At 36.6% G+C, this 144179-nt stretch overlaps 3 protein-coding genes and 1 long non-coding RNA gene across 4 annotated transcripts; 3 read left to right on the forward strand and 1 right to left on the reverse strand.

The window, feature by feature from the left end:
- The first annotated feature begins 30611 nt into the window (after window positions 1-30611).
- Window positions 30612-43033, forward strand: LOC136233604 (pectin acetylesterase 7-like). Its single transcript, XM_066023334.1, has 14 exons — window positions 30612-30738; window positions 30904-30986; window positions 31589-31718; window positions 31806-31885; window positions 32035-32121; window positions 32210-32334; window positions 32405-32465; window positions 32548-32601; window positions 32716-32793; window positions 32882-32987; window positions 33185-33333; window positions 33566-33661; window positions 42324-42770; window positions 42851-43033. Exons 1-14 carry the CDS (start codon window positions 30612-30614, stop codon window positions 43031-43033), a joined length of 1806 nt encoding a protein of 601 aa, XP_065879406.1.
- A 7016-nt stretch (window positions 43034-50049) lies between these two features.
- Window positions 50050-53071, forward strand: LOC136233171 (pectin acetylesterase 11-like). Its single transcript, XM_066022775.1, has 12 exons — window positions 50050-50297; window positions 50423-50505; window positions 50708-50837; window positions 50933-51012; window positions 51165-51251; window positions 51339-51463; window positions 51546-51606; window positions 51687-51740; window positions 51855-51932; window positions 52024-52129; window positions 52495-52643; window positions 52871-53071. Exons 1-12 carry the CDS (start codon window positions 50174-50176, stop codon window positions 52979-52981), a joined length of 1188 nt encoding a protein of 395 aa, XP_065878847.1. The 5' UTR covers window positions 50050-50173; the 3' UTR covers window positions 52982-53071.
- A 14541-nt stretch (window positions 53072-67612) lies between these two features.
- LOC136232417 (pectin acetylesterase 7-like) lies at window positions 67613-72392 on the reverse strand. The gene is made up of 12 exons (XM_066021562.1): window positions 72105-72392; window positions 71938-72020; window positions 70400-70529; window positions 70225-70304; window positions 69990-70076; window positions 69778-69902; window positions 69635-69695; window positions 69494-69547; window positions 69311-69388; window positions 69117-69222; window positions 68019-68167; window positions 67613-67934 (listed from the first exon to the last, which is right to left on the reverse strand). Exons 1-12 carry the CDS (start codon window positions 72229-72231, stop codon window positions 67824-67826), a joined length of 1191 nt encoding a protein of 396 aa, XP_065877634.1. The 5' UTR covers window positions 72232-72392; the 3' UTR covers window positions 67613-67823.
- Window positions 72393-99342: 26950 nt separating this feature from the next.
- LOC136232341 (uncharacterized) lies at window positions 99343-99805 on the forward strand. The gene is made up of 3 exons (XR_010690469.1): window positions 99343-99431; window positions 99525-99597; window positions 99717-99805. It is a non-coding gene; the product is annotated as an uncharacterized lncRNA (long non-coding RNA).
- The last annotated feature ends 44374 nt before the right edge of the window (window positions 99806-144179 follow it).

Consider the following 144179-nt stretch of genomic DNA (forward strand, 5'->3'; position numbering starts at 1 on the left):
TTTGAAGGTTCGATCCATGCCCCGCGTGCTGGACAATACGCCCCGCGTGGACTGCCCGCGTGACCCCCTTCTCGCGTGGTTTCCTCCTTTCTCTCGGCCCCGAATTCATGCTCCGCGTGTCCTCTCTCACGCCCCGCGTCCAGGGACAAGATGTCCTCATCATTCTCCTCTTCTTCAAAAGAGTTGGACCCCAACTCAACTATAGAATAAGACTTGTGCTCGGTAGGGGTTAGCCACTCCATATATTGTCGGCTTCTTCCTCTCGTTATGCACTCTTCCCACACCTCAACTCGTGTCTTGCCCTCGGTGCTCATCCCCCATAAGATTCGCCTCAATATCCGACCGACATCGAACGGAATATCTCGACGAAGTTGATCAAACCAATCCGTCCTGATGTCTTGGAAGCTCCTCCACACTCCCACGACATGTCTAACCGACCAACCCCGGATCTCCTCTTTCTCCACTTCACGAACATGGACACTAATCACAACTTCAATCCGCTCATAGCCGACATCAAAGGGGATGTCCCGACAACACTCGTCATCCCACTTCGTAGTGATCCCAAGAGCACTTGTATTGATCCCTCCTTTGTCTTGGGTTAACAATCTCCCGGCTTCTCGAGTCGCCTCTCCACTAACTTGGCTACTTTCCCGCCATTCTTGGGTTTCTTCCATCCTCTCCACATCACTCGGACGGCCATTCCCGTTCACCAAATACTCTTTGGAGCTCACTCTCTTCATCATCACATCACTCCTCATTGACTCCTCATAGGGTTGATGTCCCCTCAACAAACATAACATATATCCCAACACATGCACCTCAATCAAGAACAAAATAACCAGTTTCGAATTTACCAAGTGAGAGGCTCGGTTCATTCCTAATGTGCGTGCGCTAAGAATCTCCTTTCTTCCTAGAGGCGTCACAACATACCCTTCATCCGTTTCCTTTAAGCTCAAGCAACTATGAGGAAGACATAGCATACGACCTCCCGGATCCCATACAATGTCACGTGGTATCTTCCCCATAACTGTTTGGATGATCTTCCAACGCTCCTCATCTGGTTGCACGGACCACCCATGGACCCTCTTGATCTCTCCATCACGTACTTGAGGAATCAACACAACCTTCTTCCACCCATGGCCTACTTCGAATGGAATATCCCGACGACACATTTCAACCCAACTAGAATCAATCTCACAAGTATTCTTCAAAACCCCAACATGATCTTGAGTCGAATATGCCCGGATCTCAATGTACCTCACGCCATTAATCCGGATGCTAGGCTCAACCTCCACTCGCATATAGCCAACCTCACATAACAAGTCCCGGCGCCTTATATCAACCCAAATTGGAGCGATCCCTTGAGTACTCTTCACAACCCAAATACGATTTTGACTTGAATAGGCCCGACCTTCGCTTTCATTCATGCCACTAACCCGGCTACCATGCTCAATCTCTCCTTGCCCATGGCCCACATCAAATGGAATATCCCGGCGACACTTGTCAACCCACTTCAAAACGAACTCAAGAGCACATAGATTATCTCCATCCTCACCTTGGGTTAACAATCCCGGAACTTCAAGACTTGCCACATTACTAACTTGGCCCTCAATCCCCAAGTCTTGAATTTCTTCTACCTTCTCAACATCTCTCGGGCGGCTATCCCTATTCATCAAAGACTTCACAAACCCCACTCTCGTCATCACAATATCGCTTCTCATTGACTCCACATAGGGTTGATGCTTCTTCAACAAGCACCACATATACCCCCACATATACATAGCAATAAAGCGCCAAATAATGAGTTCCGAGCTTACCAAGTCTTGATCTCCTTCCATCCTTTCTATGTTCCCCGGGAAGCCATTTCCCTTTAATGAACAATCATCAAAGCCCACAACAAAATCACCCTTCATGGTTCCATCATAGGGAAGGTTCTCCCTCAACATAAAGCTCATCTTTCTCACAATAAGATCACCTCTCCTAGGCTCATCATAGGGAAGGTTCTCCCTCAACATAGAGCTCACACTTCCCACAACAAGATCATCTCCCATAGGCTCATCATCGGGAAGGTTCTCCCTCAACATACACATCCAAGATTCCAACACAAATATCTCAACAAAGCACAAAAGAATAAGTTCAGATTTTACCCAATGAGTGACTCGATCCTTTTGCATGTGGCATGTGCTAGGCATCTCGGTGCTATCAATGGGCTTCATAGAGCAACCTTCCTCCTCCTCTCTAGAGCTCAACTCACCATATGTAGAGCTAGGTTCACTATCTCCCGGATCCCATGCTATGTCTTGTGGTAGCTTCCTCAAAGGTGGAAGCCCTTTAGGAAACCCTTTAGATGGTTCATTAAAAGACACATGCTTGTCCCCCTCAAACATCGGCTCTACTCCCTCACTTCCAACTTTGCTACTCCCCTTCTCAACCTCATTCTCCTCTTGGGATTTGACTTCACTAGGAGAGTGGTTAGCTAGCTCAACCATGGAACCCAAGTCAAGATGATTCAAGGTCTCAATCGTTCCATCAATGCACCCATTCACGTTCAACTCCCGAGTTGGACAATCTCCCAAAGTGGTCTCCATTTTCTTACTAGGAGAACTCTTCAAAGGTATAAGGACATATCGGATTCCGCCTTTGCGTATGGTGTAGGTGTTTCTTTTTCCTGCATGTGAGGCATCACAATCAAATTGCCATGGCCTACCAAGTAGCACATCACAAGCACCCATCTCCACAACATCACACATAACTTCATCCCCATAAGCTCCAATAGTGAAAGGAACTTTACACCAATGAGTAACTTGAAGCTTCTCCACCTCGTTGACCCAACCAAGGCGGTAAGGTCTAGGATGTGGCTCGGGAACCAACCCAAACTTGCTCATGGCGAACCGATTAATGACATTCACTTGGCTTCCTCCGTCGATCACCATCTCACACTTCTTCCCACGAACTAAGCATCGAGTTCTAAATAATCGATGACGTTGGCTAGGCTCTTCTTCACTTAGCATTGGCACCCTAGTTACCAAATACACATTTTGCTCATTGCCATCATCATCAACTTCATATGTGTCTTCCCCTTGGCTCCACTCAACACTTCCCGACTCATCCTTATCTTGGAACCGATTCTCTTCACCATCATAAGCATCTTCATTCCAGTTCCACCCAACATTTCCCGACTCATATTCATTTTGGAACCGATCTTCATCATCATCATAAGCTTCTTCGTTTCGGTTCCATTCTACATTTCCCAACTCATCGTCATGATGGAATCTACCTCCATCATACTCATAGATATCTTCGTTGTAGTTCTGTTCAACATCCTCCAACTCATCATCACAATAGAATCTACACTCATCATCTTCATACGGAGCCCCGTGTCGATCCCACTCAACACACCGAAGCCCACTCTCATCATAGTAGATCCCATCTTCGTCTTCTTCATAAGTGGTCCCATATTGGTTCCACTCAATTCGTTGACATTCATCCTCCTCATGGTAAACTCTACCATCTTCATCATAATCAAACTCATATGCACTATGACAAAGTTCACCATCTTCACATATCTCATCTATGGAAGCGCTCTCCCTCTCTTCAACCCCATCCTCGAATTCGCCTTCACAATAATCATGCTCCTCATGTCTTACTAGCTCATTCTCGGATTGGTCCTCTTCTTCATCAATCTCCTCTACTAACTCATCTTCTTCATGGACATACTCAAATTCAATTCCATCTTCATCCACAATCCGTCTTTTCCCACGACCTATCATTTCCACGGGCTTCTCTCTATAGCTCAAGCCGACTAACTCACGTGCTAAGCCGCCTGACTCAAAAGACTTACTACCACCCAATATGGTAGAACCACCAACATCTCTCCCATCACCATAGTCATCAATCTCTACACATAGTGTGACTTCCTCATTTGCATCAAAGAGATCAACAAGCCCCAAACCATTCTTCCCCTCCTCAAGAATAATACCCCCACTTTCCTCAACCATACAAACAAGGTTATAAGGGGTATTTCATCAAATACATGGGAAGCATCCCTTGCAATATGGGTTTCCCCAACATCCTTACCTACAAACAACCTCTCCTCCTCATCCACAAATGAATCTAAATCCTCCTCCACAATTTCATTATCAATAATTTCACAAGAAGAATCTAAATCCACTTCATCATCACAAACAACATCACAAACAACCAAATCCTCACTAATAATAGGTATACCCACAACTTCCACATCAAGAATAGAAAGCTTTGGATTTACCTCTTCAATGTGCAATGGAGGACTGATTTGGGATGAATCCTTAGGAGGCAAAATAGTGGTTGCCCATTGGAGCCTCCTCATCTCGCTATGCTCCAAGTCCTCTTTTAGCTTTCTTAGTATTTTGTCACATAGGAGCTCCGTCTTCTTCAGCCCGGCCCTAAGACGTTCCCTTAAGGCTGGTGATAAACTCGGTTGAACCATAGTCGAAAGAAGTCTCCGTTCAAGGAAAACGATTGGCTCTGATACCAAATGATACGGATTAATTCTATCTGAGAGTTTTAAACCATAAACTCACAAAGGCTAACACTTATCTAGCTAAACTAGAAGGAGTGGATCCCAATTTATGGACTAAATCCATAGGAATAACAAAATCCCCATTGTTGAAGGATGAACCTTAACAAAAGCTTCTTGAAGAAGAATTTTAGTTGATTGATAAAAAGTTCCTATTACAAAGAGAAAGAGATGAATTTATAGCATCTCAAAAACCTAATTGCCAAATTACAAAAAGGGTAAACTATCTACTAATTACAATACAAATATAAAGGGTAAAGTAGGGTTAATGGTAAAGGGGTGGCATGCTTGTAAATAAGGAGTGGTAGAGTTGTAAATAGGGAGTGGTCCCAAGTATGGAGAACTTGGGGAGGAAGTATTCTTCAGCTGAAACACGCCCCGCGTGTCACGTACTACGCCCCGCGTGAAAGCGTCTCTGAGTTTGAATGCTCCGAAAGTGGTATTGCACGCCCCGCGTCTGATGAGACACGCCCCGCGTATGAGGAGGCACGCCCCGCGTATTAGGAGGCACGTCCCGTGTACATGAGCTCCTGGAACTGGTTCTCTTTGAATTGAAGGTTCGATCCACGCCCCGCGTGCTGGACAATACGCCCCGCGTGGACTGCCCGCATGACCCCCATCTCGCGTGGTTTCCTCCTTTCTCTCGGCCTCGGATTCACGCTCCGCGTGTCCTCTCTCACGCCCCGCGTCCAGGGACAAGATGTCCTCATCAGAAAAGAGTTAATTTGGTCCTTATATTTATTTATTTTTATAAATTGACTCCATTATTATCTAATTATCACAAACAAACCCCAAAATAAAAAATAAAAATCAAATATATTATCTTTTCTATCTCTCTTTAATTTCTTATTTTTTCATTCTTTCTCTCCCCCTCTCTCTTAATTTCTCTCTCTAAAATAAAGCTACCACCATCAACACTTTTAAAATTTCTATATATATATATATATATATATATATAATAGGGACATAGATATCAATCAAGGTTAAACTCGGATCACATAAAATAATAATAAAAAAACATGAAGAAGAAGGGGATTTAACATAACCTGCAGCAATAGCTGTGACTCGAAATCCTTGACAGCCAGATTTCCCATCTCCTCGCATCCCAATCGGGCATTTGCAAGTGTAACTCCTGATAATGTTCTTGCAACTACCTTGACACGGGTACTTGTTCGCATCCTTACATTCATCTATGTCTGTTCAGATAAAAAACAAACAAATTAGACCCTGGAAAAGGAAGATCATCATTGTAATTCCGTCAGTTCCGTCCCAAAAATCTATTTAGGACGGAAATTCATAGCTCTATGACGAAATTTTCAGTCGGAATCAATTTTTTCCTTTTAGTAGCGTCTTACCTTGGCATCCTTGTGGGAGATAAGGATTTCCAGTGAATCCATCCTTACAAACACATCGATATCCATTCCCATTTTCGGAGTAGGATCAATTAGTTGGACTAGCAAGACTAATAGTTAAAGTCTTCAAATTTTTAGGCACAGAAGTCTGGCAGCATCCAAAACCGGAGCAAGAACCCTCTAGAGTTACATTCCGATTGCACAAGGATATACAGCCACTGCCGAATGTTTTCTGAGTATCTGCATCGGAGCTAAGGTCTCGCAGCCAATTGCAATGAGCCGAATGTTTTTTAATTTATGTGATCCGGCTGCGAGTTTAATTTTGAAAGTGTCGATGTGATAGCGGTGGAGAAGATGGTATATTTGATTTTTATTTTTTATTTTGGGGTTTGTTTGTGATAATTAGATAATAATGAGGTCAATTTATAAAAATAAATAAATATAAGGACCAAATTAACTTTTTTCCCTTTGACTTTTAACACCGTTAGTCAATTTGGTATGTGTTTGCTAACGGAATGAAGTACATGGTACAACTTTGCAAACTTTTAAACCACAAGGTTTATTTTTGTACTTTTCCCTAATTTTAATGATAAAATAATAAATAAGGAGTGAATATGATGAGTATTGTTTGAGATGATATGTCTTAGTTACTCTTAAATCACTAAGAGTCAATTATTTATATTGTTTTTAGAGAGTACACTAAGAGTCTCTTGGAGATGATTTTAGGTTTTAATTTACTCTCAAAGATAGATATGAGATTATCGTTGCACAGAGAAGATTCTTCTTCTGATGACTCAATTATTTTTGACGGGCAAATAGCGAGGAGGGTACTATGGTTAGGTTTTTTAGCGGACTACGAAAGTGCTTCGAAACAGATAGTAAATTTTGAGAAATCCGAGGTTTTGTTTAGTTATAGAGTAATATTAATGACGTATCATTATTTGTTATCGAATGCTAAATTAATACTCTTTTGCAAACATTAAACATACATTGGTACTATTTTACACGTGAAATTTAAATTGATACTACAGTAAAACCTCTATAAATGCATATCATTGGGACCGGAAAAAAATATTCATTAAACGAGATTATTTATTTATCGATAAATGAATAAATTATTCATTTATCGATAAATTAATAAATTATTCATTTAATGATAAATATTCATTAGATATGTAATTATCTTGTTTAGAAAATATATTATTTGATTGATTTGTAATTATCACATTAGCGTAATTACAAATCAATCAAATAATTATAGGCATAATTATAGGCACAATTATAGGTCTTGTTTTTTTGTAAACTCTTGGGAATTTATATTGATATATATACATATTTTTTTTTGTATGTAATTTAATAATTATTACTTTATATTTTCATTGGGCTCTTAAGGATTTAAATATTTTTTATTACTTAATGCATTTAGCGAGGTTATTACTTTAGTCCATTAGCCCAAATCAGGACCGGAAGAATTTATTATATAATAGAGGTTATTACTTTATTGAATATTCATTTATCGAGGTTTAACTGTACTTAGGCTTATTTGGATATCTTATCTGAATAATTAAACCATCACTTGAAAAGAGGATGCATTTAATATAATTAATATCACATTCCAATAATAGAAAATCAATTTAAATGATATTGAATAATTGGATAAATGATGATATACAACTCTTCATTGTTGGTAAGGAAATAAATAACCTACATACTCCTAATTTTTGTTCCAGTCCAGCCCAATCCAGTTCAGTTTCGGTATTGAATATCATCCATACATGCTCTATTAAATAAGAGATAAGTTACCAAAATATGTCTATAGTTTTCAGGGAATACACGTATAAAAAAATATCAATGTTAGCTTAACATTTAAAAAAAGTATTAATTTAGGTCTCGATAATGGAACTAACGCAACATTCATATTATTCTGTTAAGTTCTGATTTCTCTCTCCACGTATAATTGATAGAACTTAACAAAATAATATGAATGATGTGTCACGTTCCGTTATTGAGGCCTATATTAGTACCATTTTTTAAACGCTAAGCCCATATTGATGCTATTTTGTACCTAAAGTCTAATTTGATACTTCTCCAAAAACCATAAACATATTTTATACCTTATCCCATTAAATAATGCTACCAAAATTCTTTGTTTCTTTTTCTATCTCATGGATTTATAGCCACCGAATGATTAGGTTCATTGACTCCACTCTACCATTACAAAAGTGCCACGTGTATTGTTATTTTTTTTTATTTTTTACCGTTCATTTTTATATTATTTTTCATTGGTCGAGTTCATTAGATGGGAAATCAATTACCCATAGCAAGTGGAGGACAAGTAGGGTTGCTAGGGTAAAGGCCATCAATGTATTTGAAAGGAGCTCGATCGAAAAACCAATCTGCTACCGCCTTTCCAAGTTCCTGAAAATTAAATCACCAAATAAATAAAATAATAATCAGTAATTGAGAACAATAATCAATGGTGGAAGATGATGATTGTTAAGAAATAAATGTGTACAAGTGACATTATTTAATTGGACGAATATATTACACCGAGAGTATTATAAAATTTCTCCCAAAATCAAATACTAGGAAGGTCAAGATACATATTAAAATCTAGAGATTCATTTTGTGATTGAGCTTTAGAGATAGAACATTCCATAAACAATTTTGTCAGTGACGTTCATACAAGTTTTTAAAAACTATCAATGAAAATTTTATGTTTAGAGACGGATATTTCCGTCCATAGTTCTATAATTTGTTTTATATTCTCTCCCTGGAGAGTTGACCAACCCTCTATGATCTCTGAAATAATAACTTAATAAGTATGGATTAGTACCTTATTGTTGACTTTGATAGCCTTAGGACCAAGCCATGTCACTAGTTTGACAATGTGCATAACAAGAATCAATGAAGTATCCATTTGCGGATTTTTTTGCAGCTCCGTTATTTAGTGCTTCTAAGAATTGCGCCCTGTAACCTGAACATGAAATTCGTATTTAATTTAGATAAAGTAAAAAAAATATTATAGTTTGTTCTATTTACAAATACAAGCATATGGTTTAAATATTTGCAAATAAAGGTCTTAGGCATGTTTCATATGTAAATACAAACATGTAGAGACTGAAAGACTTATTCATTTCACTATGAAATCAAATTTCTGAGCTAACTGTCTATTGTTTTAGGTACAATGAATTTTACATGGATTCCAAGAGTGGTAGAGGCGATAAGCAGTAATTACATGGATTTTCAAGACTAACAACGACGACACAATTCAGGTAGGGAAGAAATCTAAAAATCGATTTGGGTAGGGGTTGTCGATTTGTATGTATGTTATTTTTTTTAAGACAAGTATGCATTTGTACAATCATACACATCATCAAAACTTAAAAGAATAGATAACTGGTTGAAACTATCATCGTCTCTCATACATTTTAAAAGAATCTGTAACCATTGAATAAACATATGACAACTGTCAATGGGTAGAATAGCTAGTGTTGGAGAAACATGCTAATGGTGGAAAGTGATTATACATCATAATTTAGAATGCTGTGTTTTGTTAATAAAACATTTGTAAACTTTTAATTCACCAGGTAAATCACATTTTTTTCCTACTTTTCCCTTTAATTTATGTCATTCTCCACCTTTGTGTTTTTATAAAATCAAACTGATTTTCTTTTTTCTTCTCTCACTATTTGAAATTTGCATTTTTTTTTACAGTTGAACATTAGATTTTTGTATTTTTCTTATTTCATGAGGAATGATTATTCCTAAAATATTTTCATAATTCAATAATGTAAATAGCGAGTTACCGTGAAGTAATTTGAGCTGGTCGGGTGTGCATTTTGCGTAGTCAAGTTTGCAGGCGATCCATAGACCTTTTGGATCGATAGTGAATGATGCCAAAATATTTTTAATCTGTTATTCAATATTGACAATAAAATCAATTGATATTATCAATAGTGGAGTCAGCCTTAAACTGCTACAAATATAAAAATAACACGATAAAATTAAAAAACAACAAAAAATAAAAAATAAAACAAATTTATTTTCGTCTGGCTTGAGATTTCTTTTTACCCAACCTAGTAAGGGATCTCCATAATATATCTTTATCACTTTATACTTGTCCAAAATCAACTATCTCATTATATTTTGAAAACATCATATTTATCTTCTAAACTTGTTTGAAGTGACCTACTAATCTTTTAAATTCTATGTGATAGAGCAAGAGAGATTTTTGATAGATGGTAGAGCGTATACTTGAAACGTATTTTTTTTATAGTTGCTTTAATAAAATGAATATCTCACTTCAAGTAATTTAAACGGGTAAATAAAATGTTTCTAAAACATAAGGGGTAATTGATTTTTTTAACAAGTAAAAGTGGTTTAAGACTTCCATTCAAAATCTTAATAAAATCATTTAAGTTTGTTTTTTCCCAATAAACTCATTTTGGATATTTTTCGATCAGAGTTGATTACATGACATCTAATCACATGTCTTAATGCCATGTGGCATATTAATTTTTTTTTACCATAAATTAATCTAAGTAATTAAGGATTGTCAATTAAATTTGTTACCACAAATTAATCCATGTGTCATATCAGTTGTCAATTAAAATGTGAAGTTACATTTTTTTAATATGTCACGTGGGATGTGTTGTTGATATGTCACATTAGTAATTTCAGTAAAAAGATAATTGGAAAACGTTTAAAGTGCTTTTATTGAGATAAAAATAAAATTAAGTGATTTTATTGAAACAAATTAAATTTTTATGAAATTTGGATAATATTATTTAAAATTTTAGTGACTGCGAGTATGCAAATTCAAAGTAATTTCATTAATTTATTAATGAATTTAACCACAAGATATCCTCCATGGCAAACGTTGCATATTTGTAACAAAAACAATTCAATTAAAAGTTTATGCTATTTCTAGCTAATTTGACCCTAAATTTAGGCTTTGTATAATTAATTTGTTCCACAACAAATTATATAATATCAATTTAGTCCACAATTTTGATATTTTTAATTAAATTAGTCCAAATTTGATACATATCTTACACATGATTGATACTCTAAAATTCATAAAATTGACCATAAAATTCAAATTAACCAATCTAAAATTCAGTAAGGTGAATTAGACAAACCTGCCAGGAATCATAGGCAGAATTAATAAGGAAAAGGGGTGTTGTCATAGTTGGAGTCACAAATTGTGGAAAGAAACACTGTAAATTTACACAATAAAAATGTATTATTATATCAATTAGAAGCATGAAACTAACATTAATTTAATTATAATTATAATTAAAAATGGTAATTATATTTACCAGTCCTGGCTTTGTTTGAGTGCAAGATTTGGGCATATGCTTTGCAGATCCCTATAAAAAATAAATATTCAAAATTGGAACCAATTCTACCTAATTTTTATATTCACAAAACTTAGAACAAAAATTAGATATAGAGAGAGATTACATGTAAAGCAGCCACTTTGGTGAAGAAATCTTCAATCATATATCCTTTATTTATATCCATCCTGCAAAATCATTTAATAATTAATATATACTATTATATCTATATTATCTAGGTCTATTTATTTCAAAAAAAAAAAAAAATCTATGTCTATTTATAAAACCACACAATATATTGGGAAATTTACACAAAAAAATCATTTTTTTTAAATTATAATTATGATAAACAAATAAATCATTCTTTTTAATATAAACTAGGGACTGGAGTTTATTTTTTAGGTTCTATAGAATTTATAAAAAAAATCAAAATACATTCTGGGTTTCTGAACTTTAAGGCCCATAGCCCACCCAAAGTAAGGCTTATTGAGTTATGGGCTTCGATTCGGAATTTACTTGAAAATTATATCTGAGTATAAAATTACAATTAAATCATATTATAAAACTTAATTCTCAATATATTATTATTTTTCATATATTACAAATAAATTATAATTTTATATTTTAATTTATAAATTTTAGATCTTAATTCATAAATTTTAAACCCTAAAAAATATATTTTAAATTCCTAATTCATAAAATATAGTTTTTAAAATATATAAAAAAAACAATAATTTTCTTAATTTGACATTAGCATTTAACATAGTTGTAAATAATTTTTTATAAATTTTACTAGTTTTAAAGTATAAGCTAAGAACTTAATTGGGCTTTAAGCCTTAGAGTTATCGACATATATTTCAATCTCTAAACATATTCAAAATCAATCACGAATTTGACATCACCGGAATCTGGAACAAAATAATTCATAGCTGATGCTTAATAAAAAAAAAACTAATTTTTCTAATAAATTTTTAGTTGATTATAGTAATTTTTAAGTTGAGATTTATCCAAATAAAAACGTTAATTTATAAGAAAGGTGGTTAATTACCCACGTATAAAATAACCAGCATCAGAAATACATATGACTCGAGCAGTTTTTGGTAGAAGATACTTGAATTGATCGCAATGCAATATTGCTGACAACGAACCAGCTGAACAACCCGTAAGAATTGCCTGCACTGATTATTAATTACATTTATAATTAAACACCATCATCACTAATTAATTAGGAATTAAGAAGAAATTTAATTAATTTCTATAAAAAAAATTAAGTCCTACTTGTTTAGCAGTTTTCAAGCCTTTAGCCAATAAATCATCAATAACAGCTTGCCAGACCCTTTGTCCTCTATAGTGAAGGTTGGTTTTCTGATCAACAAATATTTAACAAAATTAATTAAGTATTAATTAAATATAATCACCAATTGAAAATATAATTAATTATATATATATATATATATATATATCTTACTGGATCAACTGCTTCAACATCACCAGTAAAGGATGACCCATCACAATACTTTATTTTAACTTTGTTCCAGTTATAAAACTCTGCATACATAATAATAATAATAATAATAATATTCAAACATCAATTAAATTCAGCTAAACATGTAATGAAAAATAATCGAGAGATAATGTTCAAATTTGCCTCTAACGATTTTGAAGAAGTATATACCCGCATCTCATTGGCCGGACTTGGATAAGAAAAGGTTAAAGATCCAATCGACAAGCCTGCTAAAACCCACTTTATTTAAGACAGGCTTAAGTTTTATAAAAACAAAGGCCCATCTGACTCATCTGACCCATCTTATATAGTTAAATATTAAATATTTGATTTTAAATTTGAATTTAATTTTTAAGTCCGAGTTCGACCCGATTTAAACCTGTCTAAAATAACAGTGGGGTGACATGTGCCTTGGCTAAGCATTTTTTACAAAAAAAAAAAAATTCGTTAGATCCGGCCCGATTTTAACCCAGAGAAAAAAAAACAGCTCTAACTATATGGATTTGTTTATTTTATTTTTTTTTGTACTCAATAGTTATATTAACTCTTACATCCTCTCTCAAAAAAAAAAAAAAAACTCTTACATCCAAAATTACTCCAAATCGAAAACATTAAATTAAAATTTTATAATTTCTAAAATTATACACTCCCCAAAACATTAGAAAATAATTTCGGAGTTTATCCCAAAAATAATAAAGTGAAAAGACATAATTAAATAGTAGTTATTGTCAGAGATTAATATAAGAATATGATTGAGTCTTAACTATCAGCTCAAGCTTTTAGTTCAATCGGTTCCATGACAGTTACTTACCAGGATTACTTGCTGGAATGGGTCCAATGACGCCATTAAAGCCAGCTGTGGTATTCATTTTTGCTGATGAACCTCTATATGTATCCCTCCTTTCAAGACATGTCTCTACTGTTTCACACCATCCTCCTCCCTATAAATTTAAATTAAATTAATTCCTTTCTAAAAATATATCTTTCTATAATTTTGTTAGATAATTAGTATGGACTGTAGTATAAGTTTCGATAATGTTTCTAAAAGGTTAAAAAGTTTATTTTGTCTTTTGTCCCAATAAATTTATTTAAAACGGATTTTTTTTTGTCCCCCTCTTGCTGAAAATGTTTATATAGCTCCACTCACAAAGTTTAAAATTTTATACCAACGGTAAATTATTAGAAGCACACAGTTCTTAATATCAATACCACATCAGGTGTTCGATTTTTTTTTATCAAAACGGTCTGTGGACTCCAATAGAGCAAAAAGAATATTACTTTTAATATCACGTAGCCCTGACATGGAACAAAAATGACGATGTCGTGTCATTAAAATATGTGAGTAGATGTCATGCCAACTTCATCATTAAAAGAATGATTGAAAAATGTTTAAGGTGAATTTATTATAAAAAAACAAAAGATAAATAATTTTATTGAGATAAAATGAATATTTATAAACCGTGATGCTAATTGCTTAATTTTACTTACGGTGCCCGCTATGGTTACTTTGTTTTTTACAAAGTAACCATAACAGACACCTTTACTTAAATCTGATTTTGGGTTACTTTTGTTTCATGGAAAACAATTTCTATCATTAAAAAATATTTTCTGGAATTTTTTTTTTGAAATTATATAAAATAATAATAGAGCCATAGAAAAAAAAATAATGGCAAGTGGGAGAATTAACATTATTTTATATTTTCAGTCTTTTACAAAAATAACTTTCCCTCAATATAATTAGAAGTTATTTTTCCTTAGTTAAAAAAATATCCATTGATTAGAATTTTTTTATTAGAGTAAATTTCAAATAAAACCCATGTGGTTTCACTAATTTTCAGATAAAAGATTGTGATTTAATTTTTTGTCAAAACGAGGATTGAGGTTTTGCACTTTTAATAAAACAATGATCTTTTAAATTAATGCTATTAAAACCATCTTTAACGACCTGAAAATGAAGATTTCAAGAATTAAAGTTGTTCAATATCATATTTGCTATGGAACTAAATTTTCAATTTTCAAAAAACATATTTTTTGAAACTTTCTCTTTTTACCAAACATTATCTAAATAATCTCAAAATAAAAAAGTTGAAGAATTAAAGTTGTTTAGAACATTAGTAATTCTTAAAAATATGTCATTTTTGAAGTCGTCAAAGATGATTTTGATAGTATCAATCGAAAAAGTCATTATTTTGTTAAAGTTGCAAACCTCGGTCCTTACTTTGAAACAAAGCAAATCACAGTTCTTTATTTGAAAATTAGTGACACCATATGGATTTTATTTAAGATTTACCTTTTTTTATTATTTGACTACTATTTCTTAAGAGCCTATTTGTTCCAATTAGTAGCTGTTAGTTTATTATTAATTAGTGTAGGATAAAATTGTAATAATTAATGTTAGAATGTAAAATGACAATTCTTTCAATAAAAATATAAATGAATTATAGAATACAATAAATAAATAAATAAATAAATAAATATATATATAATATTAATATAAAATAATACTAACCTCCATGAGAACAATCCAGTTATCAATTCCAGCACCTGAACCCTTTTCCATAAAGTAAGCTGGGGGACTTCCATCTAAACAAACTGGCAATTAACAAACAAATTAATATAAAATTTCAATTACATTTATCTATTTTATGTATTGCACAAAATAGCTAGGAGAAAAATAAATAAATAAATAAATAAAAACTCATACAAATTAATCAAATTGTTTTTTAAATCAATCACATATAGAGTAAACAATTTTTTGCTTAAAATAAAATTCAGTTTTTTTTTTTAAATATATGCACTTTGATTAACATAAACATAAATTAGAAATAAAAAATAATTATGAAGTGGAATAATATAATGATATATACCTGCTCCTTTAGCCTTGGCAGACTGAAGAATAGTAATGGGAATATTTTCTATTGCTTGTGTTCTAATAATAACTACAAATAAACAAATTAGAAAATAACACCATTGATTTGATCTTAAATCAACCATTTTTTAATATAATTTTATTATGAAATAATTAAGAAAATAAATAAATCCAATTTGTTTTTTTTTTTTTAAGGAAAGAGTATTAATCAAATATGAATCTTAAGGTAATGCATATTATATATACATGCTTCTATCTGAAATTAGACATTTTGCTAAAGATCCGCTCAAACTTTTCCTTTTGAGGCAAATAATATTTAATTAATTGGAAAGTATCATCCTTGACTTTTTCTTTAAAAATTGGGATAGGATATAGAATTTATTCTTTTGATTATTTAAGGAGAGAGTAACCCTATCTACGGGTCGGGTTGGACCGAGCTTAAAAATTATTTAAGAAGAGTAAACCTATCTATGGGCCGGATTGTACCGAGTTTTGATTAGGTCTTGATATAAATTTTATAAGTTCATATTTTATATAGCTATTTAAATATAGCGATTTGTTGTAAATATCAATATTTAACCTATATTTTGTTTGTGTTTTTATTGTTTTGGATTTTTAAGAAGTTATTGCTCCAATCAAGGTGTTTATGCATTAATAAACAAAGATTTGTAGCTTCTTAGAGTGTTAGTTGATTTTTTTTTTTTAGTCGCGAGCACTAATTCTGTCGCGATCGCTCTTTATTGCTGAATCAATCTCTTGTCACGACCGTGACGCAGAGAGCGGTCGTGAATCACACAATTTTCCTAGAAAGTTGTATTGCTTCACCAAAATGTTCGTCATATGTTTCATGCAAAAAGTGTTGTCCTTTTAAAGAGGCCCTTGAAACATTACAACCTTATGGAAGAGTGCTTTAAATCTATAAAAGTATACACAAACCAAAAAATAAAATTTATCATTTTTACACGAAAAGATGAAAAGTGAAGATGAAGTTCAACCTTGCAAATAGAGTTTTACTATGTTATTTTCCCATTCAAATGACACAAGATACATGATAGACATTTTTTTTCGTGTCATATGATTGTTTTTAACAACAGTTTTGTAAACTGAAAGCTTAAGTGCAAAACATCTCAAATTAGATGTGCCTTTACAATGACACACATATATCATCCCATAAAAACCTAATTTTAACCTATAATGTCCATCATTATCAGATGACACTATTTATATTTCATTGTCGTTGTTGTGTGTAAATAAAAAAGCTGTAAAACTTGAGGATCTTATTAATGGAAAAGAGAGAAATTACAGAATTGAAGAATAAGAAAGATACAATTGATATGAAAACTGAATTAATTGAGAAAAGAAGAGTAGCTAGTTTATATGCTTTACAACAAGAAAGTTGTTACAGAATTCGTTATCAACAGATGGTTGAGATTGATTATGAAATGAGTGGTGAAGATGTGATCATGAAATGTTATGGTGTGGTGAGGCTCACTGTAAGTTTACAGCAAGTTTACATCCCCTCCTCGAAACGAAAGCTAATCTTTATCACTTCCTGCTGCAGCTTGAATGTTTATCAAACCCATCTTCTTTAAGGCTGGTGACATTCTTTCCGAACTGAGTGGTTTGGTGAAAAGATCAGCCAACTGTTCTGTAGTTGCTACATGTGAAGTTTCAATGAAACCAAGCTCAATATGCTCCCTGATCAAGTGACAATTTATGTTAATATGTTTGGTGCTATCGTGAGAAACGGGATTCTTTGCCAAAGCAATAGCAGATTGGCTGTCACAATACATCTTAATTGGTAATTCAACTGTGAATCCAAAATCTTTAAGTATGAACTGCATCCACTTTAGTTCACAACTTGTATATGCCATGCTTCTGTATTCAGATTCTGTTAAAGACCTACTCACTATAGGTTGTTTCTTTGTCTTCCATGACATAAGTGAATTCCCAAGGAAAACACAAAAACCTGTCAATGATCTTCCAGTATCCTTGCACTTCCCCCAGTCTGCATCACAATATGCAGTGATCTGATGTACATTTGAATCACTACTGTATAGCAATCCATACTGCAAAGTTTTCTTAAGATATCTTAAGACATGAATTGCAGCTTTCAAGTGATGTTCGCATGGCATTTGCATATACTGGCTGAGTTGCTGTGTTGCAAAAGTTATGTCAGGTCTTGTGAATTGCAAATATAACAATCTCCCTACAAGCCTCCTGAAAACTGCGGGATCTTGAATTGGAATTCCAGGATCTGTTAAAACAATCCCATGAGTCATGGGATTTGCCACTGTCGTTGCTTCAGAAAGACCTGCATCCCTTAATATATCAGTGATATATTTTGTCTGTGTCAACAAAATACCAGCATCTGACCTTATGACTTCAATTCCCAAAAAATACTTTGCTGAATGAAGATCTTTAATAGTGAACAGCTGATGTAGATGACACTTAACCCTTTCAATATCCGAGTTATTGCTCCCCATTAGTAAAATATCATCCACATACATCAGCAAGGCAATGAAATTTGATTTTGGAGATGCTTCCATGATGAACAAGCAATGGTCACTTTTGGATCTAGTGAAACCATATGCTATCAATTTTGAGGAGATCTCCTTGTGCCACTGTCTTCCTGCTTGTTTAAGTCCATAAAGTGACTTAACAAGCTTGCAGACTTGGCCTTTCTTTGCCCCTGAATATCCCAATGGCGACTTTAAATAAATGTTTTCATCTAGTGAACCATGTAAATATGCATTGTTCACATCTACTTGGTCGATGTACCACTTCATAGCAGCTCCAATGGCAAAAAACAACTTAACTGTGAGTGATTTTGCTACTGGACTAAAGCTTTCATGATAGTCCACTCCATATTCTTGATTGTAGCCTTTTACTACAAGCCTTGCCTTGTATCTATCCACTTCACCAGTTGGCTTGTACTTGACCCTAAAAACCCATCTTGTTTCTAGGGGTTTCTTTCCTTCTGGCAGAGTAACCACATCCCAAGTATGATTCTTTTCCAGGGCTTCCAGTTCACATTTCATTGCTTGAACCCAATTTGGATTATTGCAAGCTTCATAATAGCGTGCTGGTTCCTTCTCTTGTTGTATGTTAGCCAAAAATGTCATCTGTTTGATTGACAGTAAAGCTACATTTGTATGCATAAGATCTGCATTGACATATGCAACAAAATCTTGCATCCACCCAGGCTTCTGCTTGTTTCTACTTGATCTTCTTACCAGTGTTGGTGATGCAGGATTTTGATTTGTTGGTTCAACTGAAATGGATGGGATGATTGTTCTCATATTATCAGATACTTCTTCAGAACTTTGTGGCATTGATGGTATAATAGCATTATCAGATGACTTATATGGGAAAACATTCTCCTGAAAATGAACATCTCTGCTGACCACAAACTTGCCTGTGTGAATATCCTGTATTTTATATGCTTTGTGTCCATGTGCAAAAACCAAAAACAGCCCTGTACAAGCTCTAGGTTGGAATTTGTCTTTGCCTGGATAAACATCAGCATAGAAACATTGACAGCCAAAGACTTTGAATGATGCATAGTCTGGTTGTTTATTGTATAACACCTCATGTGGGGTTTTCCACTGCAAAACCCTTGTAGGAAGAACATTGATAATGGCTGTTGCCATTTGAATTGCCTCTCCCCAGTATTCCGTTGGTAAAGAAGCCTGAAACATAATTGCTCTCGCAACTTCCAGCAGATGTCTATGTTTCCTTTCGACCGTACCGTTTTGCTGAGGAGTATAAATGCATGTTTTCTGATGATGAATTCCCATCTGTCTGAACATTTGCTGGCACGATTTGTTAACAAACTCTGCGCCATTGTCTGTCTTGATTGCCTTTACAGTTACATTATGTTGTGTTTTGATCATAATGAATAAAGTTTCCAATGTTGTATGTGCCTATGACTTGTGTTGAAGCAGGACTGTCCATGTTATCCTTGTGAAATCCTCCACTATTGTTAGAAAATACTTTGCACTAGTTCATGAGTATTTTCTGTAAGGCCCCCATAGATCAACATGAATTAGATCGAATGGTGATGTTGTAGATATGCCACACTTGTTAAATGGTGTTCTGTGCTGTTTTGCGCTATGGCAAATATTGCAATCTACATTCTGGCAGTTGACTTGTGCATCCACTATATGGCTCATGGCATCAAAAGATGCATGTCCTAGCCTATGATGCCAGAGTTTAAAGTTACCTGAGTCTGAATCTGTCACACTACAACACATACTGGCTTTCTTCACTATTTGCTCAGAAAATGACATATGATCTAGTAAATATAGACCATTTACCATCCAAGCCACTGCAATCACAGTTTCAGTTGCCAAGTCCTTTAAACAGCAATGATCCTTATAGAATATGACTGCAACATTGTTTTCTTGCATAATCTGACTAACAGATAAAAGATTATATTGAAAACTTGGAATTATAAGCACATGCTGCAAAGTCAGTTTATCAGACAATGCCACAGACCCCATTTACTTTATCAGCTGATTGCTTCCATCAGGCAATATAACTGACTGATGACACTTAACTGCACTACCAGGAACTACTAGATCTTTTCTGGGACACATATGAGAAGTCGCTCCAGAATCAACTATCCAATAGTCTTTATCAGAGATATGTGCAGAATACTTACCAGTACACCCTGCAAATGCAGTGAAGTCCATTGGTGTGTCATTGCCATTCTTCCCTTTTGCTTTCAACATTCTGTAGACTTCTCTAACCATTTGGTTCATGCTTTTATCTCTTCTAACTTCTGTATCTAACTCACTGTCATCAGAATCAGTTGATGTTGACACCTTTTTGGTTGCAGAGTTAGCTCTATTCCTGCTTGATGATTCTTTCTTTTTGGAATCTTTATTTTCCTTCCACCAATCAGGATACCCTACAATCTTGAAACAAGTTGCTCTAGTATGGCCAGTCATATCACAATGATCACAAAATTTATCTTCATTGTCTTGCCTCTTTGCTTTCCCTTTGCCATTGAAATTTCCATGCTTGTCAGTCTTAGAGAAATTTGCAACCTCAACTGACTGACTAACAGAAATTTCGAATTGCTTTTCAACTTGTAGCACCATTGAATAAGCTTTATTTATATTTGGCAAAGGTTCCATCAGTGTGATTTGGTTCTTAACATGATCGTATTGATCATTTAATCCCATAAGAAATTGATACAGTTGATCTTCTTCTGAGAGTTCTGATAATCTTTTGAAACCATTACAGGCACATTCTTTTGCTGCTCCACAGTGACATATGGGCATGGGTCGAAGAAACAGTAATTCATCCCACAATCTTTTTAGTTTATTAAAATAAGCCAGGATTAAGGAATTACCTTGATTAAGAAGACTTAACTCCTTTTTGATCTTGAATATCTGAGAACCATTGCTTCCTCCAAAACGGTGTGTGAGATCACTCCACAGTTCTCTTGAAGTAAGCACGTACTGAAATCCCTCTGCAATTTCTTTGCTTATGCAATTGAGAATCCACTGAGTGACTAAACAATCAGTCTTGGACCATTTTCTGTAAGCTGGTGTTCCTTTTTCAGGAATTGCAGCTTCGTCAAGTACAAAATTAGCAACATCTTTGACCTTTAGAGCCCTAATCATAGATCTGCTCCAAGACATGAAATTGTTGGCTGTAAGTGTCACATTGTTGATGATCAGGCCTGGATTATCTCCATTATCTGACTTATCACGTTTGGTTGTTCTTGGTGGTGTATCTTTAACTAATTCTTCTTCTCCTCCAGAAACGTCTTCTTCTTCTGCAGAAAATTCTTCTTCCGCTCTCAATTCTCGATTTCTATTGTTTCTCTTTTTTGCCATTGTTAATCACAACTATCTCTGATACCATGTAAAACTTGAGGATCTTATTAATGGAAAAGAGAGAAATTACAGAATTGAAGAATAAGAAAGATACAATTGATATGAAAACTGAATTAATTGAGAAAAGAAGAGTAGCTAGTTTATATGCTTTACAACAAGAAAGTTGTTACAGAATTCGTTATCAACAGATGGTTGAGATTGATTATGAAATGAGTGGTGAAGATGTGATCATGAAATGTTATGGTGTGCTGAGGCTCACTGTAAGTTTACAGCAAGTTTACAAAAGCGGCAAATTTTATAAGTTTCGCGGGGAGCAAAAATTTTCTAAAATTATAACGCGCTCAAACTTTTAAGCAAGATATAAAAGCTTGTTTGGAAAACCTAATTGTCCATCTCCCTCTGCAGTTCTTCCTCCTTTTAGAGCTCTCCAATCAAAACCTAATCTCGAGAGCTTGTTTGGTAATGGAAAAGCGTGTCAAATGAAAGAATCGATGGAGATATGGAGGAGACAACGATGGATTCTCGAGTGGATCGTTTCTCTATTGGCCATGCCAACACTATTCTTCGTAGCCTCCATGAAAGTTGCCTCATTTTCCCTTCTTTGCTCGAGTAAAGTCAGCTTCGTTTTTATCTCATATTATGGTACTTTTAGGAGAACCACTCACGGTATGATTATGGCATTCTGGTACTTTTAGGAGAACCACTCACGGTATGATTGTGAGAAACCCACCGAATGATTATGCTCTTATTTGTGTTTCTTCTGGTGTGTTTCTAGATAGGGTATCACTTTTAGTTGCAATCCGTGCCTCAGGTTGTTGACGATAAGAACGATGAAATCCTAGGTATCGTTTTTACTTTAAGATTCAATTTCACTTTCATTTTATTTGTGTAAATTTACTGACTTTCATTTATATCTTCTCTTCCGGAACATATATAAGAAGAAGAGAACACACTTGAATAGGTATATCTCTATATATACCTAGTTTGTTATTTTGTTTTCACTTGAATATGTATGAAATTGATATGAGTCTATGTCCAGTGGCGGAACCAGGACTCCGGATGATCCGGGGCTCAAACATATCAGTAAAAAAAAATTCAAAACATAAAAAAAATCGAAATTAATTATGCGGTTGAAGGTAAATTTTTAAAGTCCAGCCCGTTAGGGCTGGACAAATTTTTTTTTAGCCTCTAACGCATTAAAACTGTAAAAATATTATCATTTTTAAAAAAAAAACTAGCATTGAACTAATAGAAAATTAAACATGTTTACTTTTTTTTAATGGTAAAGACATATTAAAAATGAATTCAAAAGTGTTATGAAAATAAAAATAAAGAGTCCATTTAAATTAATTAATAAGTCAACTGATAAATCCCGCCCCTAAATTACTAATCACCGCCTCTTTTGGACTTTTTTGCCCATCTCATAATTTTGATAAAAACTGGAAATTCTCTCTCCAAAATCATAAACCCGAACAACAGTAATTGAAATTATGAAAATAATTGATGTGTGACAATCCGAACCCCGAAAATGGATGATTACAAGTCGGAAACATTAATTTTTACATCTTTTTATCAAAGAACTCATGAAAATAATACATATTTTTCATAACGATTTTGCATTTTTCGTCACAAAAAATAGAAGAATTTTTTATTTTTCGTCACAAAAAATTGAATGATTTGGTATTTTTCGTCACTAAAAATTTTAAGATTTTGCATATTTTAAAATTTGACCTAAACGGATGCGACATACCACCCGAACCATGGTGGGAACGGATGCGGCGTACCGCCCGATCCATGACGGGATAAGTAATTTGAGGGCGGTAAATAGCAATACTCATTAATAATGGTAACATGTTTTTATAATTATTGAAAAATAAAATTAAAATAAATAAAAACTTTTTTTAAAAAAATGAGGTTGAAGGGAGTTGAACATAAGACTTCTCAAATAGAAGTAAACATCATTAACCATCTCATCTACCTTTAAACTTTGAAAGAATACTACATAGAGTCAATACAATTCTCTCCAAAATATTACTAGACACCATTACTAAAATTTTTTTCTCAATTCTCGGGCGGCCTGCCGGGGCTCCCCAATCCCCCTCGGTTCCGCCCCTGTCTATGTCCATATGAATTTGCAGGGATATTTTGTTCTTGGCCATATTCTGATGCATCTAGAGTCATTGATGAAATCTAGAATGCGAACTTCTTCTTAGAGGTTTGAGTGAATGAGGGTTATTTGTCTTACACAACTCCCAATATTTGTTGTTTAATCTTGTCTATTTACAAGTTGTTTAAGTCACTCTATGGTTTAAAACAAGCATGGGCAATGGAATAAAGTCTTTACACTAAAGTTGATTGACATTAGTTTTAATAAAAAAAAAACATGTATTGGACTTGGCTTTCACTATCAAAGATTATGGAATTGCTAAGTACTTTCTTTGGATGAACTTAATAAGGTCAGAATCAATGATTTTTATTTCCTAGCCTAAATACATTATGGATTGATTATAGATACCGGTTTGACTAATGCTCATTCAGTTCTTAGTCCATTTCCTAGTGGTGTCAAGTTGAACCGAATATTTGTTATTTCGAACATGCTCTTACTTATTATTGTTGGTCTATTGCTTGTCGGTAGTACAACATGATCATTGTCTTTATGCTAAAGAAATGGAATGAGTATTACCAATCATTGTCTTATATGTAGATTATTTGTTAATCACATGATCAAAAGAAGATCATATTGAAGACATAAACAGTTCTTACATGCTCATTTCACAATCAAGAATTTGGGTTATGTGAGGTATTTTTTTGGGTATTGAAGAGGCAGGGTGAACTGATGGAATGGACATTTCTCAAACTAAGTATATTAAAAACCTCTTAGTTGATGGCAATCTTCAACAAGCTACTTCAGCAACTTCTCCACTCCATTCAGGATATCAGAATTATGCAATCTCATAATCCTATGATTCACTTGACAAATATAGAAGACTCATTGGCAAATATTTATACTTAGATTTTACAAGACCTGACATCTGTTTTGCAACACAACAACTAAGTCAACATATATCTTCACCTTGCACTCTGTAGAAAAAATGGCTCTCTTTTAAGAATGTCATAATGTTAGCCCAAAGGGAAGAAGAGGGATAGAGTATACTAGTTGTTCAAAGTCCCACATTGGAAAGTTATACTTTTGGGGGGAGTTTGGAACACTATATATTTGGGCTTGGGTTTTAGGCTTAAGGCACCCCACAACAAGTCTCCTCTAATTTCTAAGGCTTTGTTGTTTTCTCCTCATTTCTCTATTGTAATTGCTCATTTGCAATAATATTTAGTAGTGTCCGGGGACGTAGGCAATATTGGCCGAACCTCGTTAAATTCCGGTGTTTTCTCTATTTGTTTTATGCTTTAGCTTTCAATTTGCTAGTCGTTTCCACAACAATTGGTATCAGAGCCTTGGTTTAGAAACTTAGTATGCTCTGTGCACCGCAGTTAGACTGATCGGTCGGCACATCAGAAAAGTTTCTTTTCTCGGGGTTTTCGTTGGTTTTAAAAACTTAGTATGCTCTGTGCGCCACAGCTAGACTGAACGGTCGGCACATCAGAAAAGTTTTTTTGGTTTCGTTGACAATTTAGCAAATTGAAAGGTAGTGTTTAAAACACTCATTTGGAAAAATCTTAGATAATATTTTGTCTTAAGTGCTTAGGAAAATTCTGTCAAAAGGGCAATAATCGCCTAAGAAAGTTGGTACTTAAGTGAGACCGTTTGTGACTCCACCAGTGGCCTGGGAATTTTTCTAGTGAAGTTATTTAAGGCAAGTTATTATTGGCGATTTTTCAATTTGAGCTGAGATGGCGACTGATGAAACATCACAGGGTCCCACATCGGTAAAGACATCTATTCTGTCAAGAATAGGCGTGTCAAACAGCAAAATTGCTGTGGAGATCTTTGATGGTACTGGTCATTTCGGCATTTGGCAAAGCGAAGTTTTGGATGCCTTGTTTCAACAAGGTCTAGATATTGCCCTTGAAGGAGAGAAACCAGAAGATGTTGATGAGAAGGATTGGAAAACAATAAACCGTTTGGCATGTGGTACAATTCGATCATGCATTTCTAGAGAGAAGAAATATGCATTCAGTAAGGAAACTTCTGCAAGTGTTTTGTGGAAGGCATTGGAGGACAAGTTCTTGAGGAAAAGCAGTCAAAATAAGCTTCATATGAAGAAAAGGTTGTTCAGGTTCTCATATGTTCCTGGTACGATGATGAATGACCATATCACGAGTTTCAATAAGCTTGTTGCCGACTTGATGAACTTGGACGTGACTTTTGGAGATGAAGATTTGGCATTGATGTTGTTGGGGTCGCTTCCTGAGGAGTTTGAATTTCTTGAAACGACTTTACTTCATGGAAAAGCTGAGGTGTCTCTTAAGGAAGTGTGTGCTGCATTGTATAGCTACGAATTAAGAAAAAAGGATAAGAAAGAAAGTAGCAGTGGCGCAGCAGAAGCACTAGTCATGAGAGGCCATTCCCAGAAGAAGAGTAAATGAAAGAAGGAAAGGTCAAAATCTAGAGTTGGCAAAGATGAATGTGCCTTTTGCCGAGAGAAAGGGCACTGGAAGAAAGATTGTCCCAAGCTGAAGAACAAATCTGGTAAAGGGAAGGCTGTTGCAGATTCAAATGTTGCCGAGTATGATGATAACTCAGACTTTTCATTGGCTACCATGGCATCATCAAGTGGGTTGCAAGCATGGATTCTAGACACGGGTTGTAGCCACCATATGTGTCCTAACCGAGAGTGGTTCTTTGACTTCAAAGAAATAGATGGTGGAGTTGTTCACACAGTAAATGACAGTCCCTGTAAGACAGCTGGAATTGGTTCAATTCAGTTGAGGAATCATGATGGTGCAACCAGAACTTTGACAGATGTCAGATACGTGCCGAGCTTGACGAAGAATCTTATTTCAGTGGGAGTCTTGAGCAAAAAGGGTTTCACTATTGTTATCAAAGAAGATTCTATGAAGGTCATCTCTGGCGCACTTGTGGTAATGAAGGGCGTTCAAATGAGCAACAACTTGTATTATTATGATGGTAGCACAATTACTGGTGCAGCAGCAGTGGTTTCCAGTGATGATAAAGAGCTAGAAGCAACCAGATTGTGGCATATGCGGTTGGGGCATGCATGCGAAAAATCCTTGAAAGCTTTGGCGAGTCAAGGGTTATTGAATGGAGTTCGAACCTGCAAGTTAGATCTTTGTCAGCATTGTATCAAAGGGAAGCAGACGAGAGTGAAGTTTGGCACTGCAATCCATAATACCAAGGGTATTTTGGACTATGTTCACTCAGATGTATGGGGACCTTCCAAAACAATTTCGTTGGGGGGTAAATCCTATTATGTTACCTTTGTTGACGACTTCTCTAGAAGAGTGTGGGTGTACACTATGAAGTCGAAGGATGAAGTGTTGGGAATTTTTCTCATGTGGAAAAAGATGATGGAGACTCAGACAGGAAGGAAGATCAAATGTCTCCGATCAGATAATGGTGGAGAGTACAAAAGTGACCCTTTCATGAAAGTTTGTCAAGATGAAGGAATTGTCCGACACTTCACAATAAGAAATACACCACAACAGAATGGGGTGGCAGAATGGATGAATCGAGCTCTACTGGAGAAAGTTCGATGTATGTTGTCCAATGTTGGTTTGGGCAGACAGTTCTGGGCTGAGGCTGTAACATATGCTAGCCATCTTATTAATCGGTTACCATCATCTGCTATCAACGGCAAGACACCTTTAGAGGTGTGGCATGGAAAACCAGCTAAAGATTATAATTCCTTATGTGTGTTTGGTTCCACTGCATACTACCATGTTAAGGAATCAAAGTTGGATCCGAGAGCAAAAGAAGCAGTATTTATGGGCATTTCCTCTAGAGTCAAAGGATATCGCTTATGGTGCCGTGAGTCCAAGAAGATAATCTTTAGCAGGGATGTTACCTTTGATGAATCCACCATATTGAAGAAGGTAGAAGATAAGCAAGTAGATGGTACTCCACAGCAGGTGGAGGATACTTCCAAACAGGTGGAGTTTGAAGGAGGTAGAAAAATTGATCCAGCAATGGAATCTGATAGTCGTACTGTAGAAGGATCGGATGAAGAATGTGAGGTTCCAGCACAAGAACCGCCACAACAAGAGATGCCAATTGCATTGAGAAAGCCACATAGAAATAGAAAAAAGCCTGCTCGCTATGAAGATACGGTGGCTTGTGCATCTTCGGTTGAAGAAATTCCTACCTCTTATTCTGAAGATGTACAAAGCTCAGAAGATGAAAGATGGAGAAATGCTATGGATGAGGAGATGCAGTCCCTTGAAAAGAATCAGACATGGAAGCTAGCAAGTCTACCAAAAGGAAAGAAGGCAATTGGATGCAAATGGGTGTTTGCAATAAAGGAGGGATTTCCTGACAAGTCCAGTATTCGCTACAAGGCAAGGTTGGTGGCTAAAGGCTACGCTCAGAAGGAGGGAATTGATTACAATGAAGTATTTTCTCCAGTTGTAAAACACACCTCCATAAGAATATTGTTGGCTTTGGTAGCACAGTTTGATTTGGAACTAGTTCAATTAGATGTAAAGACTGCGTTTTTACATGGGGACTTGGAGGAGGAAATCTATATGACTCAGCCAGAGGGATACAAGATTCCTGGTAAGGAAAACTTAGTGTGCAAGTTGAGCAAATCATTGTATGGATTGAAGCAATCTCCAAGGCAGTGGTACAAGAGATTTGATAAGTTCATGATGGGGCAGAAGTACACTAGAAGCAAGTATGATCACTGTGTATATTTACGCAAGCTACAAGATGGATCATTTATTTATCTTCTCCTTTATGTCGATGATATGTTGATTGCGTCAAAAAATAAAGGAGATATAGAAAAATTGAAGGAACTGAATCAAGAATTCGAAATGAAAGATTTAGGTGAGGCTAAGAAGATTCTCGGTATGGAGATAAGCAGAAATAGGAAATTGGGGAGACTTTGTTTGACTCAAAAGCAATATCTGAAGAAAGTATTAAGACATTTTGGCATGGATGAGAAGACAAAATCAGTCAGTACTCCACTTGCTCCTCATTTCAAACTTAGTGCAATTCTATCTCTAGAAAGTGATGAAGAACGAGAACATATGTCAAATGTTCCATATGCGAATGCAGTTGGTAGCTTGATGTATGCGATGGTGTGTACAAGGCCCGACATTTCACAAGCAGTTGGAGTTGTGAGTAGGTATATGCATAATCCTGGCAAAGGACATTGGCAAGCTGTGAAATGGATTCTACGGTATATCCAACATACTGTGGATGTTGGTTTGGTGTTTGAGCGGGATGTGAAAGTCGGCGAATGCATAGTGGGATATTGTGATTCAGACTATGCCAGTGATTTGGATAATCGGCGATCAACTACTGGTTATTTGTTTACCATAGCGAAGGCACCAGTTAGTTGGAGGTCTACCTTACAGTCGACAGTTGCTTTGTCTACGACAGAGGCAGAGTACATGGCAGTTACAGAAGCTGTTAAGGAGGCCATTTGGCTTCAAGGGTTGCTAAAAGAGTTGGGAATCGGACAGAAGCATGTCAAAGTGCATTGTGACAGTCAAAGTGCTATTTATTTAGCAAAGAACCAAGTCTATCATGCAAGGACGAAGCATATCGATGTTCGTTATCATTTTGTAAGGGAAATTCTTGAAGCGGGTCAAATACAACTTCAAAAGATTCCGACCGCTGATAATCCCGCAGATATGGCAACGAAGGTGGTAACATCAATCAAGTTTCAACATTGTTTGGACTTGATTAATGTTATCTCTACTTGAAGTTGAAATTTGAAGACACTACTGAGTATAGGAAAGGATGGAGAGATAGTTTGGTTGATATTTCTTAGAAGATCGCCAAGGTGGAGATTGTAGAAAAAATGGCTCTCTTTTAAGAATGTCATAATGTTAGCCTAAAGGGAAGAAGAGGGATAGAGTATACTAGTTGTTCAAAGTCCCACATTGGAAAGTTATACTTTTGGGGGGAGTTTGGAACACTATATATTTGGGCTTGGGTTTTAGGCTTAAGGCACCCCACAACAAGTCTCCTCTAATTTCTAAGGCTTTGTTGTTTTCTCCTCCTTTCTCTATTGTAATTGCTCATTTGCAATAATATTTAGTAGTGTCTGGGGACGTAGGCAATATTGGCCGAACCTCGTTAAATTCCGGTGTTTTCTCTATCTGTTTTATGCTTTAGCTTTCAATTTGCTAGTCGTTTCCGCAACACACTCATCACATGGATGTTGCATTACACATACCAAGATACTTAAAAGGTACTATTGGTAGATGTGTCTTTTATGCTGGATGGGTTGTGTGCAAATGTTATAGGAGATCTATAACATGGTACTGCGACTTTATTGGGAGTTCAATGATATCTTGGAAAATTAAGAAACAAAATGCAGTGAGTAAATCATCTGCTGAATTCGAATGCACAAGTTTATCCACCACAGCTCGTGAAATCAAATGGTTTTCTTTTCTTTCGAAGGAATTTCGAATTTCATTTCAATTGCAAATATCAGTGTTTTGTAATAACACACCAGCTATATATAGCAATAACAACTAATCTCATCGATCATGAAAGGACTAAGCATTTCAACATTGATACCCACTTCATCAGAGATTACATTGATGTAGGTGTTATTGTCACATCTCACATATATTTACCACAGCTCAACTTGTAAGTTATTCACCAAGCCAATATCAAGCTCTCTCCTCAATCTCCTTAATCTCCATTAATTTGTACCAACTTTTATCTAAATATATTGTGTCACCTAAATAAAAAAGAGTGTCAAAGTCACAAATTTAAATGTGTGATCCAAATATTAAACACATGATAAAAAAAAAAAGAAACCATATATTTTTTAGAATTTTTATATAATTTTAAAAATAGTAGTAGTGTTTTATTAGAATCAATAAATAGAGGAATAAAATAATAGAAAAAGGAAATGACAATGTTTTGAGGGTAGCATAGAAGAAAGTCATAGGAAGCAAGGCGAAGAGCCGGCTGTCCTAAGACTTAAAGCACAGCCATTTGCTTATTTTCCTAAATTTTTCATATTTTCTCTGCAAAAATGGGTGATTCAATATTAGGCAAATGGTGTTTCAGTGCATTAGTTTTTATGGCAATAATGGCCACCACAACTCAAGCTGGGAACATCTCCATTACCATTGTTGAATCTGCTAAGGCCACTGGAGCTGGTAATTTATTACTAACTTAAAGATCTTCTACTTTTAGAATCTAATTGCTTAAACTAGATCTCGACTCTGAGTAACTTTAATAGGGGAAGGTATGTGTGAGCCTTGAATCGAGAAATCGAATAAACTATTAAAAAAAATGTCTGTTATATTTGTTGATTATTGCAGTTTGCTTAGATGGAAGCCCACCAGCTTACCATTTAGAAAAGGGTTCTGGTACTGGTATTGATAACTGGCTCGTTAACATGGAGGTTAGTTTTACTACTTATATTTGTTTCTAATTTAGTTGTCGGATTTCAAAACAGTATAATTTTAACCCAATGATCCATTAACGTTGTAATTTCAAGTTTCGGTAATAAAAGATAAAAAAAATGATTTTGTTTGTGCAATTTCATATTCTTTTTATGTTCCAATCTCTCTCCAAACAAAAGATACGAACTAAATTTGTAACTTATACCATAACATAAAAAATGTTAAAATTTTATCCTGCAATTTTGAATCATTAAGGGAGCGTTTGCTTCGGGGTCTTTAGGAATGGGAATGGGAATGAGAATGAGAGGGTTTCATTTTCTATGTTCTTGTTTGTTTTAAAAAAAAAAACTCATTCTCTTTACCCATTTTAGATTATGGATTTGCCCCACTTTAGGTTAAATCACATCACCTCAAGCCCGGTAGGAAATTGGATTCTCTTTACCCCCATTCCGTTTCCTAAACATATCCAAACATATAGGTGAAATTAATGCTTATTGTTTCCTTTTCCTTTACCCCTGGGAACCAAATGCTCCCTAACTGTTTACGGAGCAATTTTGCACTTCAAGAAATTTAAGCAGCTGGATTTTGATGAACATAACAGGGAGGAGGATGGTGTGATGATATAGTGAGCTGTATGGAAAGAAAAGACACATTTAAAGGGTCTTCTTTGAAAATGAACAAGACTATGGATTTTTCTGGCATTCTTGGCAGCAAGCAAGCTGCTAATCCTGGTAATTATATATAAATTGGGTCCATTTATTTCTAATTATTCTATTAATTACTTTATAATTTTAGTTTTTATTTTAATAAAAATGCAGACTTTTACAACTGGAATAGAATAAATATCAAGTATTGTGATGGCTCTTCCTTCACTAGTGATGTTGAAGCTGTGGATCCTGTAAGCTCCAAATCAATCCTCGCTTTTCGTCTCAAAGTCGTGTTATGTATACTATGAATGCTAGAAAAATGATAATCGCATCAATCATGTCGTGTCAGTGGGTTTATGGTATCAATTTAATTAAAGAATGGTGATTTTTTGTGTATCAGAAAACTAATCTACATTTCAGAGGAGAAAGAGTGTGGCGAGCTGTTATTGATGATCTATTGGCACAAGGCATGAAAAATGCTAAAAATGTATGTTTTTTCAATCAAATTTCTTCTTATTTTTTTAATTTTTTTAGAAGTTTCGTAGATAATTTTTGTTTCGGATTTAAAATTGCAGGCTATTCTTTCTGGGTGTTCGGCTGGCGGATTAGCAGCAATATTGCATTGTGATAAATTCAATGCTCTCCTACCACCATCTGCTAATGTTAAATGTGTATCTGATGCTGGTTATTTCATTCACGGGTAATTAACTAATCTAATCCTAATTAATTAGTATATGAAAAATCTTAAACATTGATGTGTTCTTTTCCAGAATGGATGTAGCCAAAGGATTTGAAATTGGAAATTTCTTCAGCCGAGTCATCGCGTTACATGTAATTTCACTGTCATTTATTCTCATTTTAAGATACATTTTTGCTCCATTTTACAAGTATTATATTCATGTTTTTGGTATAGGGATCCGCAAAGAGTTTGCCTGCATCTTGCACTTCTAAAAACAAGCCAGAATTGGTAAGTAATGGGAACAGAAATCGAAACGGACACTGAGAAACGTTATTTTTAAATAATATACAAGTTCAGCGATTCTTACAGTGATAATGTTCGTTGTTGTTGTTGTTGCTGCAGTGTTTCTTCCCACAATATGTGGCTCAGACAATGCAAACACCGCTTTTCGTGCTGAATTCGGCTTATGATTTCTGGCAGGTTAGTGAAATTGTGAAGCAATTAAGTTAAAACGGGGTTAGATTAACGATGTTTTTGTGGTTACTAATTAATTAGTATGATGATTCAGATTTTGAATATTTTTGCGCCAAGAGCTCTGGATAAAAACGGAGTATGGAAGGCTTGTAGACTTGACTTGGAGAAATGCTCTCCTAACCAACTTCAATATGTTCAAGGTGATTATCACAGCCTTATAAAAGTGATAAATTATTTTTTATTATTATATCTGACACACTCTTTCACGTAAATGTCCATTGAATTTGAAACATGTACAACACATACTTTAATTATTGGTTTTTTAGCTTGGTATCAGAGTTTGTTGAACCAATTAAATATTGGTATCTAATATTATTTAAATTTTGTTAAATAATAGCATTCAGGGGACAGTTCTTAAATGCACTAAACAGTGGAGCTGGAAGCAAACCAGGAAATGGATATTTCATAGACTCATGTTATGTACATTGCCAATCTGAATCTGCAGCTGTCTGGTTGGCTGATAAGTCGCCCATTATTAATAATACGGTATTTTTATTTTATTTTATACAAATTTTTCATTATAGAAATTTTACAATCAAATAACATAACTTGTATATCTCTACTTCTTAACATCAATCATCTCCTGTAAATTATTATATATAGTTTTTTTTTAATTAGTCGAGTATATTATACCTGATGTAAGTAAAAATTCTTTATATTTTCCTACATATGTTTTTAAAAATATTCTAATAATTGCATTTAGTTTTTCCTTTTTCAGAAAATTGGAGAGGCAATTGGGGATTGGTTTAATAATAGAGTGGTGTCTCGGAAGATCGATTGCCCATATCCTTGCAACCCAACTTGTCCCAAAATTGTATTTAATTAATAATATGTATTAATCTATACTATATTTAATAGCGGAAGCATAGAGAAATGAGGAGAAGTGTTTTGAAGGCTTTTTTGATGAGGTGTCAATGTAATAAAAAATCAAAATTAAAAAAAAATTAATTAATTAAAAACGACAGATTTATATTTATAATATATTAAATAATTACTAGCCTATTAATTAAAATAATAAATAATAAAATAATAAAAGAAAGTAAGAGTTACAGAAAGATGAAAATATACAAAGCAAAGAAAAAGGCTTAATAAATACATCATTTGTCCTCTGAACTTGTCCAAAATGGTTGATTGGCCCTCTGAACTTTCAAAGTGTCTTGACAGCCCCCTGAACTTGCATAAAATGTTCAGTTAACCTCCTGAACTTGCGTAAAATGTAATCAATTAATTATTCAGTTGTAAAAAAATAAGTCAAATGCGGAAGATATGTTACACGTGTCTTAGAATATTATTGCATACTTCTCAAAATAGATTAAAACACGTTAAAAAAGAATTTCTTACTTATTCAACTATAAAACATTTTCTTTTCTAATATTATAATCGCATACCCCGACCTTGGACGTTTTGCTTTTTTAAGATGCGTGCAACATATCTTTCACATTTAACTTACTTTTTTATAACCGAGTGATTAGTTGATTACATTTTATGCAAGTTCAGGGAGCTAACTGGACATTTTATGCAAGTTCAGGGAGCTATCGAGACTCTTTGAAAGTTCAGGGGGCCAATCAACCATTTTGGACAAGTTCAGGGGGCAAATGATGTATTAAGCCCAAAGAAAAATTCAAAAGTCACAAATAAACATTTATATAAAGCATGATAGATAGTATTTCACCATTATATTCATTGGCAATGATAAATAATATTATATTTCAGAAGGTAATTATTCGATGTTTTTTCTTATGTTGTAGTTATGTTGTTCTCAATTGTATTGTTGTTTTTTTTGTAATAGTTGTTTTATTTTTATTAAACAATAGTTGTCATAGTTTCATCTTGTAACATCTTGGAGAGTCGGTTCTAATATCAATTGTAACATCTTAGTCCAATACCATGTAGACATTGTCCGTTTTGGTCCAAATCCAACATCTTGGCCTCCGGGCTTTAAAACATGTCTGCATGTATTGGATTCTCATCTTACTAATAAGTGCTAGTCACTCTCTCCCCATTTCCAATGCGGAATTCAGTTCATTCATGCCCTATCATGATCCCTTAGGGCCGCTCCTTGCTCAGGTTTTTTACCCCGACGCCACCCACTCTGGACCGGGTCGTTACAGGCTCTGTACCAATAGAGATGATGAAAAGGCTCTTAATGATTTGAAGAGCCACTAATAGGCTACTGGAGTTGATTTTTACTCTCCCTCCTCCAATTTTAACTTTCTAAGAGGTTGTTAGAGATGCTTTAACACTTCAAAGTCAAGTAGGACCTTAAACTATCAAAATTATCAATTGAGTCATCAACCTATCCTAACATGATAAAATGTGACTATTTGACATGGATTATAATGATCTCTGTGTTGGCTCATAATGAGTTTGGGGAATAGGATTTGAAACTGTTCAATCGAATGATTTTCAATTGAGACTCATTTGATGATTTTTACTTAGGATAAAGACTCGGTTGATGATTTTTGCTTAGTTCAGAAATCTAATTGATGATTTTGATAGTTTAAGGTCCTAATTAATTTTGAAACTTTAGTTTAGGAAGCCAAACGAGTATTATACTAAAAAATAATAAGAGGCGGGATTATTTTATATTTTTACTCTTTTACGAAATTACTTTCTCTCAATAATTTTCTCTCATTTTACAAAAATTCTCGTGGTTTAAAAGTTTGCAAACGTGGGTCTGTATTTTATAAATTTTGCAGTTAAAACAATATGTAAATTAATTTTTCGGCCAAACAATATTTGTAGTTTAGTTAATTTATAAAGTTAAATCGTGTATTTGAGATAATTTACAAAGTCGGTTTTTTTAATTGCTTCAAATCGCTCCTTTTTAGAGTAAATAGTCATGACAAAAGTTCTTGAAGAAATGACCGAATTTGTAAACTATAAAAAAAAACACATAGCCGTGTTTGCGAACTTTCAAACTACGAAAATTGCCTATGCAAATCGGATAAACCACAAGAATTATTTTTATATTTTTCCCCTTTTTTGAACTACTTTTTAAAGAACCTATTTGGTCTAAGGATAAATTACAAAACTATCCCAATTGAGAGACACATTTACATATTTAGATTCATTACACCAGCTCTTACCAATCTAAGTTAACTTTCCGGAAATACCTTTAGTATATATAATATCATTTAACATATTTTGTGCGGGACATAATTTATGCGAAGACAACTGCGTAGCAATTTTGTGCGATTTTTACAGTGTTTTTTGGTGTATTTTTTCTACGATTCAATGGCAAAGGTCAGAAAGAAAGTATAAAGGAAACATGAAAACAAAAATACTTCGCAATTGAAGCAACTACGAAACATAAGATAAATTGTCTTCGCAGTTCTTGCAATCCCTTCGCATTGAACGCAAGCAGAGCAAATTGAAATGACTTATATGAATTTACTTCGCAGTTACTTCCACTGCGAGGTCTTCGTAGTGGAAGCAACTGCAGAGCAAATTCAATTGACAATTTACTTCACAGTTGCTTCCACTATGGAAGATTTTCATGACCGTAAAATTATCTTCTTGCTGAAATAAGAGGATTTCTAACATTCAACCACGCAAATATATCTCAAATAAGTTTCTAACACAACTCTAACCCTAATAAGGTCTTAAATCACTAGAAAACTAAACCCAAAAATCGCAGCAAAAATCGTAAAAAAAAATGTAGGAAAAATCGCACCACAAAATCATTCTGCAGTTGTCTCCATACAAATTATGTTCCGCACAAAATATATTAAGTGATAGTATATATACCAAGTGTATTTCAAAAACAAGTTAACTTTGAAAGTTTCTAATTTGATAGGAGATGTTGTACTGAGTTTAAATATGTAAATAAGCTTTCCAATTAGGCCAATTTTACCATTTACCCTTGTACATTTAGTAGCTATTAGTAATTGTTAATTAGTGTATGATAAAATTAAAATAATAATTGATGTTAGAATGTAAAATGAAAATTTTTTTATTTTCTTGTTCCTACCAAAAAAAATGTAAAATGAAAATTGTTTCAATCAAAATATAATTGAATTATGGAATACAAAAAAAATATATAAATATAAATATAAATATAAATAATACTAAACTCCATAAGAACAATCCAGTTATCAATCCCAGTACCTGAAGCCTTTTCCATGAAGTAAGCTGGCGGACTTCCATCTAAACAAACTGTCAATTAACAAACAAATTAATATAAAGGGAAAATTACAAAACTAGGTCAAATGGGAGGCCCATTTACATATTTAACCCATTTACTCAACCTATTATATATCTAGACTCCTTTTGTGTGACTTTCCAAAAATACCCCCAATATTTACGCGCGGCTCGCCCCATCCCGTCTGACTTCGCATATTCCATACTATGCGAAGTCTGCGAAGTAAATGTTTGGGTTTGCTTGATGAATTTAGTTCGCATATGCGAAGCCTGGATGTGTTTTGAAGCTAATTCGCGAAGTGGTATATAACAAAAAAGGGCAAACAACAACGAATTCTAACATTAAAATCATAACATTATCAAAATTTACAACAAAATTGCCGCAATAACAACATTAAAATCACAACAACAACAAAAATTACAACAAGATTGCCACAATAAACTCCTAACAAATCACTTCATAATACATAGGCTACTATTCACTAAGATTGCCACAATAAACTCCTAACAAATCACTTCATTATACATAGGCTACTTTTCACTACAGATGGATGGATGTCTCACGACACATAGGCGCTTATTAACCACTGAGGAATGGACATGTTCCACGGTGTAGACTTTTATTCACAACTGATGGTTGGAAGTCCATGCATTTTTGAATGGATGTCTCTCATGGCACCCTAACACACCAGCTTCCAGGAATGAATATTACGTATTCAACCACCTTCAGAAAAATTTAATCGTGTTAGTCAGAAAAAATGAAGATTTGGCTTCGCGAAACGATGATTCGCTAAGTATGCGAACATAAATGTGCAAGGAAGATGGTGATTTTACTTAGCGAAACAATTATTTCGCGACATCCGCGAGGAGGAATGTGACGCTCTGACTTCGCGAAAGAATGATTTCGCGGAGTCTGCGAGGAAAAATGTGATGCTCTGATTTCGCGAAACGATGATTTTGCGGAGTCTGCGAGAGAAATTTATCGAATTACCTCGCAAACTTCGTGTAATCAGCGTTTCGCGAAGTGAAATCGAAAAATTTCTCCCCAAAGACCTCGCGATAACCGCATATGCTAAGTGGATTTATGGGGAAAACGCAGAAAAAACAGTATATACTTACATTTTTTGATGAACCCAATATGATAAACTGAGAAAAACGATGAATATAACGTAGAACCACCATTTCTTCGAACGAGCAGGAAATGGAAGATGAAGAACCATGACTTCGTTTTCTAGGATTAGGAAGTTGCAGAATCAAGAGATGAAGAGAGGAAGAAGAGAAATTCATTGTGATTTGGAGAAATGAAGCAGATTTCGTGCAATTTAAAGGAAGATAGGAAGATCAAAAGTCTTAGAATCATTAATGGAGGAGCTGCCACCGTTTCGCGCAATCAAGGAGAAGAGGAGAGAGAACGTTCGCGTAAGGGAGGAAGTGGGAAGGTTAGGGGTATTAAGGGAAAGTCACACAAAATGAGTCTAGATATGTAGTAGGTTGAGTAAATGAGTTAAATATGTAAATGGACCTCCCATTTGACCTAGTTTTGTAATTTTTCCTAATATAAATCTCAATTACAGAATGTAATTAATTAAGGAGGTTGATCAAATTGTTTTGTTAATGCAATTAGACAGAGTAAACAATTTTTTGTTTAAAATAAATTTCAGTTTTTCTTTTTTAAATCTATGCACTTTGATTAACAAAAACATAAATTAGAAATAAAAAAGAATTATGAAGTGGAATAATATAATCATAGTAATGGGAATATTTTCTATTAATATTGCTTGTGTTTTAATAACTACAAGTAAACAAATTAGAAAATAACACCATTGTCCTGATCTTAAATCGACCATTTTTTTAATATAATTTTACTATGAAATAATTAAAAAAATAAATAAATAAATCCGATTTTTTTTTTTTAAGGAAAGAGTATTAATTAAATATGAATCCGAAGGTTGTTTCAAAAAAAAAAAAAAAAAATCCGAAGGTAATGCATATTTATACATACATGCTTCTAACTGAAATTAGAAAACTTGCTGAAGATCCGCTCAAACTTTTCCTTTTGAGGTAAACAATATTTAATTTCCATCAAAAAAAATAATATTTAATTAAGGGTGTTATTAAACATAGCCTCAATTTCCCACCTCTAGCCCCGTGAAAGGACGAAAATACCCTTTTAGGCTTTGAGGTGGGAAATGGAGGAAAAATACCTCTCCCGGCACGCGGGCGTGAGATAATCACGCCTCACCACGTGGTGAGGCGTGAGGTAATCACGCCTCACCACAGGGTGAGGCGTGAGGCTATCACGTCCGCACCTACGGTGAGGCATGATTACCTCACGCCCGCATGAAGAAATCCCCAAAAAAATTTGTTGATGATTGTGGTTAACTCGAATTAACCGTTTAGAAATAAAAATTACGGCATTTTAACTCGGATTATCCTTTAACAAATAAAATTTAACAACATAAACATTAAAATAAAAATTAATAAACATAAAAGAGTACATATAATATCAAAAGTGTTAAAATGTAATAAAAGAGTACACTACTGGTCGGGCGTGATGTTCTTACGCCGGAACCACAGGTCGGGCGTGATGTTCATACGCCTGACTGCGATTTCAAAGAAACTCCCACAGATCCAAAAACGAAGCGTAAATCAATAAAAAAAAAAACATAAATCATATTATTTTGGCTTTCCCTTTTCGTCCTCTGTCACCATCCATGATTTGGTTCAAAAATTAGTCCGGATTTGATCGAAGAGTCTTTAGGGTTCTTGAGAGGTATTGTCTTTTTTCATTTTTTGTGCAAAGGGTAGTTCGGTCAATTCCCGAGGCTAGAGGTAGGAATTTGTGGCTAGATATAGTAATTCACTTAATTAATCAAGGGATAGGATACGAAATGTATCATCCTTAACTTTTTCTTTAAAAATTGGGATAGGATATGAAATTTAGTCTTTTTCATATTATTTAAGGAGAGTAACCTTATCAATGGGTATCATGGGCCGGGTTGGACCGAGCTCTGATTAGATCTTGATATGAAGTTTATAAATTTATATTTTGTGTAGCTATTATATATTTAAATGTAACGATTTATTGTAAATGTTAATAGTTTGTCACTATTTTGTGTGCTTTTATTGTTTTTAAGAAGTTACTACCCAATCAAGGTGTTTATGCATGAAGAAATCAAGATTCATAGCTTTTTGGAGTATTGCTAAAAACTGTTGTCGCGAGTGAAACAAGGGATTGCTTAAATGTGATAATATGGTATTATCTTGGGTATTAGAATCTATTTCTAAAGATTTAGTTAATTCATTTCTCTATGTTAAAACTGCTTGAAAATTATGGATCAAGCTAGAACAACATTTTGAGGAAATGATGCAAGCATCTTCTTCAAGGATTCGAGTCTCATCAAAAGAAGTCGTGTGAGATATGAAGCAAGGACGAACTCGTGGAGAAACTACTCAAATTTATCCCCACACGGCATGTCACACACCAACACGTCGTTTGGAGCTCAAGCCAAATTCTGGACAGCCCCTAAGTTGTGCCACACTACGTGTGCCCTGCCCACACGTCATGTGACACTGACGAGCTGAAGACCATACGCCGCGCGGCATGGATTTACAGTCAAAAGTGGCTATGCGATAGGAAGGACAAAATCTACCAAAATTCTGATTTTTTGTTAATTACTGTTTCTACCACCCTTTATTTACTATCTTGCCATCTAAATGCAATTCCATAAATGCCAGTTTATCATCCCCTATTTTCCACCCATCTTATCCCTATCTTTCCTTAATGACTTGTAATCCTAGCTAGGTTAGTTTGGTCTTTTACTTTTAATTGAGAGAGCTATATAAGCCTCTTTATTGTAACAAGGGATAAGGTGCAAAAATACTCCTAACATTTACGACCAGAAGAAACTTTACCCATAACGTCTAAAATGATGCAATTTTATCCCTAACGTTGGCGGTCAAGAGCAATTTTACCTCTAACATTGTCAAGTTGGGTCAATTTGAAAAATAATTCATCAAACTGCCTTCTCGGTCATGAATATTGTCATTTACACTTCATATGTAAGTCATTTTTATCACTCATTAGTAACAGATCATAAACATATGATTAGACGTGAAAAAAAATTTAAAAATATATTATCTATTATTTGAGTTGGATAAAAAAATTTAAAATATTTCGCCAAATTTATAAATATTAATCTCCAAGTCTATTATTAAATCACAGAAAATATAAATCTTTTTTTAAATGAAATTATATGCAATTGGTGTAGAATAAGCGATAAAAATAGGGGTGGGCAAAAAAACCGGTCAAACCGGTAACCGAACCGAAAACTGATAATCCGAACCGGAAAAAATGGTTAACCGAACTGGTGGTTTTCTTAATGGTTAAAAAAATATATAGGTACCGGTTTCGGTTTCGGGTTAGAGTTTCAAAAACCGTGGTTAACGGTTAACCGAACTTGTGGTTTTTTTAATGGTTAAAAAAATATATAGGTACGGGTTTCGGTTTCGGTTTCGGGTTAGAGCTTCAAAAACCGCGGTTAACGGTTAACCGAACCGTTTAATAAATATAATTTTTTTAAAAAAAATTAATATATAATTATATAACATAAATTATAAGATTAAAAAAAGTCTTTAACGTAGAGTATAACGTATATTAATATAAATAAATAACATGGATTATACTTGAATGTAAACTTGATGTATTAATGTTGTAATAAGTACTTTGACGAAATATTATTTACATTTCTTTATGTTTTAAAATTTGATGGATTGTTTTTTAATTCGGTACTTATGTTTGAATTATGAACTTTTATATGAATTCGTTTCGTTTGAATTTTTTGAAATTATGTGTATTTTAATATTGTTTAAAAATTTAGGTTTGGGTAAAAATTATGGTTAACCGTTGATTTTTGGTTAACTGGTGAGAATTTGTTAAAAACCGTTAATCGAAAAACCTAACCAAAATTAATGGTTAACCGGTTGTATGGTTAACCGATCGATATGGACCGGTTTCGGTTTGGATGGTTAAAAAACCGTTGATAACGGTTCGGTTAATTTTTTTGCCTAATGGACTGGTTAACCGAACCGTGCCCACCCCTAACAAAATATGTGTTTTATAATAATGTCTGAAATTGACCCAACTTGTCAACCTTAAGGGTAAAATTGCTATTGGCAGCCAACTTTAAGAGTAAAATTGTACCATTTTAGACGTTAGGGGTAAAATTGCTCTGTAAACTTTTTGAAGCTTTTGTTAAGGTTTTATACCTTCAACAATGGAGGATTGATGATTTACTACGTACCAGAAAGCTAATGGTCTATTAATCTATCAGCTTAGGAAGGAATTGGATTCATTAGTGCAAGGCACTATGAATGCGTGTATGTATTACACAAAATTGAAGAAGCTTTGGGAGGATCTTGCTGACTTAAATCCCATTCTTGTTTATGAATATGGAGTTGCTATGAGGAAACAAGTGGAAATGATGGAAGTTGATCATCTTATGCAGTTCCTTATGGGATTGAATGATTCTTATGATAACATTCGAGACCAAATTCCCATGTTAGATTCATTACCTTCTGTGAATAAGGCTTATGCTATGATTAAGAAAATGAAGAGGCAAACGCAAAATATAGGAGGCATTGAGAAGTTAGAAATTGCTAACTTGGCTTTCAACAAATCTACACCAACATATTACAAATCAAAGGAAGAAATGATTTGTTCTTTCTGCAATAAGCATGGCCACTTGAAAGAAACTTGTTTCAAGATTAAGGGATACCCTGTATTGACAAGATTAGCTTAATAAGCATGGCCACTTGAAAGAAACTTCTTTCTAGCTTAACAAGATTAGCTTTACTACAGGACCAGAAGATTAATGATGTGCTGGCTGTAGGACTTTTTGAAGATGGATTGCACAAGCTCACCAAGAAGTCATTTCAACATGAAGTTTTATTGCACTTTATTCATAATAAAGTAGTTATGAATGTTGTTGATTCTAGTAATGATGCCAGGAAAGTAGATTCAAATTTGATGTGGCATTATTGATTGGGACATGTTTTTTTTTTTTTTGGATGTCAGACATTAATATAAGATAAATGATTGAGTCTTAACTATCATTTCGAACTTTTAGTTCAATCGGTTTCATGACATGGTATCCTAGCCTCTAGGACCAAACGGTCGAGGGTTCGAGTCCCGGCTACCTCATTAATGTGTGGAATTAAAAACATATGGCGGGATGGGTAACATGTTTTTATAATTATTGATCGGAGAGAGTCGGACATAGGACCTCTCAAATAGAAGTAAACATCATTAATCATCCCATCTACCTTCAAACATTGAAAATAATACTACATAGAGTTAATATAATTCTATCCAAAATATTACCAGACACCATTACTTAAAAAAAAAAATTCAATTCTCCGGCCGTCTGCCGAGGCTCGAGCAAAAGACTTGTCCATACACACCTCAGCAAAATGGTGTGGTAGAAAGAAAACACAAACACTTATCAGCGTTATAACGCATCAACTATAGCAATAACAACTAATCCATTGATCATAAAAGGATTAAGCATTTCGATATTAATATCCACTTCATGAGAGATTGTTTTGATAGAGATTTTATTGAAAGATCCAGAGGTTGAACGGGCGGATCATCATACTAGAAAGATTGTCAACAAGCATATCAAGGTATAAAACAATTCCTAGCAGAACCACCCTTGATGAGCAGACCAATCTGAAGGGGAGACCTGCATTTGTATCAATCTGTCATGGATAAAGCTATGTGCACCGTGGTTATTCAAGAAGAAAAAGGTCAGCAGTTCTCCATCTATTATGTTAGCAAAATGTTGAAGGATGCAGAGACAAGATATTCGAAGCTAGATAAAACGGCTCCCACGGTTGTGACAACATCCATCCGCGTTAAACCATAGCTCCAAGTATAACCTCAACATGATCAAGATCAAGAGCCGGCTTCACCATCACGATTCAACATTGAACACATGGATGATGAGATTGAAAGGCGAGTACATGTCGCTCTAGATAGACAAGAGAACAATTCAGAAAGATACGCCATCCAGTTAATAGGAATTCGCCATTCACAGCGCGGATCATGGGGTACGAGGCGGAAAAAACGATTAAAGCTTCCAACTTGCCACAATATAAAAGAAAAGAATCAATATAAGCGGGACATTACATATCCTGAACCCAAAGGAGGGGAGCATGTAACCGTTGGAAGAAACGCCAAAGCGTACTACAGGTTGGCCACCACACTGAAGCTTGCTGGGAGCTGGCAAACTAGATAGCTTTGTCTAGAATAACAAATAACAAGATGACAAGCAGAAGACAGATCCCAAAAATAAATTCAAAAGTGTCATTAATGTCATAGCAGATGGACCAGTGTATCAGCCACCCGTGGAAAAAGCAAAAATATCCGCTCTGGATAAAACATCCCTCCATTGCTCCTTTTGCAGAAACAGGTCCAGTAATCTCTCCACATGCAGATGCATTGGTAGTAACAATGGAGATTCAAGGATGGGAGATAAAATAAAGCGAGTAAAGACACGGGCAGTTCTCGCAATGTCATCACCAAAGGTGCATTCGCCAAACTAAAGGTTGATCCGATCCAAATAGAAACAACCATTGTTGACATCATTGGAGTGACGGGTCACACTATCCAGACCAAGGGCCAGAGGTTGCAGCCCTAATTTCCATCCGTCGTCTGACAATGTACATTCCCACCAGCAAAGGAGGAGTAATGATTAGCGGGAACCAAAAGGTGGCTAAAGAGACTTATACTCGGCGTCACTATCAATCCGCCCACAATCCAAAGAGGACGAAGGTGAGAAATATTAACTTGTCACTACAGCTTTGGGCGACACAGAAACGCTCCTTATTGCTGATGGAAAGCGGGTGCGGATCGCCAAAGGATTAAAACTTGAGATCAAAGAGGATGTTAAAAAAGTTCTCATTGAGTCTGAAAGCGTATTTACATAGGAGAATGAGATCCCCACATGAGTAAGCCCAGATGTGATTACTCATAAGTTAAACATCATTGAGGATGCGGTTCTAGTTGCTCAGAAAAGACGGAACCATGGGCCTAAAAATCAGTATTTTTACATATTCTTATATGTGCATTAAACTGTTATAGTATCCTATATTTTATAATTTATTCTTTCTCGCCATACTTCTTATATTCATTTGCCTAGCTTTTAGTGCTGATATACGCCCAGTGGCTGGCGAATGAAAAGTTCCACAGGTGGATCAATTACCTCAAAGATAGGACAATTGATCCCATCACGGGCGGATCCCCTTTCCATAAAGATAAGAAGCACAGACCCTCAGGAGCTTTCAAATGAGCTCAACTCTCTCCTCAAAGACAGGAAAAGGATTGACCACCATCAAAAGCGGGATAAAATCGTCTCAAACATGAGATCATTACACCCTCAACTTTCTCCTCAAAGATAGGAGAACACTCTCATGGGCGGATCCATCTTTAGATGATCACCATTCGAGAAAGAGTTAAAACATTCCTTGGACGCAAGGACTTTACACTCTCTCACTCCCTTCCCAAAGAAGGGTTCACAAGTCCTACGGGCGGATCGCTTCACCTCAAAGATAGGTAGCAAGTTGATCCCCTAAGCAGCTTTACTTCCTCTAGAAGGAATAGAACAGCTTTAAACCTTCACAAAGGTTCGCACAACGGAGTATGGCTGGCCACCTACTCCATATTAAATCCTACAAACTTATATATTTACTTACGCAAACGTAAAAGTAAATGGCGACCATAAGGATTAAAACAATTGTACTTAAGTTTTACAAACAATCGGACAATAATCTCAACGGCGGATCGATCTACCTCAAAGATAGGAAACAATTGATTGCCGTTAGAGACAGAGTTAAAACATTTCTCAGACGTGAGAACTTTACACTCTCAAATACTCTTCCCAAAGAAGAGTCTCAAGACCTGGCGGCAGATCGATTCACCTCAAAGATAGGAAGCAAATCGATCGCCTAAGGCAGCTTAACTTCCTCACCAGGAATAAAAGCTTCTAAACCTTCACAAAGGTTCACACATTGGGGTACGGCTGGCCACCTACCCTAAACAATCAGAGAAATCCTAAACCAGATTCTAGAAAATTACTTGCTAAAAGATATAATGCATTAGTAAAAATAGTTCTGGAAAGCAAAAGGTTCATCCAACTAATGAAGCCTCGTCTTCATCTCCAAATAATGAAGCCTCGTCTTCATCATTAAAATAATGAAGCCTCGTCTTCATCTCCAAGTAATGAAGCCTCGTCTTCATCTCCAAGTAATGAAGCCTCGTCTTCATCTCCAAACAATGAAGCCTCGTCTTCATCCAATCAATGAAGCCTCGTCTTCATCCAATTAATGAAGTCTCATCTTTATCCAAACAATGAAGTCTCGTTTTCATCAAAGTAATGAATCCTCATCTTCATCATAGAAATAACAAAGTCTCGCCTCCACAAAATGCACAAAAGTCCCTAAATGGATGATCATTCTTACTGATCCCTAAGTGCGGGTCATTCTCCTCAATATGGCAGAACTGAACAAAAGAAGTCCCTAAGGCGAATCATAATCCTATGTCATAGGAACAAATGGTCCCATAAAGGGCGGGTTATTCCCTTTCTAAAGGAAATATAACTCTCAAGAAGCCCCTAGAGGATAACAATGGATACGGTTGGCCACCTATCCACAAGGAAGCAAAAGCCCCTAAAAGTGCATCATATCCATATATGATCCCACATAAGGCGGATCTTGTTCATAAGATCCCGCATAAGGAAGCCCCAAAAGGCGCATCATTTCCATATATGATCCCCCATCTAGGGCGGGTCCACTTTCCTCCAAGATAGAAAAATAAAACACCATTTAGACAGCCCTAAAGAGCTTTTTATACCATTAGGGGGGCTTCTGATAACAACCCAAATTATTCTTGAATAAGGAATAAGGGAAAATTAATAGAGATAATGACAAACCATTATTTCTTCTAAAAGAGATATTTATGCATGATTAATGTGGAATTAATGATAATTAATGCAGGGGTGAATATGCAAATAATGAGGAAAATGAAGGAGTTTCTAGCATTATGCCACACCACGTGGACCATGGCGAGATACGCCATAACGAGATACGCCCGATGAGAGCGAGTAATGGAGACCCACCATTGTTCTCAAGGAGAGCGTACACACGCCTTGACGGATCCAAGAATACCAAAAGGCACCTTTATTACCATCCATGAATGGGAATAAATACAATTAAATGGCAATTAATAGCCATTAAAGGGGAATAAAGACTTGACTGTTCGAATACCTCAACTCTGAGGGTTTTAATGATAAATGCTGGGATTAATGGAGAATTGATAGCAATCAAAGATGAGTAATGTCACAACTCTTCACCTGCTTCCCCATTAATGCTGAAGGTTACAGAAACCTATATAAATACCTCAGCTTCCTAGGATCAAAGGTACACTTACTGATTCTCTACTTTTGTGCTTACAGTTTATTCTCAGAAATATTACTAACTTTGGCATCGGAGTGTCCCCGACCGATCCCAACGGCGCCTCACAGGGAAGTGCTCCGATCAAGGATTTTTCCCCAAGTTATCATTTTGACTTCACCCTTTTGAATTCTCCGAATGCATTCATGATTTATCATATCGTGAAGGATACTTATATCTCCAACATCTTGTCTACGATCTCCATTAAAGAAGTCATCAAAATAGGACCTCCATCGTTCCTTGATATCTTTATCTCCAACAAGGACATTCTGGTCCTCATCCTTCACACATTTAACTTTTCCGAGATCTCGCGTCTTCCTATCTCTCATCCGAGCAATTCTATATATGTCTATTTCCCCTTCTCACATATCTACCACAATTCAACTTGCAGATTTGTTCACCAATGCAATGTCAGGTTCAGCTCAACAGTTTCTTGTTGGTATTGTAAGTATAAGATACCAACTTGAGAGGAACGTAGAGAATTATAATCTGTTTGTTAGTTAGATGTGTCCGTTAGAAAGTTTGTTACTAAACTAGCTATAATGGCTACTTGATCAATTAGTTAGAGTTAATTAACTATTATGTAGTTACCACTTATTTTTCTATTCCTATATACAGTAAAACATCTATAAATGCATATCATTGGGACCGGAAAATAATATTCATTGAGCGAGATTATTTATTTATCGATAAATGAATAAATTATTCATTTATTGATAAATATTCATTAGATATGTAATTATCTTGTTTAGGAAATATATTATTTGATTGATTTGTAATTATCACATTAGCATAATTATAAATCAATCAAATAATTGCAAGATTCGTTCAGAAGATGCTAATATTTCTGAACCAAAAGTTGGTCAATTAGATGAAGATATCCAATGATTAAGTGATGTCATTTCTAATTTATGCTATAGAAATGTGATGGATGTCGAACATCTTTTGAACTATCCTAGCGAGAATGATGCAGTTATGGAATCGCTTACAGACGAAGAAATTATCCAGTCAATAATGAACAATGATGATGGAAATGATCCAGAGCCAGATGATAGTTGTGTTGTCGCAAATGTATCGTCAAAAGAGGCCTTTCAAGCAATGGTCACCTTAAACAACTGTACTTGCTACAACATGAGCAAAATATACCAGAAGTTGTGTTTGCACTACCAAAAGTTAAGAATGGTGTTCATTTTGGTTTAGGTGGAAAGAAAAAACAATCAACTATAGATGCATTTTTTCAGAAGAAATGACTTCTAGTGGATTGATTAAAAGGTTTTGGTGTGTGTGTATATATATATATATATATATATATATATATATATATATATATATTGTATGTAATTTAATAATTATTACTTTATATTTTCATTGGGCCCTTAAGGATTTAAATATTTTTTATTACTTAATGCATTTAGCGAGGTTATTACTTTAGTCCATTGGCCCAAGTCGGGACCGAAAGAATTTATTATATAATCGAGGTTATTACTTTATCGAATATTCATTTATCGAGGTTTAAATGTATATATATATATATAAAAGTACGGAACCAGAAATTTAGATTTAGAGGGGCTAATTTTAGCTGTGCAGTTGGAGGTAAATTTTAACAGGCTGGGCAAAACATTAAAAGTGTCCAACGTTAAAAGAATAAATATATTTAATTTTATATTAGTTTAATACTAGTTTCTAAAAAATTATACTAACATTTTTTGCAGTTTTTTGTTTTTAGTTTAAATTTTTTATATTTTTCATAAATTAAAATTTAATTTAGAAATTAAGTTATTTGACATAATAAAAATGAATTAAAAATATTTTTTTTTGAAAATTTGAATTAAAAAATATTAACAAAATAAAGAATCCATTTAAATTAATTAATAATGTTAACATATTTTTATACTTATTGAAAAATAAAGTTAAAATAAATAAAAACTTTTTAAAATAAAATGAGATAAGTGGAAATTGAACTTAGAACCTCTTAAACAGGAGCATGTCTTCAATCATTTCATCTACCTTTAAACATTAAAACAATGTTACATAGAGTCTATATACACTAATATTAAAAGGGTTACAAGGAACACAACGACCGGTACTTAAAGGTGAAGCCGGTGACCAGAGGCTCCGTCCCCCGGGCCCTAACTGGCTCCGCTCTTAATAAGTAAACTCTATTTCATTTCCTCATTATCCTTTCCATTATAAGGATTGGATTCTTCATTATCAATCCAATCTTTCTCCTCAGTCTCCATTAATTTGTACCAAATTTCATCTAAATATATTTTATGTCACGTAAGTAAGAGTATCAATCAATGTGCACAAATTCTTAATCTCCATTAATTTGTACCAAACTTTCATCTAAATATATTTTTATATCACCTATATAAATAAGAGTGTGAAGGTCCACAAATTTAATTGTGTGATCCAAATATTAAACACATGGTCAAAAAAAGAGGGAAACCATAAATTTTTTAGATCTTTTATATAATTTATTAAATATTTAATGAATTAATACAATTAATACAATCATAAATAGAGAAATAAAATAATAGAAAAATGAAATGATAATGTATTGAGAGTACCATAGAAGAAAGTCATAGGAAGCAAGGTTAAGAGCCGGCTGTCCTAAGACTTAAAGCACAGCCATTTGCTTATTTTCCTAAACTTTTCATATTTTCTCTGCAAAATGGGTGATTCAATATTAGGCAAATGGTGTTTGAGTGCTTTAATTTTTATGGCAATAATGGCCATAACTCAAGCTGGGAACATCCCCATTACCATTGTTGAATCTGCTAAGTCCTCTGGAGCTGGTAATTTATTACTAACTTAACATCTTAAGCTAGATCTCGTGTTAGCATATAAAGAAAGCTTTAATTGGAGAAGATCCTAAAAAATCACATAAACTTATGTCTGTTATGTTTGTTGATTTTTGCAGTTTGCTTAGATGGAAGCCCACCAGCTTACCATTTAGAAAGGGGTTCTGGTACTGGTATTGATAACTGGATCGTTCACATGGAGGTCAGTTAGCTATGTTTGTCGGATTTCAAAACAGTATAATTTTTACCCAATGATTTATTAACGTTGTAATTTCAAGTTTCGTTAATAAAACATAAAAAATGTTATAATTTTATCCTGAAATTTTGAATCTAGTTAACCGTTTATGGAGCAATATTTTGCACTTCAAGATATTTAAACAGCTGGATTTTGATGAACATGATAGGGAGGAGGATGGTGTGATGATATAGAGAGCTGTGTGGAAAGAAAAGACACATATAAAGGTTCTTCTTTGAAAATGGACAAGACTATGGGGTTTTCTGGCATTTTAGGCAGCAAGCAAGCTGCTAATCCTGGTATTTATTTTATAATCAAATTTATTAGCTCCATTTATTTCTAATTATTCTATTAATTACTTTATAATTTAGTTTTTATTTTAATAAAAATGCAGATTTTTACAACTGGAATAGAATAAAGATCAAGTATTGTGATGGCTCTTCCTTTACTGGTGATGTTGAAGCTGTTGATCCCGTAAGCTCCAAATCAATCCTTGCTTTTTCGCCTCAAAATCGTGTTATGTATACTTTGAATTCTAGAAAAATGATAATTGTAGCAATCATGTCGTGTCAAGTCGGGTTATCATATATCAGTTTAATTAACAAATGGTGATTTTTGTGTATCAGACAACTAATCTTCATTTCAGAGGAGAAAGGGTGTGGCGAGCTGTTATCGATGATCTATTGGCGCAAGGCATGAAAAACGCTAAAAATGTATGTTTTTTCAATCAAAATTTCTTTTATTTTTCAATTTTTTTAGAAATTTAGTAGATAATTTTCGTTTCGGATTTGAAATTGCAGGCTATTCTTTCCGGGTGTTCGGCTGGTGGATTAGCAGCAATCTTGCATTGTGATAAATTCAATGCTCTCCTACCACCATCGGCTAATGTGAAATGTGTATCTGATGCTGGTTATTTCATTCACGGGTAATTAACTAATCTAATCCTAATTAATTACTTGACGCCTTTATATATGAAAAATCTTAAACATTGATATGTTCTTTCTCAGAATGGATGTAGCCAAAGGATTTGAAATTGGAAACTTCTTCGGGCGAGTCGTCGCGTTACATGTAATTTCACTGTCATTTATTCTCATTTTAAGATACATTTTTGCTCCATTTATAAGTATTGTATTCATGTTTTGGTATAGGGATCTGCAAAGACTTTGCCTGCATCTTGCACTTCTACAAACAAGCCAGAATTGGTAAGTAATGGGAACAGAAATCAAAACGGATACTGGGAAATGTTATTTTTAAATAATATACGAGTTCAGTGATTCTGACAGTGATAATGTTCGTCGTCGTTGTTGTTGTTGCAGTGTTTCTTCCCGCAATATGTGGCTCAAACAATGCAAACACCGCTTTTCGTGCTGAACTCGGCTTATGATTTTTGGCAGGTTAGTGAAATTGCGAAGCAATTAAGTTAAAATGGGGTTAGGTTAAAGATGTTTTTTTGGTGGTTAGTAATTAATTAGTATGTTGATTCAGATTAAGAATATTTTAGCACCAAGTGCTGTGGATAAAAAAGGAGCATGGAAGGCTTGTAAACTTGACTTGGAGAAATGCTCTCCCGACCAACTTCAATCTGTTCAAGGTGATTATCACACCCTTTTATATAAAAGTGATAAATTACGGGCAAAAATATCTCGTGTCTCTTGATTATTCTGATTTCGGTGAATTGGTACCAATCGTTCATTTCAACACATTAATTAATTCTAATATCCCATCTTTTATTTGTGGCATGAAGTTCTAATGAACCATTTGAACTAAAAATTTAAATTCACAGTTAATTGTTTTTTATTATTATATCTGACACACTCCTTCACGTGACTATCCTTTAAATATGAAGCATGTAAAACACATACTTTAATTATTGGGTTTTTAATGTAGTATCAGAATTTGTTGGACCAATTAAATACCGGTATCTAATATTATTTAAATTTTGTTTTAAAAAAACAGCATTCAGGGGAGAGTTCTTAAATGCGCTAAACAGTGGAGCTGGAAGTAAGCCAGGAAATGGATATTTCATTAACTCATGTTATGCACATTGCCAATCCGGATCTGCGGCTGTCTGGTTGGCTGATAAATCTCCAGTTGTTAATAATACGGTACTCTTATTTAATTTTATATTTTTCAAATTTCTCGTCCAATCAAATAATACCACTTATATATATTTACTTTTTTAGCATCAATCATATCAATCATGTCTTATAAATTGTTACACAGTCATTCTTTAATTAGTCGGGTGTATTATATCTAGTGTGCCGTAAAAATTCTCTATTTTCCTACATATTTTTTTGAAAATATTCTAATAATTGCTTTTTTTTTTCTTCAGAAAATTGGAACCGCAATTGGGGATTGGTTTTATGATAGAGTGGTGTCCCGGAAGATCGATTGCCCATACCCTTGCAACCCAACTTGTGCCAAAATTGAATCTGATTCTTAATTTATAATTAATTCTAAACATTACCTCTGTATTAATTATTAATTATTCCAAAATAATTAAAAGAGCACAGGAGGGCATAATTTAATTCCTCATGGGGTGTCCCTTTCTAATTATTACATTTATTATTATTTTTAATAAATTAATAGTTCAACCCAACTACCCAGGGAACAAAAATAAAAGAATATACTATAATTGCTAAAAATTGGAAACATAAGTATGATTTGCATAAATTATAGTATATAGTATGATAGAACATTTTTAAGAAATTGTTTTGGTGTAATAAATAATTGGGTGACATAATGATAATTTCAGGTACTAAATGGTGACATATGGAGCAATGAGCATCACCATGCATTATTTATTGTCGTTTACAGCTATTAAATGGTGGAACCCACTTTCTGATTCATTTTAAATTGAAATTGAATCATACAAAACGACACCGTCCGGTCCTACTAGAAAATGATTTCCTACGAGCCCTTTCATGGACAATTAATGCCTTTGATTTGACTTAATTAAATACTTTACCCAAATTACCCTACGCAATTAAAACGATTAATACATCTTTTTTGATCCAAAACATGTTCATAAAGTTTGATCCGACTCATAAACTTTTAAAATGTCACAATAACTTGTTCAACTTATTAAAAATATTCCGATAGTCCTTTAATTATTTAAAATATAATTAATTAATTATTTGGTTACATAAAAGCAAGCTATATACTGAAGATATAAGAATTTTCACATGCACCTTAATGAGCAAGTAAATTTGCTCATTCACCATTAGATATAAGCTTATTAAATCTAAGTCTTGGAATGCTTTGAATCTCCACATTAGGATTCTAATAAGCTTAGATCTAACGGTGAATGAGCAAATTTTACATACTCATTAAGGTGCATGTGATCAAGACTGACTGAAGATATGTTGTATACGTCTTGGAAAAGTAAAACGATCAAGATTATGATATGAAGTTCTAATTTTAGAGAGGATGTATTATACATTTGGAAAAAAATAAAAACTTCATTTTTAATATGTTTTAATTTATTATTTGAATTATATAATAATATTCTAAGACACGTGTAACACACTTTTCACGTATATTCTCTCTTTTTTGCAATCAAGTAATTAATTAACTCCATTTTGAATAAATTGATTAAATATTGAAATTTTTTTAAAAGTTTAGGGGTGAATCCATTTTTTAAGACAAATTAAAGGAGAAAATGATATATTAAGCATAACTAAAATCAAACATCAACTTGCTTGAGCGATAAGAGCCTTTAATTAATAACTATCTAAAATATTACGAATATGGCCTTCTAATTTTGGATTTACATTTTTTTTTGTTTAAAATCTGATTTAAAAGTCTTTAAACTTTGTATTTTATTAATATAAAAAAATTTACCTTTTGAACATTTTAATTTGTAAAACTGACGAAAATAATATTTTAAGTAACTTTAATCTTTAAATTTATAAAGTTTTAAGGCTTTAGATTTTTAGATTATTTAAGTAATCTTTAATTAGTATAGAGAAAATAATTATTTAATTAGAAAAAACTGCGAAAATATAAATTTGAAAAATAAAAAATTACAGTTGTAAATAATTATAACTCTTAAACTTTTTTATTTTAAATTCACTATCAAACATTACTAGGTCGTTTCATTTGATAAAAAAGAAAAAAAAATTATATTAGTAGATCGTAAAATTCAACTATTTTTATAACTGGTTTTGAAATTTAAAAATCATAAAAAAAAAAACCAAATGAGTGGTCCTGGATTTTCATCCAAAATAATACCTTAAATGTCATCCAAGCAAGATAATGATATCATAATCACATATTGGGTCAAGTATATTCAACTTTGATTTTATATCTAGAATCAAATACAATTGTTAAGGTTGGAACTGCCACTTTAGATTGACAGTGGACCTCCTCCATCGAGAAGATCACACGTAAAATCAAGCTCATAAAAAGCATACAACATGTCATTATATAATTAGAAAAGTGTATAGTGGAGAAAAATGTAACATTCTCTTTGTATATACAGATTACATACTTTTTTGTATCATTTCCTCCTTTAACTTTGCTGACTTAAGCATCAGAGTATGGTCGTTAGTTATGGGCTCTTCCTTGATTATTTTACTAATTTAACTCAGACACTAGAAAAGTTCCAAAAAAATCATCTCAGAATATTTCATATCAAATTATTGTGATGAGCGTGGAACGAAGAAACATGGTCATGAATCAACTAAACAACGTTTTGATCCCTTCAACATCACCCCTTCCCACAAGGGTCTAGAACTCTTATATATGCAAGTGAAAATCAAATCGAACTTTTACAAGTTAAGCCAAACTTAGATCGCCGCATGAAAGAATGTTTAGATTCACTAGTACCCAAACAAAAGGAAGTTTTTTTTGTAGATGATATCACCAAGCAGCTCCTCTATAAATGTGATCTGTTCAGGAAACAATGAACATCCTTAAAGTTTAACATGCGACAGAAATGACGGATGCAGGAGAAGAGCTTAAGAAGGTCGAAGAGGCCAACAAGCACTCGAGCAAACATGATTGTGTTGTATGTTCTACCTAACATCATATCGTTCGTAGCTACCCTCTAGAGGGAAGATGTGTCTCTTAATTCTCGATAAATAGATTTCGATCCATAAAAAGTGAGCACAGTCTCCTCCACTATCAATATCACCACTTCAGAACACCCTCTAAAGAGCGTAAGGGAGGGGAATCTGAGGAAACATACTCTCCCTAACCTAAGAGACCGTCCCAAACTCATCGAATATATTATTTTGATGAATCAAGCTATCATAAAGGCATGAAAAATCCTAGACAAAACTCGGTTGGATCTCATTTTCGCAATCAGGATGAAGATCAGAATAGAATTATGTGACCAAGATCTAAAGACTGAAGGCATCCTAGAGAAGGAAGATCTACGGAGAGGTGTGAAGATAATGTAAATCACATTTGATAAAGAAGAGATGTACAATCTCATCCACAAGGAACTCTGGAATGCCATGAACGATGCAAGCATTGATGCCAAAATCCCCAAAGTTACTGACACTAGTTCATCGCTCTGTTGGGAGATAATGGCCAAGCCAATTTCCAAGTGATTCGAATACCCTTCGCTCAATGAATATAACTAATTGGGAGACTTAGAATCCCTAGTCACATAAAAGTTATAAATTAACATTTACCATTTCTGGTCAACTTTCCATCTAGTTCACATATATCAGAATGAATTAATTATAGAGGCTCAAAATCCCTAATACAGATTTATGAGGTATTTTTACGATTTTTGCAATTTTTGCAATTTTTGCGATACTACAATAATCACATTTATTAAACTCATTTAAAGAAAAATTAGGTATTAAACCTAAGTTACTCATATTCTTAATAATACGTTTATTCACATGACAAAGACGAGCATGCCAAATATTAAAATTACACAAAGTATAAATAGAAGCGTTCACTTTATTAATTTCAACATTAAACTTAAACATACTATCGGTAGCATAACCTTTTCCTACAAACATCCCATTTTTTTGTCAAAGTGAATAAGTCTGTGTTGGGGTTTAGTGTCCTATAAGACAATTGTTCTAGGATACAAACTCAATATAAATGAAGTGTTCTTTATATCATTTGTTTTAATGAGATATATGTTTTATAACTATATAAAGGCAATCCCTTTTAAGAACTAAATAAAGTCTAATAAAAGGAAATCTGTAAGTTTGTTTAAAGTGATTATAAAGTGTTCATACAAGCATGAAGTGAGACGAAACTTTATAATAAACTAATAAACTTAAAATCACCCCAAGTCAAGTAATATGTTCAGGATTGACATATCACTGTTGAGACTTGCATGTAACAATGTCTTCTGTCCCGACAGAAAGCTGATCTCACAAGCTTCATATATACAGATATCTGGATAGTTACATGGATCCGATGAAAAGAAGTTCATTAGGATTGGGGACCCGACTTGAGATAAAAGGATGGGTAGATTCATCCTTGTCACCTGTTCATCTCATTGGTATTAATAGGTATAAATAATCCTCAGACTCAAAGGAATGTTAATTGGTAATTCTGGATTACGGAATGTGACGCTTTGATCCTGTTGTAACACGATCCTTAACAGAGATGACTCTAGGGTGTGAACAGCAGACGTTGGGTATCACAGGAAGTAATTGCGGGATCGTTATACATTGGATTGAGCATTTATCACTCCCGATAAATGGGAGATATGTCCATGGATCGCTTGTGGAAGACTTGACTCTAAATCCTTACAAGGTGATAGCTTAAGATTGAAATGCGGATTTCTCTTAACCTATCTAATTGGAGTTGACTCGGCCAGAACAAGTAAAACGAACGTCTCGCTATATGTGACTTGGCATTATCCATAGTCATAAGATTCAGTTCAAGGACGTAGTTGATAAAGGATCGAATTATACCGTAACTAATACGGAAAGGTCAACGACAGAATCAACCTGTCTTCTTATAGCTTTGGGGGAATGATTACGGACTTGATAATCACATACTTTGTACATCATTCCGTTATGCAAAAGATTAAATATAATTCTTTGAAAATTAATTTAATAGTTGTATACGGCTAGAAGCAATAAGAACATACTGGGTCACACATAAGACTTTGAACCCAAAAGAGAGACATATGTTAATTAATTGACGGAAGCCCAACTAGGCCCAATTACTAAGGGGGGCGATTTATGTATATTAATACATAAATAATTAGTTTGATTTTGTCAATCCTAATTAGATTAGCATTATGAATTAAATTAATTAAAGGATAAATAAATTAGGAGTTTTAATTAGATTATATTACTCCTATTATTATCCAATAAGGTTATTATTATTATCTTTGTATTTTGATATATTAATGGATAATAATTAAGAATTCTATTCCGAATTAAATTCTTATTTCAATAACCTAATTCTATCTAACTTAGGATTAGATACAAGAGATTATAAATACCCCTATATGGATTTTCGAAATCCAACCCTAGCAATCAAGAGAGAGAATTTCGACCCCTAGCTCGAGGACGAGATTTTCTACCGCTTCCTTCCGTTCAATTGATTTTCATCTCTTTCTCTTTATCCTTGATCTTATGTTGATTAATTAGAGACAATCTATTTTGGTTGTTATAAACGGTTGATTCTAACTTGATCTTCCATTGTTTTGTTTTGTGCTCGGGAACTCGAAGCAAGAGTTGTAGGCACTTCGCTTGCAACGGTAGATAGAACTTCTGAAAGGTATTTCTTTTATCCCTCTTTATATGAAATAACGATTAACGGATCTTGAGGTTAATGGAAATAGGTTAAAAATTTTATATTTCCGCTGCTATACGTTAGCCTATTTTCCTTCAGTGGTATCAGAGCCTGCGTTAAATCCGTTATTTCATATATGAAAATTTAGAAGTTTTTCAATCAGGTTGAATAAATATTTATAGTTAGGTTAATTAACAAAACTGTTTTGATTAATTAGTTCTAAAAGATAAATAAGTTTTAATTAATTGTTAATTAAAATAAATTATGCACATGTTCCTAATAATTTTGGTTGATAATCATTATAACAAAATCTATTAGTTTTATAGTTAGATTGATAAAATTAGTTTTATTTATTCTAAAAGATAAAACGGAAAATCTATAATAGTTTTTCCTAGTTTCTGAAAATCGTTTTAAACCCGTTTTAAAACTGATATATATATATATATATATATATATATATATAATTATATAAAAAAAAATTACAGCAGCTCAGGTTGCGCCTTACGGCGCGACCCGACTGCTGTCGCACGGTTACTGCCGCGCAGCAGCAACCGCGCGCGGCGTCTGGCCGCCGCTGCCGCAAGGCAGCGGTGGATCAGATGCCTAGGGCTGCTGCCAAACGGCAGCAGCCCGACCTCGGGCCCGGTCCGAGACCCATTTAATTTTAAATCGTTTAAAATCAGTTTTAAATATATATATATGTATATGTTTCAGAAATTAATAGTTTTCTGTTTTGATTATCGAATGAAAATTTATTTAAAAGTTTGTTTTACCTATTTGTAAATCAAAATATTAAATGAATTGAAATCAAAATAATTGGGACGTGCATAATTAAAGTTTTGTATAGAAGATATGAAACTGTTAGAAGTAAAATTGGATGAAAGTTAATTTGATGAGTTAATGTGATTAACCTAAATATTATATAAAATACTTATGTAATCAACCAATTAAATTTATTTAATTGAGTCTATGCATGTTTGGAATTATGGACATATTTGGACCATCTTTTAGTCTTTTGGTATTTTTGAAATAGGGCCTGTGAATCCTGTCTTTCTACTATCTATTGTAATTTCTCCTCTCATCTAAATCCCTTCAATTTAATTGAAGTTTTATTTAGTAGTATAGAAATTAATATGTAATTTCAAGGCGCCATGAAGAAGACGGAGGACCTAAAGAGAAATATGTAATAGTTAGTATTTCCTTAGGTTTGGCCTTTTATTCCGTTTCTGGCTCGACGGAATAATTTAGATGATATGTCCATAACGCCAATGTATGTGTCTGATGTATGCTAAAGCAAATCAAGACTAAGTTAGATTATGAGACCTAAAATAAAATCCCTCATTAAAAGTTAAGTAAATAAGCAAGTTATTAAAATCGGTTGTCCCTCCCTAATATTATAATTCAGTCGGCAGTACTGAGGGCCTTTGGGTTGTTGAGTAAACTCAAGCTCAGGGTCTTATGGTAACACCTGAATTATCGAAAATCATTTTTCATGAATATGGGGTAATACTTAAATTAGATTATGATAATTGGATGAGTAAACTCATGTTTTCATAAACTAATGGGCAATACGGTTGGGATTAATATGAATAGCATATTAGTTACTAATGTGGTCAGTAACCCAATAACCTAGGAATCACATGATGTGATTGATTACATGAATCTACCTAACGAATGAGACTAGCTTGTTGAGTAAACTCAAGGCGAAATCTCAGGAGTTAGGATCCTAGCTCACTAAAAGATTTGTGAAATTCTTCGAATTAATATGGAAGGCTATTAATTTGGCAAAATAGTGGGAGCAATCTAAAATAAACTAAAAGGCCTATAATTTTAGATTGATATACTTTAAAACAAATGAATAACATACGTTTACTCTTTCTCACTCTCAGGTTTAATTAATCACTCTTAAAATCATGACTAACACCAATCTGCAAAACATACTTACCGATAACAAGTTGAACAGTTCAAACTTCACCGACTGGTTTCGTAACCTCAAAATTGTTTTGAAGTTCGAGAAGAAATGGTATGTACTTGATACACGGATACCCCCTTACCCAACGGATGGTGCTCCTTACCAAGAATTTTATGCTTACTTGAAGCATAAGGCTGATGACGATCAAGCGGGAGACATCATACTTGCATCTATGGCACCAGAATTGAAAAGGCAACATGCAGATATGGATGCCTATTCCATGGTCAAGCACCTAAAAGAGTTATTTGTGAATCAAACTCGGTGCGAACGCTTCGAAATAACAAAGCAGTTATATACATGCAAGATGCAGGTGGGCACATCTGTAATGGCGCATTGTGCCAAGATGATTAGCCTTATCACCAAGTTTTCTAGTATTGGAGATGCGATGGACCGTGAACTAAGTGAGAACTTACTTCTTCAGTCCCTCCTCGAGAGTTACTCGCATTTCATCATGAACTACCAAGCGAGTGGCTTGTAAACCTCTCTTGAAGAGCTTGCAAATATGCTCGAGACAGTCGAGCCCAATATAAAAGAAAACGAGGAGATACCAGGCCTTGATATTGAAGGATCAAAGAAGAGGAAAGAGATCTCTCCCGATCCAAACCATCCTAAGAAAGGCAAGGAGGCCATGCTCACCGAAACAAAGGGAAAGGAAGTAAAGAAGCCCAAAGGCAAGTGCCACTATTGTGGTGAAGTGGGGCATTGGAGGAGAAATTGTTTGTTGTACCTAGCTACCCTCAAGAAGAGAGAAGCCGGGACCTCAACAACCGGTATGTTTTATATTGAAATAAATACAATTTCACAGTCTGAATCTTGGGTACTTGATACCGGATGCGGATCTCATATTTGTACAAATATGCAGGAACTAAATCAGACTAGGGAATTGAAGAAAGGAAGCATAAACTTGCGAGTGGGAAATGGAGCAAGAGTTGCCTCCCTCGCAATTGGAGATTATGTTTTAAACTTGCCCTCTGGGCTTGTAATAGAATTAAGGAATTGTTTGTACGTTCCTCAAATGTCTCGTAACATTATTTCTATTAGCCGTCTTGTTGACGACGGTTTTCATATTTCAATAAAAGACAAACATTGCGACTTTTATAGAGATTCGATTTTCTATTTTTCAGAAATATCACAAAATGGGATTTATGTGTTAGATGACAAAATTTCTGTTTTCGCAATTGATACCAAAAGACATAAGCTAGATAATTTAACTTACTTGTGGCATTGTCGTTTAGGCCATATAAACAAAAGACGCATGCTTAAGCTACATCGATATGGGCTTATAAATTCAATTGATCCTGAATCATTGGAAACATGCGAAGCATGTTTGAAAGGTAAAATGACAAAGACACCATTTAGCAATAAAGGTGAGCGTGTATCAGACACTCTAGGACTCATTCATTCAGATGTATACGGTCCTATGTCAGTCCAAGCAAGAGGAGGATTCAGATACTTCATAAGCTTCATAGACGACCATACCCGATATGGTTATATCTACTTGATGAAGCACAAGTCCGAAGCTTTTGAGAAATTCAAATGCTTCAAGAATGAAGTAGAAAATCAATTAGGAAAGAAAATAAAGACACTTCGATCCGATCGAGGTGGCGAATATCTTTCAGATGATTTTCTGAATTATCTAACTAAATGTGGGATATGCTCACAATGGACACCTCCCTATACACCACAACACAATGGTGTATCCGAGAGGAGGAACCGTACCTTACTAGACATGGTACGATCCATGATGAGCATAGCATTACTTCCAAAGACATTCTGGGGCTATGCATTAGAAACCGCCCTCTTCACCCTAAATCGAGTACCAACTAAATCCGCTAATTCCACACCATATGAATTGTTCGTTGGTAGGAAACCCGTGTTCTCATTCATGAGAGTGTGGGGTTGTTCAGCATTTGTCAAACGCATTGCGTCCGACAAACTAGATTCTAAATCTGATAAATGTTTCTTCATTGGATACCCTAAGGAAACTATGGGATATTACTTCTATCATCCAGATGATCAGAAAGTAATTGTATCCAAGCACGCAACCTTCTTAGAGAAAGAGTTTCTCAAATAAAAAGAAAAGGGAAGAATGATTGAACTTGATGAAGTTCAAGAACAAGAAACACCGACTGAAACAACAGAAGCGGTTGAGGAACCCGATGTAGTCCCATTAGATGAGACTCAAGTGCCACCCCTTCGTAGATCACAAAGAGTTCGTGAACTCCCTATTAGATATGGTTTTCTAGTGGGAGATGATGATGAGGTTCACTTGTTAGACGACGAACCCGAAAACTACGAAGAGGCTCTTAACAGTCCAGATTCTAAAGCATGGCTCGAAGCCATGGCTTCTGAGATGGATTCCATGTACACCAACCACCCGAAGGGATAATTCCCATTGGGTGCAGGTGGATCTTCAAAAAGAAGACTGACATAGATGGAAAGGTTAGCACCTACAAGGCTAGGTTGGTAGCGAAAGGATATCGTCAAAAACAAGGTGTTGATTATGACGAAACCTTCTCTCCTGTGGCTATGTCCAAATCAATCAGAATAATGCTTGCTATTGCCGCTCACTACGATTACGAGATTTGGCAAATGGATGTGAAAACAGGTTTCCTAAATGGAAACCTGCTTGAGGATGTATATATGATGCAACCTGAAGGTTTCATATCAAAGGATGCAAACAAGGTTTGCAAACTTCAGAGATCAATTTATGGACTCAAGCAAGCATCAAGAAGCTGGAACAAGCATTTTGATGAAACCATAAAACAATTTGGTTTCAAACAAAATTGCGAAGAAGCTTGCATTTACAAGAAAGCAAGTGGGAGCTCTGTAGCATTTCTGATATTATATGTGGACAATATATTATTAATGGGAAATGACGTAGCTCTACTACAGTCGGTAAAAGTATGGTTATCTGGTAACTTCTCAATGAAAGAGCTTGGTGAAGCAGCTTATATACTTGGTATAAAGATCTACAGAGATAGATCAAGAAGACTGCTTGGTCTTTCACAGGCTACATACATCGAAAAGGTGCTAAAGCGGTTTAGCATGCTTGAATCGAAACGAGGTAACTTACCCATGATACATAGAGTAAAGTTAAACAATCATCAATGTCCTAAAACCGATGATGATAAAAAGCGCATGGCTGTAGTCCCGTACGCCAGCGCAATCGATTCGATTATGTATGCTATGCTATGCACTAGACCTGACATAGCGTTCGCGCTAAGTATAACGAGTCGTTACCAAGGAAATCCGAGAAATGAGCACTGGATTGCCGTCAAAAACATTCTTAAGTACTTGAGAAGGACTAAAGATATGTTCCTAGTGTACGGAGAAGGGGATCTAAAAATAGAAGGATTTTCAGATGCGAGTCATCTCACAGATGAGAACGATTTTAAATCCCAATCAGGATACCTGTTTATCTTGAATGGGGGCACGGTCAGCTAGAAGAGTTCCAAGCAAGGAAGCGTAGCTTTCTCTACGACTGAGTCAGAGTATGTCGCTGCTGCGGAAGCAGCAAAGGAAGCGGTTTGGATTAGGAAGTTCATTACTGAACTTGGTGTGGTGCCTGACATTGTAAATCCCATTACACTGTACTGTGATAACAATGGAGCCATTGCGCAAGCAAAGGAACCACGGTCTCATAATGCATCCAAGCATTACCTAAAGCAATACCACATTGTAAGAGAAATTGTGGCAAGAGGAGATGTGAGAATAGAAAGAGTACCTACAGAGGACAACGTTGCAGATCCGTTGACAAAGCCCTTAACCCAGAGAGTACATGATCGTTATCTAACTTCTAATAGGATAAGTTATAGACACAATTGGCTTTAGTCCAAGTGGGAGTGTGTTGGGGTTTAGTGTCCTATAAGACAATTGTTCTAGGATACAAAATTAATGTAAATGAAGTGTTCTTTATATCATTTGTTTTAATGAGATATATGTTTTATAACTATATAAAGGCAATCCCTTTTAAGAACTAAATAAAGTCTAATAAAAGGAAATCCGTAAGTTTGTTTAAAGTGATTATAAAGTGTTCATACAAGCATGAAGTGAGACGAAACTTTATAATAAACTAATAAACTTAAAACCACCCCAAGTCAAGTAATATGTTCAGGATTGACATATCACTGTTGAGACTTGCATGTAACAATGTCTTCTGTCCCGACAGAAAGCTGATCTCACAAGCTTCATATATACAGATATTTGGACAGTTACATGGATCCGATGAAAAGAAGTTCATTAGGATTGGGGACCCGACTTGAGATAACAGGATGGGCAGATTCATCCTTGTCACCTGTTCATCTCATTGGTATTAATAGGTATAAATAATCCTCAGACTCAAAGGAATGTTAATTGGTAATTCTGGATTACGGAATGTGACGCTTTGATCCTGTTGTAACACGATCCTTAACAGAGATGACTCTAGGGTGTGAACATCAGATGTTGGGTATCACAGGAAGTAATTGTGGGATCGTTAAACATTAGATTGAGCATTTATCACTCCCGATAAATGGGAGATATGTCCATGGATCGCTTGTGGAAGACTTGACTCTAAATCCTTGCAAGGTGATAGCTTAAGATTGAAATGCGGATTTCTCTTAACCTATCTAATTGGAGTTGACTCGGCCAGAACAAGTAAAACGAACGTCTCGCTATATGTGACTTGACATTATCCATAGTCATAAGATTCAGTTCAAGGACGTAGTTGATAAAGGATCGAATTATACCGTAACTAATACGAACATGTCAACGACAGAATCAACCTGTCTTCTTATAGCTCTAGAGAATGATTACGGACTTGTTAATCACATACTTTGTACATCATTCCGTTATGCAAAAGATTAAATATAATTCTTTGAAAATTAATTTAATAGTTGCATACGGCTAGAAGCAATAAGAACTTAATGGGTCACACATAAGACTTGGAACCCAAAAGAGAGACAGATGTTAATTAATTGACGGAAGCCCAACTAGGCCCAATAAGGCCCAATTACTAAGGGGGGCGATTTATGTATATTAATATATAAATCATTAGTTTGATTTTATCAAAATTAGATTAGGATTATGAATTAAATTAATTAAAGGATAAATAAATTAGGAGTTTTAATTAGACTATATTACTCCTATTATTATCCAATAAGGTTATTATTATTATCTTTATATTTAGATATATTAATGGATAATAATTAAGAATTCTATTCTGAATTAAATTCTTATTTCAATAACCTAATTCTATCTAACTTAGGATTAGATACAAGAATTATAAATACCCCTATAGGGATTTTCGAAATCCAACCCTAGCAATCAAGAGAGAGAATTTCGACCCCTAGCTCGAGGACGAGATTTTCTACCGCTTCCTTCCGTTCAATTGATTTTCATCTCTTTCTCTTTATCCTTTATCTTGTGTTGATTAATTAGAGACAATCTATTTTGGTTGTTATAAATGGTTGATTCTAACTTGATCTTCCATTGTTTTGTTTTGTGCTCGGGAACTCGAAGCAAGAGTTGTGGACACTTCGTTTGTAACGGTAGATAGAACTTCTGAAAGGTATTTCTTTTATCCCTCTTTATATGAAATAACGATTAACGGATCTTGGGGTTAATGGAAATAGGTTAAAAATTTTATATTTCCGCTGCTATACGTTAGCCTATTTTCCTTCAGTCTGCTCCTATAGTCTTAGTAAATCCTGCTTTATTGATAAGATAGCCCGAAATAAGATTTTTCCTCATCTCTAGAGTATGAATAAGATCCTTCAAAGTCAATATTTTTCTAGAAGTGAAATTTAATCCCACACTACAAATACAGCAACAATAGTGGTATGTGAATCACCCAACAACACTTTCTCATCCTCGATCACGGTTGTATAAGTCTTAAACATATTTCTGTCGTAGCAGACATGACGAGAGGCACCAATGTGTACCCACCACCCATTTGATCCACCAACAATGTTGATCTCAGTAATCATTGCAACCAGAGGTAGTTCTTCAGTCAGGTTAACACTACGAGTAGTGTTTGGCCTATTCTTGCACTTACGTGCCATATGACCTGGTTTCCCGTGATTAAAGTAGAGAAATGCAGTGTCATTCTTAGGTGGTTGCTATTGAGGTATGTTTTGTTCATTTAAGGGTTCCAATTCTTATTGTTGTTGCGGTTCTAGTTCCATTTGTTGTTCTGATTCTTAAAATTATCTAATTGGTCTCAAAACAGCATCGCATGTGCGTGTGGTGGTGGTCAGGCATCATGTAGATCCTCACTGTTCCACAAAAGTGAGGTACCCCTTGGAGTACGTCCAAGAATGTGAGGACGCTCTTTATATATTGCACTTCCAAGTGACAATTAGCCAATGTGTGATGTTTATATTACCTTTTATCCCTTCGAGGACAAATCTTTAAGGCTTTTGATAAAGTCAATATATTGGACCTAGCCCAACAAGAACACGGTGAGAGAACACAGTTGAGTTAACAATGGCGTAGAATGTTGTTTTTGAAAAGAGAATCGATAATAGTATAGTTGAAGGTGGTTTTGTTTAAAGGAAAAAGTAGTTGGAGATAAAAAAAAACTGAAAAATAATTATACTATTTTTTAAATAAATTTTCTGATTATTCGGTTAGAGGTTTTTAGGTAAATCTTTAAAGTTTTTTGTATACACTAAGATTCAAATTTGAGATCACTAGTTTAAACGACATGAGACCTTTAACCACTCAAGTCGAAAAATACACATCAGCAGAATTGCTCCATAATTTTAACAAATGTGCATAGATGTCATCCAATTATTGATTATACCAAAACAATACTAATAATGCTCTTAAAAATGTTCTATCAGAAAGTTGTTCCTTTACTTATGTTTCCAATTTTTATCAAGGCCTAATACACAAATAACCCCCTGAACTTGTCCAAATGTTGCAACTGTCCTCCTTAACTTTCAATTGTAACAACTTACCTCTTAAACTTGTCCAATTATAAAATATAACCCCAAATTGGGAATTTTTTTACTACGTACTTGAAGCAACTGTAAAAACGTTTCTCCGGATTCGTATCACGCCAAAAATCCGATTATCACACTCCACGAGCGTTGCAGATTTTGTATTTCACGTGTTTCTTTAATTGCAGTCCATGTGAGCAATTTGGGACTATGTTTTACAATTGGACAAGTTTGAGGGGTTATGTTTTACAATTTGACAAGTTTGAAGGGTAAGTTGTTACAATTGAAAGTTGGAAGGAAAAGTTGCAACATTTAAACAAGTTCATAGGGTTATTTGTGTATTAGGCCTTCTAGCAATTATATTCTTTTATTTTTGTTCCCTGGGTAGTTGGGTTCAATTATGAATTTTATTGAAAATAATAAACGTAATAATTAGAAGGGACACCCAGGAGGAATTAAATTACATCATGCTGTGCTCTCTAATTATTGTACATTACAATAGTTATTCAGAATAATTAACAATTAATACAGACTAGTATCTCGAGTTCGAGTCCCACCATACGTAGCAAGCTTTAATCGGAAGAGAATCCATCTAAAAAGGTGTCTGAAGAGCCTCGAACTGAGAAATCGGCCAACGAAAAAATACAGAGTAGTGTTATAAATTAAGAATCAGATTCAATTTTGGCACAAGTTGGGTTACAAGGGTATGGGCAATCAATCCTCCTGGACACCATTCTACCATAAAACCAATCTCCAATTGCCTTTCCTATTTTCTGTACCAAAAAAAAAGCAATTATTAGAATATTTTCAAAAAAAAAAGTGAAAATTAGAAAAAATATAAAATAAAATAAAATTACCGTATTACTAACTACAGGAGATTTATCAGCCAACCAGACAACTGCAGATCCAGATTGGCAATGTGCATAGCATGAGTTAATGAAATATCCATTTCCGGGTTTGCTTCCAGCTCCACTGTTTAGTGCATTTAAGAACTGTCCCCTGAATGCTGTTTTTTTAACCAAATTTAGATAATATTAGGTGGCCGAATTTCATTGGCTTGATTTATGGGCACAAGTTAGATCTAAGTTTTAGGATGGTTTAAATTTCTATTATAAGATTCGAAAAAGTTACAAAAAAGTCTAAATGTAACGTATGAAAGACCAATTTCATTTAGTCATTCAATATCAGGTGAAACTGTTGTGAATAAAATATGTACAAAAATATATTGTGTGATATTCTAATTGTTTAAGTTGACTTGTTGATTTTGATGACATAACACGATAAACTATGAATTTTTGATGACAAAACATGTTTACTTGGTGATGTGTCAAATAGAGTTAGTTAAGTTTCTTAAATATGAATTTTTGTTGGCATAACATATTGAATTGGTGACGTGTCAAATAGAGTTAGTCAAGTTTCTTATCTTGCTAACTATGTAAAATACCAATAATATTCAAATGGACCATGAGAACCAAATGAATTTGTTTATTCATCGTTAGATCTCTACTGATTAAAATTTTATAATCGAGTTTCAAAGCATTATATAGTTTAGATTTAAACAGCCTAAATCTAACGGTGAATGAATAAATTCAATTTGGTCATTAGGGTCCATGTAAAACACATAAAAAAAGATGCTTTGAAACTCCACCGTTGAATGACTACGTACATGGTCATTAAAGTGCATATGATCAAAATTAAAATTTATAGAAGTTTTATTTGTAGTTTTTTTTTTTGTCATGTCAAGATTTTAATATCTAATTTAATTAAACGAAAGATACTCATTTCATCTGTGTTTAGTAAAAAAATTATAGTTTAAAATAAGTTTTTTACCCGTTGTTTATATCTAGAATTACAATATAGATAAAACTGCTTTCAAACTGGTAAAAGTATTTAAAGCGTTTGAAATGAATAAAGCTCTGTTATTCGAGTTTTATATAAAAGGCCGTGATAATCACCTTGAACATATTGAAGTTGGTTGGGCGAGCATTTCTTCAAATCAAGTTTACAAGCCTTCCATGATCCTTTTTTATCCACAGCACTTGGTGCTAAAATATTCTTAATCTGAATCAACATACTAATTAATTAGTAACCACATAAACATCTTTAATCTAACCCCATTTTAACTTAGTTCCTTCACAATTTCACTAACCTGCCAGAAATCATAAGCCGAATTCAGCACGAAAAGCGGTGTTTGCATTGTCTGAGCCACATATTGTGGGAAGAAACACTGCAACAACAACATTGAACATTATCACTGTCAGAATCACTAAACTCGTATATTATTTAAAAATAACGTTTTTCAGTGTCCGTTTCAATTTCCGTCATTACTTACCAATTCTGGCTTGTTTCTAGAAGTGCAAGATGCAGGCAAAGTCTTTGCAGATCCCTATACCAAAAACATGAATATAATACTTATAAATGGAGCAAAAAATGTATCTTAAAATGAGAATAAATGACAGTGAAATGAAATTACATGTAACGCGACGACTCGGCCGAAGAAGTTTCCGATTTCAAATCCTTTGGCTACATCCATTCTGGGGAAGAGCACATCAATGTTTAAGATTTTTCATATATAAAGACGTAAACTAATTAATTAGGATTCAATTAGTTAATTACCCGTGAATGAAATAACCAGCATCAGATACACATTTCACATTAGCAGATGGTGGTAGGAGAGCATTGAATTTATCACAATGCAATATTGCCGCTAATCCACCAGCCGAACACCCGGAAAGAATAGCCTGCAATTTCAAATCCGAACCAAAAATTATCTACGAAACTTCTAAAAAAATTAAAAATTAGAAGAAATTTGATTGAAAAAATCATACATTTTTAGCACTTTTCATGCCTTTGGCCAATAGATCATCAATAACAGCTCGCCACACTCTTTCTCCTCTGAAATGTAGATTAGTTTTCTGATACACAAAAATCGTCATCCGTTAATTAAATTGATAAGATAACTAGACTGACACGACATGATTGATACGACTAACATATTTCTAGCATTCATAGTATACATAACACGATTTTGAGACGAAGAGCGAGGATTGATTCGGGGCTTACAGGATCAACAGCTGCAACATCACCGGTGAAGGAAGAGCCATCACAATACTTGATCTTTATTCTATTCCAGTTGTAAAAGTCTGCATTTTTATTAAAATAAAAACTAAATTATAAAGTAATTAATAGAATAATTAGAAATAAATGGAACTAATTAATTTGTTTATAAATAAAATACCAGGATTAGCAGCTTGTTTGCTGCCAAGAATGCCAGAGAAACCCATAGTCTTTTCCATTTTCAAAGATGAACCTTTATATGTGTTTTTCCTTTCCATACAGCTCTCTATATCATCACACCATCCTCCTCCCTATTATGTTCATCAAAACACAAATATATATATATTAATCAATTTTTTGCAAATTTACTCAATAACTGATTATAAAGTTTCCAAAAAACAGAACCTAATAACTTGCTTATATGTACACACTTAATGTAAGAAAGTTAAAATTTTGTCCAATTATCATCCGCCGATGAAAATGGAGAGGTAAACAGAGTCAAAACCACTTATATAAAAGGTGGTTCCCAAAGTTAGGTGTACGGGTACGGGTGAATCCAGGATTTCTCTCTCATGGGGTCAAACAATACGAATTAAAATCATTTTTATCTAAAAAATAATAATTATAGAAAATTAGAGATCAAAACTCAATTTAAGTAAAATAGTAGTAGAAATATCAAATCAAAATTTACAAAAAATTATCAAAGCAGAGAGGCAAAGATCGGAGATAGAGTGCTGGACCAACCATCCAACTACGGAGGGATTGGCTGCCGATTTTGATTTAATCTTAGTTAGGATTAGGGATTTCAATTTAGGCTTAAGAAGAAAGAGGAATTGAGGAAGAACTAAAGAAATTAAAAAGAATAAGAGAGATCGATGGTTTGTTTTAGGATCTATTTAGTTTTACATTTAAATATTTACTTTTTATTTTTTTATTTTTGTTGTAAACAAAAAGACGTAGTTCTAATTAAATAAAATGACGTCGTTTTGCTTTAAAACATAATTAAAAAAATAAAAAGAAAATATTAGATTTAAAACCATTCTTCATCCTTAATTATAGAACCAATAAACCCTAAACCACTATTGATGAAAGGAAGTAAAGCTTTAAAACTTCAAAATTAATACCTGAATTTTTTTTAAAATACAAATGTTAGTGGGGTAACTGCCCCAATACCCTCGTACTGGATTCGTCCCTTGAATGTACGTCAATACCATGTGCCTTTCTACATTCTTATCTGGCCAACTAATAGTTTTGTTTTATAGAATCTATTATTTTGGTGCAAAATTGCTCCGTATACAAGATAATTAAACTCAACATTGCTCCATATTAAAAATATTAAAAAATAAAATTTAATATTTTTTTATGTTACGGATATATGTACAATTTTTTAAAAACATTAGGAACAAATTCTTATCCCTTATCCCTAAAAAAACAAATGGATAAGTTACAAATTCATTTCTTTGATTATTTGGAGAAAGATGGATTTAGCTTACCTACAGAAAACAATTAAAATCTTAAATCTAACGTTTATGAGATGATAGAATTTTAAATCTCATATTTTTTCATTAAACATAGACATAGAGTTTTAAATTTTATTAGTGGTCAAAATACGGAGATTGAAAGATTACCATAACATGAAATTGCATATAAAAAATTAACTTAAAACGAAACTTGAAATTACACGGTTTAATAAACTATAATGAAATTACTAAAACTGACCTCCATGTGGACGAGCCAGTTATCAATACCAGAACCAGAACCCCTTTCTAAATGGTAAGCTGGTGGGCTTCCATCTAAACAAACTGCAATAATCAACAAATAATCATATATAAATATCATTCAGTTCTGCTAATTTAATCTAAATTAAGAAAGTAATTAGTAATTACCAGCTCCAGAGGTCTTAGCAGATTGAACAATAGTAATGGGGATGTTCCCAGCTTGAGTTGTGGTGGCCATTATTACCATCAAAACTAGAGCACTGATACACCATTTGCCTAATATTGAATCACCCATTTTTTCAAGAACCCAGATGACAAAATCAAAATGAAGGAAGATATGAAAAGTTTAGGCTTGAAAAAGTGGGAATATATAGCTAGATTAGGCAGCCAGAGCAGTGATGAAACAAATGGCTGTGCTTTTTGGACAGCCGGCTCTATATCTTGCTTCCTATGACTTTCTTCTATACTACAGTGTCAAAACATTATCACCTCCTTTTTCTATTATTTTATTCCTCTATTTATCATCCTAATACAATTTTATTAAACAATTTTATTTTATGTTTATATTTGTCATTTTTTGCTTCACATATCTAAAGTTGTCGACTTTGGAGCTTTGAAAAATATCTAATTGCCTATTAAAAAAACAATAAGGGTTAAAGTATAAAAATACCTCTACCGTTTTGGGTTAAGATGAGCAATTTTACTTCTAACGTTTAAAATGGTGTAATTTTATCCCTAAAGTTGGCAGACAAGAGCAATTTTACTCATAACGTTAATAATTTGAATCAATTTTAGACATTATTATAAAACACAAATATTTTTGTTCCTTATTCTACACTAATTGCATATCAATTCGTTCTAAAAAATGATTTCATATTTTTTATAATTTAATAATATAATTAGAAATTAATATTTATAAATTCGGTGAATTTTTTGAATTTTTTTTGTTCAATTCATACAAAAAAGGTGAGAGTATAAGCCTTGGTATGAGTATATTTGTAAATTGTCACTTTGTTCTTAAGGGCTCTTCTTATCGCACGTGAGAAATTTATCAAAGTTTTCAATTGTATATAAGGTTTGGGCTTTATAAACTTTTAAATTGTATTTATTAGGTTTTGGCAAATATACTACTCGTTCGTCCGTCCCAATTGAACCCGGATTTTATTTTTAATTTTCTTCGCACATTAGGAATAAAATTTCACTATTTTAAACGTTAAAAGTAAAATTACTCCCGATCCAGTTAAGAGTATTTTTACTCTACTAAAAAATAATACCTAATTAGTTTTGAGTTGATTAATAAAATAAATTGTCAGAAAAAGGAAAAACCTATATCGAGACCGCGCCACATGGAGGCTTAAAGGGGTTTCTGTCAGCCGCACAGAAGTTTTATTTTCTTTAAATAAAATACATATATGTATATTTAATATTTTGTCCTAGTTTCTTCAAAAAAAAATAATATTTTGTCCTATCGCATTTCATTTAATTGATCGAGTAATATTTAAAGTTATAGTATACTTTATTTAAATTAATTACTACTTGTTTTACATATGTGTCCTACCTATTTCATGGTGTCCGCTATAGTTACTTTGTTTTTTACAAAGTACCGTTACTTGGTGCTCATATTCACATGATTTTTATGCTCCATCATCCAATGGTGAAAACACACCAAGTAACAGTACTTTGTAGAAAACAAAGTAACCATAGCGGGCACCCCTATTTCATACATCAAGCAAAAGATACTTCTATTTTCTATCCCAAAATAATACTTCTACTTTTAGAATTTAATTTTTTTTTTTGGTAGAAAAGGAAAAGAAAAACGAACAACAACAAACTACCCAGGAATTAGCCTAGGGAAGCTAACCCCAATCTTATCTTCTAAGAGAAGAGGAGAGATGAAACTAGAGGAAACAGGAAGGGTAGTAACGCCTAACGTCCCTTCATGGCCCGCCGCCGCCAAGCGATCAGCAACACGATTCTGCTCTCTAAAAATGTGTCTGAACTCTACGAACTTAAAGGAGGAGCAAAGCCTTTTAATAGCTTTGATGAGGTTGCGACTGTTAAGACCCATAGAATGATTCTCAGAAATCATTTTGATTGCTTCCAAAGTATCAGACTCCACAGAGAGCCTCTTAACACCCAGCCTTTTAGCAAGATTGATTCCAGTAAGAATAGCTTAGAGCTCCGCAGAAAAGGAAGAACCCAACCCTAAATTCTGGGAGAACCCAGAAAGCCAGGCGCTCCCTGCATCTCTAAGCACACCTCCAGCCGCAATCTTACCGTTACTGAGGCAGGAACCATCAGTATTCAGCTTCACAACCCCCCTCTCTTGGCCTGCTCCATCCCACGAGATGGACATCACAACACTGAGAGGCTCTGGCAAAGGACATCGATAATAGAAAAAAGTTTTTAATTTAATTATCAAACTATATAATAAAATTTTTATTGCATATTTTAAGTCCAAATATTATTTTATTTAACTACTTTTTTTCCCTTATTAATAGTTTCATGCAATGCAAGTGACATTGATTATGACATGCCTCAATGATAATATAAGGTATAGTAATTGATTAAAAATAAAATTTACAAATTGTGACAGTGACGGTATGAAATCTTATCCACTTTAATTAAGATTGTGGAGTCGTAGACAGCCAGTTCACTGATTATTACTCTTATTTTTTATTTTTATGTAATAATGGGAAAATTGTTAAAACAACAGGCGGTGTCGTCGTTTTGTGAAAAAATTGAATTATTATTTTTTTAAAATAAAACGAGGAATTAGCGTGTGGGGTCGCAGCATTTGGTAAGGTGGTGGGCAGAAGAAAGAAACGAATAATTTTCATGAGAAAATAAAAGTATGTCGGTGATGCCTTTTCTCATTCCTTTCCTAACTTGTATTATTCCCTCCTCTTTTTAGTGGCAAAACACATTTTGATCCCTAATGTTTAATTTAAAAGTTTAAAACATCAAATAAATTGGTCTCATCAACTTTAATCAACTAAACAAAGTAATGGTACTTTGTCAAAACAAAGTAACTATAGAAAGCACCAAATTTAAAATATTTCATTAAATCTTAATATGTCAATTTAACATTCTTAAAATTCAAAATCAGTGGTGAACTTCAGAAGACACATGATCTATTCAATTTTCATTTTAATATATTAAGTTTTTTATATTTTATTTTTTCTTATATTAAATTCAATTATAATTAGAAAGATTAACTTAATATAAAATCTGATTAAAATTTCATCTACTTTCGAAATTTACATTTAACTGTATGATAAAATAGTTTTTTTTAATGTGTGTTACATGATATCCGGATTAGTCGGTCAATGTGGTTCGGAGTACCGGATGGTTTAGCCAAAAAAAATTACTTTCAACGCGTAAAAATAATAATTTTAGATATAAATAAAAATTAGTGTATTTAACCATTTTTAAAAAATACTCATTCCTTTCTAAGATTTTATTTATTTGCTCAAGTGAAAATAGCCATGAAGAATTAATGCCCTAGTGGACGTCCCCTGCTGTCAACCTAGCCGGCCGCCGCCTGGTTTGATCAGTCCTCCTCCAGCCCTAAGGGTCAATTCTTGCTGGTAATCGGCCTCCACGCCTCACATAGGCCTCCTTAATCACGAGTATGGAAAACGAGAATGCTATCAAGAGTTTACTGAGTCAGGTGACGATAAATGATGAAGAAGAAGCAATAATTGATGACGCTAGCGGTCATTCTCCCCCTGCTAGATGGTGCGTCACGGGTCGGGTACTAACACAGAAGTCGTTAAACGTTCGTTTCCTATTCACAGCGCTCAGCGGACAGTGGAGAATGAACAGATTTACGATTGAGGAAGGTGAAGAGGGGCGATTTATGTGTGAATTTCAGACGAAGAGGGACAGAGATAGAATACTCAGGGATGGACCCTGGATTTTTTAGCGAAATATGGTCCTACTGGCAAAAGTCGAGGGCCATGAAAAGCCATCGGAAATACCATTGCAACACTGCCCCTTTTGGGTACGTATCTATGATCTCCCTTTGATCTAAAGAAACACTACAATGCTCAATTCTATTGGCTCAAAGCTCGGCTTAATACTCCAGTGTGGAGAAGCAGAAACAAAAACAATAGGAAAATATGTTCGAATAAGAGTAAATGTGGATGTAACAAAACCCCTCCTGAGGAAAATACGGGTTTAGAATAACAAAGGAGAAGCAGGGTGGATCTTCTTCCGCTATGAACGACTGTCAAACTATTGCTACTGGTGCGATATATTGGGACACAATTATGACGACTGTGAGACAATGCCAGAAGACTTGGTAGTCACCGACTGGCCACATGGCCCGATTTTGAGGGCTTCCCCGATTAAGATGCAAGCAATGAAGGCATCTGCTGGACATCGAGTAAGATATAAAGCATCAGAAAGCAACCTGTCAGCGGCAAGTTCAACCAGCCCTACAAATTCTGCAGCATCACAGACAGACAATACGGTAGCCCGAAGAAAACTAAACTTGAAATGAGGGGAGGAAGTTACCGAGCAGAATAGGGATGCTTCATAGAGTAGAACACAGCAGACTTTGGCAGAGAACAGAGAGAAGAGGTTCACTGGTGAATCCAGCTTATTCACGAAAAACGAGAAACACAAATCCCCCTCGAGAGAGATCAGGTGAGTCCGAATTATACGCGACAGGAAAATGAAAAATGTGGACCCTTCTGCAGGCAGTACTGAAAGAGTAAAGTTGGGGAATCAGAGTTCAGAAAAGAAAAGACAACTGGAGGATATGGTTATGGAGGAAGCTTCTGAAATGAAGAAACTCTGTGTACAACAGGGTGAGAAGGAAAGGGTGGAGGCCACAAGAGGGCCCCACCCATCGTCATGAAACTGTTAAGTTGGAATGTTCAAGGAATGGGTAATCCTTGGACATTCCGAATCCTCAAGCAGATTATGAGGGAACAAAGCCCAAACGTGCTTTTTCTGATGGAGACTCGGATAAGAAAAAGTAAGGCAAGTTATCTGAGTCATTGTTTAGATAATTATAACTGGTTTTTTGTTGACGCTATTGTCAGCACCACTTATTTACACAAGGTTAGCTTAGGCAATTTATATGCAGAGTAAATTTAGCACACAACACATACAATATAAGAGAGAGTTCAGAGATTACTCAGTATCACTTATCATGGTTCGGCCTCTCTGCCTACGTCCAGTCCCCAGAGTCCTCCGGGCTTTTTGAATCCAATACTGAGCTCTTTAACGGTAGAGCACAAACCAATTACAAGGCAGTTGAATATGCAAGAGTACCTTCCTCTATTCGTCTACTCAACTCCTACTAAGCGCTACAACCCAGCACCTAGATTTCTCTACAACTGAAATGCTAACAACCTAGCACTCAGCTTTACTCTCTTAATATTACTATTGATCACAGACTTGTTCCTTTGTGAACTAAGGAATACTTTAGATGATTACAACTCAATCTAGCATTTACACATAGAATAGTAACGTGAGTGTAAAATTCGTTTTGTATTTGAGTGCTTTTGAAACTTTCTTTCTTGTATTTTGCTTTTTGATGCTTGTGTCTCTGTTTACTTTTGGTTCTTCGATTGTCCTTTTATAGACGAAAACCTGTGGACTTGATTGTTTAAAATGTCTTGACCGTTGCAACCAAAACGGCTCTTTTGGGGAACATTTTCTGGAAATCTTCAGACTGCACATCATTCCCTGCTTCTGTTTTACTTCAGACTTCAGGTTGTCTTTTAGCGTCTGTTTTGTTTGTTTGTGACAGTTGTCTGTTTCCAATAATCCAACGTCCCATGACTCTCGGAATCAGTCTTCTTAGGTATCTTCGAGATACCAATTATTGGTGCAGATGATTGGCAGACTTTGTCTTTTAGTAGAATGAGACCTTCATGTTGTCCTGATGAACACTTAGCTCCGTTTGTTTATGGTTCAAGCTGAGTTCCTCCTAGGTCAGCTCTGTTTTGTTTTAAACGCTCCTGACGAGGTCTTTAGCTTTAGTCAGCTTTGTTTTGTTTCTGAACTTTAACTCCACTCAGCTTCCATACTGTCATGCTGAGTTCTTTTCTACTCAGCTTCGCTTGTGCTGACTTTTATCCTGTCTTTTACTTTATATATTTTTGCACTCAAGATTAAACATATTAGTACAATCAAAGCATTTAAATTTAATTTCTTCTTAATCATGGATGATTTTGTCAAATCAAAATCTTGTGGAAAGGTGTTTCAACAAACTCTCCCATTTTGATGTTGGCAAAATACATAATTACGGAACTCAGTTATAAGTTGCCCCATGATTGAAATATTTGAAGTGACTCCCCCGTAAGGGTTGCATTCATTTTGTTTTAAGCCTTCCGAGATCTAACTTTACTAGGTTTTTTTCTTTTGTGTATACTGGCTTTACTTTTAGAAAGATGTTGTCTCTTAGTTTAGTTTTAGTGTCCTTTTTGATTTGTTTGTTCAAACTTGACTGATCAGATTAAAAAAGAACTGATATTGGATTTAAATAACAGTCAATCAACAAACAAGAAACGATATTGGACAATAGCAACAAACAAGGTATATCAACCTAAACAGTAGACGACAACACAAACAGATAACATGATAAGATGCCAAGTTTCTAGACACAAACTGGTTGGATTTACTTCTTCTTTTGGGCTGAGGGGTCAACATGAGCAATGCCTTTTCCTTTACTCCCAGAGGCAGACGCAGTTCCTAAAGTTAGAGGCTGAGTTCCAGGCTGAGTTCCTCTCTTACTAGTCTCCCCCGTTTTGCCATCATCGGGTTGATAAAGGAAGGTTTTATTCCTGGCGGCCGAGGAGAGGTAGTTGGAATAACGCTGAAGCCTCTTTGTGCTTTCTCCCAAATTGTCAATGACAGGAACGCTATCGTCTTGGACGTGCCTGGGGACTCGAATGGAGCTGCTTATCATGCTAAGAAGACATTCATGGGCTTTGCTGAGGCAAGCAATGGAGTTGGTAACCTGACCATAAGATTGATGGAATAGTTTCAACAGAGCAGAGTCATAGAACATTCGTTGTGCATTGTTGATCCTCATGGCTTTCATGATAGCCTGCGAGAAGGTCATTAGCTCTGTGTTGGATACTGGATCAATGTCCATCTGGGCCCGATCAATGTTCAAGAGTCTCACTGCCTCACTCAGTTGATCAATCGTGCATTGAGTGGAGGAGGATACAAGGTCACGGGTACTTGTCAGCTCTGCTTGAATCTTAGTAAACCATTGTTGGAGCTCAGTGGAGGTGACAGATTCTGTAGTGCTTGGTGGACTGGATTTAGTTAGCTCAGTATATAGCTTAGTGAAGCAATCTTGCAACTCAGCAGATGTTGCAGACTCAGTGTGTACAGTTGCTCTGGAGGGGGTCAGTTCCGCTGCTAGCTTAACAAAATAGTTTTGAAGCTCAGAGGAAGTGACGTACCCAGGATTGACTTCAGATAGGTGTTGAATTTTTCCTTCAAGAGAGTTCAGATGAGTAGCCATGGTAAGCACTACTTCAGTCAGTTTGGCCATTTGCTCTTGGTTTGACTACTGGGTTTGCACTGCAGTGATAATACTAACCAAATCTTTCAGGCTACGAAGTTCTTGTAGAAGTTGAGTGATATTGGTTAGATGAGAGGGCTCTTGAGTGGACTGGCTACCTTCAGCTTGAGTAGAATGAAAGGCTTGAAGTAGAGACTGAGCAGAATCAATGACCCTTCGGCCAGATTCAGTTGCATTCAGGTATGCAAACTTTGCAGCATTGGACTCAGAGGCTGGTGTAGGATTTTCTGATGGTGGAGATGTTGGTTCCTTGCCAGACTGAGTACTTGGACTTTTATGAAGTTGTTGAGCTGAGTTTTCAACATTTTGAGATGGAGGTGGAGTTGAGATATGAGTTGGCTCAATTGGTGCAGCTTGACTTGGATTTGTAGGGTTCTTGGCATGTTCCTCATGTTGAGTAACAGTGGCTTGCTTTTCCGCTAGATCTTCTGGTGGAGAATCAGTGGCAGTTGAGAAATACTTGAACTGAATTTTAGACAGGTCATTTTCTGGCTCATCAAGGGGAAAGTCGTTCATGAGATCAAGGTGTTTTTGCGCATTCTTCTTTAATCTCCGCCGGGTCTCAGTTTTTGGCGGAGAATGGTCAATTTGAAGACCTTCACTTGACTCAGCAGCAACAGTTTCTTCTCCTACTGATTGCTCAACATTACCTTCTTCCCTTGTTTGCTCAGCATCATCACGAGGGCATGCTTCCTCCTCAGTATTACCTTTTTGTTGCTCAACTTGTTCCACATCTTCCTTTTCTAGGTCAATCTCATGACCTTCAGGTTGAGGATAGGTTAGTGGTACGACTTCCACTATCTTCAAAGCGTGACTTCTCTTCCTTTTCTTTAACGGTGTTTCAGGAGTTTCTTCGTTCTCATCCTCAGGCACTTCTGGCCTCTTTCTTTTCCCAACGTGCTCATCAACCTTGTCAGCCTTGGCTTTCTGCCTTGAAGAAAGCCTTATTTTCTTTGGAACAGAACGGATATCTTTGGAGCTAACTTCTGCAGCCTTTCTCTTTTTCCCCTTTTCAGGCTGAACTGACTTAGGTGACTCAGTATGAGCCTCAACTGCTTGTGCAAGCTCAGCTTCAGGTTCCATTTCTGCTTCCCCTTCTTCCTCATCCTCCTCTGCATCTTCAGTTCCTTCATAACCCTTCAAGGGTTGATTATACAACAGTCCATTCAGTAGGACAGCAGTGATTTCATTTCCCAACGAACTTACCTCACCCACAGTTTCTATTTGATTGTCCTGTAGAATCTTTGTAATGAGTGAACCCAAACGTAGTTTCCTACCGCTTCGTTGAAGGGATCCAACTAGAAACACAGGCAGATCGAATGGAGTGGAAGTTAACATGTGCCATATAAAGCACTGTTCGAAGTTAGACGCGGAGGAGGCAGAGCTAAGTTTAGGAAAGATAAAGTTAGTCAGCATAAAATGAACCATCTTTTGATCCTTACCCATACAAGTACTGGGTATTTCCCCTTTATGATCTTTGGGTTTAGAGAATCCCTTTAACTTCTCAGACGTGGCTTTAGGTATCTTTTCCTTTGTTGTTCGAAATTGGATTCCTTCGTTCGGTATCTCTAATAGTGTGGCTAGATAAGCAGGGGTTATAACGATTTTCTGACCTTTCACATTTGTCTCCAAGTAATCTGAGTCGTCTGCATCAACTCGTAAATTTGAGTAGAACTCTCGAACTAACCTTGGGTAGGCTGTTCCTGGAAGGGAAAAAAGACCTGTCCAGTTGTTTTTCGCAATCCATTCACAGAATGGTGTTTCACTTGACACGAAGCTCGGAGAGAACCATCGGCATTTTAACACTTCCATATTGTTAACCTTCGAGTGTACCTTGATCATTATCCTCTTTTTTTCTGTTGAAGGACCAGCGTGGTCAGTAGGTGTGTTTTGCGCTTCAGGGGTTTTCTTTTTGCTTGGAGACATTTTTGACGATTTTGAGATTTTTTGAAAGGAAGAGGTTTGAGTTTTAGGGATTGCAAGAATGAGAAAGGACGAGTGGGGGTTCAACTATTTTATATAAATCAATGAGAATCCTAAATCATTACCTTGCCATTTTTCTCCTAGGGACGTTCAACCGTTAGATACTCTGTTAATTATGACATCTTCGGCGCATGAGTTTTTTGCCATTAATGTGCGTCTTCCCAATGTGTCAGAATTTACACGTGTAGGTGTACTTTATACGAGTGGATTATTGCCGTAATTCGAAGCGTCAATGATATTGAGTGCCTATCGTTTTGTTAAGACGATCTTTCTATCTCCTATTTACTCAGCATAGGTTACCTCCTCAGCGTGTGTCTTAACTCAGCATGAAGTGATTTGTTTATCTACTCAGCATGGGATTATTACTTAACCTTTATACCTAACTTAGTGTTGTTTCTTACTATGTGTACGCAGGGTGGCTATTTCAACCTAGCTTAGTAGGAAATAAATATTTCACATGGCATTCGTACAATCATTCAAAGTTCCACTCATAATGCAAAATTTAGTTACAGTGGATTTGACATACCAATTGCCTCCCTTAGTGTGTTGAATTGCTCTCATGCCAAGGGTTTTGTGAAGATATCTGTAAGCTGATCATTTGTTGGTACGTAGGTCAGCTTGATCTCATCTTTTAGTACGTGATCTCTGATGAAGTGATGTCTTATGCTAACATGCTTCATCCTGCTGTGTTGGACTGGATTTTTGGATAGATCAATGACACTTTTGTTGTCGCATTTGATCTCTATTGTCTTTGTTTTGACTCCGTAATCCTCAAGTTGTTGCTTTATCCATAGGACTTGTGCAACACAGCTTCCTGCAGCCACGTACTCAGCTTCAGTTGTAGACAGAGCTACAGATGATTGCTTCTTGCTAAACCAAGATACTAGACAGCTTCCAAGGAAGTGACATCCCCCTGAAGTACTTTTTCGTTCTAGCTTATCTCGTCCGTAGTCAGCATCAGTATATCTAGTGAGTGTGAAGTCATTTGAGGTTGGATACTATAGACCTGCATCAACTGAGCTTTGCAAGTATCTAAAGATTCTTTTTACAGCAGTTAGATGAGATTCCCTGGGGTCAGCTTGATATCTAGCACAATAGCATACTGAGTATTGAATATCTGGTCTACTAGCAATGAGATAGAGTAATGAACCTATCATACCTCGATAGAGTTTACTATCAACTGACTTACTCTTTTCATCCTTGCATAGGACAGTATCAGTACCCATGGGGGTTGATATTGGTTTGCACTCTTCCATGCTGAATTTCTTTAACATTTCCTTGGCGTACTTGGACTGACTTATAAATATGCCATTCTTTCCTTGCTTGATTTGGAGTCCAAGAAAGAAATTGAGTTCACCCATCATGGAAATTTCGAACTCAGTTTGCATCTGTTGGCTAAATTCTTTGCACAAGGATTCGTCAGTAGCACCAAAAATTATATCATCAACATATATCTGTGCAAGTAGGGTATGTTTACCCTTTTTCTTAATGAACAAGGTTGTGTCAGCTTTTCCCCTGACATAGTTCCTGGTCAGCAGGAAGTTAGTCAACCTCTCATACCAAGCTCTTGGAGCTTGCTTCAGGCCGTACAGAGCCTTTTTGAGTTTATAAACGTGACTTGGAAATTTTGAGTCTTCAAATCCAGGAGGTTGATTAACATATACCTCTTCGTTTATAAGGCCATTAAGAAATGCACTTTTTACATCCATTTGGTATAATTTAAAATTCATGTAACTGGCATAGGCACACAATATACGTATAGCTTCTAATCTAGCAACAGGTGCAAATGTTTCTCCATAGTCTATACCCTCTTGCTGACTATAGCCTTGAGCTACAAGTCGGGCTTTGTTTCTAATCACGTTCCCATGTTCATCTAGCTTATTTCTAAAGACCCACTTAGTTCCTATGGTTTTTGATTCCTAGGTTTAGGTACTAAATCCCATACCTCATTTCTGGTGAATTGATCAAGCTCTTCTTGCATGGCATTGATCCAATACTCATCTTACTCAGCATTAGCAAAATTCTTTGGCTCATTTATTGATACGAATGCAACATTGCTGAGGTATTTTCTAAGTTGATCCCTGGTCATCAGTTTGTTGTTAGCGGCATCAAGAATGGCTTGTTCTGTATGACCTCTTGGGATCTTTATTTCCTTTGGCAGTGCTGAGTCGTTTGGAAGAGGTGTTTCTACAATCTCTACAGGAATAGATTGGTCAGCAAATGATATTTCAATTTCTTGCTTACCTCGAGTCAGCTCCTGTATGTTAGTCATTGTGGCTTGTGGTTGATCAGCGGAAGCTGAGCCTGGTTCTTCTTCTTCAGGCTGAGCTGACTTACCTGTAGGGTCAGTTTCGTCGAATTCAACATGTACAGACTCTTCTACAACTTGAGTTCTTTTATTAAATACTCTATATGCTTTACTGTTTGTTGAGTACCCTAAAAAGATCGCCTCATCAGCTTTAGCATCAAATTTAGCAAGGTTGTCTTTTGTATTGAGTATAAAACACTTACAACCAAAGGCACGAAAGTATCCAATGTTGGGCTTTCGACCTTTCCAAAGTTCATATGGGGTTTCCTTAAGTGTAGGTTTGACTAGAGCCCTATTCAGTATATAACATGCTGTGTGAACAGCTTCACCCCAGAAGTACTTTGGAAGCCTATTTTCACTCAGCATCGTCCTAGCTATTTCAACAATGATTCTATTTTTCCTTTCAACAACCCCATTTTGTTGAGGTGTTCTTGGAGCAGAGAAATTGTGGTCAATACCACAGGTTTCACAGAATTCATCAAACTGTTGATTTTTGAATTCTCCACCATTGTCGCTTCTAATGTGAGCTACTTTTAGGTCTTTGTCATTTTCAAGCTTTCTGACCAATGTGGTGAACATCTCAAAGGTTTCATCCTTGCTACTAAGCAAGATGATCCAAGTATACCGAGAGAAATAATCTACAATAACCAAAGAAAATTTCTTACCTCCCAAGCTGAGTGGCTGGATAGGTCCGAAAAGATCTAAGTGTAGTAATTCCAATGGCCTTTTGGTTGAGACGACATTTTTACTATGAAATGACTTTTTAGTTTGTTTTCCTTGCTGACAGGCTCTACATAGCTGATCTTTTTCAAACTTTAATTTGGGTAATCCCTCAACTAATTGCTTTCTAGCTAATTTGGCAAGAAGATCCATGCTGACATGCCCAAGTCTTCTATACCATAGCCAGGAGTTGTCCTAAGCATATATTTTTAGAAAACTGTTTTTCCAAGTTCAACATATATACATTTTCTACGCGAGGGGCAGTTAAAATCAATTCATTTGTATTTCCCTCGAGTATTTGACACTTAGTATTATCAAATACAACTCTTCTGCCGTTTTTGCAAAGCTGAGCTACACTTAACAGGTTGTATTTTAGACCTTTAACTAAGGAGACATACTCAATGGTTGGGTTACCTCCGATAGTACCTGAACCGACTATCTTACCCTTCTTGTTGTCTCCAAAGCTTACACTTCCACCTCGTTTAAGCTCTAGTGTGATGAACTGAGTTTCATCACCTGTCATATGCCTTGAGCATGCGCTGTCTATATACCATAGTTTTGACTTCTCCACGCATGTCAAGCTGACCTGCAGTTCAAACTATTCATTTTTAGGTACCCAATTTCTTTTGGGTCCTTTCTTGTTAGTGTAGACAGGTGCAAAATCATGTTTCAACTTATGACGGCATACTTTTATGGTGTGTCTTGGTTTACCACAGAAGTCACAAAAAGGTATCCTTTGTGGGTTGAACTGAGCATAGTCAGCATTATTGTGTTGGGCATGCCAACATATTTTTGTGGTATGTCATTTTCTTCCGCAGAAGTCACATTGAACAGTCCGCTTGTTATGCCAACACACATCCTTTGTGTGTCCCCTTTTTTTTACAACATTCACATTGAGTGACTTGCTTATGCGGACTATTATTTGCATACTCAGCATGAGCTTTATTTCTATTTAAGCCTTTCCCTTGACTTTGTAAGTGTGTGATATCTTTTCTAAGCTTCTTTGACTCATATTGGACCTCCGTGACAAACTTATGTAAGATTTGCATATTGGTATGCAAGTCAGAGTTGTCCTGAAGAAGATATCGGAGATCACTCAGTTTGACCTCTTCAATCTCATCACAACGCCTGCTGAGTGCCTTAATCTTTTTGTTACACTTCTTTGTTAGTGTATATAAGTCACTCAGGGCATTCACCATTTCATTTCTAAGCATAAGTAAAGATGTTACCTCATTGTTGTGATTCTCTTGGTCAGTTTCATCAGAAAGGTCAGCATGCTCAGACTGGGATTGGTCAGCTCCATCATCTGCCATAAAACATATGTTGGCTGTTTCATTTTGCTCAGCTTCAGATAATGTTGACTCATCACTGTCACTCCATGTGGCTACCATAGCCTTTTTGCTTCCCTTATTCTCTTTCTTGAGATTGGGACAGCTTGACTTGATGTGCCCGGTTTGATGACACTCAAAACATGTGACAGATTTCGAGCTGTCCTTCTTGTACTTGTCGCTTGACTCAGCTTTGTACTTATCATTTCTTCTAAATGATCTTTTGCCATTTCTATCATTTCTTCTGAACAGCTTTTTCATCTTTCTGTTGAACATGGCCACTTCCTCATCATCGGTTGACTCAGCTTCAGTTGAGTCTGCTTTCATGACAAGGGATTTTTGTTTCTTATCCTCTGATTTTTCTTTTTCTTTGGCTTCAAAGTTTTTCATAGAGATTTCATGGGTCAGCAAGGATCCTATCAGCTCATCATATTTGTAGGTAGTCAAGTCTTGAGCTTCCTCTACGGCTGTTTTCTTTGCTTGCCAGCTCTTGGGCAGACTTCTCAGAATCTTCTTCACTTGTTCTTCTTCAGTGAAGTTCTTTCCAAGCCTTTTTAGCTCATTTATAATGTTTGTGAACCTTGCGTTCATTTCTGAGATGTCTTCATTTTCCTTCATCTCAAACAACTCGTAGAGTCTCATATGTTGATTGACTTTAGACTCCTTAACTTTGCTAGTGCCTTCATAGGTTACTTCAAGCTTCTTCCAAATCTCATGTGCTGACTCACAACCTGAAATCTTATTGTATTCTGCAGCATCTAACGCACAGTGAAGCATATTTATAGCCGAAGCATTATTTTGCAATTTTCTGAGGTCATCCTCTATCCACTCAGCCTCACTCTTAACAATTTTCTCATTGTTAATAGTTTTGTATGGCACATGTGGACCTTGAACAATTGCAAGCCATGCACTCATGTTTGTGGCTTGAATAAAGTTCTTCATCCTATTCTTCCAGAATGTGTAATTTGATCCAAAGAATAGGGGTGGTCTAGTGATTGATAATCCCTCAGGGAGTATCTGTGTTGTTTGGTTTCCAGGGAGGAAACGAGTGCTATTCTCACCCATTTTTAGGGATCAGCTCAAGATTGTTAAATCTCTGAGTAGTGAGCTTTTAGGCTCTGATACCACTTGTTGGTCCCTGATGATTAGTTCCAGGGGGGGTTAGGAACTAATATAACTTTTTCTTGATTTAATTAAGCTGACTGGAAGTAATTTTGAGAGTTTATTAACTCTGTTTTTGGTCAGCTTGGTGAGATATGTTCGAAGACAGCTTTAGTCAGATGTTGACTAAAGTTGTTTTCTTGTGAGTTGAGAGATGACACTCTTGGAGGTCAGCTTCTAACTCAGCACCACTTATTTACCCAAGGTTATCTTAGGCAATTTATATGCAGAGTAAATTTAGCACACAACACATACAATATAAAAGAGAGTTCAGAGATTACTCAGTATCACTTATCCTGGTTCGGCCTCTCTGCCTACGTCCAGTCCCCAGAGTCCTCCGGGCTTTTTGAATCCAATACTGAGCTCTTTAACGGTAGAGCACAAACCAATTACAAGACAGTTGAATATGCAAGAGTACCTTCCTCTATTCGTCTACTCAACTCCTACTAAGCACTACAACCCAGCACCTAGATTTCTCTACAACTGAAATGCTAACAACCTAGCACTCAGCTTTACTCTCTCAATATTACTATTGATCACAGACTTGTTCCTTTGTGAACTAAGGAACACTTTAGATGATTACAACTCAATCTAGCATTTACACATAGAATAGTAACGTGGGTGTAAGATTCTTTTTGTATTTGAGTGCTTTTGAAACTTTCTTTCTTGTATTTTGCTTTTTGATGCTTGTGTCTCTGTTTACTTTTGGTTCTTCGATTATCCTTTTATAGACGAAAACCTGTGGACTTGATTATTTAAAATGTCTTGACCGTTGCAACCAAAACGGCTCTTTTGGGGAACATTTTCTGGAAATCTTCAGATTGCACACCATTCTCTGCTTCTGTTTTACTTCAGACGTCAGGTTGTCTTTTACCGTCTGTTTTGTTTGTTTGTGACAGTTGTCTGTTTCCAATAATCCAACGTCCCATGACTCTCGAAATCAGTCTTCTTAGGTATCTTCGAGGTACCAATTATTAGTGCAGATGATTGGCAGACTTTGTCTTTTAGTAGAATGAGACCTTCATGCTGTCCTGATGAACACTTAGCTCCGTTTGTTTATGGTTCAAGCTGAGTTCCTCCTAGGTCAGCTCTGTTTTGTTTTAAACGCTCCTGACGAGGTCTTTGAGGTACCAATTATTGGTGCAGATGATTGGCAGACTTTGTCTTTTAGTAGAATGAGACCTTCATGCTGTCCTGATGAACACTTAGCTTCATTTGTTTATGGTTCAAGCTGAGTTCCTCCTAGGTCAGCTCTGTTTTGTTTTAAACGCTCCTGACGAGGTCTTTAGCTTTAGTCAGCTTTGTTTTGTTTCTGAACTTTAACTCCACTTAGCTTCCATACTGTCATGCTGAGTTCTTTTCTACTCAGCTTCGCTTGTGCTGACTTTTGTCCTGTCTTTTACTTTATATATTTTTGCACTCAAGATTAAACATATTAGTACAATCAAAGCATTTAAATTTAATTGCTTCTTAATCATGGATGATTTTGTCAAATCAAAATCTTGTGGAAAGGTGTTTCAACAGAATCCCTCCAGGTTTGATTGATCCGGTGAACTATTGTTTCGATGGAAGGATTAAACCCACAACTGATGCGCTCCCCATGGAATCCATCATAACATTCTGTCATTTGTCAGCACTGCATTACCAAAAGTCGGTTGAAAGTATCAATACCCTGATAAGTCAAAAGGGGAGTTGGAATCAACAGGGTCAACACTACCCGATTAGTTGCTCACCTTACCCGATGGATCAACTTTGGTCGTCAAGTGACGAAGAAGATGATTTGGAGAAGATGAATCTGACGAAGAAGATAATATGGATATTGAGCTGGGTGAATGGGACCCACGGTGGGGTTTGAATAAACTCAATCTTGGAGATCAGAATGCCATGATACTAATCAATTGGATGGCTGGATCCGATCAACAGGAAGACATTCAAGAGAATTTGGCTCCTGGTCAGCTTGAGGAAGGCATGACGCATGAAGGTGCCCGAACCCACCATTGCAACAGGGGCAGTCATCAGCGGCTCAGGAAGAAAATATGACACAAGGAGAAGACGTCCCATTATCAGAAGAACAGAAAGAAGGCTCTCCCCAGGTGGGGCAAGCCACAAGTGATGTGGCTACCAGCTTGAAGGGAACTAAGGGAAATGGATCCTTGCCTTAAAAGCAGAAGCTGTGATTATCCCTTGTAAATTTCTTTTTGTAAAGCCCTAACTATGAATGGGTGCCCTGAAGCGAACTTTTTGTGAAAGCTGCTGGGTGGGAGGACCAATGGTCTCAGTCCAATTCTATGAAAAAATAGGCGTCTAATGACTTTTTGTAAAGACGACTCATTCAAATGAACCTCTTTTCTTTTGTAAACCCTTTTCCTTTTGGAAAAGAAACATTACAAGGATTATTTTAGGACTTGTTAGAAATGATCCTCTGGTGTTTCTTTCAACATCAATGTAACAGAATTTTAAATGAATGAAATGGAGCTTTCCGGAAACTTTCAAATGTCACTATCATAGTTTGAATAGGAAAATAATATCATGCATATTACATAGACAATAATAAATGATTTTCGGATACTAACGCTCTTGCTTCTTTCATGTCTATTATCAAATAAATATATAAACAGTGATATTTGGCACTCTCTTCTGGCGTCTTCTTCAAATACATGCACTACCCTTAATGAACTTGTTGTTGAAGACTGGTCACAGAGAAATCAAGAGATTTATGGTGACAGTATGGTAGTCCTGGAGGATTCTCCCTTACTAGACTCGTACGAAGTCAGCTGTGTCCAGAATGAATTGTCAGAGTTGAAGGAAGTTATAGCAGGAATGTCGGGAGAGGCAGTTCAGAGGTTCTCCCTACAGTATGGGTGGCTTACCTTTTTGCCACTTATTCCGGTTCACTCATCGTTAATCTGGGCCCTAGTCGATTTCTAGGATCCGAGCTATAAATGCTTCACCTTCGGAACTTTTGACTTGACTCCTACTTTAGAAGAATAGCATAAGCTCCTTAACATCCCACTGAATGATGAAAATAGGTTATATGAATACAATAAGAATGAGAATCTGAGAAGGCATCTGACCAATTTAATCGGTGTGCAGGTTAAGGATTTGGGAGACTTGGTGATCGGTAGTGATTTCAATGTGGCTAGAATGCTGGAATTTTCCTGAACAAATCTAAATTGCGACAAAGGCTCTAGAATGTTGGCTTTGCTTATATATGGCCTTATCCTCTTCCCAAAACGGCTAGGAAAAATCTATCCGAACGTGGCCGTCTTCTTCTCCAAAGTTGTTTAGAACATAGTCCTCGGAGTAAATCATGTCATTGGGATATTGGCCGAGACAATTAGGTCTTTGGATAATTGTCCGATATTCGGAGGCAGAATCGAAGGGTGTCCACAACTCTTATGTGTGTGGGTGTTAGGACACATTCGATGCCCCGAGCACTTCATATTCCTGGATATAAAATATGAAAGGAGTTACGACCTCTTCAGAAATCACATCGCCGTTTATGGGAAGGCAGAATGGCCCAGGACCGGACAACCCAAGAGGAGTTGGGTGAGGTTCTTCTTGAGAATCCAGGAGTGTAATATCAAATGGCAAGCCCCGTGGGGAAATCATAGAGACACCATCTTTAGATGTCGTACATACCTGTGGGTACCGCTCTTGGTACCTTGGGGAGGAGTTGGATATGCCCCATGTATGGTGAGAAGACATTTCAGTTCCAAGCAATTCGTACCAACAACTGCTTACCTCAGGCGATCAGGGTTCACATACGGAGACGACTATGCTCAGAACAATATCAAAGCTATTTCCCAAGCTTGGAAAAAGGTGACCATAATCAGGAATGTCCGCAATAGTTCAGTCAGCATCGACTATGAAAACCGAGTCCAAACTCGGGATAAAAAGTTCGTATTCAATCCCCCCAAGAATGGTCTTAGAAGAAGTATCACCGGAAAGGGTAGTAGAGACAGAAGAACGACCTGCCAAAATACCCCGGGTTAGAGAAGTGGATCGTCTACGGAAGAAGTTGAATGATTTAGAACAAGCTAACCAGCTAATGAAAGAAGAAAGGGATCGTGCAACCCAATAGTATGATATGTTAAAACCATAGTAGCAAAAATCCAGGCATATGACACCAACGTCCACACATTACGATTGTCGCACCCTGGCTTTCGATTTTCAGGTGGTGGTCGGCTCTATCCTCCTTTTGTGTTTGAATGTTTCGAGTCACCACCAATCATCACTTGGAACTACGTGTGCGGGCGTGATTTGTCGCCCTATTTGTTCGGATTCACTCTTTATGGTTTGGTTTTGATAAGGATGATCTTCGGAGAGATTTAGGTTTGTTTTTCCGGTTACGTGTAGGGAAGAGATGTGATCTCACCCTAGCCCGCCCGACGTATCGATGCTATTATATGTGTTTGCTACTTGTCTACTTGAATAAGTTGTCTACTTGTTATAGCATGTTAGACATAATCTTAAAGCTGAAAATGTTATGAACTCAACTGGCTCCTTTTTATTTGAACATGAGCTATGCTGATAAGTAAGGATTCTGAATGTAATTCGTTTACAATATACCGACCACTTGGCTTGTTATCTGTTTTAAAACCATTCGGAATGGTGATGGGTTTTCGATGCTATCAGCATAAGTTATGAACCTGTGGTTACAACATCCCAAACTTCATCATCATGCTCACTTTTCAACGAGTACAATCCAAATGGCAAATATATTGTAAAGGGTTATTTATGTGGATTGCTATTAACTGATTGGTTGAATACCTTAATTATACATCAAGTATTAAAGGAACATTGTAAAAAGGTCATTGAGCATGTATAAAGCATGTATTAAAGGGTAAATTTAGATAGCATCATAAACCTCATTACCAAGTTCATTATTCAACGAGTACAACCCAAGCGGAGGGAACATTGTAAAATGGTCAGTTTAGGCTACTTGCATATACATACGAACTCAATAGCAAGCTCTACGTTATATTACAAATGGATTGCTATTAACTGATTGGTTGAATACCTTAATTATACATCAAGTATTAAAGGAACATTGTAAAAAGGTCATTGAGCATATATGAAGCATGTATTAAAGGGTAAATTTAGATAGCATCATAAACCTCATTACCAAGTTCATTATTCAACGAGTACAACCCAAGCGGAGGGAACATTGTAAAATGGTCAGTTTAGGCTACTTGCATATACATACGAACTGAATAGCAAGCTCTACGCTATATTACAAACGGGGGGGGGGGGGGGGGTTGAGTGTTGCCTTTTGATTCTTCTCTAAATTCCAAATCTCCTTTCTCTTAGTCAAGATAGTTTAGGAAATTTAGAATTTAAAGGAGAACCACATTTGCAGTCCCTCATATCCACATTGCATACTTCGCAGTCCATCTCTGGGCGAGCCCCTCATACTCTTCCCTGTTGCTGAGGTATTGCTCATCAACTGCTTCTTGCCCAGGATATGGCTCCTCACTGTTGGGCTGTAGAAGTAGATCATATATGTGCCACAGACACTACAAAATGCATAGAATAATTAGATCAAAAATATGATGTTGTGTGTTTATCAAATGAAATAGATAAATGGTTGCATTATACCGTGGCAATGGATAAGTGATGGGTATTAAGGATACGGGGAAGACAAATCAACTCTTGAGGAGCCACGTTAGGATGATATATCCTATTCTAGAAGCGAAACTGAGAATAAGAGGAGACATTGATTAGTGTATGTGTATATGCCATGTAGGTGATTATATCTTACTGATCTGAGTTAATATTACTCTTGCAGGTGTGTTTGGGAAATCCGGAGGGTAGCTAATTCTGATTTCAAATACACCCCTTTTATATGGGGTGTATTGGGGGCCTTTCATTCTGATCGACCATTTGAAGAAGTTATCATTGAGAGGACCTGTATGTTATCATCCAAGAAGAATCATTAGAAATACACAGAAGAAACCAGGAAGAGTTACAGAACAACTATGGATTGACATACGTAACATCGATGACCATAAGCCACCCTGGGTTCTTCATGTATAATTTCTCCAAGTCAGCAATTATCTCTTGTGGAACTTAACAAAGGGATCCATTGTTATAGCGTAAGTTTTCTAGGTTGTTGAAGGTATGGATTCTGAACTCGTATGATGCATATATTTACAGTGATATGATTGTGGTGGGTAAGTGATGCATATATTTATAGTGATGTGATTGTGGTGGGTAAGTGAAAAGGCCGTGAAAGGGGAAGAGTCTGAAATTACTGAGTTTAGGGTTGTGTAATGATGCTATAATGTATTAATGACTTGATTTGGCTTTTGCAGATACCAAGACCTTTGGGATTATATGCCTATTTATTATTCCAAGATATGGATTGATGTTATTCAAGATATTGGTTATTTTTTTTTGTTTTAATTCAGAAATGTATGTGCACAAATGTAAACATATTATGAGTATTGGTCTCCAATAAAATTAAAACAATTGATATACAGAATTTCATGTTCATATTTTAGTATGTTTTAGTATTTAGGTAAAAACCAGAAATTCAAACGAAGAAGAAGGCAAAAAGTGACATTTTAATTTTTAAAAATGTCATCTAAACAACAATAAAAAGACATTAAAATAAACGTATCTGTCATCTGAAAAAAAATCATTTGACATGATTGATTAAGACCTATGCCATCTAAAACAGGCTATAACGGCAGAAATTATTATACGAATTGTCATCTCAAATTCAATATGCCAATTTCTCACACGTTAACCTAACGGTTTTAATTATTACAATGTCATATGATGACATTAAAGGTGACGGTAGTAATAAATAAGCTGCATCGTAACAAGGGTAAGATGACAGTACACAAATAGGCTAATGTCATGTGTGATGACGAAATATGACAGAACCTGTCCGTCGTCTGAAGGTGCAATAGACGGCAGCGAGCCCGTGACAGATTTATATCTCGCGGGACGACGATTTTTAACCGTCGTCTGAAGAGGGTTTTGGCGTCGTGTATGCAAGTCACATTTTGTCCACTGCACAATTAAATTATACAACAACAGAAAAAGAAATGCTAGCAATAGTCTTTGTATGTGATAAGTTTAGATCATACTTGTTAGGGTCTAAAGTCATCATTTACACCGATCATGCTACTTTGAGGTACTTTTTTTGACAACCTACTTTGAGGTACTTGTTTGTTAAGAAAGATGCAAAATCGCGTCTTAGTATATGGGTTTTATTATTATAAGAATTTAACATTGAAATTCAAGATAAAAAAGGAGTCGAAAACCTTATCACCGATCATCTATCAAGACATGAAGATGAAAATGATCCCATTGGTGAGATCGTTGGCATACGAGATGATGTCCCTGACGAACATCTCATGCAAGTAAAAAAATCTAATAGCACCATAGTATGCAGATTTAGCTAATTACCTTGCTGCTAATATTGTTCCTGATGGATTGAATTCCCAGTAAAGGAAGAAATTCTTTTCAGAAGTTAAGAAATACTTTTGGGAAGATCCATTTTTGTTCAAAACTTGAGATGCCCCTTACGAGCGTGTTGGAGGTTGATATCTTCGATATGTGGGGAATCGATTTTATGGGTCTTTTTCCTCCTTCTTTTAGCAAAACTTATATTTTAGTAGCCGTAGACTATGTTTTAAAGTGGGTTGAAGCAATTGCAACCCCGGCTAATGATGTTAAGGTAGTTGTTAAGTTTTTAAACGAAATATTTTATCGATTTGGAGTCCCCTAGAGCTATGATAAGCGATGGAGGTACTAATTTCATAAATAGAAAATTTGAATGGATTATGAAGAAATACGGAGTACATCACCGTGTATCTACTCCATACCTTAATTCCTTTGATAAAAAAAACTGCCTTAATTTTTATCCAAAAAAAAATCTCTAAAATTAATTTGACAATAAATTAATAGTAAATTAATTAAACATATCGAAATGCTTCTGACAAAGAAAAAGATATAAATTTTCACTTATGGTTTTAGGTGGAGTGCAGCTTTATACCTGATAAGGGATATGGGCTAGGTCCAACTAAATCGAGCATCAACCCAGACTGGACAGGGGCCCACATCAGCAAAGGGAACCACGAGCCCACTAGGAGGCCCATTGGACATCTATAAAAGACACCCCATCAGCATCATTAAGAGGTATGTCCATTCTCTCTCTCTTACTTACTCTAATACTTTATCTCTATACCTCACTTACTTGGGCGTCAGAGTGTCCCCAGGGACCGATCCCGACACAAAGATATCATCGGAACCCGCAGGTCTAAAACTACTCCGACTCCATATTATTTGGTGCAGTGAACGTGGAGTACGATTGACCTTTGGATCTTCGGTCTGAGACACATCGCACGCTGAATAATGGAAGACTCTACACAATTTACCCCGTTGAAAGAAATGTTGGCACCACTGGCTGCAACCTCCGTGAGCCGTGAATGGGAGGAACCGTCATCGAACCTCGTATTGACACCGATGAATCTGCACCCTCCTTAAAATGTTAGAGGAGGAAGCCTGTAACACAACACAACTCATCAACGTCATCCGGAGTTTCCAAGATGCCCAGGTGGTCCAAACAACAGCCCAAATGAAGATCATCGACCAGCAGATGAGCCTCCAAGAAGAAAACGTGAAGATCTGGCAATTCCTTAAGGGTGACACTTGACAGTAGACGAGCCCCGTGACAATTTTATTTTCATCGGGATAACAGTTTTAACTGTCATCTAAAGGGATTATCGATGTAGTGTATATAAATGGGTAGTTCGGGGACTACCATTAACTTTTGTGTTTTAACTGAAGTCTGGAACATATGTAGAGAGTGGTCTTACTAAGATTTAGCTCTTCCTAACCGCCAGGGCCAGTCTTGACAACTTATGGGCCCTTAGCGACATAAAAAAAATAAGGGCCTCTTTAATAAAAGAAATTGTACGTAAAAATTTAAAATATATTCTTTTTTTTTAAACTAAAGAACTTTATATCAATTTAAATCAGATTGAAGAACATCAAGCAGAAAAGCGGGAGGACTGTCCCACTCACCATGTACAGACACAAAACTGACTGCCCTAGCTAGTGTATGAGCTGTCTGGTTCGCTGAACGTTTAACAAAAGAAATAGCTATAAATTCTAAATCTTGCATAATAGAAAGACAATCTTGAATAACATCAAATAAATAAGAAAACCGCATCGACGGTTGTGTGATTGCCATTACTACTGATAAACAATCGGTAAGTATTGTAACCCTCCATTGTGGAATTGACTTTAACTAAGATAACGCTTCACGTACTGCTATAGCCTCAGCTAAAATTGGTTCAAAGTGCCCCTCAATTGCGCCATGCATTGCATATTCACACTGACCCTGATGATTTCTGAGTAAGAAATCAATTGAGCAATATCCATCCTCTTTAAAGACGTCGGCATCGACGTTACAGTACTAATTATTCACGGGTGGCTGTTGCCAGGACACGTTCGTTGCTGCTAGGCATCGCATAGATGATGTCCGAATTATCTGTGCATTCCGCCAAGTTTCCAGTTCTTGTCTTGCTTCAGTGACAATGCGGCTTGGAGCTGTGATTTTACGATCCTAGACAAAAAGTTTCGTTCCTACCATAGAGACCAAATTAACATTGCCAATGCTTCAGCTAGCGGCTTATTCATTCGATTCATTTCTGTTGCCAGCCAAACACGAATTGATCCCACCTTGTGCATGCGATTATCGCCAAAAAATAACGTCCATGTGTCAGATGCAAGATGACAATAAAGGAATATATGCTCATCATCCTCTCCAAATGATTGACAACAGCTACAGATATTATCAAGTGAACAGTGTCTGCAGTTCAGATTGGATACGGTAAGTAGCATATTAGCGAAAAAACGAAAAATACAATTTCTGACCCGAGGTGGTACTTTCAACGCCCAACATACATTCCAATCCACCGGTTAAGGGGTAGTGGTGAGTAGGGGATTATCAATTCGATATCCACTACTAACTGTGTACATCCCGTTTTGGTTAAACATCCAGTACCAACCATCCGATCGAACCATGCATCGTCGTGGGATAGACATAATAAGTTGTTTATCGCGATCATTAAAATGTCGAGTGAGAAGTTGTTGGTTCCAGTGTCCCGAGTCGAGTAACAGACTGCGGATTGCTTCTGGCGGGTGAGAAATGGGAATTAAGATTAGGCCGACACTTAGGCCGACATAATACCTTATCCCGCCGTTGCACTAAGGCCGACACTTAGGCCGATATAATACCTCATATGTTTCGGATCTGTTACTAATTAGTGATAAAAATGACTCATATGTGAACTATAGATGACAAGATTCATGGCCGAGAAAATAGTTTGATGAATTATTTCTCAAATTGACTCAATTTGATAACATTAGGGGTAAAATTACTCTTGGACACCAACGTTAGGAGTAAAATTGCTCCTGGTTGTAAATGTTAAGAGTATTTTTGTATCTTATCCGATAAAAATAAAAACGAAGTGGAGATGGAGAGCCTCTGATTTTATTATTTCCACTATTTATTTTATTTCTATTTAAAAGAGAACCCAACGAATTCCAGTCGGATCATTAAAGATACATAAACTTATAAAAACTCGGTTCAACTGATCCGACCTGACAACATTAGAATTCGTTATGCAACTTTCATCCATAAAAAATCATTATGCAACTAATCTAGTATAAATTGGGATAAGCTAATTAAGTTTGATAAATGTATTTAATCTCCATCAAACACTACAGTTAAACCTCGATAAATGAATATTCGATAAAGTAATAACCTCGTTTATATAATAAATTCTTTCGGTCCCGACTTGGGCCAATGGACTAAAGTAATAATCTCGCTAAATGCATTAAGTAATAAAAATATTTAAATCCTTAAGGGCCCAATGAAAATATAAATTAATAATTATTGAATTACATACAATATATATATAGACCAAATCAATCAATCAACTAGAAGTCATTTCTTCTGAAAAAATGCATCTATAGTTGATTGTTTTTTCTTTACACTTAAACCAAAATGAACAACATCCTTTAACTTTTTGTAGTGCAAACACAACTTCTCGTATATTTTGCTCATGTTGTAGCAAGTAGTTGTTTAAGGTGACCATTGCTTGAAATGTCTCTTTTGACGATACATTTGTGACAACGGAACTATCATCTGGCTCTGGATCATTTTCATCATCATTTTTTATTATTGACTGGATAATTTCTTCATCCGTAGGCGATTCCATAACAATGTATCCATTTTACAATGAAAAATTATCCATAAAATAGTAAATATTGATTTATCGATAAATGAATAGTTTATTCATTTATCGATAAATAAATAATATCGCTTAATGAATATTTTTTTCCAGTCCCAATGATATGCATTTATCGAGGTTTTACTGTAGTTGTCTAGTGGAATGATGGTGCCTTGGGTATGATACGGCACAGACCCGGGTTCGATTCCTGTTTGCCTTTTTTTTCCCCTCAAACTTCACTTTTTATATTTACATTTTTTTTTCAACTTTGATATTTACATGTTCTATCCAGGTTGTAAAAATTGGGCTACTAAGCTCTTATTTCTTTCTATTTTTTTAATATAAAAAAATAAAGTATAAAATTACTCCTACCATTTAGAGCGAGGGGTAATTTTACCACTAATGTCTAAAATTGTGCAATTTCACCCTTAACATTGGCAGCTAAGAGCAAATTTATCCATAACGTTGTCAAATTAGATCAATCGAAGATATTATTATAAAACACATTTTTTGTTCTTTATTTTTCACCAATTGCATATCAGTTTGTTAAAAAAATTATATTTTCTACAATTTAATAATAGCATTGGAGATTAACATTTATAAATTCCGTAAAATATTTTGAATTTTTTTATCCAACTTATACAAAAACACTATTTTTTAAATTGTTTTTACGTCTAATCATATATATTTATGATATGTGACTAATCTATCTATGTATTACTATATTTAAAGCAAGATACTCACACAAAATTTTAGAATTTCCTTCCTTATTTTATTTCTCTAGCTTTAATCTAATTTTTACATTTTAAAATGCACCCCACTATGCCTTCTCTGAGTTAGGCAGTTATCTTACTTCCTTCATCAACTGCTTTTGCTCAACCCATTCTCTCGGACCCCTTTTCCTAATTAACTTCCCACTCCCTTAACTGAGGTAGTTTTCCTTCTTCAATCTCTCTCTTCGTATGAACTATTTCATTTGACATTGTTTTTGGTATGTTTCAAATGGGTTTTGATTTATTTGCTCCTTGCACTATTCTTTCTTATTAGTTTTCTCTATGGATGCCGTTTTATATTTTTGTGTAATTCATTAGATAAACGTCTCTTATCTGTCGGCACCTGCAAATCATCCGAACGGATTGCATATATAGAAAGCGAGCGGAAGTTATAAGAGGCACACCAAATGTATTAACTTCAAGTATCTTTTTGTGAACACCAAATGGTTTTCAGGTTTTGATTTTTGCTTTTTTGATTACCTGTCCAACTCTTTATACTCAGTTGGAACACCACACCTCCTTTAGTTCATCCATTGGTTTCCAGATGTGGACCATCATTGGAGATTTCCAGACAGGTATTTCCCAATTTAACTTCAAGTGTCTAATTTCATTATTGTTGAGATTATTTACTGTTTATTATTTCAATTGCTTAATCTTGCAATATCATATTTTTGATTCTGATCTTCATATCCAGATCTCAACATGTACCTAATTCAGGTCGCGTTAATCAGCATACCTATGTCTTCATCAATGGAGGTTTAGCGATTTTCAACCTCCCCCCTCACTAGCTCCCTCTGTTCTGATTTCTAATTGTTCAGATTGTTGATTATTCTTAACATTGCTCAGATTTTTGTTTATTCTTTAACATCCTTTGATTTTGTTATTACTTTTAAACATGGTAAGTTGTTTATAGCTTTCTTGTGATTATCGATGCTTTTTTTGGCTTTGATTCTTTTCAGTCTATTTGTTGCATAATTTGTATACGATGTCATCAAATTAACTGCAGAATATTTATCTTCGAATAATTTATTTGTTTTCATACTTTGAGTTGTTGCATGCAGGTCCTATTTAGTGATGGATGTATAAGAAAAGGCCCTATATTTCTTAGAATGAACCCAATTTGGAAAGGTATGTGATATCTATTTAGGGTAAAGTTTTGATTACATTCCAAAATTAAGCTTAACCATTCAGCATTGGTGTCATTTAGAGCATGACAACTTGGTCCTTTTTTCCCTCTCTATCTATCTTTTATTATTATAAAAACCAGAAAAATTAAGGCTAGCATGTGTTTCTCTCACTTTTTTATTTTGAATTATTATAATAACTACATCTAAGCAAGCAGTCAACATTTTTTTTTTACAGGTTCTACAGTATTGGCGTCTGCAAATGATGCAAAGTTTCTAATGTGCATTTTCACTATTTTTTGTAAAATAAACTTTATCTTTGTGGCCTCAATTTTTGGCAGATTTTATATTCCTCCTCACTTCTTAATTTCCATGTGTGCAGGTGCTATGAAATAGGCATATGCAGTGATTCTCCCAATTGGTAAGCACTTTTATGCAAACTTGGTTTATGATTTTTGGATGTGAACTCATTTTTTTTTGAAGTAACTCAGATTCATTACACACTCTATATATAGATGGATGTTTCAACGGTTTTGGATCACAAGTATATGAGATTTAACCATTATTCTTGATTCCATTTAAATGATGCGAGTGAAATTACCATTTCACTACTTCTTTGAGAGCCTTGGATAATTATATCAAATCGATCTCTATTCATGGTGTGGTTAAGCGGCCAATGCTAAGGGAAGTTAACGGTCTATACACTTTGGCAGTTCTGGTTTCCTTATCAAATGCCTTTCAACAGTAACTTTTTAAGTGTTTTTAGCTTCAATTTTCTGAAGATTATATGTTTCACAATTGATTTCAATATATATATATATATATATATATATATATATATATATATATATATATATATATATATATATAGTAGAACCTCGATAAATGAATAACCTCGTCTAATGAATAAATTTTTTCGGTCCCAACTTGGTCCAATGGGCTTAACGAATAACCTCGCTTAATGCATTAACGAATAAATACAAATGAAGTCTTTATAGGCCCTATGTAAATATAAATGAATAATCACTATATTTCAAATAATATATTTTTATTTATATAATATATTATGAATACATTTCATCCAATGACTAATTTTCAAACACATTAATAAGTCATATTTTTTCGAAAAATGCCTCCAAAGTTGATTGTTTCTTTCCTCCCCCAAAATGCATCTGATCCTTGATTTTGTGTAAAGCATGCACCATTTCTGGAATATTTTGATCATGTTGAACCAGGTAATTTTGTATAGTGACAATAGCTTGAAAAGCTTCTCTTGAGGACACTTGTGGTATAGTGATACTATCATCGGGTTCGGGATCATTTGCCTCATCATTTAGTACAGCTTCAATGATTTCTTCGTCCGTAGGAGATTCTATAACCGCATTATTCTCTTCAGGATATAATTACAAAAAAAAGTCTAAAAATATCATCTAAATGAATTATTATTCATTTATCGATAAATAAATATTATATTCATTAATCGATAAATAAATAATCTCGCCAAATGAATATTTTTTTTTGGTCCCAAAGGTATTCATTTATCGAGGTTCTATTGTATGTTTCACAACTAATGAATAGAACAATAATTTCATATAAAATATTTTAATCATAAAATTATAATACATTTTGTGCAATGTTCGAGTTTTTACACTAGGGCAACTCTGATTGTAATGATCTACAAAAAAAATGTTTATTTGTCGAATAACTTGGTCCAAGAAATGGCAAAATCATGAATATGATATTTGTTGCTGTGGAGAGAATTGGGAATTTCTGTTGGAAAATTCATATGACTGCTGCAACTTCATGTATAATGTAGATGCTCTTAAGGTTGTGTAAATTTCTCATTTCATTAGAATTATTGTTAATTATTTTTTTCAATTTTTTTAATCTCTTCAAACATGATATCTCTATTGTATTTCCTCAAACAGCTTTTTGCACATATTATTCACTCATATGTTATTCTCTTACCGTTTTTTTTTGTTCTAATAGGTCTTTGTTGTATTCATTTTGTGTTTTGGCAATAAATTATTGACAAAAAAGGGGCAAAAAGCATCATTAGACTCCTAATCTTTCATTTTTTGGTTCATTAAGCTCTTGATTTTTTATTTATCATTTATTTTTTTTGTCTCATTAAGCCCTTCATAACCAAATTAGTAAGTTGTGAACATCTAATTCGGCTAACAAACTGTTATTCATTGCACCTGCATCCAAAATTTGTATTTTTTCATTGTTTGAAAACAGTTTTGGATGTGTAATGTGGCTATAGGAAAACTGTAAAAACCTTAATTCAAATTATAAAAAATATATTTTTTTAATAATCTCAAATACACATGAAGTTAATAGCGTATTTTTAACATAATTAGATGTTCACAACTTGCCAATTTGGTCATGAATGGCTTAATGAGACAAAAAATAAATGATCAAAGACTTAATGTATCCAAAGAACTTAATGAACAAAAAAAATGAAAGACCAATGGTCTAATAATGTTTTTTTGCCAAAGTAAAAAACAACTTTCATTCTTCTTAACTTAAAGTTATTCATCTTGAAGAGGTTACATGAGCTTTAAAGGCTCCCCAATTATCAAATTCTCTTTATGCCTTATGAATTTCAAGTTTATAATTTTAATCACAAAGAACTAATTGCGATTAAGGATAAATTTGAAGATAATTATCAAGTTATTCGATAATTGTATTTGCTTATTATAGGGAGATCACTTTTTAAAATCTTGAGTTTTTATTAGATTATTTTATTTACTATTTGTTCATGTAGTTATCAGCCTAATTTACAGGCAAGCTAAGACTTTACATTTTGATTACATATATAGATGTATGTATTTAGTATATACACTTGGAGTAATCTACTTTTTTTTTTTTTTTTTTTTGTTTTATCTTTTTGTATTTGTTTTCATTCCACGTTAATAAATTAGATTGTTTAATTATATGTTTTTGAGTTTACCACTTTATTATAGTGATAATTTTTATTATTGAATCAAAGTTGTTTAGTTCATTATTCTCAAATAACTAAGTTAAAATTAATCAAAAACTTTTAATAGTTAATTAATTAATTTATAACTATTTAATTATATTTTTTTCATGCTTTTTAGTTTGTTTCAAAATTATCTTATCCTTTTATTTAAGTAATAAAGAAAATTGTATAGTCCGTGCATTGCACGGGGTTTCATACTAGTAAGTGATAAAAATGACTCACATTCAAAGTATAAATAACAAGATTCATGACCAAGAATCTTGTTTGATAAATTATGTCTCAAATTGATCCAACTTGACAACGTTAAGGATAAAATTATTCTTGACTGCCAACGTTATGGTTAAAATTGCACCATTTTAGACGTTAAGGTAAACTGAATCTTAATAAAAATATGGGGATAAAGTGCAATAATATCCATAATTTTTACATTCAGAAGCAATTTTACCCCTAAAGTTGGTATCCAAGTGCAATTTTACTCCTAGAATTGGTAAGTTACTTCAATTTTAGATATTATTATAAAACACATATATTTTGTTCTTTATTTTGCACTAATTTCATATTAATTGTTTAAAAAAAGATTTATATTTTATGTGATTTAATTATGGAATTGGAGATTAATATTTATAAATTCGGTGAATTTTTTTGAATTTTTTTTGCCAAATTCGGACAATAGACAATATATTTTTAAATTAGATTTAAAAAAAATCACGTCTAATCGTATGTTTCAGATCTGTTACTAATCTATATATAATATAAAACAGTAACGATATAACTGAGCTGTCGACTCCTCAACTTTTGTTGGTTAAAAATAATATTGATTAATTATCATTAAATAATCTAATTCAATTTTTGACGTGATCAAATATATAATATGATAAGTTGATATGGTTTTTTTTTATTATAATCAAACAAATAGTTAATGTGATAAGTCCATATAATTTTTTAATTATAATCAAATATTTAATATGATAAGCCCATAAAATCTAATAATCAACTTATTTTCAAAAAAAATCTAAGAATCAAATTATCATTAAAAATCACATATTTAATTGTGATAAGTCCATATGATTTTTTTTATTATAATTAAATATTTAATGTGATAAGTTCGTAAAATCTAATGATGACCATATTAGTCCATAGAATCTAATCTAATCTAATGTGGCGGAATTAATTGATAAATTATAGTGGTAATTATCCATACACATTCTACTTTCTCTCTTTTGCTTAAACTGTGAATAAGTTGTAATTAAGTCAATAACAATAACAAATTATATTATTCAACTTCACAAGTTCTTCTCCAATTGCGACTCTAACTCCCCCTCTTTTAATTAGTTTCTCTTCAATTTGCACTTTCCAGCTTTTTTTTGAAGTAAATTCTAAATTTTCTCTTACCCTAATCAAGCTAAGTATGAACAGTTTGTTCGAATCAACTTGAATAACTTTGTAATTTCTTGGCAATTCAATGTGACTATTATTTTGCATTATTAATTTTATGTGTTCTATTCTCTTTCAGGTAACCTCTAGCTTTTCTCTTGGTCTCTCTGTTCCTTTCTGGTACACGGTATATATAACAATATTGTCCTAAATATTATAAATATTCCTTTCTGGCTCATATTTTCATGAGCAGCTTTTGTTATGTTTTTAAGTATGGATGCAATTTTGTATCTGATTTGTTATAATATTTAGCATGTAGTTTTTTTTAATTCGGATTTGTTATAATATTCAGTATATCAATCATATTAGAAAAACTTCATAATATCTATTTTTTTTATTTTGTTTCTTTATTTCGTTCAGTTAATAAATTATTCTAACTTTTATTTTATAAATGTTAAATGGCTAGAACATACGATTTCCTTGAAAATGTTACAGATGCCAAAGATAAATGGAAAATAAAAGTTAGAATCATGAGACTATGGAAAGTGCCACCGAAATTCACCAATAAATATCATTCTATCGAGATGATATTATTAGATGAAAATGTATTAAAATTTAATATTTAATATTTAATTTTTCATTTTAATTCATGAATTTTGATTCTTATTTTATTAAATATTTTGTAGGATACAACAATATTTTGATCTAGATGTAATCGGGGGGTGTAGTTGAGGTATCGACACCTCAATTTTTGTTGGTTAAAAATAATATTGATTGTCTTCAAAAAAAAATAATATTAATTAATTATCATTAAATAATCTAATTCAATTTTTGACGTGATAAAATATATAATATGATAAGTTCATATGTTTTTTTTATTATAATCAAACAAATATTTAATGGGATAAGTCCATATAATTTTTTAATTATAATCAAATATTTAATATGATAAGCCCATAAAATCTAATAATCAACTTATTTTCAAAAAAAATCTAAGAATCAAATTATCATTTTATTAAATATTTTATAGGGAGACTATAAATTCATAAAAATCTTTTTAGCGGCGCCGCCATAGCCTTCTCTCCTCTTCGAAGAGCTTGCTGATCGCGCCTCCATGGCCGCTCCGGCCTGCGACGGAAAACCCGACCTCGAGGACTATGTTGACATACGAGTTCTCTTCAATCCAAAACTCAGGATTTCAGCGGCACCGGAAGCAACATTGAATCAGGGATCTTATGCCGACATTCTTGGAACAAAATCGATTGAAGCGCCACCATCGGCAGCAGTAGTATCTAAAATGGGAGGCATCAGAACAGTTAAGATCAACCAATCGGCCTATGACAGGCGCGCTGTGATGTGTGCCACTTCGTTGATTGGACGGTTAATTTTGAGTAAGGGTGATGCGCCCTGGAAGATTGCGGATCTTAAGCAAACTCTTACAAAGGCTTGGGGAATCACTAGTAATTGGAGGCTCATCTCCATTGGGAAGGGGTATTATCAAGTTGTATTGAGCTCACAGGATGTGCAGAATCAAGTGTTCTCCAAAGGGGTCGTTAGCATCAAGCCAGGCATCTTCAGACTTCAACCATGGGTTCCGGACTTTGACCCATTTGCAGAAAAATCAACCAACGCTCAGGTATGGGTACGCCTCTATTCTTTACCATGGGAATACTGGGATACGCAAATTTTGTCTGATATTGCCAAAGGAATTAGGGGTCTGATCCGGATTGACAAGGCAACCATCGAAGGAGACTTTGGGCATTTTGCAAGATTGTTAATTGATGTGGATTTGGCATCGGAGCTTCCGGTTAAACTAGGTATTGAAAGGGAGGGTAAACAAATCTGGATTGAAGTGTCATATGAAAAGTTGCCAAGTTTTTGCAAAGTTTGCTCAAACGTCGGGCACATGGCGTACGACTGTAGAAGAAACAAGAAACCGTCACCGGAGAGACAAGGTGCAGGGACAGAAAAGAAGAAACAGACAAAAGTGGTAACTTGGACATAGATACCAATTCCGGAAGTGACAAGTAGAATTCTTACAGCTTTGCATCCGACTGGGAAAGCAGCAGATCGGACGAAAGTCACAGATCAGAATCAAGAGCCAATACAAAATGCAGTTATACAAGCTAGCCCGCAGGGTCAATCACATGCCAATGATCAGAACGAACCAATATTACTGGCTAGTCCACAGGGACAATCACACGAACCTGGGCTAGAGCTAGAAGAAAGGCAGACATCCCCCGGGGCAGAAAATGGTCAGTCCTGGGCTGACATGGTTGACGAGGAGGAAGGCGTCTGGGAGACAGTCACTACAAAGAAAAACCGAGCTCGTCAGATCGGTAAACAAGCTTCTAAACGTCAATGAATGTTCTATATTGGAACTGTAGAGGTATCCATTGTAGGAAATTAAGGCTAAGGTATAGCAGCGGAAATATAAAAATTTTAGCCTACTTCCTTTTAACCATAGGATCCGTTAATCGTTATTTCATATAAAGAGGGATAAGAAGGAATACCTTTCGATGAACAATCTACCGTTGTTAAAGCAGCGCCCACAATTCTTCTCCGAGATTCCAACCACAAAGTTTAATACGGTGAGGCTAAGATGAAATCAACCCTTATGAGATGCAATCAAAATAGATTGCCTCTAATAAACCAACACAAGATCAAAGAGAAAGAGGGATGAATAAGATTAATCAATCGATGGAATGCCGTATGAATTCTTGTTCACAAACTTGGGAATAGAATTCTTTTCTCTCACTAATATAGCAATTTCGAAAATCACAAGTAGGGGGAGGGATAGCCTTTTTTTCGAAATTCACTATAGGGGGGTATATATATTAGCTTGTATCCAAACCCTAGTTAGATAGGAATAGGTTACTTAATAGGAATTCCATTCGGAATATGATTCCTAATTATTATCTTATAATATATCAAATACATTTAGGATAATAATAAATAACCTAATTGGATAATAATAGGAGTATATTAATCTAATTAAAACTCCTAATTAAATTATCTCTTAATTAATTTAATTCACAATCCTAATCTAATTAGGATTAATGGAATAAAATTAATTCCTTCCTAACATATATAAATTTCGGCCCCCTCCTAGTATTTGGGCCTTACTGGGCTTAATTGGGCTTCCATCTATTAATCATATCCATCTCTCTTTTGGTTCCAAGTCTTATGTGTGATCCATTAGGTCCTTACTACTTCTGGCCGTATGCAACCTATTAAATTAATTTCTTCAAGAATTATATTTAATCCCTTGCATAACGGAATGATGTACATAGTATGTTATTGGCAAGTCCGTAATCATTCCCCCAGAGTCCGTTAAGAAGACAGGTTGATTCTGTCGTTAACCCTTCCGTATTAGTTACGGTATAATACGATCCTTTATCAACTACATCCTTGAACTGAATCTTATCACTATGGGTAATGTCAAGTCACACATAGCGAGACGTTCGTTTTACTTGTTATTGGCCGAGTCAACTCAAAAAGATAGGTTAAGTGAAATCTGTATTTCTACTCTTAAGCTATCACCTTGCAAGGGTTTAGAGTCAAGTCTTCCACAAGCGATCCTTGGATGTATCTCCCATTAATCGGGAGTGATAAATGCTCAATCCAATGTATAACTACCCTGAAATTACTTCCTGTGACACCCAACCTTTGCAGTTCACACCCCAGAGTCATCTCTGTTAAGGATCGTGGGACCACAGGATCAAAGTCTCACATTCAGTAATTAAGGATGATCAATTAACATTCCTTTGAGTCTGAGGATTAGTTATACCTATTAATACCAATGAGATGAACAGTTGACAAGGATGAATCTACCCATCCTGTTATCTCAAGTCGGATTCCCAATCCTAATGAACAACGTTTCACCGGATCTATGTAACTGTCCAGATATCTATATATATGAAGCTTGTGAGATCAGCTTTCTGTCGGACAGAAGACATTGTTACATACAAGTCTCAACAGTGATATATCAATCCTAAACATATCACTCGACTTGGGGTGGTTTTAAGTTTATTAGTTTATTATAAAGTTTTGTCTCACTTCATGCTTGTATGAACACTTTATAATCACTTTAAACAAACTTACGGATTTCCTTTTATTAGACTTTATTTAGTGCTTAAAAGGGATTGCCTTTATATAGTTATAAAACATATATCTCATTAAAACAAATGATATAAAGAACAATTCATTTACAATAAGTTTGTATCCTGCAACAATTGACTATAGGACACAAAACCCCAACATACTCCCACTTGGACTAAAGCCAATTGTTTCTAAAACTTATCCCAGTAGAAGTTAAATGACGATCATGTACTTTCTGGGTTAAAGGCTTTGTCAACGGATCTGCAATGTTGTCCTCTATAGGCACAATCTCCTCTAGCCACAATCTCTCTTATCATGTCCTCTGCAACGGATCATGTACTTTCTATTCTCACATCTCCTCTAGCCACAATCTCTCTTATGATGTGGTATCGCTTTAGGTAGTGCTTGGATGCATTATGAGACCGTGGTTCCTTTGCTTGCGCAATGGCTCCATTGTTATCACAGTACAGAGTAATGGGATTGACAATGTCAGGCACCACACCTAGTTCTGTAATGAACTTTCTAATCCAAACTGCTTCCTTTGCTGCTTCCGCAGCAGCGATGTACTCTGACTCGGTCGTAGAGAAAGCTACGATTCCCTGCTTGGAACTTTTCCAACTGACCGCGCCCCCATTTAGGATAAACAGGTATCCTGATTGGGATTTAAAATCATTCTCATCTGTGAGATGACTAGCGTCTGAAAATCCTTGTATTTTCAGATCTCCTTCTCCGTACACTAGAAACATATCTTTAGTTCTTCTCAAGTACTTAAGAATGTTTTTGACGGCAATCCAATGCTCGTCTCCCGGATTCCCTTGGTAACGACTCGTTACAGATAACGCGAACGCTACGTCAGGTCTAGTGCATAGCATAGCATACATAATCGAACCGATCGCGCTGGCGTACGGGACTACAGCCATGCGTCGTTTGTCATCATCAGTTTTAGGACATTGATGATTGTTTAACTTTACTCCATGTACCATGGGTAAGTTACCTCGTTTCGATTCAAGCATGCTAAACCGATTTAGCACCTTTTCAATGTATGTAGCCTGTGAAAGACCAAGCAGTCTTCTCGATCTATCTCTATAGATCTTTATACCAAGTATATAAGCTGCTTCACCAAGGTCTTTCATTGAGAAGTTACCGGATAACCATACTTTTACCGACTGTAATAGAGCAATGTCATTTCCCATTAACAGTATATTGTCCACATATAGTATGAGAAATGCTATAGAACTCCCACTTGCTTTCTTGTAAATGCAAGCTTCTTCGCAATTTTGTTCGAAACCAAATTGTTTTATGGTTTCGTCAAAACGCTTGTTCCAGCTTCTAGATGCTTGCTTGAGTCCATAAATGGATCTCTGAAGTTTGCAAACTTTATTTGCATCCTTTGATATGAAATCTTCAGGTTGCATCATGTATACATCCTCAAGCAGGTTTCCGTTTAGGAAAGCTGTTTTCACATCCATTTGCCAAATCTCATAATCAAAATGAGCAGCAATTGCAAGCATGATTCTGATTGATTTGGACATAGCAACGGGAGAGAAGGTTTCGTCATAATCAACACCTTGTTTTTGACGATATCCTTTCGCTACCAACCTAGCCTTGTAGGTGCTAACCTTTCCATCCATGTCAGTCTTCTTTTTGAAGATCCATCTGCACCCAATGGGTTTTATCCCTTCGGGTGGATCAACCAAAGTCCAAACTTGGTTAGTATACATGGAATCCATTTCAGAATCCATGGCCTCAAGCCATGCTTTAGAATCTGGACTAGTAAGAGCCTCTTCGTAGTTTTCGGGTTCGTCGTCTAACACGGGAACCTCGTCATCATCTCCCACTAGAAAACCATATCTGACTGGGAGTTCACGAACTCTTCGTGATCTACGAATAGGTGCCACTGGAGTCTCATCTAATGGGACTTCTTCGGGTACCTCGACCGCCTCTGTTGTTTCAGTCGGTGTTTCTTCCTCTTGAACTTCGTCGAGTTCAATCACGCTTCCCTTTTGTGTTTCTTCGAGAAAATCTTTCTTTAAGAAGGTTGCGTGTTTGGATACGAATACTTTCTGATCATCTGGATGATAGAAGTAATATCCCATAGTTTCCTTAGGGTATCCAATGAAGAAACATTTATCAGATTTAGAATCTAATTTGTCGGACGCAACGCGTTTTACATATGCTGAACAACCCCATACTCTCATGAAAGAGAACACAGGTTTCCTACCAACGAAAAATTCATATGGCATGGAACTAGCGGATTTAGTTGGTACTCGGTTCAGGGTGAAGAGGGCAGTTTCTAAGGCATAGCCCCAAAACGTCTTTGGAAGTAAGGCCATGCTCATCATGGATCGTACCATATCTAATAGGGTACGGTTTCTCCTCTCGGATACACCATTGTGTTGTGGTGTATAGGGAGGTGTCCATTGTGAGCATATCCCACATTCAGTTAGATAATTCAGAAAATCATCAGAAAGATATTCGCCACCTCGATCAGATCGAAGTGTTTTTATTTTCTTTCCTAATTGATTTTCCACTTCATTCTTGAAGCATTTGAACTTGTCAAAAGCTTCTGATTTGTGCCTCATCAAGTAGATATAACCATAGCGAGTATGATCATCTATGAAGCTAATGAAGTATCTGAATCCTCCTCTTGCTTGGACTGACATAGGACCACATACACCTGAATGAATGAGTCCTAGAGTGTCTGATACACGCTCACCTTTATTGCTAAAGGGTGTCTTCATCATTTTACCTTTTAAACATGATTCGCATGTTTCCAATGATTCAGAATCGATTGGATCTATAAGCCCATCTGAATGTAGCTTTAGCATGCGTCTCTTGTTTATATGGCCTAAACGACAATGCCACAAGTAAGTTGAATTATCTAGCTTATGTCTTTTGGTATCAATTGCAAAAACAGGAGTTTTATCATCTAACACATAAATCCCATTTTGTGATATTCCTGAAAAATCTTTATTGAAATATGAAAACCGTCGTCAACGAGACGGCTAATAGAAATAATGTTACGAGACATCTCAGGAACGTATAAACAATTCCTTAATTCTATTACAAGCCCAGAGGGCAAAAGTAAAACATAATCTCCAATTGCGAGGGCGGCAACTCTTGCTCCATTTCCCACTCGCAAGTTTATGCTTCCTTTCTTTAGTTTCTTAGTCTGTTTTAGCTCCTGCATATTTGTACAAATATGAGATCCACATCCGGTATCAAGTACCCAAGATTCAGACAATGAAACCGTATTTATTTCAATATAGAACATACCAGATGCTGAAGCACCGTTATTTTCCTTCTCGTGGAAGGTTAGGTACTCCATGCAGTTTCTCTTCCAATGCCCTAAGTCACCACAATAGTAGCACTTTCCTTTGGGCTTCTTTGGTTCCTTTCCCTTTGTTTCGGTGAGCACAGCCCCCATGCATTTATCAGGATGGTTTGGATCGGGAGCGATCCCTTTCCTTTTTCTCGATCCTTCAATAGCAAGGGCCAACATTTCCTCGTTTTCTTTTATAATGGGCTCGACTGACTCGAGCATATGAGCAAGCTCTACAAGAGAGGTTTGCAAGCCACTTATCTGATAGTTCATGATGAACTGTGAGTAGCTCTCAGGGAGGGACTGTAGAAGTAAGTTTTCACTTAGTTCATGGTCCATCGCATCTCCAATACTAGAAAACTTGGTTATGAGGCTGATCATCTTGGCACAATGTACCATCACAGATGTGCCCTCCTGCATCTTGCTTTTATATAACTCTTTGGTTATTTCGAAGCGCTCGCACCGAGTTTCTATCACAAATAGCTCTTTAAGGTGCTTGACCATGGAAGAGGCATCCATATCTGAATGTAGTTGCCTTTTAACTTCCGGTGTCAATGATGCAAGTATGATGTCCCCCACTTGATCATCATCAGCTTTATGCTTCAAGTAAGCATAAACCTCTTGGTAGGGAGCATCATCCATTGGGTAAGGGGGTATCGGTGTATCAAGTACATACCCTTTCCTTTTCGAACTTCAAAACAATTTTGAGGTTACGAAACCAGTCGGTGAAGTTTGAACCATTCAATTTGTTATTGGTAAGGATGTAACGCAGATCGGTGTTAGTCATGATTTTAAGAGTGTGTGTTTAAACAAAACCTGAGAGTGAGAAAGAGTAAACGCATGTCATTCATTTGCTTTAAAGTTTAACAATCTAAAATTATAGGCCTTTTAATTTATTTCAGATTGCTCCCACTATTTTGCCAAATTAATAACCCTCCATATTAATTCGAAGAATTTCACAAATCCTTTAGTGAGCTAGGATCCTAACTCCTGAGATTTCGCCTTGAGTTTACTCAACAAGCTAGTCTCATTCATTAGGTAGATTCATACAATCAATCACATCTTTAATGTGATTCCTAGGTTATTGGGTTACTAACCACATTAGTAACTAATATGCTATTCATATTAATCCCAACCGTTTTGCCCATTAGTTTATGACAACATGAGTTTACTCATCCAATTATCATAATCTAATTTAAGTATTACCCCATATTCATGAAAAATGATTTTCGATAATTCAGGTGTTACCATAAGACCCCGAGCTTGAGTTTACTCAACAACCCAAAGGCCCCCAGTACTGCCGGCTGAATTATAATATTAGGGAGGGGCAACCGATTTTAATAACTTACTTATTTACTTAACTTTTTAATGAGGGATTTTATTTAAGTCTCATAATCTAACTTAGTCTTGATTTGCTTTAGCATACATCAGACATACATACATTCACATACATTGGCGTTATGGACATATCATCTAAATTATTCCGTCGAGCCAGAGACGGAATAAAAGGCCAAACCTAAGGAAATACTAACTATTACATATTTCTCTTTAGGTCCTCCGTCTTCTCCTTGGCGCCTTGAAATTACATATTAATTTCTATACTACTATAAGAAAACTTTAACTGAATTGAAGGGAATTAGATGAGAGGAGAAATTACAATAGATAGTAGAAAGGCAGGACGCGCAGGCCCTATTTCAAAAATACCAAAAGACTAAAAGAGGGTCCAAATATGTCCATAACTCCAAACATGCATAGACTCAATTAAATAAATTTAATTGGTTGATTACATAACCGGCTTATGTAATATTTAGGTTAATCACATTAACTCGTCAAATTAACTTTCATCCAATTTTACTTCTAATCGTTTTGTATCTTTATATTAATCCTTAGATTAATATAACCATATAAAACGTTGATTATGCTCGTCCCATTTATTTTGATTTTAATTCATTTAACACTTTGATTTACATATTGGTAAAAACAAACATTTAAACGAATTATTCATTCGATAATCAAAACAGAAAACTATTAATTTCTGAAACATATATTTACATTTAACATAAAACGATTTTAAACATATTTAAAAAAACAAGTGGGTATCGGGCCGGGCCCGAGGGCGGGCTGCTGCCGATTGGCAGCAGCCCCTTTGGCCACGCGGGGCCCTGCCGCACCGGCGCCCTGCGTCGTACGCGGCCGCTGCCGCGAGGCAGCAGCCGCGTGACAGCGGCCAGTCGCGTCGTGAGGCGCGACTCGGGCTGCTGTCATATTTTTTTTTTAATATTAAATATATATACATATATCAGTTCTAAAACAATTTTAAAACGATTTTCAGAAATAGGAAAAACTACAATAGATTTCCGTTTTATCATTTAGAATTAATAAAACTAATTTTATCAATCTAACTATAAAACTAATAGATTTTGTTATAATGATTATCAACCGAAATAATTAGGAACATAAGCATAATCAGTTTTAATTAACAATTAATCAAAACTTTATTTATCTTTAGAATTAATCAATCAATACTATTTGTCAATTAATCATAACCATAAATATTTATTCAATCCTATTGAAAACTTCTATATTTTCATATATGAAATAACGGATTTAACGATGGCTCTGATACCACTGTAGGAAATTAAGGCTAAGGTATAGCAGCGGAAATATAAAATTTTTAGCCTACTTCCTTTTAACCATAGGATCCGTTAATCGTTATTTCATATAAAGAGGGATAAGAAGGAATACCTTTCGATGAACAATCTACCGTTGTTAAAGAAGCGCCCACAATTCTTCTCCGAGATTCCAACCACAAAGTTTAATACGGTGAGGCTAAAATGAAATCAACCCTTATGAGATGCAACCAAAATAGATTGCCTCTAATAAACCAACACAAGATCAAAGAGAAAGAGGGATGAATAAGATTAATCAATCGATGGAATGCCGTATGAATTCTTGTTCACAAACTTGGGAATAGAATTCTTTTCTCTCACTAATATAGCAATTTCGAAAATCACAAGTAGGGGGAGGGATAGCCTTTTTTTCGAAATTCACTATAGGGGGGTATATATATTAGCTTGTATCTAAACCCTAGTTAGATAGGAATAAGTTACTTAATAGGAATTCCATTCGGAATAGGATTCCTAATTATTATCTTATAATATATCAAATACATTTAGGATAATAATAAATAACCTAATTGGATAATAATAGGAGTATATTAATCTAATTAAAACTCCTAATTAAATTATCTCTTAATTAATTTAATTCACAATCCTAATCTAATTAGGATTAATGGAATAAAATTAATTCCTTCCTAACATATATAAATTTCGGCCCCCTCCTAGTATTTGGGCCTTACTGGGCTTAATTGGGCTTCCATCTATTAATCATATCCATCTCTCTTTTGGTTCCAAGTCTTATGTGTGATCCATTAGGTCCTTACTACTTCTGGCCGTATGCAACCTATTAAATTAATTTCTTCAAGAATTATATTTAATCCCTTGCATAACGGAATGATGTACAGAGTATGTTATTGGTAAGTCCGTAATCATTCCCCTAGAGTCCGTTAAGAAGACAGGTTGATTCTGTCGTTAACCCTTCCGTATTAGTTACGGTATAATACGATCCTTTATCAACTACATCCTTGAACTGAATCTTATCACTATGGGTAATGTCAAGTCACATATAGCGAGACGTTCGTTTTACTTGTTATTGGCCGAGTCAACTCAAAAAGATAGGTTAAGTGAAATCTATATTTCTACTCTTAAGCTATCACCTTGCAAGGGTTTAGAGTCAAGTCTTCCACAAGCGATCCTTGGATGTATCTCCCATTAATCGGGAGTGATAAATGCTCAATCCAATGTATAACTACCCTGAAATTACTTCCTGTGACACCCAACCTTTGCAGTTCACACCCCAGAGTCATCTCTGTTAAGGATCGTGGGACCACAGGATCAAAGTCTCACATTCAGTAATTCAGGATGACCAATTAACATTCCTTTGAGTCTGAGGATTAGTTATACCTATTAATACCAATGAGATGAACAGTTGACAAGGATGAATCTACCCATCCTATTATCTCAAGTCGGATCCCCAATCCTAATGAACAACGTTTCACCGGATCTATGTAACTGTCCAGATATCTATATATATGAAGCTTGTGAGATCAGCTTTCTGTCGGACAGAAGACATTGTTACATACAAGTCTCAACAGTGATATATCAATCCTAAACATATCACTCGACTTGGGGTGGTTTTAAGTTTATTAGTTTATTATAAAGTTTTGTCTCACTTCATGCTTGTATGAACACTTTATAATCACTTTAAACAAACTTACGGATTTCCTTTTATTAGACTTTATTTAGTGCTTAAAAGGGATTGCCTTTATATAGTTATAAAACATATATCTCATTAAAACAAATGATATAAAGAACAATTCATTTACAATAAGTTTGTATCCTGCAACAATTTGACTATAGGACACAAAACCCCAACATCCATAAGTTGGACACCCAGCGTTACTTATTTAATTTATGCAAGCTTCATAAGCCAGCAGTTCTGTGTCTGGCAGAGCCCATGGTTGATTTTCAGGTAATCCGTAGTACCTTTTGGGAGAGTCTTGGAATGACTAGAATCTCTTACAACTGTAGAGAAGTAACTTCACTTTGGATATTTGTTTTATCTAAATGTCTCCATGAGGTGAGTATCCATACCAGACATGAGCAATTTGTCCTGGTATAATGGAAGACTTTGGGAGGGACTGTGAATTTGTGTGCAGTTTATGGAAGTGTCTGGGCTAATAGAAGGTTGGATCTATTTAACAGTATACTTCGCCTTAGAAGGAATTTAACGGGGCAATGGCTCACAATTGGTGACTTCAATACGATCCTGGGAGCACATGAAAAGACAGGAAGAGTGCCGGCCCGGCGACCTTGCGCGGACTTCTGGAATTTTATTGAGGAAGGCGAGTTCGTTGATGCTTCAACGCAAGGGCTGTACTACACATGGAGTAATGGCAGAGCCGGTACGGCTAGAGTTGAGAGTAGAATTGACAGGGCTTTGGTTTCGCACGAGCTTTGCGATGGTTGGGACAGTTATAGCTGCAATGTTCTTAACCGCCATCAATCGGATCATAGTTCGCTTTTCTTTTGTTGCTATACAAAGGTTCAGAAGCCATCTCGGTTCAGATTTCAAGCCATGTGGGTCACCCATGGTGAGCTCCGGAGGGTGATTAGCGACTTCTGGAATGGGGACCACCCGCGTCTCCCGCCCATGCACTCGCTATATGATAAGCTAAAGCGGTTACGAGCAGTGCTCAGACGATGGAACAAAGAGGTGTTTGGGAATCTGGATGAACAAATTCACAAGGCTGAAACGGCTTTGCACAGTATACAGGCTAGTTCTTCTACCGATTCAGTTCAAGAAGAATTAGAAGCTCACTCGAACCTCAACTTGGCTCTGCGCAGGAAGGAAATTTACCTTAAAGGCAAGAGCAGGATCAGATGGTTACAGGATGGCGACAGAAACAACACTTTCTTTCACCGAACGGCAAATATAAAAGCCTCAACCTCTAGCATTAACGTGCTCAAGGTGAATGATCAACTGGTCTCAGATCCGAATCAGATTTCACAGCATATTTCTGATTTTTTTGGTAGCCTTTTTAAAGTTGACCCCTCCGTAGATATGAATACTGGGCTGATCACGGACACTATTCCGCGGGTTGTGGATGCTTCTGATAATAACTTTCTGACGACTTGTCCGAGCATGGAGGAGGTTCGCAGTACGGTTTTTGCAATGGACAGTGACAGTGCTCCTGGGCCAGACGGCTTTACTGGGACATTCTACCAAGAATTCTGGGACATCCTATGCACTGATGTCTATAAAGTCGTTCAGCACTTCTTTGAGACTGGGACTGTTCTACCAGGTATGAATTCCAGCTTAATGGTGCTATTACCAAAGGTTGACAATGCAATATCAATTGATCAATACAGACCCATTGCAATGAGCAACTTCTCCTATAAAATAATCTCAAAGCTGCTTGCTGATAGACTGGCGGGGATTGCTTCGCGAATTGTCTCAGACAATCAATTTGGCTTCATTCGGGGCAGAAGCATTCACCAAGGCATCGCTGTTGCGTCTGAAAGAATTAATCTGCTAAACAAAAAATGTTTTGGGGATAACATGGCGATGAAAATTGACATCCGGAAGGCCTTCGATACTTTGGATTGGAGCTTTCTTCTAATGGTGATGCAGGCTTTCGGGTTCTCGCCCCAGTTCAGGACTTGGATTCATAATATTCTTTCATCTACTAGGATCTCTGTCATGGCCGGTTCAGTGATAACGGCTCCGATTAAATGCTCTCGTGGGGTTCGTTAGGGCGACCCGCTCTCGCCTATTCTGTTTGGGATTGCAGAAGATTTTCTAAGCCGTAGGCTGAGCTTTTTGGAAGACACAGGACAACTTTAACCTATGAATTACACTCGAACGGTCAGCTTTCCGACTCACCTTTTATATGCTGATGACATTCTGCTTTTCTGCAAAGCTTCCACAAGTAACACAATTGCCATTAAAGAAGCCTTCTCGCAATATGGGACCTTTTCAGGTCAACTGGTGAATTGGGAGAAGTCTGAAATCTTCACTGGTACGTCAGTAGCAGCTAGGCGTAGTGATCGGATTGCAGGTAATCTCGGGATAAAGCAGGGTCGGATTCCTTTTCGCTATTTAGGAGTCCCCCTCTTTTTTGGCATACCGCGGAAGCAACATTTGGCTGGCATCATGGATAAAATTCTGGCAAACTTCAGTCGATGGAAGGGTTCCTGTTTGTCAATGGCGGGCCGTGTAGCTCTGGTAAACTCTGTAATTACAAGTAGCTTCATACATTCGTTTATAATCTATAAATGGCCTAAGACGCTCCTGTCTCGAATGACACGTTGCATTAAAAACTTTATCTAGATGGGATGCATTGATTCCAAGAAACTTGTTACGGTGTCCTGGGATAAATGCTGTCGTCCGGTGAAAGAAGGCGGCCTGGGGTCAGAGATCTTGGTTTACTTAATTTGGCCCTTTTGGGGAAAATGGCCTGGGGAATTCTGTAGGAAGATTCGAGATGCTTTAATCTTTTTCGTTCCAGATTCATCTCCTCCGCGGGTTTGGGGAAGGAATATATTGCAAACTCCTCCATTTGGGGTTCCATCAGGTTAGTTTTCGATATTGTGCGCAGTCAATGTTTTTGGTGGATTGGCAGGAGAACAATGTTGAGTTTCTGGAACGGCGGATGGATTAATCCATCAATCAATGAACAGCTCGATATTCCCCTAAAGCAGCGGCACAAAAGGACAGATCTAGTTAGAGCTTATTTGATTGACAATAGATGGGAGAATCTGCCTAGGCTGCCGGAGGAAATTGGAAATCAGATCCGCGGAATTAGAGGAGGATTGAATGACGGGGATGTCTGTATCTGGAAACCATCGACTACTGGTCAGTTCACCACCAAAATGTTTTATGATTGGCTTAGGCCCGATTCGGACAAACAAGATTGGTGTTGTCTAGTTTGGAACCCTTACATCTTGCCATCGCACTACTTAATTTGCTGGAAAGAAATTCTAGGAGGTTTACCGACTCATGACAGATTAACAAGGAGAGGTTGTCAGGTTGTCTCGAGATGTTGCCTCTGCGCCAAAGATACTGAAACCGCTGAACATCTCTTCATCAGTTGCGGGTTTGCTTCTGAGGTTTGGAAAGGCGTTGGTGACCTGTTTGGTAGAACGGTTCGCTCAGACTCCAATGTGTTAAATTTGTTGAAGGACGCAGCGCAACAGCGGTTCAGCTCGCAAATCGCTGCACTGTGGAGTTCGGCCGTCGTTAATGAAGTTTGGGTTCTTTGGTATACATGAAACAGAATTACATTTGAAGGGGAAAGCCCAAATATTACCTTAGCCTTTCACCGTCTTTGGAAGTTGGTTCGGGAGTCTGGAGGTTTATCAACTGGTTCGATGTGGAATTCCACCGTCGAAGGTAAAATCCTAAATGAGCTCGGCCTGCAAAAGAAGCCTCAGCGTGCGCCGTGAATTCTTCCTATCCGATGGCAAAGCCCTCCTTCGGGATGGTGGAAAGTTAACACTGACGCATCCGTGGTAGGTTCTCCTATCACTGTTGGCTGTGGGGGAATTTTCAAAACGCAGCACGGGATCTTCGCCGGTGCTTTCGCCTTTCCCATAGACAATACCTGTTCCTATACTGCAGAACTGCTGGCTGCTATTACGGCAATAAATATGAGTTTTACAAGAGGTTGGAACTCCCTTTGGGTGGAAAGCGACTCGAGCTATGTAGTGCATATTCTGAAATCACGTTCCTTAAAGGTGCCATAGACGATCAAGCAGGAGTGGCTACAGTGTCTGCAAAATATGGCCTCAATGACTATTGTATGCTCTCACATATACAGGGAAGGGAACCAGGTTGCGGATATTCTGGCAAATTATGGTAGATTATCGAGTCAAAATGACTGGTGGAATGAGCTTCCTCATTTTTGCATTTCGGCTTTCCTTAGTAACTTAAGAGGTCGAACCATTTACCGCTTTCGATAACATTTATTTTTTCCATTGTACTTTTATTCTTTATTCTTTTTAATAAACTGGGCGGCGGGGTTCTAGTAGCGGCAGGGGTGCCAACCTGGTTGGGATGTCTGTTCAATACTTTCCCGTTGTTCCCACTCTTCAAATAAAAAAATATTTTATAGGGTACAACAATATTTTGGTCTAGATGTAATGGGAGTAAAACAAATTCAAGATATTGTAAAAACTAAAGGAGATGAAAAGATTGCTTATAGACTGTCTTTTACATTGTTAGATGTTAGGTGAGTTAAAATATATATTTATCTCTTATATTTAATATTCTTTTTTGTTATTTCTACCATAAACATATTTTTTCTCCACATGTAGAGAAAATCGAATCAATTACTATATGGGATGACTATAATCTAGACTTAAAAGCTTAACTTACTACGGCTAATCCTCCATATGTGATAATTCTCCAGCATGCCAAGATTAAAAAGTTTAGAGGTAAAATAATTGTATTATATATTATTATAATTTTTGCATTATATATGTTTCTATAGATATATTTCGAAATCTAATTAGATAAGTTTATTTTTAAATGTAGTAAAAATACCCAATACTCTTTATCAGACAAGACTTCTACACGCTAACCATGTTGATGAGATTGTCACATTTAAACAAAGGTGGTTTTTTAGTTTTTCCAGTCTATATATATATATATATAATATAAAACAATAACGATGGAGCTGAGGTGTCAACTCCTCGATTTTTGTTGATTAAAAACAATATTCTTTAATAAACAATATTGATTAAAAATATTAACTAACATTAATAAATAAATATTAATTAAAAGTATTAGATTTATATCAGGAAGATATGATGAATATCCAAAACATATTGATTAAAAATATTAGAGGGTGTTTGTTTCAGCTTTTCGGAGGAGCATTTAGCGTTTCAATCCAAACTGCGGGAAATATAGCGTTTGGTTAGGTTTACATAACCGCAGCGTTTAGCATTTTCTCTGGAAACTGCAGCGTTCTGGAGCGTTTCACGAAAAGTTCCTATTTGGAGCTTTTCATAAACAGTTGTTTGTAGTTATATGTTATTGACAAAATTATCCTTCTTATTTCCATAAAATATGTTTATTATTTAACATTATTTATATTTCTACAACATAATTACCGGAAGAACAAGGTTTTGTTGCGTTTAATAATTTTTTTATTTTTTATATAGATTATTTTTATTAATCTGTGCAACATATTTTTATTTTATAGTAGGATAAGGTGTACAAATACCCCTAACATTTATGGCTAGGAGTAATTTTACCCTTAACGTCTAAAATTGTGCAATTATACCCCTAATATTGGCAGCCAAAAGCAATTTTACCTCTAATATTGATAAGTTTGGTCAATTTGAGAAATAATTTATCAAACTGTCTTTTGGTCATGAATATTGTCATCTACACTTCACATGTGCACAATTTTATCATTGTTAGTAAGAGATCACAAACATATGATTAGACTTGAATTTTTTTTTAAAAAAAATAAAAAGATATATATTGTCTTTTGTACGAGTTGGATAAAAAAATTTCAAATATTTCACCGAATTTATAAATAGTAATTTTCAATTTTATTGTTAAATCGCAAAAAAAAATATGAAATCTCTGTTTTAGAACTACTGATTATGTGCAATTGGTGTAAAATAAAAAATAAAATATTTATGTTTTCTAATAATATCTAAAGAAATCGACCTAACTTGTTAATGTTAAAGGTAAAATTGCTTGTAGCTGCCAGCATAATGGGTAAAATTGTATCATTTTAGACGTTAAGAGTAAAATTATTCCTAGTTATAAACGTTCTGGGCATTTTTTCACATTTTCCCTTTTATAATTTCATCGTTGATTAATTTAAAACATGCCCATTTTAGACATTTTAAATCCGAACAGCAACAATTCAATATAATTTTACCAAACAATAGTAATTAAACAGATAATAACAAACAGCTAACAGCTAACAGCAACCGCAACCGCTATTAGCTAACAGCTGAACTAAACATGCCCTTAATTTCTACACTTCAAAAAAAATATTAGTGAGAGAAATAAAGATGTGTATGCACGTTATAGCAGTCCTCTTTCCAGGACAGTTCATTATATTTCAGATTTTTTTATATTTAATATCAAATTATTTTGTTGATAAATATTCAATTTATTGGGCATAATGCAAATATCTTTCAGTTATTGATTCCATTGCCAGCAATATTAATTTTTTTTTTTGAGGGAAACGAACTTTGCATTAATGAACCACTAAGTGGCAAAAATGTAGCATTACAGAAGAAACAAAACTCGGAATAATCTGATAAAAGGTGAGACTAGACTCAAACTGTACTGACTTTGCAAAAGCGTGAGCCAGAGCGTTAGCTTGTCTCGGGATGTAGATGACTGAGTAATTGTCATGTTGTTGAAGAAGTTGTCGGCATTTTCCAATGATATCCCCAAACTCAGATATATCATCTTCGGTGGAGTTGAGAGCATCAACCACCAGTTTTGCGTCTGTTTAGAAGATAACACGTTCTAGAGCACGATCATGTAACCATTGGAGGGTGTAAAATAGGCTTAACGCTTCACTTTCCCGAACTGGTGGTATTCCATCAATTTCCTCAGTTCTGCCTCCACAGAAAGTGCCCGCTGAGTTCCGTAATACGGCTCCCAGCCCTGTTTTTCCTTGCTGACTGAAAGTTGCTGCATCCGTGTTGCAGGTGTAAAAATATTCAGGCGGCCGGTGCCATAAGCTGCACTGCTGTTGCTGTGTTTCTGTTCGAACCCGTGTCGTCCGCCGCAATTGCTGTGCCTGCAGCCAATCGTAGAGGACGGTTCGCGCAATTACAATAATTTGGCTTGACGTTTGAGCCACATTTCGCCATAACTTATTGTTTCTCGCCTTCCAAAGAGCCCAACACAGCATAACCATTAAGTCCCCTTTTTGTTTGTCAACAGTACTCAACACGCTGAATATTACATCCCTGAAATCATCTGCTCTCTGCGTTTGCTGTTGGATTTCGTCCATCAGCCCCACTTCGCGCCACATGAGCTTCGCTAGTGGACATTCAAGGAAGAGATGCCAACAATCTTCAAACTCACCTGCACAGCAAACACACAAATTTTCTACAAGGATTCCTTTACTGCACAGGTTAACACGGGTGGGTATCACATTTCGTAAAATGCTCCATAAGAAATATTTCACTTTCATTGGTATATCCCGTTTCCAGACGTCCGCCCACGTCCCTCCCACTACGTGCTCGTCCATTGCGCAATTCTATATGCACTGCGCATAGTGTAATTTCCCCGGGACTCCACATGCCATAGGTGTTGGTCCCTTATAAGGTTGCAAGTATAGTTCCAAGGGGGGGTTAGGAACTATTTAAACTTTTTCGCAATTAGGGAAGACTTTTTTTCTAAGGAAAAAGGTTTTAACAGCGGCGCTGAGTAAACAACTAGATACTGGCTTAGTCAACTGGTGACTAGGTCAGTTTCTTAGCTTGAGTCAGGAGATAGCACTTAGAGTCTATTCCTGAGCTCAGACGTTTAACGCGCACAACTCAACTTGACCTCTTTACTTGATCAGTTTTTGGTTATTTTAAGCAAGCAATATAAATAAGGAGTTAAAGGTAAGAAATACTTTACTCAGCAGATTTATCCAGGTTCGGCTTCTTCTAAGCCTACATCCTGTCCCCGGAACACGTTCCGAGATTTCGAATCCTCTACTGAGCTCTTTAAAGGTAGAGCCTCAAACCTTTTATAATCTTAGCAACTGAGTACAACAAGAGTACCTTCCTCTATACCTCTACTCAATCCTAATCTCTCGCTGAGTACTATAACCGAGTACTCAGTCTCTCCTTTCTATCTTCTAGAAATGATAAGTGTTTTGTCCTATACAATGATTTGCTAAGACACTTTAGACGATTGAAATAATCACTCTAGACTTTTACACAAATATATGAATTGTAGTGTAAGATTTGCTTTGCTTCTTTGCTTGCAGAACTTGTGTAGAAATTTGGTCAGCGTAATGGCTTGATCAAGTTCTGTATTGAATGAAGCTTCTGATGGCACTATTTATAGAGACGTCTAGGCATCGGTCATTTCGAATTTCGAAATAACCGTTGGAGGGAAACGGCTTCCTGTCGTTGTCATCCTGACTTGCTCAGAGCTCTCGGCCAATCAGATTTGTGTATCTTCTGTCCTCGGTCAGCTCAGCAGACTGTCTCTCCTTTTATGGTAAAGTCAACTGGACAGCATACTGTGTCGTCTGATCTTTACCCGAAGGGGAAATACTTTGTCTGGAAGTTTTCCTTAGACAGCTGCTGTCTTGTACTCTTTGTCGAGTCTACTCAGCAGCTTCATCTTAAAGTTGTTCCCGAAGGTCTTCTAGATCCTTCTCATGCTGAGTTGCGTTTTGTCCAAAACGGCAACATTTTGACAAACGCGGACCGAGTTGTACTGAGTTGTTTGACTTGGGCTTTGACGCTTGTATTGGGCTTGGGCCTTTTAATTCTTGTGTCTTACAAACAGTTTTAACTCAACATTGAACAAACACATTAGTAGAATAAATCAAAGCATTTAAACTTAGTGTGTTTAGAATATGTATTTCAATTATACTTAAACAATTTTGTCAAATCAAAATTATGTGGAAAGGTGTTTCAACAAACTCCCCCATTTTGATGTTGGCAAAACCATTCAGCGAAGAACTCAGTATTGAGCTCCCCCATGATAGTTGACCTATTACAACTTAGCAAACTCCCCCGTAAGGGTTGAGCAACTGACTTAGTTTTACTCTAAACATTTAAAGGTTTTAATCGAGTAAGTCTAAGGTCAGTTTTCAGATATAGGTCAGTTAATTCAACATATTCTATTTACTCAGTATTAAGCGGAAGGTTTAATCATATAGAGTGCGCTGAGTAATTTGTTGTTCAATGAGTTCTTAACAGACAATGTTTTATAAACACATAGGTCAATGTCAAACATGTTATCAGCATTCGATTCAGTCAATAAGATTTATAAGTGTTAATCATGGCTGATTTAATTGAAGATACATAATGACTCAGTACGTAGTAACATATATCATAACTCAGGAATAGAATTAAGGATGCAGATATGATATATTGATAGTAGTCAGTGTTTACACAATAAAACTTATAGATAAGGCATATAGATTACATCTGTCTTAGTCTATACTGAGCTAGCCTATCTATTTCTTTTTCTTGTGTTGAGACTGACTTCGCTCATGCTGAGCTCTAGCTGCTTGTTCTTTCTCCCTCGTTTTGTCAGCATCAGGAGGAGGAAGTCTGAAAGCATCAGTTAAGATAGCTCGAGTCAGTTCTTTAGACAGCTCCTTAAGTTTCTCAGCGCTTTCGTTGACGCCGTAAAAAATTGCAACTCCATCAGCTGATACCTCTTCGGGTACGTTGAGTTCAGCAGCACTGAGCATATTTACGCTGAACGCTTGAGCTTTGCCTTGCCAGATGAGAGCTTCAGTAAGACCAGCAAAGATTTGGTGAAAGGTCTTTAAAAGGGCTGTGTCGTAATACTGACGTTGAATATTGTCATGACGAATGTGGTTGAAGGTTTGTTGTATGATAGACTGCATCTCATTCTGTTTCATTGCGTCAGTATCCATTTCTTGCTTATTCAGATTCAGCAAGCGAATAGCCTCACCAATTTGCTCTACTGAGCACTGATTGTAAGAAACCATTTACTCGTTGGTCTTGAGTTGCTCGGTGTGAAGCTGAGCAAAGAGCATCTTGATTTCAGATGAAGTGGCATAGTTGGGATTCACAGCTGACAAGTTCTGTATTTGTTGGTGTAGAGAGTTCAAGTATTGCACGGTTGTCAGCTGGATCTCAGCCAGCTTGGCAATTGAATCCTGCTTTGCTTGCTGTGTTTGAAAGGTAATGATTACATTCAGCAAGTCCTTGAGTCCCTTAACTTCGTTGAGAAGTTGAGTGACCTGGGAAAGCTGAGTATTCTCAAAAGTTGAAGACCCAGCAGCAGGAGGAGTGGACTGTTGAAGGTCTCTGATCAACACTTGCACTGAGTCAATAATCTTTTTTGCCAGACTCAGTGGCATTCAGATAGCTTTATGAGCCTTCAGGGACATCAGTGTGACCGGAAGGAAGAGGAGTGAAAGGAGTGATCTGGTCAGTGACTGGAATAGCATTTTCAATCTGCACTTGAGTTTTAGGTATAGTTGATTGATCGGCAGAGAGTTGAGTTGGGGAAGTGGTAATCCGAATACTGTCTGTGCTGACCGCAGAAGTGTGTGGAGTCAGCACCATGCTTGAAGAAATAGCATTCACAGTAATCGGCTCAACCTGACTGGTTGAGGTGGCGGAAGCATTTTGGTCGGTATGTTCCTGTTGAGAAGAAACAGAGGCTTGCCTGGAAGTGTCATCGGAGCTGGGCTTAGAGTGGCCAGCACCGGAGATGTTGTAGGAAACCTTAGTCATTGTTGAGGATGGGAAAGCTTAGATGGATTTTTAGAGAGAAAGAATTTCTTTGCCAGAGTATTCGATAAGCGTAAAGAATAAAAATGGGGAATTACCCATTATTTATAGAGGTAAAGTGTGGTGTGGATCTTAATCGAATCCATGTGTCAGTTTTGCCTTGGGATTGTGAACCGACAAAGATCCTGGCATTTATGACACATACGGCGTATACGTCATCCTAGGGCTATACGCGTGCTATTGTATTTATTCTAACGGATCTAACATTCAGCGTTTAGACTAAGCGTTTGATATTCTGAGTGGTCAGTATTGCATGAAGGGATGATTTCTAAGTTCAAGTTTAAACTAACTTACTCAGTATGCAAGTTTACTCAGTATTTGCTGTTCAATTAATTTCAATGAGTACACAGCAAAAACAATCATTCAGCATAGTAATTCACTCAGCATGCATATTCATTTAGTTCAGGAATTTACTGAAGAGGATTAAACATACCAATAGCTTCTCTCAGTATGCTGAACTGCTCACGAGCCAGTGGTTTCGTGAAGATATCCGCAAGCTGTTTGTCCATTGGGACAAAGGTCGGCTTGATCTCTCCTTTGAGTACATGGTCTCTAATGAAGTGATGTCTGATGCTGACATGCTTCATTCTGCTGTGTTGAATTGGGTTCTTTGAAAGATCAATTGCACTTTTGTTGTCACATTTGACTTCAATTGTCTTCGTTTGAACACCATAGTCTTCAAGATGTTGCTTAATCCATAGGACTTGAGCAACACAATGACCAGCAGCAATGTACTCAGCTTCAGTGGTAGACAAGGCTACTGACGCCTGCTTTTTGCTGAACAAGGATACCAGACAGCTTCCTAAGAAGTGACATCCTCCAGAGGTGCTTTTTCGTTCCAGCTTATCCCGTCCATAGTCAGCGTCAGTGTATCCGATGAGTGTGAAATCATGAGTATTGGGATACCATAAACCTGCGTTCACTGAGCTTTGCAAATATCTAAGGATTCTTTTTACAGCAATGTAATGAGATTCCTTAGGGTTAGATTGATATCTAGCACAGTAGCATACTGAAAACTGAATATCCGGTCTACTGGCTGTTAAGTAAAGTAGAGAGCCTATCATACCTCGATATAATTTGCTGTCTACTGACTTACCATTCTCGTCAGCGCAGAGGACAGTGTCAGTGCCCATAGGAGTGGATATTGGCTTGCAATTTTCCAAATCATATTTCTTTAATATCTCCTTGGCATATTTGGCTTGACTGATGAAGATGCCATTCTTTCCTTGTTTAATTTGAAGACCGAGGAAGAAGTTGAGTTCTCCCATCATGGACATTTCAAACTCAGTCTGCATTTGTTTGCTAAACTCCTTGCACATTGATTCGTTAGTTGCACCAAATATTATATCATCAACATAAATTTGGGCCAGCAGGGTATCTTTACCCTTTCTCTTAATGAATAAGGTTGTATCAGCTTTGCCCCTGACGTAATTTCTAGTCAGCAGGAAACTGGTCAGCCTCTCATACCAAGCACGTGGTGCTTGCTTGAGGCCGTACAGAGCCTTTTTGAGTTTATAAACGTGGTTAGGGAATTTATGATCCTCAAAACTTGGAGGTTGATTAACATAAACCTCCTCGTTTATAACTCCATTAAGAAATGCACTTTTGACATCCATTTGGAATAATTTAAAGTTCATGTAAGATGCATATGCACATAGAATTCTAATTGCCTCTAGCCTTGCCACTGGGGCAAAGGTCTCATCGTAGTCAATACCTTCTTGCTGACTGTAGCCCTGAGCTACAACCCTTGCTTTGTTCCTGACTACATTCCCTTGTTCATCCATCTTGTTTCTGAAGACCCATCTTGTTCCAATGGTCTTTTGACTCTTTGGATGAGGCACTAGCTCCCATACATCTTTTCTTCTGAATTGATCGAGCTCCTCTTGCATTGCGTTCATCCAGAATTCATCGTACTCAGCTTCAGCGAAATTCTTCGGTTCTTGAACTGAGACGAAAGCAACATTGCTGAGGTACTTCCTGAGTTGATTCCTCGTCATCAGGGTATTCCCAGCAGAATCAAGGATTGCACTTTCTGAGTGCCCTCTTGGAATCCTTATCTCTTTAGGTAGATTTATGTCTTGTGCTGTTTCTGTTTCAACAATCTCTGCAGAAGTAGATGGGTCAGTAAAAGTAATCTTAGGTCCACTCTTACTCTTGGTCAGCCTTTTAGTGAATGACTCAGTAGCTGGTTCTTGGTCAGCGGTGGTTACTGAGTGTGGATCATCTTCGGTCAGCGGCTGGTATCTACCTGCAGGGTTAGTTTTGTCGAACTCTACATGTACTGACTCTTTTAAAACTTGAGTTCGCTTATTAAAAACTCTGAATGCTTTGTTGTTTGTTGAGTAGCCCAAAAAGATAGCCTCGTCAGCTTTTGAATCAAACTTTGCTAAGCTATCTTTGGTATTTAAAATAAAACATCTACAACCAAAGGCACGAAAGTATCCAATATTGGGCTTTCGTCCTTTCCAAAGTTTATAGGGGGTTTTCTTTAATATAGGTCTAACTAGAGCCCTATTAAGAATATAGCATGCTGTGTTAACAGCCTCTCCCCAAAAATACTTTGGAAGCCTATGCTCATCCAGCATTGTCCTGGCTATTTCAACCAGAGTTCTGTTCTTCCTTTCTACAACCCCATTTTGCTGAGGTGTTCTAGGAGCAGAAAAATTGTGGTCAATGCCGCTGGCTTCACAGAATTCTACAAACTTTTGGTTTTTGAATTCTCCACCATTATCACTACGGATGTGAGCTAATTTTAGGTCTTTTTCATTTTCAATTTTTCTAACCAAATTTGAAAATGTCTCAAAGGTTTCATCCTTGCTGGTCAGCAAGATGACCCACATATACCGAGAGAAGTCATCTATAATGACCAAGGAAACTCTTCTTCCACCCAGACTCAGCGGCTGGACTGGACCAAAGAGATCCAAGTGTAGTGACTCTAACGGACGCTTAGTTGAGACAATATTTTTGCTGTGAAAAGATTGTTTGGTTTGTTTTCCAGCTTGGCAAGCGTGGCATAATTGATCTTTTTCAAATTTAAGTTCAGGCAGACCCTCAACCAATTGCTTTCTTGCTAATTTGGCCAGGAGGTCCATGCTTACATGACCAAGTCTCATGTGCCATAGCCAGGAATTTTCTTCCTTTGATACTAAGCACACAGTTTTTGAAAACTTTTTCTCTAAGTCTAGCATAAAGATATTATCTATGCGAGGGGCAGTTAAGATTAACTCATTTGTTTTACCCTCGTATATTTTACATCCAGTAGCATCAAATATAACTTTTCTCCCATTGTCACATAGCTGAGCTACGCTGAGTAAGTTATATTTGAGTCCGCTGACTAGGGAGACAGATTCAATAGTAGGATTACCTTCGATGGTTCCTGACCCTACTATCTTACCCTTCTTGTTGTCTCCAAAACTTACGCTCCCTCCTCGTTTACGCTCAAACGTGATGAACTGAGTTTCATCACCCGTCATATGCCTTGAGCATGCTGTTAGACGAGGTGCCGCGGCCTAATCTCCCGGGCGGACCGGGGGGTGGACAACCTCATGGCGACATAAGCGGTGATTGGCGCCGAAAGCAACCAATCGCGGAATCAAGCTGCTCGACAGGATCGGAGCTCGGAGATATGGAAGAGTCGCCACCCACGAATGGGAAAATGAACACCGATCCCTTGTGGGAGACCGGTGTGGGTTCGGGAAACTTAGGTACGAGCCGAGAAGGCTAGCTCCTTTCCGGAGAAAGGCTACTAGGCACCCCGACATCGCCCGGTTATGAACCACCGGCCTCCTACTCAGCATGTTAGGCGATAACGGACTAATCGTATACTTCTTTAAGTTTAAAAGTCATTTGAAACCCTTTTCTTTCTCTTTTTGGAAACCATTTTGAGCATATGATATTGAAAAGCCACATCAGTAAAGAATCACCCATTTATGTTTATACATACACAGAGAAGGGGAAGAAAGAAGTGATGTATTTACAACCGTATTTAAATGTTATGTTGTGTGTCTATTCTACATTAACTTATTTCCCCAAAACGATGTTTATTACATGGTTCGCACCTTAATCGCCGTTGGAACGATTTAGGTGCGTTTTAAAACCCCGTTTGATGAAGCTTACCCGAGTCGCCGTTGGAACGACTCGAGTAATTGAAAACGTTAAAGTAAAAGCCTTTTAATAAGAAAACGTGGTTAAACATACAAGTCAATTTTATTTTGTACAAATTCATTAAGAAAGCGATTCAAAATCTCCATTATTAACAAAGAAAACGATTTTGATTACAATGTTCGCTTAATCCGTCGTTGGAACGGACTAAGGTTTTAAAACGTGGTGTTTTGAAGACGATTTAAAATATCAACCAAAATGACTCTATTTATCTACATTAGAGATTTAAGAAAGCTCATTAGCTTAAATAATTTAATTGAAAACTCTCTTTTTGTGACTTATTTTCCCCACTTATTTAATGGACTCTCTAACTATTATAATTACCTCAATAAACACATTTAGGCCCAAAAATTAATTTTTCCAAGTGAAGCCCATTTGAAACATGGATTTATAAATGACCAAAAGAAATAAAGAAGATAATATAGATATATATTTACACATTTTAGCCCAAAAGATATAAAATAAGAGTAAAAGAAAATATACTATCTAATACATATATAAGAAAGAATAATGAAAATAATATATTTATACTTTAAACATAAGAAAATAGTGAATGAAATTCATAAATAGGAAAATAGCCTTTATCACTCAAAATAATTTTATTTAACAATAATTAAGATAACCCAAATATACCCCAAAACTATATATATATACATAACTAGTATAATCCTAATGTTAAAAAGATTATATGTTCACCCCCCAATACCTACTAATTATTTCCCAAAATGACCAAGTAAATAACATTTAGAATAGAATTTAATGTAATTTAAATGAATAATAATAAAAAAGAAAGTAATATGTACATATACAAAAAATTAGAATAAAAATGGAATACCAATCTCCTAAAATAATTATATATGTTAAAGTTTTAAAACAATTTGAAAAGAATATATTACATAATTATATATATATATATATATATATACTAAGGATTAAAAGTCTAAAAGTTAAGAAAAAGGGACTGAAATGGCATTTTTTACATTTTGGCAGATTTACCGATGGAAAATCCGTCGGTAAACAACATTTAGTGACAGAATTGACAAATTATAGCAGCACTCCAATATTTTCCAGATTTATTCAAAAGCTTTAAATTAAATCTAATTCAATCGTTTTGGACTTCCGAACTACCAAAGATGGATCATAGTCGAACACGGAAGTTCCTAAAACGATGTTTTTATTTTAAAATGTTATTTGGAAACCTCTTTTAAATAAAAAAACTTATAATTACAATATTTTCGATACCCGAACTACCTTTTTATCGGATCACGGTTCATATTGGGATATCCAAAACGAGGTTTTTATTTTAAAACAAAACCGAATTTTATTTAACACGAAATGAAAATTAAATAAATACGTTAATTAAATAAAACGTGACAAAATAAATAAATAACTAAAGGAATAAAAACTATAGCATAAAAAAAATAAATAGAAGGAGAGAATAAATTAAATAAAATAAAGAGTCTAGTCCTCGGATAATACCTTTAATTCGGTATCTGACAGTCGAAACCGATTGATTCCACGAACCGCGAGCTCCCGTTTTTTATGAAAAATTTAGTAAAAATTGAACTTAGGAAATTTAGAGATTTTCAATTTTAGGAAAAAAAAATGTTTTTTTCCCAAAAAATCCACTTCCTCTCTCTAGAAAAATATCTAGTGTGAGAAAGCTCTCCCAAAAATCCTCCCTTTTTCACCTTGGGATCCGTGCCCTTATATAGGGAAACGGATCCCGGAACAATGGGCGACGCCCAAAAAAAATTGGGCGTCGCCCATTGTGGTTGGGCGTCGCCCATTGTGGTTGGGCGGCCGCCCAACCTAGTGTTGGGCTACCGCCCAACCTTGTTGGGCGGCCGCCCAACGGCGTTGGGCGAGCGCCCAACGCGAGGTTGGGCGCCCGCGCCCAACCCTCATCGGGCGTCCGCCCGACGCGTTGGGCGTTCGCCCGACGCGGTTGGGTGCCCGCCCGGCGACCCTCGGGGCGTGCCCCGCACCGTCGGACGCGTGCACTCCGTGGCCGCCGAGCGCGCGTTCCGCGCAGCTAGACGCTCGCACGTCGCGGCCGCCGAACGCGCGCCTCGCGCTGCCAGGCACGTGTGCTCAACGGCCAATGAGGGCGCGCACCGCCAGCGGTCCCAGGCATTGCTCGGGCGTCGAGAGCGTGCCACTCGCGGTGCGTCCGACGGACGCCGCGCGCACGTCTCGAGCCGTCAAGCGGGCGTTCGACCATCGTCGTCCGCGTGCGGGATTCCGTTGTGTGCCCGCGCCGTGCCGTTAATTTTACTCAGCTTATTATTCTTTATATATTTTTCAAAACTTTCGGAATCAATCGCTTTGACCGCCTTGTTTCAGGTTTTCGTCATAGGTCCTCCGACTCGGTGTCTACAGTTGCCCCTACTTTTCTATTTTGACAGTGATGTGTGTGGTTCGAAAACGTTTTTGCTAACGTAACACATGCAATGTAAAACATATAAAAGTAAAAGACACGTAACGAGTAGGAGGAAACATACCTGACCTTTGCGATGCGCGCTCTGGCGTTGCTCTCTGACTGCATCAGACTCTGCTTCGGGCTGCACCCTAGTTCACGATCGCGGGGATAATGGCTAAATAGCTATCCTAGTTTATGACCGCGGGGATAATGGCTAAACAGCTACCCTATTTCAAGATTACGGGGATAATGGCTAAACAGCTACCCTGATTTACGACTGTGGGGATAATGGCTAAACCGCTACCCTAGTCTACGATCTTAGGTAAATATGGCTCAAAAGCAACTCCGGTCTGCGACCATGAGTCAGATGGCTCAAAAGCAACTCCGATCTGCGACCGTGAGTCAGATGGCTCAAAAGCAACTCCGGTCTGCGACCGTGAGTCAGATGGCTCAAAAGCAATTCCGGTCTGCGACCGTGAGTCAGATGGCTCAAAAGCAACTCCGGTCTGCGACCGTGAGTCAGATGGCTCAAAAGCAACTCCGGTCTGCGACCGTGAGTCAAATGGCTCAAAAGCAACTCCGGTCTGCGACCGAGAGTCAAATGGCTCAAAAGCAACTCCGGTCTGCGACCGGGAGTCAAATGGCTCAAAAGCAACTTCGGTCTGCGACCGTGAGTCAAATGGCAAAAAAGCGGGTTCTGTTTCTGGATTTTCTTACCACACGGTTGTCTGTATTTTCTCACTAGAGCTATCATCTCGACGATTCGATGGGCACACGTCTGAGTCCGAAATGAAATAGACTACTGATTGTTTTTTTGTTGACTGTCGTCTGTATTTCGACTGGTGTCACTGTTCTGTAAAAATTAGCTGTTGTCTGGAATTGATGTTTTGACAATGTTAGTCACTGTCTGGGAGAAATGCAGGCTGAAACGGACTGCAAATCGGAGGTCTGTGCACCTGGTAATTAATTATTTACTTTTTACCTTTATGTCAAATCGTACTATTTACGGGAATGCCATTCCCTTTTCCTATATAAGGTGGTGGGGTTTCATTTCAACCCCACACCTTCTATCTCATCTTTCTCTCACTAGACTTCAATTTGGATTATTCTCGGGATGGATTTAGACGAATGGGATGGCACCAGAGGCATGGATGAGGTTTACGTAAACCTGGATAGAGTGGATACCTTCCACGACGCTACAACACACTTGAGCAGGACACGCTGCAACGAGGTAAGTGGTTTCTCACTTTTATTTGATTTGAACTCTAGGATTTAGCACTCCTATACGAACATGATTTTCATGCTAACTCTTAGACTACCTTAGAGGACCTTAGCTAGAAAACGTGAATTCCTTTATTTACACGTAACACCTGTTTGTTTTTGTAAGAATGCGCGCTATATGCATGTGAATAGTACCCTACGAATTTATGCATGTTAACAGTAAAAACGATGTGAATAGTAAAAACGTGAATAGTGCACGTGAATAGTAAAAACGTGAATAGTGACAACGTGAATAGTAAAAACTTAGCTAAAAAACGTGAATAGTACACGTGAATAGTGACAACGTGAATAGTAAAAACTTAGCTAATGCACGTGAATAGTAAAAACGTGAATAGTGACAACATGAATAGTAAAAACTTAGCTAATGCACGTGAATAGTAGAACCTAATCTATGCTCCTCGTCGCCGCAGACGAGAGTGGATCAAAGAATTGACTCAACCTTACGTGAAGGACCCTACATGAGAGATTTTTGTAGAAAATTGGTCCTAACTGACCGGATGTCTCTAGGTTAGAAAATGGAAGAATACCTAGTCTTTACGCGTTCTTTTCAATTGCCTGCTTTAGGAGTTGTATTTAAATTTTCTTATCTTGTTCTTTTTTAGTTCATTGAGATTTCGGGGACCATCGCCGGGGTTCTCTCATAGTATGATAGGCTAGGTGCCGCGGTGAGAGCCCGTGTGCAGGAGTTGGGCTTCGAGCCCTTTATTACAGCGCTGCCCCGCACCAACGGGGTATGCGATCCTTTTGGCCTACGGGCCTTATGCGAGCGGTGGGTTGACTCGACCCACACCTTCCACCTTTCCTTTGGAGAGATGACCATCTCGCCTCGAGATTTTTCGCTGTTGACAGGATTGCGAGGGAGCAACACTCCCGTCCCTTTCCACTTTGGTATGATGCGACCACGGGTCGACCCTGCTAGGCTTGCTACCTTGATTGGACCGGGAGTTCGTCTATGCGCCAAGTCTACTCCGGCGAAGTTTGTCTCTACCGCGAGCCTCTTGAGTAGACGTGATTTCTGCGAGACTGACGCTACCGACCTGGCGGTTCGTAGTTTCTTAGTATATGCTCTGAGTGAGACGATTTTCCGCATGAAGGGCGGGAAGGTACACGCAGGTCTCATTCAGGCACTTAGCGATCTGGATGCAGCGGCTTCTTATGATTGGGCAGGGGCAGGCTTAGCCTTTCTTTACAAGTTCTTGGATCTGACTTGCCGGAAGCGCAAGGACTTCGGCGGTTATACCTTTGCCCTGCTGGTACGTGACGCCTTCTTGACTTATCCGTCTTATCTTTTTCGCATTTTTCACACTCCTAGTCCTTGTTTTTACCGCAGGTGTGGGCATACGAGAGACACATCCTTCCTAGCCGGTCACGACCTCGACCGAGAGTGCCGAGGCAGCCATTTATGACTCGATGGAGGGACTTCGACTTGAGCGCTGAAAGGAGTCGGACAGTGTCGCGGCTTCTGGATCGGATCGACTCGCTGACCCTGAGTCAGGTAGATTTTGCCCCATCGTGCCAGATTTTGGTTTGAGCCTTTCTGACTTTCTCTTTGTGTATTTTGCTTTAGATTCAGTTCAGGTGGGATGACCTCGACTTCGGCCCTGAGTATGCATACGTGTCGATGATCCAGGAGCAGCAGTGTGTGCTCACCGGCCCCTGCGTGCGGGCGTGGTATCTCGGGGATCGAGGCATTACCGGGGTTAGAGACGCCCATTGGACGCCGGGTGAGATCCCCATCTCTATGTTCGCGGTACGGACTCTGCCCTTATCGACCATTCGTCGAGATCTGACCCGTCGTTTTGTCGGTAGAGTGGTCTGGATTCATGCCGGGGGCCGCGAGCCTTATTTGTCTACTTTACTGAGCGCGAGGGATGCCCCGGCGGCAGCGATGGAGGTAGATCCGGTGGCGGACGTGTTTTCGAGAGAGGCGGTCGAGGCCGTCTTTGGTCAGGCGGAGGTTCCGGTAAGTGATTCCGCCCTCTTTTCATTTTATTCATGATATGCTCGGAGGTTTTATTGTGTGTTTTTTTTTTTTTTTGTAGGAGGGATCTTGGAGGAGTGCCCACTTATCTGATTTTTTTGATGGCACTCAGACTCAGACACCAGCGCGCGAGCAGCCCTACTTCGTCGGCGAGTCCTCCGGCGCAGCCCGACCGGAGAGATCGTCCATAGGTGTGCCTATACCAGGCTACGGGAGGGATTATGCTACGATCCGCTATGACGAGTCTGGGACACCTTATGCGGGATTCGAGGCGGCCCCTCCTATCTTCTCCTCGAGGGTCCCGTTTGATCCCTCGGACGCTTCACTGACCACTAGGGAGACCTGTACAGACTACGTGGATCTATCCGGCTTCCTACGAGATCGCCTCAGCTTGCGCTGCACCGACCACCTGGTATGTATCATTACTGTACTTTAGTGTAGTGAAATGTATGCATGTATGTATGATTTATGTTTTTGCCTATGCTGCCTCTTATCTTTTTTTTCCTTTTTTTTGTAGAGTGATCTTCATGCCCATGAGCGGAGACAGAGTGAGCTAGTGCGGAAAGCTGATGCCCGAGTTGGTCGCGTGTATCAAGAGAGGAACGACCACTGGTCGGGAGTGATGCGACGGGAGACTGAGGGTCGCCTTGCCGTCGAGGAGAGGGCGCGTGATGAGTCGATCAGACGCCTTGCTGCAGAGGAGAGAGCACGAGCTGCTGATGAGAGAGCACGGGTTTCTGATGAGAGAGCGCGAGCTTCTGATGAGAGAGCGCGTGCTGCCGAGGAGACACTATCTGCGGAGCGGGCATCTCACCTGAGAGATTTTGAGAACTATTGGGACTTCCCTCCGTATTAGGCTCGTAGCTTTCATTGTTGCTTTGTAGCTTTTATTAGGGTTTCTCCGATGTATAGCTGATGTATAGGGAGTGGGGTGGATAGTAGGTAGGCTTTTTGTGAAAAGTAGGATAGGAAATGTATAACTCGTGATTCATATTACCATGCATTCAGTAGATTATGATGATTCCAATCATTCTCGTCAAATATATTCATGCCTTTATTTATTTACAAACAACAGAAATACTTAGTCTCTTATACATTGTTTTTGTAATTGCTCAAGTTATAACTATTGTTACCAGGACCCGCCTTTCGGTTTTCGGATCCCGGCGATTTTCCTCCTCTCCTTTTACTATCCCGGAATTTTTAAATGAGCGCCCTTTCGGGTTTTCACCCATTGGGATTTCCCTTATTGTTGCATAGGTCGCCCTTTGCGGGTTTTCGACCTATCGGGAATTTTTCTTTATTTTTCTCTTTTTTTTTTTTTTTTTACGAAAAGTATTTCTTAAGCCTATCCAGATTGGTAGGTTCGGAGAATTCCATGCCGTCCATTGTGGTTAACTTCACCGCTCCTTTGCTTAGTATCTTCTTCACGACGAATGGTCCTTCCCAGTTAGGCCTAAACTTCCCTCTCGGGTCGGTGTGCGTCACACGGATCTGTTTCAGCACCAAATCTCCTTCTTTGATAGGGCTGGTCTTGACTTTTTTATTGAAAGCCCGAGCCATCCTTCTTTGATACAACTGTACATGGTAAAGGGCTTCCATCCTTTTCTCATCAACTAAAGCCAACTGCTCGCATCGCCTCTTTACCCATTCCGCCTCGGGAATTTCTGCTTCCACTGCGATTCTCAACGATCGCTTTTCGATCTCAATCGGCAGGACTACTTCTGTTCCGTATACCAGGGAGAATGGTGTTGCCCCAGTCGAGGTTCTGACTGTCGTGCGATAAGCCCACAACGCGAGTGGGAGGTGCTCATGCCAATTCCGATGTGATTCCACCGTCTTTACGAGGATCCTTTTAAGGTTCTTATTAGCTGCTTCTACTGCCCCATTAGCCCGTGGACGGTACGGAGAAGACCTGTGATGTTCAATGCCATATTCTCAGAAAAGATTCCTTACTTCCCCCTGAAACTGGACTCCGTTATCCGTGATCATGTGATGAGGCACTCCGAACCTGGTGATCAAGTGTTTTTCAATGAACTTTCTCATCTGCTTGGATCCCAGTTTGCTAAACGACTCTGCTTCTACCCACTTGGTGAAATAATCGATGGCGACTGCAATAAACTTATGTCCATTTGAAGCATTAGGCCTTACTTCGCCAATGATGTCAATGCCCCAAGCAGCGAATGGCCAAATAGGTGCTAGCACGTGTAATTCCATGGCCGGAAGATGACTGCAATCGCCGTGGATTTGACAATCGTGACATTTCTTCGCATGCTCGTTACAATCTCTTTCCATGGTGAGCCAATAAAAGCCTTGCCTAATAATTTTCTTAGCTAGTACTGCTCCTCCCATATGGGCTCCACAAATTCCCGAATGTACTGATTCCATCGCCTCGCGGGCTTCACCCGCATCCAAGCATCTTAGTTGTAATCCGTCAATGTGCCTTTTGTAAAGCAAGTCGTTATGGATGACGAACTGACGAGCTAGCCTTCTAATCACAGCTTGATCCCTAGGTTCTGACTCTGCCGGATATGTTCCATTTTTCATGAAGTTCACGATATCGAAATACCACGGTTTTTCATCTTCCCCTAACAGCATTACGTCTTCGTAGCACGGTTTGTGAGATCTTCTCAATACCAATGGTTTCGAAGCAAGGTTCCGGGGGTTGTCCCAAACTGACACCAAAGTGGCCAAGGCATCCGCGGCCTGGTTCTGAGCTCGAGGAATGTGATAGAAGTGACATTCTTTGAATCTCAATGCCAACCCTCCTAGCTGATCTAGATACGGACGTAGCCTTTCTTCTCTCACTTCCCAGTTCCCTTGTGCCTGTTCGATGATCAACTTGGAGTCACCCCAAATTTCGACATATGACGCTCCCAGTGCTGCTAATGACTCCAAACCATAAATGCATGCTTCATATTCGGCCATATTATTAGTAAGAGGGAAGGATAACTTCTTCGCCATCGGGATTCTTTCTCCTTCCGGTGAGATAAGTAGTACTCCTACTCCGGCTCCACTCGAATTAACTGCTCCGTCGAAGAACATTTTCCATGGTATGACTTCGATTGCGTTCAAATGTTCATCGGGGAAATTATAGCTTACTTCTTCCTCTTCTGCATTCAGGGGTTGGTTAGCCAGAAACTCTGCCACGGCCCTTCCTTTGATAACCTTCTTCGTCACATATTCAATGTCAAACTCGGACAAAAGCAACAACCATCTGGCTAACTTCCCCGTCAAGGATGGAGTTCGGTATAGATACTTCACGGGGTCCATCCGAGAAATAATGATCACTTTATACGATTGGAAATAGTGCCACAGTTTCTTCGTCAACCACACCACTGCCACACATGTCTTTTCGATCATGTTGTATTTGAGCTCATACTCTAGGAACTTCTTACTCAAATAATACACCGCGTGCTCCACACCGGTGTCTCCCTCTTGGGCCAACATTGCTCCAATAGATCGCTCTTCCATCGCTACATAGAGGAGAAGCGGCTTTCCCAGTTTAGGCGGTCTCAGCACTGGCGGATTAGGCAAGTAACTTCTGACACTCTCCAACGCTTGTTGACACTTATCATTCCAAACGACGGGTTGGTTTTTCCTTAGCAACTTAAAGATTGGCTCGCAGATTGCGGTGAGTCTTGCTATGAACCGGCTGATATACTGAACCTGCCCCAGAAACCCTCTCACTTCCTTCTCATTTCTCGGCGCCGGCATTTCCTTTATAGCCTTTACTTTATCAGGATCTACCTCGATTCCCTTATTTCCGATTACATAGCCTAAGATTTCCCCGACGAAACGCCGAAAAAGCACTTCTTCGGGTTTAACCTTAGCTTGAATTCTGCAATTCGGGCCAACAACTTCTCGAGTGCGGCAAAATGCCCTTCTCTTGTCTCTGATTTGACCATCATGTCATCCACGTAGACTTCTACCTCCTTGTGTATCATGTCATGGAACAGGGCTGTGGCCATTCGCTGGTAGGTTGCCCCGGCATTTTTCAAACCAAATGGCATCACTCTGTAACAGTATGTTCCCCACTCTGTTGTGAACGAGGTTTTCGCTTTGTGCTTTTCGGCCATCTGAACTTGCATGTAGCCCATGAAACCATCCACATTTGTGTGTAAGACGCTTGATGTTGCACTGTCAATCAATACATCGATATGAGGCAAGGTGAACTCATCCTTGGGGCATGCCTTGTTAAGATCTCTGTAATCCACGCACATCCTCACTTTGCCATCCTTTTTCGCGATGGGCACTACATTTGCGACCCAAGGGGGATAGTCGATCACTTCGATGAATCCTGCTTCTAACTGCTTCTTCACCTCCTCTCTGATCTTATCTGCCCATTCGGGTCTCATACGTCGGAGCTTCTGCTTTACGGGCCTCGCCTCGGGATATGTTGGAATACGGTGAGTTACGATTGATTGATCGATTCCAGGCATGTCTTCGTATGTCCACGCGAATACAATTTCGTATTTTTTAATTATTCTCTCAAATTCTTTTCTCTCTTCAATAGTTAATTCTTGAGCAATTTGTATAAGTTTAGGATTTTCATCCGTACCAAGATTGAAAGTTGACATTTCTATTGTATTGATTTCAAATGTAGGCATGTTATATGAATGAGAATGCATGGAATGATCATGATCAACATCAAGCAAGTAAGCAAAATCGGAATTCATTTCATTGATAGCGTGGGTGATTACATCATCAGACTCAAACAAAGCAGTAATACAATTTTCATCCTCAATATCTTCGGACTTCTCATATACTCTCGAGGTACTAGGCTCAATTTCAGCTCCTGTAGTCGCTTCGATGGTAATGACCTGCTCCTCGGCATTTGAATCCAGCATCATGATCTCCTCGACAAAGCAGCTTGCCTTTCCTTTGCCCCAGTCGGCGACATCATTGAAGATTTCAAACCCTGGCAGAATCTTTCCTTCCGTGCTAGTCCACGACTCGGAGGTTCCTGAATATGGCTTTCCATGCCCCTCGCTTACAAAATGCTTCCTCAAGCCTATTTTTCCTTCTGCACTCATGTTGGATGGACTCCCCTGCTCATATCCCAAACCCCTTCGGGTTTTCTGACTTTTAAAATTCGGAAACTCCGACAACCCTTGATGGTGTGCTCCTAATCCCATTCCCGGGATGAAACCTCCCTTCATCATCTTCACCACATCGGTGGTCATGCTCGATTCGTAAATCCCGGAGACTTGGAATTCGGAGAAGAGTTGAGGCTCAATTCCCAATGCTGCCACCGAGCTCAGTTTTTCAGCTCTAATTGTTACTATCTCCTCCCCGAAAGGGAACTTGATCATTTGGTGGAGCGTGGAGGGCACACCTCCCAGCTTGTGGAACCAAGGGCGTCCCAACAACACAGCAAAAGTTACCGGGATGTCCAACACTGTGAATTCAGTCTCTTCTTCATGCGGCCCTACTTTCAATTTGGCCTTGAAGACTCCTTCAATGTGCCTACGGCTGTCATCGTATGCTCTGATCACTGTTTCAGAAGCTGTCAAATCTCCTCTCTCCACTCCCAACTTGGACAAGAGCTTCAAAGGACAAACATTAATGGCCGATCCATCATCGACCATAACACAGCTAGTCTTCTTCCCGTTAATTTCCGCTCGGATATACAATGGCTTGTTGTGAGCCTTCCCCTCTTCTGGGAGATCCTCGTCAGTAAACGTGATCTCAGTCTTCTTTCGGGCCATTATTGCCCCTACTAGCACTGCCGGCTCAGTGTCGGTGGAAATAACCAAATTCTGCAACTCTTTCATCAGGTTCTCACGATGGTACTTAGAGTGGCATAAAACTTCCCAGACCGTAGACTTAGCTTGCGTCTTCTTCAACTGTTCAAGAACTTGGTCATCGGGCTTAGGAGCCGAACCTTCTCCAATCTCAGTCTCTACCATTGGTGCCTTTCCCTCGGCCACACGACCTGATCTCGTCATCACCGCAACTTCCGACTCGTCCCAAATGTTAATAGGAACCCTTCGATTGGCATCCTCCTCGTCCGAGGAACTCGCTCAAATGTCTACGACCATCAAATCCATGACGTGAGGAACACTCGGATTCAGGAAAAAGGGATTCGCCGATCCATACAAGGCCCAACCTATCAACTCATCATAGTCACGGAGGGACACCCGGCTCATCCTTCTTGCGGCCAACGAAATAGCGCCTCGTTGTATGCACATAAGCTGCACCTTATCGCTCATTGTCTCATTACACTGCTCATAACGGTGCCTCCACCTTCTAGCATAATCCACAAAATGTTCCTCGGGGAATTGCCTAATCCTGTCCAGATCATCCAGGGATCCCGTCCATGGAATGTACATTTCATATCTCGCCACGAAGGCATTTCGGAGCGGTATCCAATGGCACATCTCTTCCTCTGACAGACCCTGATGCCACAATAAGGCTTCTCCCATCAAGGTTTCTGGAAAATGTTCATGCAACTCCCACTGTGGGAATCCAGCGTTATACATATGATCGCGGAATATCCTCGCATGCTCTACAGGATCCCGGTATCCACCATATCTAGGCATTGCTAACACCGCATCAGGTGTTTGGTAAGACGGGGAATCAGGAGTTTGCTCTGCTAGCATCCATACCGTATATTCCTTGATAAATCTCTTCGTCATAGCTGCCCAATCGGTCTTAACATACATCGGCAGCGACATGTACCACATCAGCGGTTCACCCATCAATGAATTACAAAACAAGCTAGTGATCTCTTCCTCTTTGAAAATCAAGGCTGTCATAGCTAACAAATAGAAGTGAAGGTGCTCCATAGGGTCCTTATTGCCGTTATACTTGCTCACCCTTGGCAATGGACGCTTGATGGGTCCAATCTGCATTGCAAAGTGCTCCGCGGTTCTATCCTCAGCTCTCTGATACTTTTCAAGAAACAAATCCGACAACCGATCCCAATCGTACTTGCAAGAGTCGGGCAATGAATGGAACCATTGCAAAGGCTCACCTACCAGCGAATGATGGAACCATTGAGCAATTTCATCTACCCCGAAGGATTCAATAAACATGTCGTGCATATACTCACGCAAGTGCACTTCGGGATCCCTTCCTCCACTGAACAAACCCAAATTTGGCACGATAGTCCGAGACGCCCCTTCACCGGTCTCTTCAGCACTATCCTCGTCGTATGGTGCTCCACCATCTAATCCTTCCTCCATTGGTTCATCCTCTGGTTCCTCACCCAAGAAGGACACATACAGACCATTTCCTACATTGCTTCTTTCGACGGAGTCCAACAACTCCTCTACACCTTCCTCAAAAGATTCCAT

Source organism: Euphorbia lathyris, chromosome 6 (assembly GCF_963576675.1).
Source record: "Euphorbia lathyris chromosome 6, ddEupLath1.1, whole genome shotgun sequence".
Lineage (NCBI taxonomy): Eukaryota > Viridiplantae > Streptophyta > Magnoliopsida > Malpighiales > Euphorbiaceae > Euphorbia > Euphorbia lathyris.

What these genes read in the sequence shown, in the direction of transcription:
- LOC136233171 (XM_066022775.1), top strand. Translation starts at nt 50,174, where the DNA reads ATGGGTGATTCAATATTAGGCAAATGGTGTTTGAGTGCTTTAATTTTT. An exon ending in ACTGGATCGTTCACATGGAG is followed by an intron (nt 50,506 to 50,707) that starts GTCAGTTAGCTA and finishes TGAACATGATAG; the next exon opens with GGAGGAGGATGGTGTGATGA. An exon ending in GCTGGTTATTTCATTCACGG is followed by an intron (nt 51,464 to 51,545) that starts GTAATTAACTAA and finishes GTTCTTTCTCAG; the next exon opens with AATGGATGTAGCCAAAGGAT.
- LOC136232417 (XM_066021562.1), bottom strand. Translation starts at nt 72,231, where the DNA reads ATGGGTGATTCAATATTAGGCAAATGGTGTATCAGTGCTCTAGTTTTG. An exon ending in ACTGGCTCGTCCACATGGAG is followed by an intron (nt 70,530 to 71,937) that starts GTCAGTTTTAGT and finishes TGAACATAATAG; the next exon opens with GGAGGAGGATGGTGTGATGA. An exon ending in CTAGAAACAAGCCAGAATTG is followed by an intron (nt 69,389 to 69,493) that starts GTAAGTAATGAC and finishes TTGTTGTTGCAG; the next exon opens with TGTTTCTTCCCACAATATGT.
- LOC136233604 (XM_066023334.1), top strand. Translation starts at nt 30,612, where the DNA reads ATGGGTGATTCAATATTAGGCAAATGGTGTTTCAGTGCATTAGTTTTT. An exon ending in ACTGGCTCGTTAACATGGAG is followed by an intron (nt 30,987 to 31,588) that starts GTTAGTTTTACT and finishes TGAACATAACAG; the next exon opens with GGAGGAGGATGGTGTGATGA. An exon ending in GCATGAAAAATGCTAAAAAT is followed by an intron (nt 32,122 to 32,209) that starts GTATGTTTTTTC and finishes TTAAAATTGCAG; the next exon opens with GCTATTCTTTCTGGGTGTTC.